The 144,179-nt window shown below is 43.7% G+C and overlaps 1 protein-coding gene across 1 annotated transcript; it reads left to right on the forward strand.

The window, feature by feature from the left end:
• The first annotated feature begins 4,468 nt into the window (after positions 1-4,468).
• On the forward strand, positions 4,469-110,473 carry Cyria (CYFIP related Rac1 interactor A). Its single transcript, XM_021178997.3, has 12 exons — positions 4,469-4,556; positions 46,857-46,998; positions 80,687-80,766; positions 96,283-96,404; positions 97,488-97,593; positions 99,665-99,801; positions 100,245-100,322; positions 100,476-100,592; positions 100,685-100,764; positions 102,808-102,934; positions 107,907-107,977; positions 110,221-110,473. Exons 3-12 carry the CDS (start codon positions 80,697-80,699, stop codon positions 110,282-110,284), a joined length of 972 nt encoding a protein of 323 aa, XP_021034656.1. The 5' UTR covers positions 4,469-4,556; positions 46,857-46,998; positions 80,687-80,696; the 3' UTR covers positions 110,285-110,473.
• The last annotated feature ends 33,706 nt before the right edge of the window (positions 110,474-144,179 follow it).

A 144,179-nucleotide genomic window follows, 5' to 3' on the forward strand; every position in this document is an offset into this window, starting at 1 on the left:
GGGGGGATGGCACCCTCTCAGAGGCAGAAGCAAAGGGGAAGAGGAGAGAGGAAGAACTCTGTGAGGAGGTACTGGAAAGGGAACCAACATTGGGGGTGTAAATAAATAAAATAATCAACTTAAAAAAAAAACGTATTTTTAAAGCCAAATGATCATGGAGCATGCCTCTAATCCCAGAACTTGAGAGGCAGAGGCAGATGATCTCTGAGTTCTAGGCCAGCCTGGTCTACAGAGTGAGTTCCAGGACAGACAGGGCTACACAGAGAAACCTCTGACTTAAAACAAAACAAACAAACAAACAAACAAACTTATTTTTAGTGACTGAAGAAATGTCTCAGCAGTTATGAGCATCTGACACTCTTACAGAGAACCTGGGTTTGATTCTAGCTCCCACATCAGGCAGTTTATAATTGTCTGTAATACCACCTCTGTGATATTCATTGGCCTCTTCTGAACCCTGAACACATATTGTATATATTCTTTGTGTGTATCTCTCTCTGTCTCTCTGTTTCTCTGTCTCTCTCACTCTGTCTGTCTGTCTGTCTCTCTCTCTCTCTCTCTCTCTCTCTCTCTCTCTCACACACACACACACACACATGCCCACACACATTCACACATGCACGAAATAAATAAATATATATTAAAATCTGATATCTGTCTCCCAAATTAATACTTACTAGTGCTTTTGAGGTTTTTATTTACTTTGTCTGCTTGTTTGTACTGTTTTGCCTCAACCAAATACTTAAGTCACCCTAATGCACACATTCCTAGCAAGGCTGAATGAGATGATAGCCATTGCCCTCTCAGCTCTTCTGGGTTAGCCTGTGATGTACCGTTCTCATTTCTGTGCTTTTCGTTGACAGTTTCACTCTCTAAAGTGGCCATAAAGCACAGAGCCAAGTACGATACAAAGTTTCTCCAAAACAAGAGCCAGGAGGGCTATGATGCTCAACAAGGAGAAAATAGGCACATGAGATCTGACCAGGGAGAGTGCTATGGGCCAGGGTTCACTGCCAGTGAACCAACAATATATATTATGTGTGGTATCCTTAAATAGGAAACATGGCTGTTTGATGACTGTTAGGTGTTGATGAAACTGCACCTAGAGGCTTATGGCCACCAAATCCTGTGTCTCCCCTAGAAGCCATAGTCGACAGTCTGTATCCAACAGTCTCAAGTATGATGACTTGATAGAACTCAGTTACTGTGAATAAGGAGAACTGGCCATTTAATCAGCTGATTTCCTAAGCACAGTTAAGTAGGGGTATGGATGAAATGCTTTGGAAAAAGTCCTAGCAGGGGGGTTGCTTCTGAGTCCAGTCTTTAAAACTATAAACAGATGTTCCATGGATGATCTGGATGGTGGCAGGTCATTCAAGGATTGGAGGACTGAGTGTGAAGAAATTTGACTAGGAAAGACCGGACAAATGAGCTTCTAGAAAAGCAATGAGGCCAGAGAACTTTAGTCATAAACTATGCCACAGGCAGGAGCTTTCAATCACTACAAAGTTTCTCTGCATAGTTGAAGCTATAGTTTTTGTATAAAGGAAATATGCAGCATGTCGGCTGTGAAAATCGGCTCAATATTCATAATCAAATCTAGTATGCTCCTGCTGAAGCCTGGCCCATGTTTCCGTAGAAACCCCTAGTTACACAAAGGGACCCTGGCCGGCCATTGGCAAGAAAACTCAGTACCGCTGGAGGTCACTATAATGATGCCGGGGGAGGAGGGGGCGAAGTACAACATAATTCCTGGTGAGATCAGTGAGCCGAGACAGCAAAGTATTGTTCCCTTGTAGCACATAGGACGGAGAATACTACAGTGGATCAGGATACAGAGCCCCTCAGTCTCCCCACCATGCCCCTATCTATGAAAGATACCACCTGCCAGTGCATCTGAACCTAGCATGCTCTTGACATACAGTACAATTCAGAGCACACAAGAGGGTGGCATTCTACACCAGCCCTTCTTTCATAGTTCCAAAGCGGTTGGTATATGTGCTCACATCAATCTCCTAACGCAGGCTTCCTAAGTCCCATTTTGTAGACAATGGCTTCAAATGACAGAGTAATCTTTTTAAAGTTCACACAGCTTGTCCCAAGGATCCTTAAGGAATCTTCAGGTGGTTTTTGTTGTTGTTGTTACTTGAGGCTTAGTGGGGGCACACTGTACAGCTCACCCCACACCAGGTCTCCACTCCCTGCTCCAGTGTGCACAGTCTGCAGTACTGCAGTACCTCCTTCATCCCTATGTGAACTCTTCTTGTCCTGTTCACTGCCTGTTGGAGGCTGGGCCATCTCTCAGCATTTAACAAGACCCCCTGAAGCTTCTGGTCTTATGGTAAATTTCTTCTATTCCAGGTCTATAGGGGCAAAATTTTTATTCCGCCCTCCGTCCTGTTCCACCTTGTTATAGCCTGGTCTGACAGAATATCAAAGGCCTGGAACAAGCCCTTAGCCATCCCTTGGTACAGTTCCTGGAATTTAGTTGATGCAGTCTATCAAAACAACAATAAAACAAAACAAAAACCCACCACTCAAAAGGGATGTTCTTGAATTTAGTTGAATTTAGATAGTAAGCTTCGTTCATGTGAACCAGTATATACTGTGAATGAATACCACCCAAAACAGGCTCAACTCACCTGCCCCTAATTGACAGTTTAATTTCACTGTAATCTTTATTATGACAGCTTCTGAACTTGTCATTAGCATTACTGATAAAGTTGAAAGACTATTTCATCTGATTATTGTGTCTTAAGAAACACTTAATTATTAAATTCCACACTGATAATTAGAAAACCCTATTATTTCGTAATGGACTTAGCAATACTACCCAGGTATCCCTCAATTACTGAGACAGAAGCCGCCTCCCAGTGTACTAAAGTGAACTCACACACACCAAGGAATCTCTACTCACCAACATGAGCTGTATTCCTAGAGATGGAGAGTGTAAAATGAAAGGTCTGCTCAGCTTCCAAGATGATATAGTATTCCAGGTATCAATTTGTTATCTGGGGCTGATTCATTCATGACCTCCCCAATGCCTGGCCAAAGTTGAAGGCAGACAGGACAAGTAAAGGAGAAAAGGTGCAACAGAGATGTGTGTGTGTATGTGTGTGTGTGTGTGCATGCACACACATATCTGTATCTGTGTATGTGTCTACTTGTATATATCTGTGTCTGTGTGTTTCAGACAAACAAATCAAAGCTAAGGTCATGGCAAGAAAAATTCTAATAGAATCATAATAACATAAAATAAACTGTCTTCAGATGGACGAAAAATACAGACTAGTACAGGTGGGGGGCAGGGGGCTTGAGAAACTTCTGCAATTCAAGGACCATTTCCATGTAGGAGACTATATTATTCTAACTAGACTGTGCCTGTCTAGACCCTGTCTGAATTCTTGCCAAAACTGAACCAAACACTCTACTGCTAAGCAGTTCCTGGGAGCCTGTCAGAAACAAGGACTGTCAGAGCCTCAGGAGACTTAGGCGGAGTAAATTTGTCATGGGGACTCATACTGGCCTCAAGCAAGGGGATAGAGCAATGCTCTCCCTGAAGCACCTTCCACTGTTGGAGCCCCAGGCTTTTCCTCCTGTTCCCAACCCACAAACTCACTACCCAAAGAAGCCATGGCTGTCAGCACAAGGCCTGACACACTGTGAAGGTTTAATATGGTATAAATTGTATAATGATCTTCTCTGGTTGGCTGACTGGGGAAAAGAGCAGCCAACCTAGGTATCTGCAAGGCAAACACACATACAGGGGCTCTGACTCACAACCTGTTTGGCACAGCTCCGTCCTCTGGGCTTCCGGAATCTCCCTTTCTTTAACGCACAAAACCTCCTCGGCAGATGTTTTAAAACAATGATCTGTGACAATGAGAGTTGTAAGCTACTTTCTCCTTACCTCGCAGAATTTTAGATTCACTGTTTAGAAGACCGTTGCATTTCATAGGCTAGGCATTTGGGAAGACATTTTTGGGGATCACATTCAATAACTGTGGCCTTTAAAGCTGGGCTGGGCGTGTGTTACTAGGTTAGGCAAGGGAAATGTGAGAGCAAGCAGGTTCGCCATCCAAAGTAACCTGGGGACAGGGAGGGGGAGCTAAGTGTTTTGGGGTGATCTGGCATGAGCACTAGTATCAGTGTGAGTGTATGCCAGTGGCCTATGGAGATTGTGTCTTTGGGGGTGTTTTGTTTGTATTTTGTTTGTCTGAGGGGAAAAGTGGGTATGAAGGAATTTAGGCCTCCTAGTGAATAGCAAGACAAGTGGCCCAGGCAGAGAGTGTTACCATTAGCTGGGAGGTACAGTGCTAACTCCTGGGTGCAGATCCTAGTGCCTAGCCTGGCTAGAAGGGAACCGGCCCTCCGGGTGACAGCGGGGTGGGATTCCTAGGCCAGGGAGGGGCGGGCGGGCGGTGGGGCGGGCCGTGGGCGGGGCGGGGCGGGGCTGGAAGCCGACTCTCGGGCTGAGGCTGCCGCGGGAGAGGCATCCACAGCGGCGGAGCGGGCGGCCGAGCAGGAACGAGGCGGCGGCAGCGGCTGCGACTCCGGTGAGCGTGGTGCGGACTCGGCTGGGGCGCGGCAGGGATCACAGGCTGGGACTAGCAGGGAAAGGCGCTGCGGATGCACAAGGGCCTCCCGGGCGCCGGATTTGGTGGAGCGGGGCGACTGTGGCTCTCTTCGTCCGGCTCGCGACGCCCTGCAGCCCCGGGCGAGGGAGGGAGGCAGCTAGCTCACGACTCAGTCTTGAACTGTTCTTCTTGGTTCCCGAGCACAGAGGTCTGTGCGTCCATTGCTCCCTCTCTCCGGGTCTCTCTCCTGATTTAATTCTTTTCCAGAAGAGTCCCTTCACCCTTCAACCACTCCCACCCCTACCCCCCCCGCCCCTCCCCCGAACCTTCATCTCCAAAGCTATTCTTCAGGAGACCCGCGATCTTCCTCCTCCGGGTTCCCCTGCGAGGGCCATGCCTCTACTCCCCATATTTCTGTAGCCTCAAGCGTGGATGAAGCCTGTCCTGGCTCCTGCACACCTGTACCCTTCTGCTGCCACCTGCCACAGAGGTGCTTAGCCAGCAGGCAAACTGCTGTGCCTAGGACCTCCTCGCCTCCGCGGTATTCACTCCCCCTCATGCCAGAACTCCTAACTAGAGTCCAGCAGGAGGAGACTTTCCAAGCTGAGCTTCGGGAACAATTTGACCCACTTCCCGAGGCACTGGTCTCAGGCCAGCCATGCTTTTTGGTAGACACACCTGTCTCATTTGCCAGCTGAGAGACTGGCAAGAACACCTTTTGGCAAAAATGTGCCAGCCTGTCCCCTATTCCTTTTCCAAACTGTTAAACTTCTTGGCCTATGTCCCCAGAGATGAGGTCTAGGGCATTTGCCTTTTAAATCTGCTAAAGCTCTCACCCTCGCCCCCAACCTACATCTCTGTGATGATCCCTAGAATCCTGTCAGCCATTACTGGAAGAGGAAGGGTCCAGTACTGATAGAACCACCATTCTGAGTTCTGGGCATGCTTTCTCCTCCTATGCGGGTGATTCCCTGCCTACTTCGTAGAGAACCCCAGGCTCATGGGGCTCCCTTGAAGCCTAGTGGTTTTCTTATTAGAAACTTTCCCTACTCTGACCAGTCACCACCTCTTCCAGATTGTCCCAGGCTATCTGCACAGTGCTGAGTCCCCAGGGCTCAGGGAAAGCTGGGTTAGGACCATGCAGTTTGAGAACCTGTGCGTAGCAGCAAGAGGAGGGTGGCTCCTAGCCAGGCCTCAGCTTTGGGAAGACCAGCCTGTTAGGATTGTTCCCAGTCAGACTAAATTTCACACACTGGTTGTGAGGGCTTCGTGTGAAGAGAGGAGGCAGACTAGGGGCTGTTTTTCCTGCCTGTTTCTGACTGTCTTGTGTTGCTATGGTGACAGTTTTGCCTCTTCCTCCCCCTGACTCTTCTGGGAGCTGGTTTTTATTGGTCTGTTGTCCTGTCTTTTATGGCTCTAATTTCTTCTTTCTACTTGCTCTGAAATAAACAGTCATAAACATGGGCACTGGGCCCAGGCTGGGGGCTGGCAGAATTCACCTCCTGTGGGCCCCTAGCTCCTGTGAGGAGAGAATACTGAATAAGCAGGGGTGGGATAAAGCTACCATGCACCTTCTCCATCTCAGCTTTGAGGAGGGGACAGTAACATCCCAGGTGGGGTGCAGGTTTGGTAGCATCTTTTTGGGTATGTCAAACACTTGTGATAGCTCACTGGGGAGCTAGTGTTCTAGGGGAAGGGTAGCCCCCATCTCTCACTTTGCATCTGAGGTAACTAAACTCAGAGCAAGTGAGCTGTTTCCCGTGGGCTCCTGTTGATGGGAGCACACAGTCAGCTCTCAGATTTGATCAATGAAGGGAAGTCACAGAGCTGAAACATGGGTCTCTCTGCCTCCCATCCTGCTGTGCTCCCAGTTCCGTCTCCTAAAGGACTTCCCTGCACCAGGAAGTAATTAGGAAGGGTTCCAGTCCCCTAACCCTGCAACACATGCTGCCTCCCATGCCCTTTGAACATCCTGAACCCCAAGTGCTGGGGACCCAAGTTGAGAGCAGAGTGAAGCCACTTGTGACTTCCTGTTTTTACTCAGCACTGAGAGGAATTCAGTTTGCTTTTGCTTATGCTCCCAGGGCCTAGATGCAACCGGATGACTCAAGGACAGAGAGCCAGCCCTGAGTAAGGAGTTCCCAGAGAACTAACCCTATCCATAGAATCTGTCACCCACTGTCCCCTGTTCGTGACAGTCTGAAGTGAAGCTGCTCCTCCCTTCCTGGCTATTTTTCTCTTCCTTGCATTTTCTCTCTCCCCTTTGTATGGCAAAGTTCCGGCTTGTTGAAATAGAGCAACATGTACAGACAAGGGTATCAACAGCCTCTCGGTCAGCTGTTGACCCAGAGGAAGTCAGTTCACTCACATGGACCTCATTCTATCTTTCAAATAGACTTGAAGCATCTTTATCTTTCCTGTTGGGTGTTGCTTCTTCTTTTAGAGTGAAATGGATTAGCCTACCTGCTACGATTTGAATCGTTGGAAGGCTGAAAGACCTTTAGCACCTTAGGTTTTCTTGGGAGATCTTAGGTTAAAGAGATGTTTGAGCCACTGTTGGCAGGTTGAAAATTTTAGGATTTTAAGTCATAATCATTCAAGACTAGTGGCATTTTTTTCAAGTTATTTTGTGGAGTATTCATGGAATGCACACCTTTATTTATACACTTCATATTTACGTACCAGATACAGTGCAGGGATCTCAGAGACATGACACTCCCTCCTAAAAATGTGGTCTGGTGGAAAAGGAAGACCTGGAAATAGATTTTATCATGCAGTCAGAGCAGTGTCTTGACAAAGGGAAAGGTGGTGTGGAGTTCAGAGATGGCTCTTAGTCAGACCATCCCTTAGGGTTGACCAGGTAGCCTTGCTTTGTGACTGAAATACAACTAACCAACTACTGTCATCTTGGAAGGCCCTCATTTAGTTTTCACAGAATCAAGTGATTATCAAAGAGAGCCCCTCCTTAGCTTCTGGTGAGCGTATCACAAGGAGGCAGTCCTGTCTGCCTCTGGGAGTTTTGACTCATTCATAGTAGCCTCTGGTTCCTGCTTAACCTTAGTTAAAAATCCTCTCTATGGGGCCACAATAATTGCAAGACTAGGTCTTAAAGTGACTGGAAAGAGAGAAGATGATGGAATCAGGCATGAACTTAAGCTCTGCTGTTGTGTTTTCTGGCTGTGGGGTCCTGAAAGTCTACCTGAGCTCACTGAGCCTCCATTCTTGTGGCAGTAAAACTCCGATACTTACACTTGTCTTCTTCCAGATTAAATGGTCTTATGTATTTATAGGGCCTGGCATGGTGCCAATCTCACAATAGACTTGCTCTTATTTACCCGTATTGATTAGAGAAGAGTTCTCCTGTTAAGGGGCTTCTGGGTCCTCTCAGAATCCCCAAGGAGGGCTCTCTGGATGAATCCTGGCCCTTGGAGATCCATTCATTATCTAGGAAGGTTAAAAATTGCCCGCAGTCAGACTCCTCACATTACTGGTTACTCTTCTAGTTATCTCTCACCAGATAAGCCAGCTTTTCCACCACCAGAACAAGTGCCAGTCTCTAACACTTTTTGAAGTGGAAATGCACTTCCAAAGTTGCAGGAATGCAGTTTTTCCCCCTGTGAGAATCCTTTAAAATAAATGTTTGCTTATAAAGAAAATCCTGGACCTGTTTAGCTGCCCCCTGCCCATTTGTTTTTAAATTTATGTTTATACATTTGCTTGTCTCTATTCTAGATTTAAAGAAATGGGGACAGGGAGGTAAAATCGCATCAGCTAGTAAGTGGCAGGGCCAGAATTTAAAATGAGGTCCTGCGTACTCTTTGTGCCATGGCATACAATCTTGTCATTTTCTTGGCTGGTATGTCAGCGAACCAAAATAAGTGTGTTTGGAGAATACAAGTGGATTTTAGTAAGGGTGGAACTGGTCACTGCTGTAGTAACTCAGACTCATAGTAAATATTTAGAGAGCTTATTAGGGTTTCGCTCTCAGTGCAGCATTAACAAGATTTTCTGCATCTGGCTGCGGGATTTCTTTTTACAAGTGATGAATAGATGGGCACTCTGACATGTCTTAGTCAAGAAAGAATAGTTGATGAAATTCTAAGTGGTTTTTTAATTTTTTTTGCACAAAGAATGAATTGTTGGTTTGTCAATAATATAACCCAAATCACTGGGCAGGCCAGGGTTTTATCATTGAACATGTAAATGGAAAATATCACAAGTGTTTCCCTGATATGTAGACATAGTGACAAGAGATACAACAGCGTTGGAACGGTTGAGGATAGGCATTGGGCAGGGAGCTTTTCATGGAAAGGTTGAGGACAGGCATTGGGTAGGGAGCTTTTCAAAGACAATGGTGGTGTGGATTTAGTCGGCTAAATTTACAGCTTGTGTCTAGGAAGGTGAGGGTGTGAAGTGGCGTGAGCTTTCTTCCCTAGCCTTCCCTAGGTAAGGTAGAAGCCAGCATTTCCTTAAGAGTCCTGCTGCTGAGTCCTGAGTGCTGAGGACAGGGACCACATTTCCCAGCAGTGTGCTTATCAGGTCCAGCTGAGCACTGCACACAGATGTGGTGCTATTTGCAATTATCTCAGGGCCTGAGTCTGGTGTCTGCTTATTTAATGACTTCACTTTCTAATAAAAATTCTGTATGGCATAGATAATTAGATTTTTAAAATGAAACTGGGAAAGAGAGTGCCCCAAAGAGTTTAATTGCAGTTTTATGATGGATCAAGCATAAAAATGGGATCATTCATTTATATAACCAATGCTTACCATGTGGGCTCTTTCCCTTGGTCTGTGCTGGGTTAAGAGCATAGGGATCAGTGTGGTATCACTCCTGCCCTCAAGCAGTCCCCACTCCAAATGTGAAGTGAAGGAGGAAGCACCTACCTAGGTATGACCAGAGTCATATAACAGCTAGCTAGAGGAGGAGGTAACACGATACAGCAGAGTCCATTCTCCTTTGCCATCAAGGTATCATCTCAGGGCATCTCAGTTCCCTCTTAAATGCTAAAACAGAAAAAGTGTGTGCCCAGGAACAACTGTGTTCAACTCTTGATGCCCAGCCTAACTTCCAGGGGAAAGGAGGAGCAAGCCCCTGGGCTCCTGCTTCCCTGTCTATAAAACAGGAAGGACTTGATGACTTGGAAGGACTTATCCATGCCTAGTCTGATGGTATTCAAAACCCTTCGGTTTCTTTTACCCAGTGGTCAGTGAAGAAGGGTGTCCTGGAAGCTTTAGTGAGCCAGCTTGTTGAGAGATCTGAGGAGACTCAAGGGTACTTCCTGGGAATCCTCTTAGAGACCTGCTCCCTCCCAGGAAGGGAGCCATTTTCTGATTGAGCACCCACACACACATACACACACACACACTCCCAAATGGTTGAAAGTCGAAGCAGATGAGAGCAGAAGATGAAGGAAGGTCACAGGAGTGGAGCAGAGCTAATACCACATTCCCTAACTTCCATTAAGGTGAGTGGAGAAGGGGCTGGTCTCCCACACTCACCACCTACAGTCATCTTCTGCTCTGAGTTGATGTCCTTAAAACCTTTTCTGGGGGTGTGGGGGAGCTTGTGTTACTTTTTAAAAACTAAATTAAAATGCACACAAGGAGCTATGAACAATACACTCATTGCAGGGCCTTCAGTTCTTTCAAGGCCATGGGCAATGAGGTCCTAGTCCATGCAGGAGCAGTGATGCAGCTAAATACAAGTGAGCCAGAGTGAGGAGGCAGCATCCCATGCACAGGGCCATGGATGCAGAGTCAGACCACACCATGGATCTTATGCCCACAGTCGACTCGCTCATGTGCAACCTGGGCTTTGACAAGTTGTCTCTTTTTAAATTTAATTTAATATTTGAGTCTTCTGCATACTTTGGTGCTATGTGGGCAGCAGCATTGATGGAACAATAGAAGATCTTGTCAGCAAGATAATACCAAGCATTTGAAAACCATCTGGGGCAAAGTTCTGAAGGACACGTGCAGCAAATATTAGCTCTGCCTTGTGGCTGGGGAAGCTGACATCCAGAGGTATTTTTAGGAACTCCCATGATGTTGCTTCACTAGGAAGATGGCCAAGATGGTGTTTGCTCCTATGTAAAATGCCTTTGAGAGCCATTTTCTCTCCATCACCCCCCACACTGTAAATAAGAGACCGCACATATGTGAGGAATGTGGTACTCATCAGCAAGTTTCTTCATAAAATACTCATCTCAAAAAGGTAGGAGCTCTGTACTAGGCACCTCCACTCTTTAAAACTGAAATAAATCGAGTCAAATCAAGCTTGTGTTTGAAGTTTCTCCCTGCAGCTGACTGGTGTCTTTTAGGGTGTCCTTTGCTCTGACTACCTTGTTTAAGGATGCTATCCGATAGGAATGAGCTGAGCGTGATCTCAGTCCTACTGAGCGATGGGTCCCTCCCAACTGAGGCAGGTGCTGTGCAAGGTCTTTTTCCTACTCATCCCTGGGACAGCTGGCAACCCAGGAAATACAATAGAACTATGGTCTCAGCTTACAGAATGACAAAGTCAGTTGTACATGAATACCTTTAGTGTCTTTATCCTAGTTTGAGGGGGGTATGGATGGATGGGTGGTTGGATTGATGGATGGATGGAGGAGAGATAGTACAATAGGAAAGATGCAGAGGAGAAAGAAGAAATGAACGTAAAAAAAAGAGAAGAGATAGATGAGTGTGAGGAGGGGGGAGGGAAAGAGGGAGGGAATGTGATATATGTATATATCTCTATATAGATATAGATAGATATATACAGAGAGACAGAGAGAAAGATAGACAGAGACAGACAGACAGATTCACTCCATGATTCTGAAATCTAGAGTAATGACACGTACCTGGGAGTCTGAGCTTCTTTGAAGCAAACAGATGAGTTGGAATCTTTGTATTTCCCTTGGTCAATTCCCTGGAGCTTGTGAAGTTTTCCTGTTTGTACATGGTAGGTGATGATGTTTGTGTATCATGGGTAGTATGAGTGGTATGTGGATTAAATATTTATCAGGTACTCTTTTTGCTTGGGTTTTAAATAGAATCTTGGTTTGAAAAGTTTGGGCCACTCTTGTGGGTTCCTCTTTGGTATTCTGATGAGAGCTGCCACAAAAGTTCCCCCTTTCCTTTGACAACCCATCTCTGAATCCCCCCCCTGAAAAGTCCCATCCTACCGGCTCCCATCACTAGCCTGTGAGCTGTCCCTCCATAGCACACACACAAAATAACCTTCCTTTAGTATTGCTGGGTCCTAATAAGGAAAACCGAGAATCAGTCTGTGCACGTCTGTTATCAATCTCCTTGCTCATTTCCTTATTTTTCAAACATGGTTTTTTTCCCTAGTTTGTTGAGATTTCAAACCTGGGCTCTTTAATACCTCCCCAAGAAATAAATAGGGTCAAAAACAATCTTCTGACATATCCACATCTTATTGTTGAGTCCAAAATTCGAAAAAGCTCTATCGCTATTTTGGAAGTAAAAGATAGCCCAATTTTATGGGAGGCTATTTATGACTCTTATAGATCTCATTTGGGATAAATGAGATTTTCAGCAGATAGATGAATGCTTCAGACCCTCCTGGGGGAGCACATTCGAGGTAAGGATGTACTTTGTTCCTTTCTGAAGTATCGAGAACACTGACTTTAGAGGCACATCAGTTCTGAGAAAATCGTTCCAGTGAGGACAGATGGGCTTTAGTTGCAAATGTCTACAGGAGTTCACAGTATCCCTAGGGTTAGGAAGAAACAGCAACTGGCTTTATCTCTGGAGAGAGGATGGCTCACTGGTTATGCTCTTGGCATGTCATGTGGGAAGAGGATCATCAGGGAATAGGGAACCTCAGGTGAGAAAATGCCTCATTTAGATTTGCAGGTAGGCAAATCCGTAGGACATTTCCCCAGTTAATGATTGACGTGGGAAGGCCTACTTCCTGTGTGCAGTGCCACCCCAGGGCAGGTGGTTCTGAGTGGTACAAGAGAGCAGGCTGAACAGCCTAGCAAGGCATGTGCTTCTGTAGTTTCTGCTCCAGGTCCTGACTCCGTGTTCTTGCCTTGAGTCTCTGCCCCTGACTTCCCTCAATGACTGGCTATGATTGGAACCCTTTCCCCCTCATAGCAGGTAGTGCCCATAGTTGCTTTAGGTCATGGTGTTTATTGCAGCAATAGAAAGCAAACCAGAACAGATGGAATAGTCACATAGTTCACTCCATTCTAATCAGAAGTCCCAAAGGCCACTTTCCTACCTTTTCACTTTAGAATGCATTATGTGACCACATTGTTAAGAGTAGAGCAGAACCAATGATTCGTTCCAACATGGCTTCCAAAAGTTTCAAAAGGACAAGGCAGTTTTCCAAGCAGAAGTTTCTTAGAAGTAGAAAGGAGTGGGAATTTTGTTGTTGTTCTTTTTTTTTTTTTTTTTTAACCAAGTGTGGCATTAGGGGAAGACAGAAGGGACTTTTTCTGTCTGACTCATCATCATTTTAGCCTTGTGAGGAGGAACCAGGCTTGAAGAGGGAGCATGGGGAAGTGAGAAGCCCCAAGCAGAGCGTGAGAAGGTCTTGGCTCTCAGTTAGGGCTTGCTCTTGACTTACTGAGTGACCTTGGACTTTACTTCCTTTCTCTCTTCCTAGGAGCCAAGTTTAAGTAAATGCCCTTTATCTTTCTTTGAGCCTGGGTCTGGATGCCAAGGCCCCAAAGGACAGGAATAAGAGTGAGCAGGGAGACACAGTAATTGCCTTCTAGTGGACTCTTCCTATGGCTTCTGTTCAGCCCATGCAGACTTGGAGACACAAGAAGGCCTCTCAGAGCTTTACATCTTTCCTTTAGTTGCTGCTTTCCTGATGCACTTTGTCCCCAGAATCTTCACCATCGTTCCTATAGACAGTACTTGTTGGCTGATGGACTGACCAAGAAGATGGTAACCACAGCCCCAATATGGTCATTGTCAATTGTTGTATGGCTCTCTATAATAACAAGCTGAGAACACACTGGGGATTGCGGTGACAAAGAAGGCTGGAACAGTTCCCTCTTGGGGAGTAGAGGACCAGGGTTAGGTCTACTGAGGGAAATGAAAGGGTGCAGAGTCCAGTGTTAAAGTCTACATTTTGTGGATCAGGTACTTAAATAGGTACATTTAGGCAAAAAGCTTATATAACCAAAGCCCAAGTGACCCTTGACCCTTTCTGTCTCCTTCTCTTTTGAGTTGATGCTTACTGTGTGTCATCATTCTGACTTTACCCCGTTGGAAGCTGACTTATTCCAGGATCCATTAGGTATGACAAGTTGTAGTTCGACATTCTTTTGGGATCGTCTGGAGGAGGTTCTTCCTCAGCCAGAACTGTGACAGGATCAGTGCCTTTAACCTAACAGGCAGTTTCCACAGTGTGGGGTCTGGGACCTTCAAAGCCTTTGACACAGACTATTTGAGTTTGTGGAACTATAAATAAGGCCGACCTCAGAGCACCACTCTAAAATATTGGACTTTATCTGTTCCAGAAGCTTCTCTGTGTATGTGTGTTCTCATATAGAAGTTTATTATTTACTTATTTAGTTGAGTGTGTTTCTCACATAAAGTAAGTTTATTTATTATTTACTTATTTGGTATGAGGGAAAGTATGTTGCTCATATACAAGTCTATTTATTATTTACTTATTTAGTTTGTGTGTGTGTGTGTGTGTGTGTTGTGTACATGCATGTTGGCATACACATGCAGGCTCACCTGCCAGGATACATGGGTGTTGATGTTTAGGGGAACCTGTGGGAATTCATACTCTCTCTTCACCATATACGTTCCAGAGATCAACCTTAGGCCATTAGGCTGAATAGCAAGAGCCTTTACCCACTGGACACACTCACCATGCCTGTTGTGTTCATATAGTAGGGCGTATGGGGGAGGTGTGTAAGTGTGTAGAAAGTGTGTGCTTGAGAGTAGGCTAAAGGTGTAGAACGAGTATGTGTGTACTGTAATGTGCATGTACATAGTTTGTGAGTGTTTGTGTGTAATCCGAATGGTTTGTGTGAGACAGCATATTGTTTTGCTACATGCTTTGTGTTTGTGCAAACTGTGAGTGTGTATGCCCTATACTAGGTGTGTGAATATATGAGAGAGAAGAGATGGATGTGCTGCATGGATGTGCTTTGTGTGTGCTGGGTGTGAACCAGCGTGCATATTGGGTTGTGTGTGGACTGCCCATACTGGGGGCATTTGTGTGTTCTTTCAGATCTAGGGCAGTGTTGTTTCATGCAGGGTCCTCCCAGGTTTCATAGACATGGCTTTGGCTCAAGCCAATCCTTGCCTTTGTGTGGCTCATGAAAGAAACTGACTTCTCAAGAGCTCCTTTAGCTGAAGCTGAGGGACCTTCTGGGACATTTTAGGCACCAGTGACCACAGGAAAATGCAAAGCTGAAACTAAGTGGCAGAATGCAAGTCAATCATGCCTCCTAGGGACAGTGTCTAAGCCTTCTGCTTCAGAGACAGACCCTTGTCACAATTCATTCTTGTATATATAAAATACATATCTATTTAATTCAAAGCATTTGAGTATGGCTTTGAAAAAAAAGAAAGAAACTTGAATACGGGTTTCAAAAGTATAGGAGATTAAACATATATTTCATTTTGCTTAACATGATCTGTTGCTAGAAGTGGGAAAGATGGGGAAAGAGGAGAAGCTGTTGAGTCGCCTCTGCCCTATGTAGCTAGGACTTGCTCTATCTTTGCTTCCTGTGTCTTCTCACAGGTCAAATCAGCTGGGGAGTGAGAGGTGGCAGAGTCTGGGACTAGCTGTGAAAGAGAGGGAACAGAAGCAAAGATAACCCAGAGCTGCACAGTTCTGCCTCCTGAGCTGACAGCGATTAAGAAGAGGCTGTGGGCACAGGAAAGCTTGCATGGATCTTGATCCTGGTTCTGAGCCTGGTTCTGCAGCCGATCTGGTCCAGCCTGGGAGGTCCATTTTCCTTTCTGAGCCTCACCTCTTCCACCTCTAATGAGAGAGCTTAATCAGGTGTCCCTTGAAGCTGGACTGGGAGACAGACCTGACCCTGCACACCAGTCCCAGAGGCTTTTGAGGCAGGTGGGTGGGAGGCAGATCTGTTTTTAGCCCGAGGTTATTGTGGAGAGCCTCATTGTGCAAGATGGAAATTGGGGTTCCCTCTAAATGTGAATGTGGGGATGAATATGAATATAGCAATAAGGATACCAGATTATATACATAGCGCTTGCTTGCTCCCCACTTTAACCCTCTGCGTGCTGGAGCCCTTCCCTGTACACCCCTTCCCTCTTTTCTCCTCTATTCCCCTCTTCTCTTTTCCTCTTCCCTTTCTTATCCACAGTATACCTACTGGCACTTACTAATAAGGTAGTGAGTTTTGCAAATTTCTCTGTTAAACCTCAAATTCAGCAGCTAGTTTGAATAGCGTGTATAAACTAAGACACCTGCAGGGGGCTTCCTATCACATGTGATACATGTGAGGGTCTTCTTTTTTCTAACCAATAACTTTTAGGTTACCTAAACCCAGGTTGACCCCTAAGTTTTCAAAGAATTCTCAAACCTTCTATTGTATTAATTAAAATGAGTTATGTTCTTCGGCAAATGTTTAGCCATTAATAATGAGCATTGATTATCTTGCTGGCAGTCTTTTTTATATACTTCTCAGCCAACAGATTCTGGCAAGGCACATCTGTATTCCTCCTTCAAGACATGGTGACTAAGAATGCATTTTTCCCTGAAATTGCATGAAGATAGAGGACCCAAAGTGGGCAGCATAAGTGGGGTGCAGTCTGTCTGTCTCTGAACAATGTCTGCATCCCTATACCACACAGCCCATGATGGTTCTAGGTCACAGGGTTTTGTTTGTTTGTTTTATTTTCTTTCTTTTTTCTTTTTTTTTTTCAGGAGAAGACATTCTCACTTTCTGTCCATAACTAGTCTCTTAACCTTCAGAAAATACAACCCCAGATTGATTTCTTTGCCTTTTTCCCAAATGGAGTTTCATGCCCCCTCCCGACCTTAATGAATGTAAATTTCATGCAAATAGTATCTTCTGTTTGCCACGTGCTTCCAAAGTGCCAGACGCTGCTCTGGAAACTTTCACTCGGGTCAGGTGACAGGAGAGGGTGCTGAGTGCTTGCTAGGTTGGAGCAAAGCTTAGATGCAGTGTTGCCCTAGTCCCCCAAGACAGACTGCATAGGAAAGGCGTGGCTTGCTTTCTGCAGGAGCCATTCACAGAGCTTAGTTCAGAGAATATTTGGTATTCTGCCCTGTCCTGGAGTTTAGACATCCTTATTACTGCCCGGGATCAGGTCCCAATGACTCTTTAGCTCCCACCGTCACTGTAGTGGGCTCCCCCCCCCACGTTTCTTTCTGTGGTTAAAACTCAGGCCCCTGACTTGGAGAAAGACAAGCTTCCTTTTGGTCTCTCTCATGTTACATCAGCCCACACTGTGGTTGGCATGATTTTTACTGTTGGAAAATCCTTTTTTTAGTTTTATGGCTCAAATAGACTTGCATATATTTTGTATTAGCTTCATATTACAAGAGAAAGAGATGGAATATGGTTTTCCCCAAATCACACACAAGTTGCATCCCCTTTCCAAGGTGCTGTCTGTACTTCAGCAGATCCTTAGGGACTCATTTATAATAGACCCTTCCTCTTTTCCCTACCAAATTCATCCATCGATTCATCCATCCACATGTTTAATGGGTATTTACTGAGTATCTATAATCAGGTACTTTTCTCGGGGGCAGTTAACCAGTGACCCAGACAGATAAAATCCCTGGCTTCACAGATTTGATTATATTCTGATGGAGAAAGATGGGCCATGACACATAAGCAAGTAGAATAAGATAAGAAAATACCATGAAGTAAAGTGGCTCTCAGAGATGATTCTGGAGCAGTGGTCCTCAGCCTTCAACCCTTTACAGTGCCTTATGCTGTGGTGACCCCAAACCATTAAAATTACTTTTGTTACTTACTTCATAGTCACAATTTTGCTACTGTTATGAATCTTAATGTAAATATCTGATATGCAATCTCTGTAAAAAAGAATCATTTGTCCCCAAAGGGGTCACAACCCACAGGTTGAGAATCACTGGTGTAGAGGGTGAGGCTTATCTGAGAGGAAGTGTAGTCACTATTTTGAGCAAGATGGTCAGGGAAAGCCTCACCATAAGGTGGGGACTGTGTGAAGACCTGAAGGAAGTGAGAAAGTGAGTCTCCTGTTCATGGGGAACCATTGTCCCTGATAAAGCTCAGCAAACATCCACACAGGGATGCAGTGTTCCTGGCCAGATAGCAAGCACTGGTGAGGGAATGTGGTGGGTTTCAGGTGATGAGGTTGCCGCCAGCCTGGGATTTTAGTACCTTCTGCCTCCCTCTGACTGAGACTGTAGACTTCTGATTTAGTGTTAACTGGTTTGTCTGACACTAGACTGTGCACCCCAGAAGGCAAGCCTGGGCTGGTTTGTAACCACATCTCTAGCTCACTCCTGGAAGCCTGGGGCAGGAAGCAAGTTTTCTGATCTCTCTCTCTCTCTCTCTCTCTCTCTCTCTCTCTCCCTCCCTCCCTCCCTCCCTCCCTCTCTCTCTCTCTCTTTCTCTCTTCCTCCCTCTCTCCCTCCCTCTTTCTTTCTTTCTTTCTTTCTTTCTTTCTTTCTTTCTTTCTTTCTTTCTTTCAAAAACCAACAACAAAAAGTCCTAGTCGAAGATGATTCGGAACATGGGAGTTTTGTGGTGTGCTGTCTCCACACTGCACTTGGCTGGATTTTTGCTAAAAAGCCATCGGACAGAATGGCTGTACAATGAATGAGGTGCCAGGAAAATCTGGAAGTGAAAGCAGTGGAGGGAAGAGCGTTAACTGGAGTGCTGAGGATGAAGAAGAGCCCCAGGGATTAACAGTACAGGAGGTCCCTGCTGGGGACTGGTGTTTTATAAAGTGTAACTGCAGGCCTGGATCTAGAAAACTCTGCAGAAACTCTTAAGGGTGTTAGGATTTCATCCAGGATTCCCATTCACCACTGGGGATGACTCACAGGTAGCAGGGAAGACCATTCAAGGAAGAAAAACTTTTCTCAGTTGATAGGACCCTTCTTCTCTCAGACCAGAAAGATAGTGCTGGAGAGGCTTCAGTTCTTTTTCAGTGGGAAGCAACACTGAGGAAGGCAGGTGAGCTGAAGAGCAGAGAAGAGAGCTCTGAAGAGAAGCACCCTGAGGGTAAGGGGACCTCTGTGTGCCTGGTCCAACTTCCTGTGCTCTCCAATCTGACTCTTGCATTCTTAGGACAAAAAGATCCCCTAGCAACTTTTGCCAGTGTAGCCACTTAGAAGATAGTGATGAGGAGAAACTGAAGAGAGAGAGAACATCATGAAGCTCTGGGGAGGCCATTGGGGTGTTTATACAAGGGAGTGATGAGTTTGGGATTCCAACCAAACTGTGCGTGTGTGTGTGTGTGTGTGTGTGTGTGTGTGTGTGTCTGTCTGTCTGTACACGTGTATGAACATATATGTTTGTATATCAATTATTACATTACTGTGACAAGTGAGGAAAGGTTTTCCGGCTCCTATTTGAGCCGGTTACAGTGTGTCATAGTGGACGGCACAGTGCAGCAGCTTGGTTCATGGTGGCAGTGAGAGCCCATGGATGAGGCTGTTCACACACCCAAGGACTTCTCCAGTGACCCGTCTTCTCTGAATAGTCCATGACTTCCACAGTTTCTCCCTGACATCTGCAAGTGGTACCATCTGCTAGGGACCAAGCCTTTGAAACCCAAACATATATGGGGTGTACTCCAGATTCAGATTACAAGTATGCATGCCATGAGTGTAAACTAGCAGAGTAGTCACTCCCGTGTGTTAGGGAGAAAGGAATTCTTTTTTCACTGGTAGGCCACAGGTGGAAGGTTTGCTTAAATATAATATAGGGGAAACAAATATTTATCTTTATTTTATTTTATTTTTAGTTAAATAACTGTTTTTGAGGGATGAACTGACTGCGCATGAACCTTAAGAAGCATGGGTGGGAGGCTAGAGAGGCTGCTCAGTGGGAGGCTAAGAGGCTGCTCAGTGGTTAAAAGCATATACTGTTCTTGTAGAGGACCCAACGTTTGGTTCCCAGCAAGCACATTGGGTAGGAGCTCTGCCTGTTGCTGCAGATCCAGGGGATCCAATGTCTCTTTCTGTTCTCTATAGACACCTGCAGGCAGTTACACATACCCCACAGGTGTGTGCGTGTGCGCGCGCGCACACACACACACACACACACACACACACACACTAAAAATAAAAGAAATCTTGTAGAAGCCTGGGTTGGTTACATAAGGCCTGGCCTCAGGGAGACTGAATTCTGTGCCCCAACTGTTATGATAAGTTGTTTGGATTTTCTGATTCGGATACACATTGCAAGTTTGTGAAGTAAAGATGTTAAGAAGACAAAACAAAACAAAATAAAAATCAACACCATCACCAAGAAAATGTTTTGGTTACCCGATATTAAAGGATACAAAATCAATTCCCTGTCTGTCAGTGATGTTTCATGGGCTTTCCTGTCCTCATGGTCCAATGGGGTTGATCTCTGTCCTGCTCTCCTCCCTCTGGAGGGTATTTTACAGTAACAAAGAAGCTTTGACCCAGATTAAAGTTCTGCCCAAATCACATGCCTACCAGGGGCCTCTGTTCACCATGTGATGCCTGGGTTGAGGTGAAGTCTTAACATTTGTTCAGAACTCAATTTGTGTCAACTTTGCTCCTCTTGGTATGTCTCCAGCTGACTGTTTGGGCTTTCGTCCAGCCTTCAGAACTACTTTTCCTGATTTGTATTAGTATTTGGCCTCTGTAGTTGAGTGTAATGCTTTAATAACATACACATGGGGACACTTAGCTGACTACCAAGAGGTGATTTTTTTTTTTTTTTTAGTTGCTATTGTGGTAACGAGGTGGTAGGGGTCGGAGGGGGTTGGGGGTGGTGATGCCCAGAGGAGGGAGTCCTGGTACTTAATGGAAACATCATCTGTGGGCAAAAAGGGAGGGTGGTGTCAAAATTCAACCTAGCCTGGGTTAACATTGGAAACCAGTGATGTGAACTGTGGTGGGAAACCACATGTAAGTTGCCAGTGCCCCCAGAAATAGCTGTCGAGAACCAAGCTGACTATCAGAGGGCTAAGAATGCCTTCCCCATCTGCCTGCAGTATTGGGAAGCATGGGGCCAGGGTAAAGTGTGTCTAAATTGATGATCAAGCAGACTCATCCACCCCTATTGAATAGGCTTTCTCTCTTTTTTTCTTATCGAAAGTAAAAGGGAAAGGAGAAGAGAGAGAGAGAGAGAGAGAGAGAGAGAGAGAGAGAGAGAGAGAGAGAGAGAACGAACAGTAAGTTTTGAAGCAACAGTAGGAACAAGGACATTGCATTAGTCACTGGAGTTAGACTGAGCCTGTGAACTTCTGTCCTGAGTAAATAACTCCTGAGGAGGCACAGAGGTCAATGCTCTTTCTGTCCTGCTGAAATCACACACCCTCTGTTAGCATTCCCCATTCTCATTCCAGGCGTGTGGAGAGCATTCTGGGAATTTCTGTCGAGGAGACTTAAGACCACTCCCCATCCTGAGCTCAGGGAGACTTCCCAGGCCACCGAGGAGCCTCCCTGACCCACTTCCCTCCTCTTGAGTGTGATCGCATGGCACACTGAGGGGCAAGAGCTGAGGAGCTGGTCCCTCGTTTTTGGCGGGATCAGGAGCACTGTACTCTGGTTCTGGTGTCTTTCCATGCATGCTTCTTGTACACGTGCTAGATCACCTCTGATACTGGGAAATGTCCCAAAGACAAATGAAACCTTTAGGGTTTTCTAGAGTTTTAATTATCTGTAGTTTGGAGGGGCTTTACTCTCACGCAGGTAGGAAAGCCTTTCATTGCACTTGGTTATTAAAATGTGCACTGATTCGTTTATCCCCCTTTTAGATCTTTCCTGTTTGATTTACCTTCTTATGGACTCTCAGTTCATAGGGACATTACTCGCAGAGTGGACTTAGTTCTCTTATATGATCCACTATAATGGTTATAAGCACAAAACTAGTTGGAAAAAACTGTTGTATATCAGTCAGTTTTGCTGAGGTAAGGAGGTCCTCGACCCAGTAGTTAAAAGCAACAAGTATCCCCCTTATGCCCATTTCAGAGGATGTAAGTAGGCTTCTGTGGTTATTTCCACATTTCTTATTATATCTATGACCAGATTTTTTTTTTTTTTGAATGTGCCAGGTTAAAATTAGGAACACGAGGGTGAGGAAGGCAGCATAAACTTGAGGAGCCTGCAGAGGCTTCTGCTGAGATGCAATGTTCTCTATGCCGTTCACATCCCCCTTGTTAAGCAAGACAAGTGACCAAGTATTCTATCAGCTGATACCCTCCCATGGAAGAGGAGGTGGCACATGCAAGGCACATGGCAGCCAGTGAGGCTGTGTGATCTTTTGGAGTTGGGGAAATAGAATAGACTAGCCTCCACATGGTAAACCTCTTACATAAGAGGTGAACAGTGTCATCTTAGTAAGACAGGACTTGGTGGAATCCAAGGAATGAAGTATCTATCTGATGTCAATGTTTTTGAGGGAAATATCTGGACTAGGAAATCTCCATGACAGAGGAAACTGTGGTTTGTATTATTAAGTCTTAGGGGCCAGCCCTGTATTCTGCCTGCTAAATAGTAGGTGGTCAAGACATACATGTTGTTCTCAATAAATCCATGAGATCACAGCTGCTCCAATATTCTAGAAACCCAAGAAAATCAAACACAGTTGTTCCTCTATATCTAAAGATTCACAGTCTGTAGATCCCTCTTGCCATAAGTGGAAAGCATTTGAAAATAGCTTGCATTCCGGCTGATGTATCCCATATCAGTGTGACTGTTAGGCCTAAAGAGTTACAGTGCTGAATGTGTATGTGTGCTTCTCTCTTGTGCGCGTCCGACTCGACCAGCAAGAACGACGCTGCAACAGGATCCTTCTGCACGCGTTTATTGGGAGAGCTTGATTGCAGAGGCGAAAAGACCCTCAGCCCAGCCCTGGTGCTGCTTTATATAGGCCTAGGAGAGGTGTACACCCGGATTGTGTTGTGTTTGGTTGATGCTTACAACCTCATTTGCATTCTTACATCTGATTGGTTACTTTCTCTCTTATCTGATTGGTTACTTTCTCTCTCTTCTGATTGGTCAATTTCTCTCTCTTCTGATTGGTCAATTTTGGTCAATTCTCAAAACCTCATCTTGGCAAAAAACTTTCCTGCCTATGTATGCGTGGTGGCCAGCAGAAGCCTGTGCCACTTTGCAACGGCACATGTGGCTTCCCACACTTATCTTTGTCATTAGTTTCTAAGCAATGTCTTTTGCAGTGATTTATATAGCATTTAGATTGTATTACAGCAGGTGATTTAAAGTAATAGAAAGCATACGTGTAGGTTATATAAATATTAAGCCATTTTGTAGAAGGATTTGAACATCTGTGAACTTGAATGTCTGGGGGAAGCACACTCCCAGTAGATACTGAAGGATAATTACTCTCCTTGCAATCTACTTGTGATTAGAAAATTTGACAGTGCACGTATGTCAGCTGTGCGATGGAAAGGTATACACGCTTATCAACTTATCCCTTAAATTAAAGCATAATCCAATTCCTCAAGTATTTAGCCCTATGTTAGAATTCATTATCATATCAAAGAATGCCAATGCTATAAACTTAACTCAGGGTCCCAACATCTTGATGATCAATGTCTTTGACAGGGAGAGCAATCACATAGTGCTTTTGACCATGATAGCACCTTTCTTTGGGGTTGTCCTTAATGTTTATGATTCTTGCTTCCTCTTTACTGTAGCAGTTTGGGGACAACATTGCCTATTGCTATTCTGTGTTGAAGGAGGACTCAGTGAGATGATAGGTTAGTTTGGAATCTTCACATTTTGGGTGGGAACATGTATTTGTGGGTATCCTAGTTGGACCGGATTTCCCTTAATTCCAGTTTTGGCTCTCACATTCTCAGAGTGGTTTGTTGGAGTTTTCTATACTGAGGCAAATTTGAAGCACAAAAGTCATTCACAGATACCCCATCTCTCTTTGTCAAAGACCTCTGGATTGTGTCTCTTATTGGCCTGGGTCAGGCAGTGCTAGTCTACAGAGACTGTAGCACAAACTGTAACTCAGGAACCATGGTATGCTAAGAGCTATCACAGGAGAAGAAACATGATAACAGGGAGAGTTAACCTGTGTAGACAAATACTCAGCCTTCTAAGGCTATCCATACTCTAGAAACACCCTAACAAATCCTCTGAGGTGGGGCTACTCTGTCCATCTATTTGTCTCTAAGATCTTGACTAACTTACAACTGGAGAGGCCAATGTGACCTGTGCCATGACCTTGAGGACAATGAAGAGGCCAATGTAACCTGTGCCATGAGCTTGAGGACAATGAAATGTCAGTCTTCCGGATGTGCTGGCATAGACATTCTAGCACCTTTAGTTGAAATGATTTTATCCTGAGCACCTCGAGATTTCCCAACCTACCACATCATCTCATCTTTTGTTCACCAGGATTATTAGATATCCGCAAGACAAAGAAAGAAACAAAAATACAAACATAAAAAATGGTGGGCTCCCCTCCAGAAAATAAAAAAGAAAAGAAAAACTGGTGTGGGTTTGTTTTAGCATTATGGAAGAAACTACAGGCTTTATTTGCTCATCAAGTGTTTTTAACTTGTGCTGACATTAGTGAGGAAACACTCAATATCCAGCTCTGAAGTTACATGGGGAACTGAGAATTCTACCTTGTAACCCTTGATCTTCATAATTATCTTGGGAATTAGATCTCATCACCACTTGCCCCAGTTTATAGAGGACAGAAAAAGAAGTCATATATGTACATGTCTGTATATGGCCCAGATCATATAGCTAATAGCTGGAGGGGGAAAGGATTGAAACCCTTAGTGCTGAGTGTGTCCAGTCCACAGTATATGTTCTTGCTTTGTAAGAACAGTGGTCAGTGGCCTGATACCCTCTACTTGGTACTGAGGAGATTCATCACCCCTTATACCTGAGCCAGTGTGGTTGAAGAATTATGTTGACAAAAGCCTCTGTTATATAGCTTGGGAGATGGTCAGGAAGGTCTTGGTGACCAGGAGAGGCCTACTGTAGAGTCTCCTCCCATTTGTCAGCACATGTTTGTGTACAGAACAAGTACTGCTTAGACCTGGTGTCCCAGTGAGGGGCTGCTTCCTATGGAAACCTTGTTAGCAACTCCTCACAGCTACCACTTATGCTTCTGAGCATGTGTAGTTGAATCAGGCCCGTGATACTGAGCCTAGTTCAATCATTCATTTATTTTCTTATTCAGTGAAGAAATATTTATTGAATGCATGCTATGTTACTGGCATCTCAAGCAAAGTAAAACCCCTGGTTTGTCAGCCATTTGTCTGTCTATCTGCCTGTTAGACTGTCTTGTGTCTGTCTGTTTATGTCAGCATCCACATTGTGTTAGGCAGTGATAGATATCATTGAAGGATATAAGAACAAAGGAGGTAGGAGTGAAAAGCATTTCCAAATGATTCAGGGAAGACAATTTTAGGACTGGATATATAAAAGAAGTTGGTCAGGTTGAACCATGTGAATATCTCAAGGGAAAGTGTAGAACATACAAAAGAGAAGGAAAAATAAACTAGAGAGAGCCTCCTCCGCCAAGGAGAATGCGGTTTGTGAAATCAAAGATCTGCAGAAGAGGGTAGAGTATCTGAGACAGAATTGATACAATCATCAGAGGTCATGAGTGAGGTAGAAGCTGGACCCCATCTGATGGACCTCATAAGATGTATATCAAATAAAGAGAAAGAAAACCAACAGAGAATACTATGTATGTTCAGCTCTGTCCTGGGTCAAATCCTTTTAAATAATTTTGCAAGAGAATCTGCTCTAGGCAGTATATCTGAGCAAGCATGCTTGTCTGTCATTAGATAAGTCACCAATGACAAAGGCAGTTCTAGACAGTCTCAGGGATCAGAGCTAAACCTACACCTAACTTACAATCCTTATTTTTGGAAGGAAGACTATACCTAATAAAATTTCATTGCTTAAAATAATACTAGCAATTCTGTTGCCTGGTATATTGTTTTATCTAGATCTAGGTGTAGCTGTAAATATAGAGATATAGACTAAATAAATGATTGATAAATAAATAGGAGATAGATGATGATGACAGACAGGAGGGAGAAGGGGGCAGGTAGGGAGCTAACTCATGCATCTGTAGAAGCTCAGAACTCCCAAGATCTGCAGTTGGCACTCTGGAGAAGACCTGTGGTCTAGATCCAGCCTGGAGCTGCAAGACTGAACACCAGGGGAGCTCACAGTGTGAATTTCAGCTCTAGTCCAAGTCTAAATGCATTAGCTCCGTGTGCTAGTTTAAAAGCAGCTAGAGAATATTCTCTCCAGGCTCTTTCCCTCCGGCCTTCAGTAGATTAGAGAAGGCTCACCCACTTGTGGGAGGCCACACTGCTTTACTTCATCTGTGGATTCAAAGATCACACACACACACACACACACACACACACACACACACACACACACCTGTTTATCAAGGCATTTCGTAATAAATATATGGGCATCCCTGTAGCTCAGGCAAGTTGATATGTACAGTTAACCATAACGGAAAGCATTTTTAAAATTATAATAGAACTAAAGAAACAGAACTTTACCATGAGAAAACTTAATCATTTTTCAGGGACTGCTTTGGCCTTACGGGGAGGCCTGAGCTTGGTTGCCCCACAGCGCCATCAGCTCCTGATACTGGCTGGCTTCTCTAGATTCCTAAGATTCTTCATTTGGCCTATGTGAGCATGCACCATTTTCTAGGCAACTCTCGAGTTGAAGCATAGACATGTAGTTCCAAATACCGCACCTTTGAGCGCCATTGGTAGATTTATTTGCTTACCTTAACCAGGGTTTGTGGGATATGTTTTCAAATCAAGAAGAGGTGACTTTGTCCACTGAGAGGCACCCAAAGGCCAGTCCTATGTCATTTGTAATTTTTGTTCGTGGTTATGAAATTGCTGGCAACAAAAAGTGAAAGAATTCTGGTTCTCATGGATCAGTTCTGCTCGCCTGCCAGCTCCCCTGGAACGTCTGCAAGTTCGATTGAAATACAACTTTCAGATGAAAAAAAATGTGTGACTACTCGCCAAGTATTCTTTTCCCCTTGATTTCTACTACAGTGACAAATAAGAATTTATTCTTTCTTATTTTAATGTTAGTTGTGTTGCTGGATAAATCTTTAGGTGCTATTCCTAATAATAGGAATATTAATGTGTGTGTGTGTTTGTGTGTGCACATCCTGCTTTGTTTTTCTGCTCTACTTTCTGCTTATTTCCCATAGCAATAATTGACCCCCTTCCATATTAAAGACTCCCCCAAGGGTAGAAGAAGACACATGCAGTGATGCCAGAATCATCTTCCATGTGATTATCTATGTGTGGCCCCCAAGGAAGCTACTTCTGGAGCTCAGTTAATTCCTTTAATTAGAGCCTGAAAGCCCCTAATCTCGCTTCTGAACTTGTAATGGCAAGCCTTTTTACAAACATCTGGGAAGAAAGCACAGTCAGGGAAGCTTTTGACAGACAGCGGTAGTTGAGCGCAGCAGCCCTTGGACAGCTGCCTCTGGAACATGGTGTGCTTCAGCACCCGGGGAGACATAACAGGGACATTTCACAGGAGAGATGGTCATCTGAGGCCAGGACATGGGCTCTGTTTCAGAAGGTCTTAAAATCCTCTGTCAGTGAAGACAGATTCCTCCATGATCCAGATCATTCAGTGCAGGGGCAGACCTTAGATTAGGGACATTATGACTTCGTTCTAACGTCCATGCATTAGAAGTGGATACTGTAATGCCTGAGGTTGACTCCACTGCATATCAGCACTAGGGCCCAAAAATCTGCAGAGGTAGAAGAGTCCCAAGAGGCTGGTACTCAAGAATTAAGATATTTCCTTGTCTGCATTCAGGCCAGAAGGGAGATGAACTTGACTTTCAGTGATCAAATGCAGGTCAAATAAATTGCTCCTATTCAGGCACTCTGCCAGGCACTGGGGGCCACGGTAGGAGATGAGAATCATGGCTTGTATGCTTTGAAGGTCAGGCTGATTAATAACTGTCTCTTGGAGCACACAGGTCCATGTGGAACTAGTCCTGGCAGGAAGTAGGTATCAAGCATCATTCATCTCTCCATCCACAGAATCCTTTGTAAAACATTGAGTACTAAGAGTGTGACAGTGAGCAAGATCAACATAGCTGAGCCCAGAAAGCATGCTTACTGGAGCTCCAATTGTGGGAGAGCAGAGAGGATGTATTAGCATAAAGGTAAGAAAGTAATATTTGAGAAAGGAGGGTTGTAAGCATATCCTTGGGTGCAGAAACTGTGTTCTGGAAGGGAAAAGGGTTAGTGTAACTGGTATATTTGAGGAATAGCCAGGAAACAATAATAGAGCTCCCAAAACAAAGGCAAAGCAGGGGTAATGTCAGAGAGGTTTGGAGGAGGGTGTGACCCTTTTAGTGTGAACAAAGTGGAACCTACTAGAGAGCCTAGGCCATAGGAGGGCTATGATGGCGTCTTGGTATTAATATGGCTCTGTCTGTTGGATGAAAAGCACACCACCAAGGAATAAAGTTGGGATTGCAGAGGTCTGGTGAGTGGATATTCTAGCTAGACTGAGAATCGGGGTATGAAATTTCCATAATGGTTGAATGTGGGTCATGAAGTAAGCAGGCTAGATGATTCAGTGTTTGTCCTGGGATCCGGAATGCCTGGAATTGTTATTAGTTGAAATGAGCACATCCCTGGATGAAGAACCAGGAGGAAGGATGAGGAGTTCCAGCCATTAAAGCTAGAGTTACACATCTGAGGGTAGATTCCACATAGACTGTCGGTTATGACAAACAAAGGACAGATCAAAGCTGGGAGTATACATTTGGAATTAATCAAAATAGAGATGGTATTTAAAGCCCTAAAACTGAAGGAAGACCACCAAAAGAGGGTGTCCTGGTGGAACACATAAAGGCTGAAGGTTCCAGGGAATGCTAGCATTCAGAGTTTGGAAAAAGAGGAGTCAACTGACCCCAGGAGACTAAGGAGGATCAAGAAGAGATTTGGTTCTGTAGAGATCAAGGGATGTAAACCTTCTACATAGAGGTAGGATGTGAGCAAAAGCATGCAGAGAAGCGCTGCCAGAGCGCTCCATTGCTCTGGGAGAAGATGCTGAGGAGAAAAACCAGGAGTAGGGTATAAGGCCAGAGTTTAGACCAGAGACTTAGTGAGGAGAGCCTTGGAAATGGGAGTCTGGCTTTGATCATGATGGGCAGTTGCACAGAAGGTAACAGGATGGTATTTGTTCCTTCTTAAGCCATCAGAAAAAACAATAGGAAAAATTAATTTCTCATCCAACAGGTGACATTTTAGATGAGGGTGTAAGAACTTCAGGGGGTCCAAGTGACTGATTTGAGGAATCCAGAGAACAAAAGGGGAGCAGAGTGTGACATCAGAGAGCTCTTGGGGGAGAAGAAGACTATCATTTCTACGTTTGGTCCAGAGGATGGTCACAGTGGCATCTACATATTAGTATTGTGACTCTAGCTGCCTAAGAAGTAGGTCACTAGGCAACCAGGATAGAACGATGTCCTGAATGGAGACAGATGGGGGACATATCTTAGAACAATGCGGTGGAGCCTGGGTGGTGAGACCCCCCCACCAAATGCCAGAAACCCCACAAACCTTGCGAATGCCGCAACTGGGGCTCAGCCATCACATGCACTTACCTCCCCACTGCTTCCCCATCTTCCACCTACCCTATGCTTCAAGCCCAGTTTCATTAATGACATGGAAGCTTATTTATTTGGGGGAACTCTGTGATTAACACCATTTCACTATTAAAGAGACAAAAGAGCCCTGTGCCTCTCAGTCTCCCCACCTTAACCCCACCCACTTTAACAAGGCAATCCTGGAGCCTGAGAGACTGACCATCAGGTCTGAACTCTCCTGGCTTCTCTCACATGAACTGTTGAGCAAAGCACCTCTGGAGACACAGGGAGGGCAACACACAGCAAAACCCGACCAGCAAACAGTACCATCACAGCAGCCAACCAACCAGATGGGGCTCTGCACTCTCCCTCTGTAAAACTCAGCACAGGCAGCCTGCCTGATCATTGTCCCTAGAAGACCAGACCCATGAGAATGGCCACTGTGCCAGAGAATGAAAACCTACTCCATCCATGCCCTCCATACTCAGCAGAGAACACTAAGTCGTGGTAGTCACCCATAGGGGCATCCACAAGGATTTCTAGAGGTTGGAACCCCATCACTGCCAGGACTGGGGCTGGGGCACAGGAGGGGTCTGAACTGCAGCCAACCCTCACCACCCCCACTCCTGTGGCAGCTCAGGGAAAGAGCCTTTGTGGTAGGCAGGCAGGCAGGCAGGCAGGCAGGCAGGCAGGCTGTCTGGCTTCTTCCTGAATCTGCCCATAAAAGGATAAAAGTGCTGTTATCTGGTCGGCATTGGGTACGATGGCTGATGATACATTTTTTAAAAGTGTGGATCTTTTCCCCTTTTTGCAAAGATGTGTGCTCGTGTGTATGTGAGTGTGCCTGCTATCGCACAGTTTGCTTTCTGTATGTGCTAACAGATGGATCCAGCCTTGTCTTTTATCCGGTGTTACAGAAGATAAAACTGAAACCGAGTGTCTGGCTGCCTCTTCGATTCAAAGGAGGAGAAAAAAAATAAAATAAAATAAAACAGCTTTTCAAGGGAACCCTTATGCTACAAAAGAGTGATCCAAAATCTCATCTGGCGTTGCTTGAACAGCAAAAACGTAGCAGAACCATTTCAAAGTGGCTTTTTCCCTCCCCCTTCTCGACTTCTCCAAAATATATGATCTCTTGTCAGAAGTAGGCCAAGCTTGAAGGCGATCATGAATTATATATCAAGGGACATCATTACCCAGGAGCCTTGAACAAATGCCCCATGGTTTAAATTTTACAGATTTCTTTCCCCTCTCTAGTAGCAGCACTTTTTGCCTGAGATGGACTCAGAAAGTGTTTTTACAAAATGCACAATGAGACATTATGATAATAAAGGTGATTGTGCAATGGCTTGGAAGTATTTCTTTCTGAAAGAGGGCTTTTATCCCCAACACACTGCCTGCAGGCCACGTACTTAAACCAGTGCTCTCCACGTGTCCTGCCTTTATTTCTGCAGGAGTTAAAGACATCTAGAATGAGTGCTGATTGAGAGAGAGAGGCTGGAATCAGCTGGGTATGCTGGGCCCACCCTTGGTGGCAGAGGCTCTGCCATTTCATTTGAATACCAAATATGCTTCATCTACCTATTTATTCACTAAGATTCAAAAAGGCTTTGTAAGAATCCTCTTTATACCTGAAACTGGAAACACTCATTTGGGTAAATAAGAAAGGAGGGTTTGGGGATGTTGGCATTTTGCTTCCGTATTGCTAGGCATTCATCGGAGAGTTAACCTCACTGCAGTTGCAAACAGTGGTTGCAATGTGCAGTACTTCTAAACCAAAGCTTCTTAAACTGTGGGTCACCTATGGGATTGCATAACTGGGGGGGGGGGTCCTGAACAATTTAGAGACAGTAAGAATTTATGAATATGCAACACCAAGCATTAAATCAGAGTCAGATGTACCATGAATAGAAGGTGTTTCCATTGGCACTGGCCCATGTCACACTATGAGACTCTGTCGTATCCTTGGTTTTGAGCACACAACATGTGCAGCCATGAAATGCCAAGGAAAGCTGCCTAAAACATGTCTTCCCAAAATGGAATTGCAAGGCTTGTGCTGTGTATACAAAGTGTTCTCCTCTTATAGTAACAAGGGTTTAATTATGAAAAACAATGACCTTTAATATTTTTCTACCACTGTTTCTTAGCATGTATCAAATTAATGTATCTTTGGGTTGGACTGTTTTAGAAATATATATCTTACTAGTGTGTACATTTGCTTTTGTCTTTAATAAATGATAAGATTATTTTTATATATGACTTGTTTTAATGTTATTTTATGATTTATTATTGGTAAATGTTTGATTTGTTCAATTTTTGGATATACCTATATGCCTGAGGTCATGTGGTAAAAGGGGAAAGGGGCTGTAAGTGGAAAAACCTTAAGAGACCCTGGTCAAGGTAGTGAGAGCCATAGCTGCATAAGTGGCCTTCTCTGCTCTGGGAACCAGAGTCTCTTTCTCGCCCATTCTCCTGAGTTGAAAACGGAAGTGCGGAGTTGGTTTCCCTAACCGCCTTGATAAGATTTAAGAATTCCTTATGTTTGTTCTCTCTCTCTCTCTCTCTCTCTCTCTCTCTCAGTGTGTGTGTGTGTGTGTGTGTGTGTGTGTTATACATAGGGATATGTGCAGGTGTTCATATACATGAATGCATATATGGAGGCCAGAGTCTCTCACTGATCTTAAAGCTCACAATGCAGCTAGACTGTCTGGCTAACAAGTTCCCAGGATCCATCTGTCTGTGCCCCTCCTAATGCTGGGCTTACAGAGAGGGACAGCCATTCCTGGCTTTAAAAAAAAAAAACAAAACAACAGCAACAACAACAACAACAACAACAAAACCACAGGATGCTGGGAGGTTTCCTTTTGCTTTCACTCTTACCCACCCACTCTTTGCAAATCTCTTGGGCCCTTGGCTTCTCACTTTGTATTAATTCTAACATTGGGGAATATGGAGGCTGCATGATGTTTTTCCACTTTAGAGATACAGCTATTGCTAGAGAAGGAATATAGATGTTGACAATATAACATATGCACATGAAGCAAAAATGCAAATCAGGAAGCCTTGTCTCATCTAGTCTAAAGAAAGGTAAAACCCTGTCTCAGAGTATAGAGTATAGACTCCTTATGATTTTCCAGGCCCCTGTGGTCTCAGCACCCATGCCATGTTACAACCAAGACTCTTCTCGGACATACCCCCATCATTTTCTCTTACTCCTGTGAGTTCCATCGCTTGTATCCATTTCTAAAACTTTAAAATTTTAAATTATGTGTAGTAGGAGGTATGTGCATATGAGTGTAGCTGCCCTTGCAGGACCCCGTTGGGCCTAGCGTGGTTCTTACCCACTGAGCCACCTCTGTTCATCCTTATTGTTGCCTGGACCTGTTCCTTACATCCTTCATCAAAGTGGCTAAAGGCTGTGTGACTCAGTGTAGGCACTGTTCCCTCTGAGAGTCCTTTCCCAGCCAGAGATTCACTTACTCCCCACTGTGCAGGTGAAGTTCTGTGCATATCGCTGTGCCTCCTACCTACTCTGCTTCCCACCTTGATGTCTGCCACATTGTATTTAACTGTCAAGCCATGTGTTCTTTTCTGGTAGCCTATCAGCTATTAGCAACAGAAGGTGAGATTGCCAGACTTCGTTTTCAGAACCTTCCTACCAAGAATGGAAGAATTGTAAGAAGTTAGTAAGAATCTAAAGAGGGGTCTCAGTGAGATTGATTCATCCTCCTAAGCCCTGTTCTTCTCTCTCTACATAAAAGGACTCATGCACTACTGGGATTCCATGATGATCTCATGTGAGTGGACCTAGAACCTAAGATCAGCCCCTAGTCAGCACCTTGTTCATCCTCCAGGACCCTGGTTCTCACTACCACCCTTAGCGGACATCCTGAAGGAGGTGACCTCTAGCCTATCGCCAGGTTATAACCATCCCTGGTAAGGAAGGAGGTCCCACTATGGGAATGAACACCCTCTATCTGATTCAGAGACTGGCTATGTGCTCTCTGATACTTGCCTATTGGTTTTGGGTTTTTGCATCAATAAAAGCAAACCAAAACATGCTATGTGAAGCTACTTTGATAAGGAGACATTATTTTGTAAAGTGCTTGATTCATAAAAGGTATGCATAGATATTGGCCAGCATGAGAGCATAGAAATCCCAGGTTACAGTTGAGTAAATCAGGAGATTATTAGTGATGCAGCAAAGTGAGTCTCACTGGGACCCATTGTCATATGCTGGAACAGAAGGCATAGACCGTTGGCTTCAAAACAGAAATGTATTCTTCATGGTTCCAGGAGCCAGAGTCCAAGATCAAGGTGCTGCAATGCTTGGTGTCTGGTGACAGTCTGCTTCCTAATGCGCAGATAGCCACTCTAACTGTGTGCTTATATGAGCAATGGGGAGCTCAGCCTGTCTGAGGCTTTATAAGGGTTATGAATCCCACTCACCCAGTCACAGAGTTCCAGCCATGTGACCTGGTTATTCCTGAGGTCTCACCTCCATATTCCGTGGCATAGGGAACTTAGTGTGCAACACATGGATTTGAGGAGATAACGATCCTTTAGTGACTGGTACTTGTTCTCTTGTTGCTTTAATTATTACAACTTTAAATAATTTTTGAAAATGTATCTAGGCCTGAGTAGTCGAATCAAAGACATCCATTTGCTGTTTGGCCAACAGAGGAATGTATTTCTCTTTGCCTGGCTATAAGACCCACTTCACTGGAATGTGGGTTTACTTGAAAGAGGAATGAGAGAGCAAGGCATGGGAGGGGCCACATTCATTCAGCCTTCTAGACTCGATGGTTGGAAACTACTTTCTCTGAAGCTATCCCACTTCCCCTGTGGCTCCAGGTCCTATCTGGATTATAGCTGGCTTGTTTTGAGTCCCAGGGAAACTGTCAGGAGGGAGTGTATGAATATAAAAGCCACACTCTCTGGCAAGGTGTGGCACTCGGTACTGAATGCACTAAAGCCTGCATTTGTCTAAGAGTCTATGAAGAAGGCAGCCAAGGCTGCCAGGCCTGGGGCATCAGCTGCCTCCTTAACCCTACTTTGACCAAGCCATCCCCAAGGAAAAGGGAGGGAGAGGTACTTGCTCAGGTGCCTTCCAGCTCTCGCATTCATTCTGGAAGTGTAATTTATAGCTAAGCCAGTTGTCATTCTTAGATCAGGAAGGGCAAAATTATCTTCATTACTCTGCTTGCAGTTCTGGTGCCTGAGAAGCTACTGGGTCCTGTCACATCTAGAATTAGCTCTGAGCCCTTGGGCTTTTAATTAAAGGGCTGAGTGAGTCAGATGGTGTATGGTTGGCCTCACATCTTCAGGGAGACACAGAGGGAGGTCGCCTGCTCTGTCATCTTCCTCTTTAGAAGTCTACTGCCTCTCTGCTGTGAGGATGTGGATCAGGAGCCTCACAGAGACTTCCAGGAAGGGCCTGTGGCTAAAGCTTCTTCCCCCAGCTCTGTAGACACCAGGCCCTGGGAGCTCTGAGGCAGGAGGTATGGAGCCTGCTATTGGTCTGTTCCTGGTGAGGGCCAGAGGTGAGCCAGCCCCAGGGGGTTCTCTTGTGGTTCCCTGGGCTTGCTACAGTTTGTTAGTGTTTCTTAACCCAACACTGTGTTCCACTTTGGGTGGTTTGTGCTAAATGCATTTTCAATCCTCAGTGGTACAAAGAATAAAAGGGATTGTCTTTTTTAAAGTGGGTTTGGATGTATTGAAAGCAAGGCTGCCTGCTGTGTGTCTCTGACAATTGCCTCCCCAAAGGAGTGCTGGGAAACCTGATCTTTCCAGATATCTCTACCCCTGTTTGAAAGGAACTTAAATTTTAAAAAATTGCCTTTCTGACCAATGCTGACACTGTCAGCAGGGTAGCGATTATTTATCTAAGCTGAGTCTCTTAGGTTGCAACTTTATATTATCCTTCTCAACACCTTCCAGAGGAAGAGAAGTTTGATCTTTCACTGGGTGTCACTGTGGAGGTTCTATGCGCAGTGGAGGGTTGATCAGTGTGAGAGTATGACTCATGACTTGATTAGACCCATTCACCTTTCAAGTAAGCATCCCATAAGCTGCGGTGTGCCCAGCACTGTGTTAGAGTGAGAGCTGTCTCTCACCAGCACTCTCCAGGGGGCACACGTCAATGTTTTAACCCTTTGGCTAGCCTTCCAGGGCTCCTGCCAAGAATCTGGATCCTTCATTTTCCTTCTCAAGGATAATGCATGCACAGACTCGCTTTCTCTCCTTTCTCTGTCTTCCCAGCAAGACCTCTCAGTGTAGTCATTTGAATGAGAAGTAGCATCTCCCACAGGCTTACATATTTGAATACCTGGTCCTCGATGGATATTTGGAAAGCTTACAGAACTTACTGCCTTGTTGGAGGAAGCATGTCACTGAGGGGCGGGCTCTGAGAGTTTATAGCCTCACCCCGCTTACAAGTGGTTCTCTCTGCTGTCTGAGTTTGGCTGGAGATGTGATTTCTCAGTTTCCTGCTCTGGCTGCCTGCGGCTGTGCTTTTCCCACCTTTTCAGAGTCTATATCCCTCTGGAACTATAAGGCAAAATAAATTCCTTTATAAGTCACTTTTGGTCATGGTGTGCTATCGCAGCAAGAAAATATGTTATTAATATAGTCAGTCTTAGCGTTGCTGACATTCGATGCAAATTATGCCTTTGTTGTAGCATATTTAGCAGTTCCCCAGCCAGAAGCACTACACACACTTCAATTTGGATGACCAAATATGTCTGTGAACACTGACAAATGTCTGATCCACATCTATCTTTGCCAAAGTACCCTTCGAGTTGTGTCCTAAAAGAAAACTCATGACTAGGAGAAGTGTAGGCATTTCAAACAGTTAACTGGGAGCAGAGATGTAACTATAATTGAAATAGCTTACTTTGTGGCTAGAGAGATGGCAAAGTGGTTTAGTGCACTTGTGGCTCTTCCAGAGGATGCATGTTCCAGTCCCAGCACCTATGTGGTGGCCAACAACTGTTTATGACACTAGGCCCAGGGAATCTATGGCTATTTTCTTGCATCCATATGCAGGGCACACTTGCGTGTGTATGGGACACAGACATACATGCAGGCAAAACAGCCATACATACAAAATAAAAACAAATAAAATTAAAAGCAAAGACGGGATAGATGATAGCCTAGCTTCTCACAACCCCACTCTGCACTGTGGTAGTCAATATTTAATTAATTAATTCTGTGCAATAACGAAAATAAAATTGATTAGGGCGTTTCTATAGAGTGAAAATTCCTATCATGTCTGCCTTCAAGTGTTTGCATAACATCACTGAACATGAAGTTGGGAAGAGATGCAGTTGACTTTGAGCTGGTGTTATAGCTTCAGAGAGCCATGGAATCACATTTCTGTTCATATAGTGACCAGCACTGTTCTCTTTTGTTCGCTTCTGTTCCTTAACTCTTCTAACCCAAAGACAAGGTACTCAATGCCAGGATGCTCTGTGGGAAGAGGCTTTAGCCCATCGTGGATTCTTTTGGTCATTTCTTCTTATAGGTATAGAATAGTTAGGCTGGGCTGTTCCCCCTTGTCTGGGAATTGAAAGGACTCTTTCTAGTCTTCATACTTACCGTGTTTCACAAGAGCAGTATGAGCCCCACTCTTAGAGAAGCAGCCTCAGAATGTTCACCACAGGGCAGGATCTCCTAGACAGAATCACTTCTGTGTAGGGACTTGAGTGCTGTGTTGACTGTAAAGTACTTGGGAGGGATCACGTGGGATCTGTAACAAGTAAGATGGTAATCCTTTTTGCTATGGTTATAAAGTGAACTCTTATGCCTGAACCTCTGGTGCCTCCTGTCCCTTAGTTCCTTGGTGGAGTAGCTGATTGTCATAAAAATGCAACCTGAGTGACCCAGAGGGCACAGCTGGTTTTAGCTCTTTCACCTGGGCGGGTGACTCAATGTCAAGTGCTCCTAGGTACCTCTGTGTATTGCTACTAAAAGAGTGAGGAGAAGCATAGCTGGCTATGCACAAGTGGGTGTTCCCCTCCTCTCTTTGGTGTCACATCATTGTGTAACTTTGGGAGGAGCCTGTGACTGTAAATTGGATAGATTCGGGGAAATGATAGGTGCCTGGGCCAATGCTCAGGATTTTATCCTGAAGGTGATGGGAGATCCTTGAAAACCCTCTAAGTAGGAAAGACATACGATCAATTGTGTGCTTGACAGATTCCCTTCTCTGGGCAGTAAACAGGGTCAACAGCCTGAGAGGGATGAAACTGGTCATGAGCTTAGGGGGCCCCATCCAGTGGAAAACTGGTGAAGCACTCGTGAGCACTAAATGCCAAGGGGTCAAAAGGGTGGAGATGAGTGTGAGCTGCAATGGCAGTGGGAACCTGAGAAGACTTCCAGGAGGAAGAGTCTGCTGCCGGCTTCTAAGGATGACGTCAAAGGCAGAGGGAACAGCTAGGCCGAGAGAACATGAAGCCTTGCGGAGCACTTTTGAGTTAGGCTGACTTTGTATGCGTCTCGTTTATGGAGGGATGTGAGCAATTGGTTTAAGAAAATGGATTCTGTTAGGAGATGATGAATCTGGAAAAATGCCAACAATGGAAGGTGTGTTTGGCTGTTGTCACACTCTCTGAAGATCTTATTCTTGTCTCTTATCTCTCTGCTTCCTCTTTCTCTCTTCCACAAGGTGTGAGGTTCCAAGGTTCCTTCTATGAAAGGGCCTGTTCTTCAGGGACAGGATCATCCTTTGGCTTCTGAGGGTGAGTGCAGTGCTGAATGCTGATCACATGACTCCCTCCAGCTGTTCCTCACAGCAGAAATTCCAGATCCCAGAACCTTTGTCTAGAGCAAAAGCCAGTGTTATCTGGGAGGCCAGGATAGCCTTGTCTGTACCACAGATAAGCTGGCTTCCAGCTATCATATGTAGGTGAATCCTCTTTCTTTCTGTCCCTTACCATGAAGGATACAAGAGTCCTGTGTCCCTAGTGCCTCTTTTGGGGCAAGACCATACTGCCTTACCTGCTTGAACTCTAACCTAGGCTTGTGTACAGGAATACACAAAGCACCTGACACAGCATCCAAGAGGGTGGACTGAGGACAGGGCCTTAGGAGTTCCAGCATGGCTTATAGGATCCAACTGCTCTTTGCTATATGACACCCTTGTAGCTTTGAGTTCCTGAGTACTGGAAGACTCCAAGGTCTTATGGAATTTGCAGTCTGCTGCTGTAGCTTGAATATGAAGAGCAAATGCCTATCACCACAAAGCTTTCAACTTGTGCTCACACCACCAATTGATCTTTCTGACTTCTGTGCTTTACAGTGCCACTGCCTTCAAACCCCTAAAACCTTTATTTACACCAGATGGCCCAAGGTAGCTTTGCCGCAATAAATTAGGCCAATCCTGTTTGCTGATTTTCAAATGGTTACTTTAAATGCCAGATAGCTCTAATAACACTGGAATGGGGCTAGTAATACTGTTGTGGGAAAAGAGCCAACAAGGCTCAAAGAATATACATTTCCATGGAGCTGGGGTTGGGATTAACGCCTACCACTGTTCAACCTGCAGCTCTAGGCTTTTGCCACAGCTATGTCCTCCTTTAGTGTGTATAATAGCTTCTGGCTCTGCTACCCTTATGCCCTCCTTCTCAGGAGTCACTGAGCCCCCTGTCCTTAGTGAAGTAGCACTGGATGAAGTGAGACACCACAAGCCTCTTTTGTACACACTTCTTGAGTAGTCACAGTATAGGGGGTAAAACTCAGACTCTCCTATTAAGGATCGCTCATCCCATGGTGCACATAAAGAGTGAACACAGGTGACACATTCGATTGCCAGAGTTGCCCAGAGAGCCTTGCTGGTATACCATCACTGCTTTATGAACTGGGTTCAGCCAGAGTTGTCTTTTCATACCTGGCTGACCAGGTACTGCCCAACCAAGGCCAAGTTCAGGGACAGACCCGAGTTTCCAGTGTTCAGATTAAACCATCATCCTGCCTTGTATGTATGTACTGGATGGAGATGGTCATGCACAGACTTTATACTACACTGAGTCTTTCTGTCTTGCTGTGCAGTTTCCCTGTGGAGACAGGGTAGGATGTCAGGTGCTGACATCTTTGACTTCCTTAAGTTGTACTCCTTACAGCGTCCCAAAGGTTACACACCTGGAGTTGCTTCCCTAGGGAAAGCAGAGGGGGGAAAGATGTCTGATGCTTGGCATTTAATTGTCTCTTTACTCAGAGCTGTCAGAGGAGAAATCCAAACGCATGTCATATGCCTTCCTTCCCCTGGAATATCTCTAGTAAAGAACATTCTAGAAGCTGTTTCCAGAAAAAGGATTCACCTTGGCCTTTTGTTCCGTGAATGAGTTGTGGCTTCCCTGAAAGGAAGAGTGGAATTTTCTGAAGGCTCCAGCCTCGTTGTTAGGGACATTCACTATAATGGCATAATACAGGCGACAAAGGCCACAGGTCGCTATGGACCTGAAAGTAGATATATACTTCCTTTTCTTGTTCTGCTACGGTAGGCCTCTAGCATCTCCTTCGCCACCCTGAGACTTGGACCACTAACAATACCTGGATGTCTTTACAGAGCCCGGGGATGGGGGATACAGATGCACAAGTGTGCTAGTAACAGAATAACAGCCTCAGCTTCTCTCAGTTCCTCCCATCTGTGTGGTGTGGATACACTGCTTTTACCATAAAGACTGATCTGAGTCTCAGGGACAGACCCAGAGAAATAGTGACAAGGTTCCCTCCACACAGCAGTATCAACAGGTATGACTTTTGGTAAACAGGGCAGACGTCTCTGAATTAGGAAACGTGCACACAGTATGTCCTTCTGCAGACAGTGAAGAGCCACACTGTGTGCTCTCTCAGGTGAGACTGGGAGCCCTGTATGGAGACTGGGCTGCTAAGAGCTGCCAGGCTTTCCTTAGGTCTCAGTCAATCCCCAGTCTATAATATCCTCTGGCTACATGCTAGAACCTCAGTCCCTTCAAAGCATGGTCAAATGGTGGTTGCTCTCTTGTTAATATTTCATTTACCTGTATTGATATGTTGTCGTGTCCACTCTCGACCAGCAAGAACGACACGACCACCAGTCCTTCTAACAGCAGTTTATTCAGCAAACTTCAGTCTTCATCTTTCTTCTTTCCCTTCATCTATATCTCCCTCGAACCCCGGGCCTCTCCCTCTTATATACTCTCAGTTCCCATCCACTCACAGCAGGCCACGTCACCTCACCAGGTACGCAGCTTCAGCTAATCAGGGCAGCAGGGGCATATCTCCACCAAAATGGATTCGCCAGTATTCTGGTACACCTGCGCAGCTCTCATGATGGTTGTGGCTTATATTCAGGTGAGGAAGTCAGGTGCAAGTCATAAGACTTAGCTGCAGTCCCTGGCGCCTTCTTGGGACTGCTGCCACACCGGCTCCTCACAATATGTGAGTTGAATTTGTGGCTGATCTTCTGGTTTCAAAAGAAAGACAGATATTTTTCTCCTCCTGACCTTAGATTGTTAAGAAGTGGGGTTCTCAGGAAAGATGAAAAAACAAAACTGTTCCTTAACTAACAGCTCTTTCCTCCTTCTGTAGAGAAGACTATGACTTGGAGTTACATGTATACTGACCTCAAAGGAACCTGGGCTCATCCCTACAGTGGGCTCCACTCTATCTAGTAGATGTAGGCAGCATAGTCATGTCTACTATATACAGCAGCAGCCCATTAATGGCCTGTGTCTGTCTAAGGTTGTAGATCTACCAGCAAACCCGGACTTTTGGGGGACTAGTTGATCATCAAAACAGCTAGTGGTTCAATTTGTGGATGGCACAAGGAACCAAACAGCACCCCCATCCCAGGTAGCTTGCTAAACCATTACATCTCCAGTCACATAATTTGTCTTGAACGCTTGATACATGGTCTTATGAACTTATGAATTTAAACAGTCTGGGAGCAAAGGGAGGAGTAATTGTCCCAGAGGAGGGTTTGGGTGGATTGGGAAGCAGGAGAAGTGTTTAGAAGAGTTCTTGTGTAACTGGACATGAGAATGACCAGTCCCTTGGGACTGTGAGTTGCATTTGGGGACCATGTGTCCTGATATGTCTGGGTCAGTCCTGGGTTCTCTTGTTTGTCTCAACCACATCACCAACGAGGCTGCTTTGTGTTCCCAGAACATCAAGGTTTCATTGATAGAGCATAAGGACGCTGTAATTCCATGGGACCTATATATGCAGACGTGGTCAATAGCACTGAGCATAGTTGTGCAGGGTGGACCACAGATTCGGTGAGGTCCTGTGCAGGGTGCTCTAACATCTCGGAAGTTGGTTATGGGTTATCACATGGGCAAGTCCCTTGAACACTTGTTAGTAATGTGGCTGAAAAGTGAGATGCTGTGCCGCAATGTCACATGGACTGTGGCTCGGAGTCCTCATAGCCTGCTACTTTTGACCTTTATAAAAAATTATATAGATCTCTGTGAACTGTGAAGTAGGAGTATGCCTATGGACCTCCAAGAGTTTGAATAGTGATCTGGGTACAACATCTAGCTTACTTGCTGATGTAGGACATTTAGTGGCAGCTGCCTTCATTATCTTTATTACTATTAGTTGGTCCAAGGTTGGCGGTATTTGGGCTTTACTCTAGTACCTGTGTAATGCTGAGAGATGACTCCCATCCTACTTTGTCTCTTCTTTGTGAGGATGAAACCAGGCATCCAGGAATCCTTGGGAGAATGTATGCTATTAGCCTGGGGACTGTGAGCAGAGTTGCCCCCGCCCTGCCTGCCCCAGCTGCTCCATCCTCTGGGACTTAAGAACTGACTTCCTAAGGCATCACCATCCTGTCCACCCACCCTGATGCTCCATATATCTCAAGCCTCCAGGGCCCAACCACTTCTTTCTCCCATGAGTGGGGCTATGTAAACACCAAGACCAGAATGTCATTTACTGGTGCTGGCTGACCCCAGTGGGCTGCCAGCCAAGAGGGACCAGGGACTAAATTCTCCAGCTGGCTCTGAGTACTCCGTGGTATATTCCCTGCCTGGAGAGCTTCCCTTCTCAATGAAGTGTCCTCTGTTCCTGAGGGATCTGCTTTTATTTAATTCTTTCCAGTGTTTTGCCCTTTAATATAGCTGCTTTGGGAAGGCATTTTAGGAAGTGATTAAGGCAAGAATTCCAGCCAGCTTGCCCAAGTTCATAAATTGACCCTATGTCTCAAACACTGAGTCTTTTAAACAAGAGGCTAAGCCATGATGTATCTCAGTTCCTTTAATTATAAAAGGGACAAAAGCAGTGCCAAACCGACAGGATTTCTGTGGCATTGCAATTTTAGGGGTGACAAGGTGTATAATCAAAGCTTGAGACACAGCAAGGCCGTCTCTGTCCTCTCCTTCTTCGCACTGTTATGTCCCCACTCCTGATGTTGTGGGAAAGATGTCAAATGTCTCCCTTTGGACTGGCGTCCTCTTTCTGCTTCAGAGACTGGCACTTTGAAGGAGCCCACTCCCATGCTGGTCCAGGCCTGTATTTTCTCAGGCCTTTGGACTCATCATCTTTCTCCTCTTACCTCACTTTGCCCCTGCCCTGTTCTACCACCACAGATTCTCAAGAGTAGAAGACATACAGCTGTCAGAAGCTGTCCCCCAGCTCCTTCTGTGGATAGGAAGGAGGGGGTGATGTGAGAGGTCACTGCATTGGATGTCATCAGTAGATGACCTGGCAAGCCTTGGTTCTGTTCCGGGGCTCTTCACATATCTGGGTTTGGGCTTCCCCTGTTAATTAAATGGTCTTTCAAGCTGAACAAAGGCTGTGGTATTGGGAAACACATTTCTGGTCACCTTGTGCTATGGGGGGTGGGGGTGGGGCAGCCATCCTGTTCTCCAATGATGCCATAGGCTGCCATAGTATCTATAATCCCAGGGGCAGAAGCAGATGAGTATGGTAGGCTGCTAGGTCGTGTTGCTTTGGAGACAATGAGTTTCATGTTGCTTTCCTCACTTCTCCCTGTGGATATTCGGTTCTCGCCGCCCACCTTGAGTTACCACTTCAAAGAGCTTGGATTCCTCACACAGATATGCTTACTCTGTGTTATTCCATGTTTGTTTGAATATTTTAAAAAATGATCCACAGAATCCAGGACAGATTCCCAGAAGGCCATTTGTTGTTAGACCTTGAAACAGTTTTCACTGGGTCTTTGTGATCATATGTAGGGAAAAAAAAAGAGGCGATGGGACCATAATGAGAGCACTCAGTCCCCCTTGTTACCCAAATGCTAGCCAATGGATCCAAGCCAGGTTGATGGCAACAAAAGCCACAGAGACACAAGCTTCCCAGTGAAGTGCCTTCTCTAAGTCTGGACTGTACTTTTTATTAGCTTTGCTGATGCACAGCCAATTAGGAGAAACCAAGGAGTGGTAGAACATGTCGCCTTGTTTGTTAAGGATTCTGCATTCTCTGCTCAGTCACGGTGCCCGTGTGAGAATAAAGAGAAGTGCTAAAACTTATATCTATCTGTGTGTGTGTGTGTGTGTGAGAGAGAGAGAGAGACAGACAGACAGACAGACAGACAGGCAGAGAGACAGAGACAGAAAGGAACAGAAAGAGAGTCAGGCAGAGAGATTCAGAGACAGACCTGCTGGTTTGGATTAGGGTTCCTTATAAAGAGCACGAGGGGGGGTGTCATTTATTGAATCATGAACAACCTCAGTAGTGACTGGACTACAGAAGAAAATGACAGTTGTTCAGCAGTAACCATTAGCTACCAACAGTCCCTCAGGGAGCAGTGGGGCCTCTTGACCCTCTTCTATATAGTAGAGCTATTTTTGTGAGGTTGTTGAGCCATCAGCAGGTGATGTCATGTTTAATGATGTGTATTTGGACATGGGGAAGCTCTGGAGGCCTCTGTGAGTATCAGAGTCAATAAAATGGGTAGGAGACATCCTGGCAGGGTCTTAGCCATGCCGTGGAGACCCTCTGGGTTATCTGGATGAAGATAGCCCATCCACGTTGGGTGAATGAGATTCACTTAGGCCTTCTGAACAACTAATAATTTGAAAGTGGCTGAGAGAGAAAACAGATGGTGGTGACATGGGAAAGCTCTGGTGACTCAACAGCTTCTCTTTTGTTTCTAGAACCTTCCATGGCTCACCTGGTCTCTCAGGCTTTGCCAAGAGGAGATGGCCTTGTCCTCCAACCCTTTGGAAATTCACTTTCTTTAGCATTTACACCTGGTTTTGTGTTGGAAAGGCCAGGCTGTGGTGCTGGAAATAAAATTTATGGGCACCCACCCACAGGACCCTCTTCCTCATTTACACCACACCCTATTTTCCAAAAACACAGGTCCCAGCTCCACAAGTCTGCTCAGACAACACTCTCTCACAGAGGGCGTTTCAAAGTAGCTGTTTTCTCTATCATTTCCTCCCCCCACTTCACTTCCTGTTTTTTTCTTCCTCTTTCTCCGCCCCCACCCCATCTCTCCTGGCATGTCGTCAGTCCCGTCCCCGTCCCCCCCTGTCCCCCCCCCCGCCCCCCCCCTCCCGCTGTCTGAGAACAGGAACAGAGCCCAGAGCGTTGATAATCACAATTTCCTGTGGTGCCCTCTGGCTGCAGCTGCTCAGAGCTGAGGCTAGGAGTCCAGCCTCCTGGGGCAGGCAGGCAGGCAGGGAGCTGGGCAGTCACCCTTGGCTTTCAAACCTCCCTCCACCCTGCCCCAAACAGAACCTAGTAAGAATAATCCTTCCTGTCTTTAGAACACAGGCAGCTTCCAAAGCACTGTGTCCTACATTTGAGGAAGACAATGACTACATAGACAACTTTTGATTTTTTCACCCCAATAACTGTAATTCCGTTGATATGAACAGCAAGATCTGAGAGTCAGATGCGGCCCTGTTTCTCTTTCTTTTCCATATTTTAACTTTTGACCATACTCATCTTGCTTCTTTCTCTTAACCCCTCCCTCTACTGGTGACACTCCTTTTTCTCTTCTTCCCAGTTAGTCTTCCTCCTCTTTCCTTGCTTGTGTGTGTATATGTGTGTATGCATGTGCATATATATGTGTGTATGCATATGTGTATGTAAAAAAGCAGAGGCCACTTACTGCTGTGTCCCTGTTTCACAGTCATTCATAACAATATTTTTATAACAATGTATGTGTACATGTGTATGTGTTTATGTGTGTTTGCGTGTGTGTGTGTGTATGTGTGTGTGTGTGTGTGTGTCTGTGTTCAAGGAACCCCTGTGCAGGTTGGACTCATCTTTTGTTCTACAGTGCCCTTTCTTCATGCCTCAGCAGATGTAGCTGTAAAAAGTTCATGGTTTTGGTTGCTTGGACAAGTGGAGTTCATGGTACCTAGTTAGGACAGTTTTAAGCCAAGTTGGGGAAACATCTGTGTAGAATTCACATGGTGTGCCTGGCAGATAGGATTTGGTTAGTAAATGTTAGGTGCTAGATACTTGCACTGCTTCTTTCTGTCCATTTTCTGTGTAGCAGGGTGTCTGGCCAAATTCACTGGCGGGTCAGAAAATCCTTTTAAGAATTGGTGCTCAAGGAACACATCCATAACGTTCCTATTCTTCTGCAAGATAGGGAGGGAGGGAGGAGGGAGAGAGGGGGGAGGGAAGGGGGAGGGAGGGAGGGAGAGAGAAAGCAGAGGCTACCTACTGCTGTGTCCCTGTTTCACAGTCTTTCATAACAATATTTTTATAACAAGAAACATGGGCACCATCCCAGCCACAGAGCCGCAGTGGACTGTTTTACCAATTTAGTCTCTTCATGGCAAAACCATAAAAGCTACAAAAACCACAGTCTGTGGAGAGCATCACCTCTCTGTGTGAACTCTGCTTTTAAAGGGGAGCTGAGATGTGTCTCAGTGTGTGACGTGTGCGCTGTGCAAGTGTGAAGACCTATGTTCAATCTTCAGTGTTCACGTTCAGCTGCACAAGCACTGTGACCTCCTTAGTCCCAGTGCTCAGGAGGCAGACACACGGGATCCCCAGGGCAAGCTGACTACAGAGACTAGCCAACTAGGTGAGCTGTGGGGTCAGTAACAAACCCTGCCTCAGTATCTAAGTAGTGACTGAAGAAGACACCCAATGTCAACCTCTGGCCTCCACAAACATGTATACACACACACACACACACCTGTGCACACAGGTGTCCTCATGTGTATGCATACACACAGACAGTAAAAGACTTGCCGTTCAGAGCCAGCAGCCACTCTTCAGTCAGTTTGACCACGAGGCTGCGTTTTAAAGTTCCAGTTACCAGAGAGTCAGAATCCCCAATCTGGATCGGACTCCCAAGTTGATGATTCTGAAAGATGCCGTTTTCTTCTTTGAGCCTTATTTTCCCCGACTACAGAATGAATGGATTGGGCAAGTTTAATCTTGTAGGTGTCTTTTAATATCGCCCATTCCCAATTCTTGGACTTTCTGTGCTTGGCTTTAAAACTGCATTGTGATGGTAGAATGCCTAGAAATTGCCTGTGCTAGTAACACAACCTTGATTTGATTTCCACAGAGCACCACTCCCATAAGGACAGAGACCCTCAGGGACCACAGACTTGATTTGGAGAGCTCTTTCCTGTGGCCTCATACCTGCTCTTCTGCTTTGTCCCTTCAGTCTGGATTGGTGACACACACCCACTGGAGATTATTTCCAGGTAATGAGCTGCTGTGTTTGAGGATGTCTGAGAGTGGTAACCAGCATTTCAGAGGGGCGTGTGTAATGTGCATGTTTGTGCGACATTTGTCTGTACAAAATTTGGTTTGTCATCTTTGATTAGAAGCTGGGGCTCCTAACACCATGTCTCAAGAAAAACCAAATGAAAAGGGACATAAATAAGAATTGACATGTATTCTGAGGAAGCTGTGATTAGGAAGTGGTCTGAGGCCTCTGGGCTTTTTTAGCTCTATCCTCAATGGCGTCTGCTCCTCTCTGGGTGTGTGGAATATTTAGGCATGAAGCAGGGGGTTTGATGCACTGGGAAGGAGTTTGAGTTACTTCCCCTTGTATCACCCATTTAAGATGAAGCACAGTTGAAGCCCTTTATACCTTTATTGGCTTAGCAAATTGGGACACAAGGACACTTGTAATACACAGGCTGTAGTCAATGTGACTTTCTCATTGCACCTTTATTGACAACATATGTGTTTCTCTTATGACCTTGCCCCTTACTTATCCCCACCAATATTGGACAGTGTTCGTCGTCCTATGAGTAGTACATAGTCTGTTTGCATTTCTTCAATGGATTTGCACATCGTGTGGGCTGACAAGCCTCCCGATTTGACTAAAGATCTATGGGCTTAAGCTTCCTGGACTTTTAACTTATTAGCACATCTTTTCTAGGCGGCCCTGGGACACAAGCTAAGATTAGAGAGAACGAGGGCAGGGTTTCTTCCACGGAAACGCATCCCCTGTCTGTGCCCATCGCGCTGAAGCTCTCCTTCACCAAAATGATCTTCAGATGCCCTGAAAGCTAAAATTAGGAGTTCATGAGCATAAGACAGGACAGAGCCGAGTCAGGTGACCAATAAAGTGACCCATAGTGTCTTAGTCAGGGTTTCTATTCCTGCACAAACATCATGACCAAGAAGCAAGTTGGGGAGGAAAGGGTTTATTCGGCTTACACTTCCACATTGCTGTTCATCACCAAAGGAAGTCAGGAATGGAACTCAGGCAGGGCAGGAAGCAGGAGCTGATGCAGAGGCCATGGAGGGATGCTCTTTACTGGCTTGCTTCCCCGGGCTTGCTCAGCCTGCTCTCTTATAGAACCAAAACTGCCAGCCCAGAGATGGCACCACCCACAAGGGGCTTTTCCCCCTTGATCACTAATTGAGAAACTGCCTTACAGTTGGATCTCAAGGAGGCATTTCCTCACCTGAAGCTCCTTTCCCTGTGATAATTCCAGCTGTGTCAAGTTGACACAAAACCAGCCAGTGCACATGGTCAGGTCCCAGAGTCTTCAGCTCTACCCTTGTTTCTTGTTGGTTCCTGGATGAATAGCCTCAGCCTTGGGGTCCCCTGCCTTCCTTTCCTCCTCTTGCCTTTTTGCTCGACAGTGCTCCCATCCCAAAGAACGATAAGAGTGGGGTGAGCTGTGAATGAGAATGAACCTAGTGTGGACTCAGTGGCTCTGCTGACAATACTGCTAAGTTGCTGAGCCTGTGTCTCTCCCTGTAGTAAGGAGACAGTGACTGTGTCCAGAGCTGCCTGTGAGGGCTGAAGGACATAAACCATTGACATAGTTTCTTCCTTCCGGTGAATCCCAGCAAAGGTGAGATCCTTTCTCCACCCAGCCTTTGCACAGCTACTTAATCACAGCTCTGGCCCCATCATGGGATCTGCGAACTGTGTGCCTATAATCTGAGGGCAGACGCTGTCCCCAACATCAGTTGGTCCCCAGTAGTTAAAAAAGGAAAGGCTGTCATTAGGCCTTGTATTTCAAGGCTTCTCTTTGGCTTGGGCCAGGGCATCCTCACCAGCCTAGCCATTTGGAAAGCTTTCTGTCTGCGCTGCCATATGCAACTTCAACACCCACCCCTCTCCCAACCCCTTGACCATATCCTTGGTTCCCTGATCTAAACTCCCTCCCTTCCAGAAATCTCTTCCCTTCAGATATGCACATGGTTATGGCCTAGAGATAGGACCATGTGATTTGGGGCAGGTGTTCTGATTTGGGACTCAGCCAGAAAGTTCAGTTCCAACTACAGTCTCCTCCAGAGGTTCTTCCTTGGCTGTTAGCTGTTAGAGGCATTTGCCACACACCCCCAGCCATCCATTCATTCAGCAAATATTTGTAAAGCATGTGTTATGTGGCAAGCGGCAGGTGTTTCTTAGTGTTAAGGGTAAAAGTGTGGAAGGAAACAAAGTTCAGATTATTTGCAGGGACCTGGCATCTGAGTAAGGCCAGGGACCAGGAATGATTAGCATGTGCACAAGTGTTAGAGAGGGCACGTTCAGCACAATGGGAAAAATAGAGCAAACAAAAACAGCTAAGTAAATGTGAGCCAGAGGGGTCAGGCTGTCCTCGAACAGGTACTGCTACAGGGTTGGGCTGCAGACTCCTTCCTGATAGAGAGTTATCTCAGCACAATTGGAAAATGAGGGATAATGAGGTGAGAAGGAATTGCTGAGACAAAGGCTCCAGGGGATTGCGCTTGGCCTTTCTGGAGCTAAAAGTATCTAGTGGGGGTTGAAGCAGAGGCCTGCAGGCAGAGTGGAAGGAGGTGAAGGCAGGGAGGTGTGGGCAGGTAATGGGGATCCTTGAAGGCCCCTGGCTGTCAGGACTGCAGTGTTGATGTCCTGGCTAACATTGCCCTCACCATTCCTCTCCCTTCCCCAGTACGTGTCAAAGCCTCATCCCTAAATAGACACAAAGATAAGTGCTCTTACCTAACGGAGTATTAGTCACCCAGTCAACAAGCCTTTTTCTGGGCTCCGACTCCTAAGACTGGAGATGAATGCGGCTTGGCCTTAGGAGTCTTCCTGGTGCTCCTTCACACCCCTGTGGAGAAGTTCTTCAACAGATTAGATAGAGGCGAATAGTTACCCTAATGTGATCAGAGTAGAACCAATTTTCTAAAAGTGGACCTTTCTTCTTCCCAGAACTACCCAAAGATCACTTCTAGCAGCGCTTCTGGTGCTCATTTACATAACAGGCTTTTGCCAGGACTTGCCTTGAGGCCGAGGGAAGATCAGTTCATTCCATCAATGTTTGGATGTTCTTCTCAGTCAGCACCTACACTCAGTCCTCAGCAGAACTGCTGATTAGAGTCTGCGCCCACACCTGGCTTGTTTGTAGGCTTACCAGGCCCTGTATCGTGCGACACATAGTTACCAGCAGTAAGGCCAAAAAAATGCTGGGGAACCCAAGGATCCCAGTGCATCCAAAGGCCGGAGTGGAGAGGCTCCCTCAGGGTGTTTTTCCTGTCAGACCTAGTCAGGAAACCTACAGGTAAAAAGCAGGGAGGCCACATCTTCATGGTAAGATGTGATGAATCTCTAGGAGCAACAAGAGCAATGGCCTTGGCTCTGGTAGGACTCTGTTTTCCTAGTGACTGCAGCTGGAGTTAGAGAATCCTCTACAGAGGCAGAGCTATCAGAACAGGACTTTGTAGGCCAGGCCAGGTGGTTTGAACTTCTCTGAGGACTGTGCAGTGCTCTTGACAGATACTAAGCCAAAATGGATTGCCCGGGCTAGGGAGGTGTGACCAGGTTGCCAAGGTGCTAGTCATGCAAATGCAAGGACCTGAGCTTGATATCCAGAACCCACATGAAACAGGTTCCAGTGTAGTGACCCACTCTGAAAACGCCAACACTGCTGGATCCCAGACAGACGGTTCATAGGGCTTGCTGGCCAGGAAGCCTTGGTATGTTCCAAGGAAAAAAAAACAGAAAATTAGGTGGTCAGTTCTTGACTAGTAGAAACCTGTATCCTACACAAACACACATACACACACACGCACACACACACATACACACACAAATGTGTACATCCTCATACACATGAATATGCACACCCTACACACACACACACACACACACACACACACATGCATGCACATGTACCTGCACACATGCACACACAAGTATATGTGTACCCAAATACATGAACCTATACCCAGACAGTAGTGCATCCACAGAAATATATATGTAACCAAATACACATAAACGCATGCAGTCACACAAACTACATGGCCTGTGTACTGGCTAGTTTTGTGTCAGCTTGGCACAGGCTGGAGTTCACAGAGAAAGGAGCTTCAGTTGGGGAAATGCCTCCACGAGATCCAGCTGCAAGGCATTTTCTCAATTAGTGATCAAGGGGGGAGGTCCCCTTGTGGGTGGTGCCATCTCTGGGCTGGTAGTCTTGGTTCTATAAGAGAGCAGGCTGAGCAAGCCAGGGGAAGCAAGCCAGTAAGGAGCATCCCTCTATGAACTCTGCATAAGCTCCTGCTTCCTGCCCTGCCTGAGTTCCATTCCTGACTTCCTTTGGTGATGAACAGCAATGTGGAAGTGTAAGCTGAATAAACCCTTTCCTTCCCAACTTGCTTCTTGGTCAAGATGTTTGTGCAGGAATAGAAACCCTGACTAAGACAAATTGGTACCAGCATAGAGGGGTATTCCTGTGACAACTTGACCATGTTTTGTGGAGGACTATGGACGGACTTTGGAACTTTAGGCTAGAAGATCTATTTGGTGTTAAGAGCTCTGTGTGGAATGTTGTGTAGGAGCTTGGAAGATAATGTTGAGAACAGTGCAGAAGATGGAGGCCTGGCTTGTGAAATTTCAGAGGAAAAATTAAAGACTTTTCAGGGCCATTGCTATTTTTGATTGTGAAGATTCTGTGGTTCTGTTTAGCTGGGGCTGAAGAATCACCTGTGATTAACAAGATACCAGAACTACTAAAGCAAAACCTTTGCATTACTGGGACTATTGATGCTGGTTAGCTGGAGCTAAGAAATTAGCGGTGATTAAGAAGAGACCAGCATCGTTGAGGTGACATCTTCTGGGAAGTGTTTTCTGAGAGCACAGAGGCTGTGTTCTGGAGATAGCCAAGGTTGTACCTTGGGCTGTGGCTGGACTTAGTAATGTGTAAGAGTTACCCACGTGGTACTGGTTTTGAAGGCATGAAGGGGTCACGCAGAGCAGCTGAAGCTCTGCACTGTGAGAAGCCATGAAAGGCCAATGGTGAAGGTGCAGCCTCAGTTGCAATTGATGGCCCAGGACTGAAGGGGACATGCAAAGGAGTTGAGGCTGGGCATGGTGAAGAGAGCCTATGAGAGGCTATTGTTGAGGCCAAGTTACAGTGGAAGACAGCAGCATTTTGGCAATGCCAGTACCATGAGATGACTACCAAGAACAGTAGCAGCAGTGGAGTACAGGTGGGTGGAGCCTGGAAGACAACGTGTGTGCTACAAAGGGCATGGCTGGAGAAGTGACCCAAGCCCTTGGAGGAGCCCAGAAGATTGTGAGTTAGATCCCAGACATTGGATGCTTTTGATTGTGACTGTGCCCTGATAATTTTCCCTCTTGAAGGAAGTTTTTTAGTGAAGCCCACAGTTAAGAGACTCTGAATTTTAAAGTACTTTGAATTTTAAAAGATTCTAGATATTTTAAAAGGATTGAACTTTTAATATGTAAAGACTGTGGAACTTTTAAAGTTGTTTAGATCTTGGGGATGAATAAGAAACTAAGGGTTGAGGCTTACTAGTGATGTGTTTGTGTGTCAAGTTGACAAAGGGTCAATTGTACCAGCTAGTTTTGTGTCAACTTGACACAGGCTGGAGTTATCACAGAGAAAGGAGCTTCAGTTGGGGAAATACCTCCACAAGATCCAGCTGCAAGGCATTTTCTCAATTAGTGATCAAGGGGGGAGGTCCCCTTGTAGGTGGTGCCATCTCTGGGCTAGGAGAGAGCAGGTTGAGCAAGCCAGGGGAAGCAAGCCAGTAAAGAACATCCCTCTATGGACTCTGCATCAGCTCCTGCTTCCTGACCTGCTTGAGTTCCAGTCCTGACTTCCTTTGGTGATGAACAGCAATGTGGAAATGTAAGCTGAATAAACCCTTTCCTCCCCAACTGCTTCTTGGTCATGATGTTTGTGCAGGAATAGAAACCCTGACTAAGACAGCCTGATAGGACCAGGGTTTCAGAGAAAATAAAGGACTTGATATCCTTTGCCCCCTCCCTCCTTATTCCTTTGAATTCTAACTTTATTCCTCTTCTCCTTCTTGGGAGACACAGTTTTCTCAGGTCTAAAGGAGATATTCAAATTGTACAGAGGCTTCATGTTGGGCAGTGGATACAAGGGCCCTTTCTACCACCCAGTGAGTAGGGGGCACAGCGGTAGGGTTCTGTCTTGGCACACCAGTTGCTGTGAGAGACAGATGGAGCTAAGCCTTCTTTCTAATAGGTGGGCTGCCTGGTTAACATTCATACTGTTTTTGTAGAGGCAGAGATGATAGAATTCGGGTCCATTACATTTTTCTTCAGTTAGAAAATAAATGCATGATTTCCATCTTTTAACCCTCTGTCCACTGACACCAAAAGAGAAGTTTCTCTTCATAAACTTGGCATTTGTAAAAAATACACGATGTGATCTTCCTTCAGCCAGGCACTGAGGTTGGCCTGTAAATACCAATAACTGGACATACTCAAGGAGTTACAATTTTGTAAAAGAGACAAGGGAGCCAGTAGTCAGAGCTGAGGCTTGTAGGTAGGAACCCTGACATGGACAGAGTGATGTAGGCGGGATGCGAAGCATGCTGTCTGTTTCCATAGCTATCAGAGAAGGTCTTCGTGGGGTCCATATGAGCTGGGCATTGAAGAATGAGTAGGAGCTAGGAGTTGGGAGAGAAGCACGTCTGGTACAGAAACACTGTCTATAAATAGGGACCGACGCTCCAGTCTCCGAGATAGGAGTGGAGAGAACTTGTCATGCGAAGATCATGCCTCAACTTGCTTTTTAAAAATCCATTAGGAGCTGCCTCCTCATCCTCCCACCTGTTCCCAGCGATGACTAACAAGCAGCAAATTGACTAATTTGCCTTGATCTCCTCTCTGACCCCATGGAGGAATCTGTAAGCATAATGAGATAAGAGGCACCAAGAAAAGAAGTAGAAAGTGGATGAGGAGGAGGGAGGAGCAGGGGGAAGGAGGAGGAGGGAGGAGGAGAGGAAGGCAGAGGAGGAGGAAGGGGAGGAGGAAGAAGAATCAGAAGTAACAGCAGCTGCTGCAGTGGTGTCCATCTCTGTTTTCCAGGTAGGTCCCTAGTGATAAAATGCAGCATCCCAGAGAGGGACCTGCTGCTGCCTTGTGAGTATGCAAACCAACCCTTCTCTCTTTCTCTAGGAGAGAGAGACAGACAGAGAGATAGAGAGACAGAGAGAGACATGTATGTCGATATAAGTGATTGGTTTGTGCATGCACATTCTATATACATGTTGTATATGTGTGTTTATATACATCGTATTAAATTTATTTGAGAATCTAGCACAGAGCCTTGTTCCATCAACTTTCCGTGGCCTTTGCTGGCAGGAAGATGAATAGGTGGATGAGAATTAACCTTCCCACCTACATGCTGCTTTAGATGTGCCAAGGTCAATACCCTGCATGCTATTTTTACACTAAGAGAGAGCAGTGGGTTGGGTCTCAAAGACAGTGGAGCTCTGGTGACACAGCTCACCCAAGGCTCTACAGCTCTTAGAAAATCCACATCCAAGTCATGCCCTCTTCCGTGGTTTGTCAGCCTTTCTATGAACAGAGTTTCTGGTCAGATGAGGTCTTTTTGTGTCCTTGGTCATGCCTTACCAAATGCTCTCAGATGCAGAACTTCAGAGAGTGATGGCAGACGAGATGCAGATCTGCAAACTGTCAGAATGCATCACTTTGCCATGCAGGTGTCTGCCCACAGCTTCCAGGGACAGGAAACTCACTCCAGATGCCATGCAGCCTTCTGTTCTTGTGGACTCGTGCTGAACCCAGCCAGGCATTGGTTCTCATGGCCATGACGCGCTGAAGGCTGCTTGTGTTGCTGCCCTGATGGAGTCTCCTGAAGATTCGTTTCCCTCCCTGCAGCAAGGGCATACCTGGTTCTTGCTTCTTGGCATTCAAGTTGTCCTGGTGGGCTGAGGTTGCAGGTGGATACTCACTTGGCTTTGTGAATTCTCTCTTCTCAAGAGAATTCAGGCCAGATTTTCTATCACCCACTTCTTAATGGGGAGTGAGATCTTCCTTTGACTAAAGGATTTGAGAGGATGCTAGGAAGGACTGACATGGAGAAAGGAGGGGCTGGCATTCTCCTCAGATGTTTCTATGGAGACCTAGCGAGACCCCTCCCCACTCACCATGCCCTCCCCCATTACTTAGGCAGGAGCCCTCACAGGCATCTCCTGACCAGCCCTGCTATATGCCCCTTTAATCCCCCAAACCCACCCCAGATAGTGCGCCTTACATAACCCTTTCTGGGTGACCCAGCTACAAAGGGTTTGGGTTTGTTTGTTTGTTTTTTCCTCCAATGGTGCTGCCTCCTTGTGGCACTTCTCAGTATTACAGGACACAGGAAGAGAAATCCTAGACGGGGCAGAGGGAGTACTGCCACTGGGAGCCAGCAGTTCAGCTGCAGTCCCCATTCAGCCCCTGTCTTTTGGGACACACTGAGGCTCTATGTGTGTGTGTCCTCCTCTGGGTTGTGAACTAGAAGAAGCATATCAGGGGGTTTTGGTAAGCCCTGAGGCTGAGTCAGCCTGTCTTTTCAGCCACCTAAGATGCCAACCAACCCTCTGGCCCTGGGATGGAGATATTAGCTAACTTGTCATGCCAGAAAACACCCCGGGGCTGGGAGTGGGTGCATAGAATGGCTCCAGCTGTATTTCAACTAAGGACTCTTGCTTGGCCATCCTTGCCCCTCACCAGAACCCCTTGTGAGCCTTCAGGCTCAAGGAAGCAAAGGTGTGGCAGCCTACCATCTGTCTGGATTTGCCGACACATGGGATGCAGACAGCCTGGAACCTTGATGACGTTAGCAGAGTCATTTTCACCTACTTCCCAGGATTCCCATATTACAATTAGTATACACCTTAGAGGATGGTTGCGATCGGCTCAAATAGCAGCCATTACATAATTCATATATAATGTGGCATTTCCAGGAGCACTTATAGCTATGTTCTCCCAGCTCTTGAATTCCTGAGCATCTACAGAAATAAAATGAGAAAAGAGCCACACATACGCGCACATGAAGGCTCCGGTCCCTGAATGGGTTAATACATGCAAATGCGCCCAGCCAGCGGTGTCTGGATTACATAAGAACTCAGCTAGTGCTTGTTCTTTGGGTTTTGACCTAAAGCCTCTGGGATTTCCTCCTAGAAGAAGGCTTTTGGTCCGCAGAGCCATTCAGCTTTTGAATGCCTGCCCGTTCAGCAGCTCCCGTGTACAGAATATTGAAGTCCCAGGGAATGAACGCACGGAAATGAACAGCAACAGTGATGATACACAAGCCCTGTCAGGTGTCAGCAGCCTGCAGCATCAACCAAGGGAGGGTGTCAGGTCACCAGAGGCAGGAGTATTCTTGAACCAAGGGAGTTCTCAGAGGATGGGTGGAGCTTGAGGGGCAGGACAGAATGAGTAGGCTGAGGGAGTGGTGGGCAGAGGGGGTGGTCTGAGGGTGACCCAGGCCTAAGGTGCCATTGTGAGTGGGAAAGATCAGCCAGGAGGGAAAACTGTTCTGTGGAGGATTTTGTTTGGGGGATTTTGGTGGTGGTGGTGGTGGGTTTTTTGTGGGTTTTTCGGGGGGGGGGTAGTTTTATTTTTTTTTTTACAGTGGGTGGGACTTTGAAGCCTTGGCTGTAATCCCTCTTCACTGGAGGAGGAGGATGTAGCATGTGAAAGTGGGGGATCCCAGCAGGAGGGAATTAGCCGCAGCACTAGGCTCCTGAACTGGCCCAGCAGACTCCCTGTCCCTCCCTGTGCATGCAGCCTGAGCCCGGCTGGCCTAGACCCTTGAAGAGCTCAACAAAGACTTGCCTGTTCCCTTCATGACATCAGATCTTACCCTCAGGATTTCTCTGTCCTACTGGGGCAAGATCTCACACAGTGATAATAGAAGGAACGGGAAGAGATGAATCAAGTTAAGCCTGTCGCAGACATCACCATGCCAACGTGCTGGGCCTAGAAGGGGAGGAAGATGCTGCCCACTGGGGGCACTTTACTGGCCCACACCCCACACCCGGGCCAGGTTCCAGGGGCTGGGCCACTGGTCTCTGTTCAGATTGTCCCCAGCTGCCTGGTCAGTGAGTATAAAATGCTAGGACTGGATGAAATAATTACTTCATACAATGGACTGGTTCTTTCCTGCTTTCTTAACTTTTTCAAAGTATCACATTGAACAAAATGACTTTTTTCTTTTGCTTTTTTTTCTGAAGCCACAGGGCAAACTTGGTAGCCCTGACTGGCCTCAAACTTGATCTTTTTTTGTGTCTGCCTCCCAAGTGATGAGATGACAAGCATGTGTCACCAAGCCAGCCTGTGTCACCAAGCTAGCCTGAGTTTCCTTCGATAGCAAAGATTTATGAAGGGAGTTTTGCCTTGGAATCTCGTAAAAGTATACTGTGTACAGGGTATGGGAGATCACCAGTTGTGTGTGTGTGTCTGTGTGTGTGTGTGTGTGTGTGTGTGGACAGGAGAGTCAGCAGTGTTGATAATAGAAAGGGTTTTGACTATAGCCATGTATTCTCAGCTCAAGGAAGGAAATGGTGTGTGGAAAGACAGCCCAAGGCACAGCCTGTAGGCCCACTCACAGATCTTATCCCTGTGTACATTTTCATTGGGGCAAAGGAAGATCGATCAGTGAGCCTACTTCTAAGTCTAAATGCAAATAAAGCCAGCATGAGAGCCAGCTGTCAGGGGAAACAAGGTTAAAAAGGGAATTTGATGGTGGGATTTCAAGTCCTGGGTGGGGTGCAGTGGCCTCCAACCTTGAAGCACCTGGGGAACATTAATACAGAGGCAGGGCTTGCAGTTCTGTAGATGTGATGAATCTGTGAGTGGGTGCCAAGGCTGCTGCTACACTAGGCTTAGAGTAGCAAGGATCCAGAAAACTCAGAGGAAAAAAAATGTTTTGTATTTCATGACTAGAAATAAAATATAGTGAGGTTCTTAGCTAGAACAATTCTTTATGGACAAGAAAAACAGGTTGTAAGCATAAGGACCTGTGTTTGAAACCCAGAACCAACCCACGTGGAAACTCTGGGTGTGGTGGTGCAAGCTTGTATTCCAAGGGAGGCAGAGACAGGAAGGGGCTCAGGGCTCAGCAGCCAACGGTCTAGCCCATTGGTAGACTCCAATGGCACCCCGGGAGATGACACCTAATGGTGTCCTCGAGCCTACATTCACACACACGTAATTGTGCATACATGAACACATACATATATACACATGCAAGATGATTTTTTAAATCTACTTTTCAGAGGAATTAGAGAGAGCCAGAAAGGAGGTGTGCATCCTACCAGCTTTCAGGTAAAGGTGGCTAGGAAGAGAGATGTGGCCCTTGCTGCTCACAGGAAACAGCAAGGTGCCTCATGCATGCCAGACCCCCACCCCCAGGTGATGGAGAAGCTACACGGTAGAGAAGACCACCTTATGAGAACCCGATTCGCCCTGTTGTACGATGACAGTGATTATAGGTCCCCACCTTACAAGAGAAGCTGAAGTCGTGGGTGTGACGGCACCTCCTCCAGGACAGCTTGCCTATGCATATTTCTTAACACTACTCCAGTTCTTCCTCTATTTAGACCTGAAGCTCCTATCTGTCTCCCGTAGAGGAATCAGAGTCACTGGCTGAGTGTAGCTTGTGGGTCTGCTGAAGCCAGGGCTTTTGCCCCAGAACTCCAGTTTCAAGGATGCTCCTCTGAGCCAGACTCTCAGAGAGAATGCTCCCAGGGCCAGCTCCATACTAGGAGCTTGAATTGCTATCTTCCAGCAGAATTAAAGAATAGCCCCGACAGCATTCCAGCTGATCATGCAGCCTGCAGGCCCTGCAGAGAGTGAAAGCAAAACATCCAGCCTTTCAAACACGCCTGGGCGCTCAGCATGGCCTGCAGACACCACCCTGGGAAGGCTAGCGGCTGGGAAGAAGATGGAGTATAGCCAGCAAGTACTCACTAGCTGCTGGACTGGGCCTGAAGAGAAATTCGGAGATAAACTTTAAGGGTTTGTTTGTTGGGTTCTGTCATGGTCTTAGTTCATTCGTCTAAACAGGAGAGTTCCTTGGGGACTGTGTCGCTTCTCTTGTGTATCACAAAGCTTCCTGAGGCATCCGTTGTGGAAGCTGCTGGGCTTCTTTCCACCCATAAGGACAGGTCTGGGATAGACTATAAATGGAAAAATCTCTTCTTCTGATGGCATTTCAAGCAGGTTTCTCCAATATCAGTTTTGTGTGTATGTATATGTGTTGCATGCATGTGTTACATGAAGGAATGTTTACATGTGGGGGAGGGGACGGGGGAGTGTTCAGGCACCCATGCTGAGGACAAAGGAGGATAGCCCACATCAAGCCTCATTACTCTCAACCTTGCCCGAGAGACAGACAAGGTCTCTCACTGAATCTGGTGCTATTTTGCAGGTCCTCTTCGCAGCTAGCATGCCTGTGGTCTGCTCCACTCAGCCAACTGGGGTTACAGGCTTTTGTGGCCATCCTGGCTTTTCTGTGGTGCTAGGGATTCAAACTCAGGCCCTCCTGCTTGCAAAGCAAGAGCTCTTACCCATTGAGCCACCTCTCCATCATCATTAAGTTCCTGAGCTGGGGAGACATGCTGTGGTGATCCTGGGTGTCCATACAATGCCCTTTCCAACACCTACACTTCCCAACTGAAGTCGGCACAGCCATGAGGAAGATGTTTTCCTCATTGGAAATATGATTTTAAAAATTCATCAAGGAGGCAGGGTAAGGTAGTTACTGGGCCAAATGACTAAATCTATTCATTTTTCCCCTCTCCAAAATCGTGACTCTGGCAAACTAGACTTTAAGATTCCTGGTTCTGAGATTGCATACGAGCAGGAATTGAGTGTCCATGTTAAATACTGAGTGTTATAGCGTCGAGTTCAAAAACTTTACTCCAGAACTATGTGCTATTTAGAATGATATTGCAGGCGTTGAAGTGGATCCTGCTTTGTTCTCTTTGCAAATTGATTTTGTACACAAAACCGAACTGTCCCTTTTCATGTGAGACAATAATGCCCTCTAGTGGATTACGTGCTTAATTGCAAGCTCGTCTATATAAGGGCTTCATTTTAACAGAAATATCTAGTTTAAGAACTCAAGATTATACTAGACTCACAATCCTGCCTCCTGTTTTTCCAAAAGAGTCCCCAAGCTCCATCCACGGTTTGACTGTGGGTGTCTGCATCTGTCTGAGTCAGCTGCTGGGTGGAGCCTCTCAAACTACAGCCATGCTAGATCCCTGTCTGCAAACATAACATTATCATCAGTGGTGTCAGGGATTGATGCTTGCCCATGGAATGGGTCTCAAGTTGGGCTGGTTTTTGGATGGCCATCCCTTCAGTTTCTGCTCCATCTCCCACCCCTGCATTTCTTGCAGAAAGGATAAATTTGGGATCAGAAATTTTTGCGTAGGTTGGTGTCTCTATCACTCTACTGGTGTTTCTGCCTGGGTACAGAAGGTGACCTCTTCAGGTTCTGTATCCCTAATGTCATCAGTCACAGCTAAGTTCATCCCCATTGATTCCTGGGTGCCTCCCTTCTCCCAGGTCTCTGTCTTGTCCTGGAGATGCCTCCCAACTCCCCATCCCGGTCTGTTGCAGATTCCCATTCACTCTCATGACTTCTGGGCATCTTTACTGTCCCTCCCCATACTTGATCCTGAACCCCTCCATTCTCTTCTCTACCCCTTCTCCCACCCAGTTCCCTTCATCTGCTACTTATGACTATTCTATTCTCCCTCCTAAGTGAGATTCAAGCATCCTCTCTTGTACCTTCCTTCTGGTTTAGTTGTTTTGGGTCTATGAAGTGTAGCATGGAAATCCTGTATTTAGTGGTTAATATCCAGGTATAAGTGAGTACATACCATACATGTCCTTTGGGGACTGGGTAATCTCACTCAGGATGATACTCTCAAGTTCTCTCCATGTGTCAGTGAAATCCGTGTTGTTTTTGTTGTCATCTGTGAAACATTCACTTGTTCTACTCTGTGTGTAAGGCTGATGTCCATGGACTTAAACTTCTGACTTATCACTTACTAGAGAGTAGTAAAGAACAGGAGGCAGAGCTCACACAGCTCACCAGACTCGTGCAAGTGTGTGTGTGTGTGTGTGTGTGTGTGTGTGTGTGTGTGTGTGTGTGTGTGTAGGAGGAGGAGGAGGCTAGTCTATCATGGAGACAAAAGGCAAGGGTGAGGAGGGGTATTGAGTGTGAATGGAAGTGAGAGGTGGGTGGAGTTAGATATGAGCTAAAACATGAGTAGATCACAATTTCAATTACACATAATTTCCAGACATTATGGCAAAGATTACAACTTCTTCCACATAGATGCTGCCATTCCCTGGGCGATGTCAGTAGCTCCAGAAGCCTCTGGGTCACTACTAAGAGTGCTGTGAATATCACCGCGTTGATACTTATAAAGCACTCTTGACTTAGTGCCTTTCTGTTACAATTTACTATTATTATAAAACAGGGAGACATCATTTGAGTTCCTGGGGCTGGAAACGTGGCATGTCCTCAGTTACTTTGAGCATCCCAGAGGGACAGTGTTTGAGTGAAAGAAGCATTGTCGTAGCCTTTAGATTAAACTGGGCAGTCCTGGTAGTGGAGCCTGCTTTATGGAAATGCATAAAAGTGATTTGTAGTTAGCATATTGAACCTTTCATGATGTGTGATAACTTGGATGTACAGAAGGGATGGAGAGGGACTTCTCTGTGGGCCTGTCCGTTCTGTGTCGTTTCTGTATGTCTCCGTCCTAGAAATAAGCTCCCTGCCCTTGTTCATTCTTTGTACCATGTCTAGGTACATCATGGTACATGAAGGATGTGACTCGATCACCACTGTCCTTTTTGAGGGACTGAAGATGCACAGGCTGCAGGGAATAGACCTGCTGAGACTCTGCACGGCTGCACTGCTCCTCCGTTCTCTTCTTACACCTGAGTGGTGACCCCCCCTCTGACTAGCATATCTGGTGGTTTGGCCTTAGGCTGTTTCAATTATGTTGGGAATTTAGGCAAGCTCATTGGGTAAAATCTAGACCCTTGGAACAGAGAAGTGTTTCTGTGGCCCCAGACACTGGGTTATGGGTGATTAAGGGATATGGAGACTCAGTGCAAGAAAATGACCTTCTTAAACATCAACTTGGCCAATAGATAACTGAACTGAGATTTTTGACCCAGTTTAATGCTCTGACTTAGCATCAGTTTCGTCACTGATATCTTTCCGGCACCAAAGGCCTCATCCATATTTCTGCCCTGCTTGTTAGGTTGCAGGTTTTCTAAACAACCAATCCCTAGCCAGCTCTCTTGACCTCTCTCCTTTGCTACACAAGAACAGATCTTATGGTGATGTATTGCCCTCGTGTACACAACACGCCCTTCCTTTTCTCCGCCTGGGACGACTTCTCTCTCCAATTGAGCCTGCTGTTACTTTTCTGAAGCCTACATCCTAGTCTGGCCTGCAGGAAGCTTGGTATTCAATGCCACTTACATAATTTAAAAGGGATCATACTCAGTATCATACAGTTGAATGCACAAGCTGTTTTATGGCTTCCTGGGTGTGGCTTCTGCAATGTCACTCTCCTTCCCTTGCCAGAAGCCACAAGCCATGTGTTAAGCTGTTTTCTGTTCCTCCAAACATTGAGTAATGGTTCTAGAGCATCAAATGAGTGGGTTAACACAGTGGCTTAAAGTGTGAGTTTTCTGGGATACCCTGTGCTCAAATCCTGGTGCTGCCAGTTGCTGGCTATAACTATACAAGCTACTCAGCTTACACCCATCTTCTTACTTGTAAGTCATGGTTAGCCCTGTGGGTGCAATCTGACAATATCCATGAATTATTCAGCACAGTGTTGATCAGAGAATGCACACAGTGTATGGGACTGGGATTGTTAACCAGATCCCTATGTAAGAATATGTATTCAGTTTCATGTTTTCTTGGCTATAACTCAATACACATGAGCCATGTGTTCTGACTGCCAAAACTTCCCAGTACCATCCTGGTCTTGTCAGTGGAAATGTAGGGCACAGATGGAGTAAAGATAGAGGTCTGATGTTTGGACCACACTTGAGGGCCTCCAGACATAGTACCAGAAACTTGCTTTGATATGACACACACAGAGAGAGAAAGGGGGGATAGGCAAAGACAAAGACAGAGGTGTATGTGTGTGTGTGTGTGTACATACATACAGAGAAAGACAGATATACATATGAATACATACAGACAGATAGATACTCTATTGGAGGTATTTAAGGGCATATAAGTTAGAAGAGATAGATATAAAAATAAAGAGTCCTGGGGGTGGTGTGTGGCAACTATAGTGAACATGATAGTTAGACTGGGTGATGCAGAAAAGCAAACTGAACAGAGGCCTGGAGAAAAGCATTTGAAACAGAAGGACTAACGAGGATGAGAAGGAGCTAGAGGTGGGGGATAACCTTGAACGAACACAGTGACAAGGCAGCCAAGGTAGCGAGAGCAGAGCAGTGAAGCCTTGGCTGGTGAGCAAACGCCATAGGCTCTCGCTGACTCTGGCAGGCACAGTACTTTTAGTGACGTGGAGGTCCCTGGAGAGATTTAAGCTGAGGGGTGACTGGGGCTAATTTTAAGCACAAGACTATAGTAGCTAGATGGACAGGAAGCTGAGTGTTTGGGCTTGGAGACCTGTGCAGGAAGAAACACCGGATGCTCTGGTGAGGGATGGTGGATTCCAGCTTGGTCTGTGCACTGGCTGATTTTGTGTATCTACTTGTCATAAGCTGGAGTCATCAGAGAGGTAGGCACCTCAATTGAAGGAGTGCCTCCATAAGATCCAGATGTAGGGAATTTTTTCAATTAGTGAACCAGAAGGGAGGTTCCAGTCCATTGTGGGCAGTGTCATCCCTGGGCTGATGGTCCGGCATCAGTAAGAAAGCCGGCTGAGAAAGCCATGTGGAGCAAGCGAATCAGCAGCTCCCTTCCATGGCCTCAGCATCAGCTCTTGCTTCCAGGTTCCCGCCCTGCCTGAATTCCTGTCCTGGTTTCCTTCCATTGATGATGAAGTGTGAGGCAAAATGTAAGCCGAATAAACTCTTTTCCTCCACAGCTTGCTTTTGGGTCATAGTGTTTTGTCACAGCGTAGAAACCCTGACTAGGACAGCGTGAGACACTGGTAATTGAGAGAAAGAATTGAACTCATGACCTGTCTCAAAAGTAGAGTTATGGGATCTGTTGGCTTGAGTGTGGAGTATAGGATCTGTGAGATCTGTTGGCTTGGGTGTGGGGTATGAGATGCATCAAAGTCAGGTCAGCATCAGCGCCTTCTACAGAGCATCTGGAAGCTCACCCAGTTGCCATCTACTGAGCCAGGGAAGACTTCAAGGGCTGGTTCCAAGGTGAGAAATGGAGCCTTTCTTTATGGATGAGTTAAGTTTAGGTTCCCTAGGAGAAGCTAAGCATCGCCTCATTGTGTGGACTTTAGGAGACGAGGACACAGTGAGTTACAAGCTGGGGTGTCATCAGAGATCTCATTTAGAGTCCTCATAAATGCCACCTGTAAAGAGAAACCACCCCCATTAGTCGTCAGAATTCAGACTAGCCAGTCTTAAGGGAGATGCCAGTTGTGGCAACAGCCACTCAGTGCCTGGCAGCAGTTGAAGTCATCAGTTACTCAGAGTGAAGTGCAGACCAGGAAAGGTTAAGTGAATGTTAATGAAATGCATTGATTAAGACTGTCAAACTAGAAAAAAGGCTGCTCTGCTGTTTCCTGCAGGGCCTTCCTGAATCCGAATACTACTCCAAGGTGGGGCATCACCAACAGCTGGTGAAGCAGTGTGTCCAGGGACATGTACAGAGCTGTCCACACCAACACATAATACACAGTGATGCCATGTCTAAAATAGAGATGACAACAGTTAGAGAATCCAGACTCCAAGAGTTAAGTTCTCTGTTCTGATCAAAACAAGATGGCATTACCAGTAGACGTTGTATTTTCCTCTTCTGACTCCATATCAGTGATGTGGCCATTTCTGTCCTATTGAAAGCAAGCAGAGACCCTGTGTATCACCCTCACCAAGTGTCAGGCAGGTACTCGATCTTTAGTATTTGATCTCAGAGAAGCTAAATGAGTGGCATGAATTCAGATTATAAAACAATATTTGAAGGATTATATGACCTCTCAAAAGTGCTGAAGCTAGTACCGGTTGCAGTTGCAGGGTTCCTATTCCCCAAAGTTCACACCCACCCAACTTCTACAGCAAAGGGAAAAAAAGAACTTGAGGTCCTGAGCATCCTCCAGGTTCAAGTCTCAGCATCCCTGGCCTGCAGTTCCAGATATGGCCAGCAGAGGGAGCCGCGCACCGGGTTTCTGGGGCTTACTGCCCGAAGCCATATTGAATGAGCCAATGTCTGCTGTGCGGACTCTGTGAGATCTAAATGTCTCCTTGGCAGGAAATTCGCGAGGAGCAGGACGGGGTTGTGCAAACAGCCTTACAATGTCCGTTTGTGTGTGAGCACATGGCTTCTCCCACTTCGCCCACAATGCTCTGTTTTGGGGGAGGATAATGGGCCTCTGTGGACCCCTCCGCCTTGTCATGCAAAGGGAGTGACCTGTGTTTGTCATAAATGGGCTCTTGTATGATTAATAGTCCTGTGAATGAGCCCAATGCAGCCGTTCAGCGCCCGCCTTCCCCTGGCGGTGGTCTGCGTCGGCTTTCTTCCCTCCACGAAAGCAGCTGCTGCAGCTTTTACTGAAAGGAAAAGGACTTGCTCCCCCTGTGGCTGCAGTTCTACAGATGCAAAGCAGGGGGCACACACAACTAGCGTATGCTTTGGGGATGAGCAGGGGTCCAAAGACAACCTTGAATCCTTTACCAACATTCTCTTATGTGTGTCAAAACTGAAAGGGAACACTTTGCTTTTGATGGACAAGGAAAACCCAAGAATCTAGAGTAGAATGGCACCTCCCCCCCCCCATCGTGGGCTCCAAAACTCATAGTGTTTCCAGAAAGTGATTACCCTTTGTTTTAGGATGTTTGTTTGCTTGCTTGCTTGATCTGACCTCCCCTGACTCCCCTACCCTCACAGAGCTTGATTTTTGTTGTTGTTGTTGTTGTTGTTTTGTTGTTGTTTTGTTGTTGGTGGTGGTGGTGGTGTGCCTGTGCGTGTGCGCCTGCATGTGTACGTGTGTGTAACCTGGCTGTCCTGAAACTCACTCTGTAAACCAGACTAACCTCCAACTCAGAGATCCTCCTGCCTCTGTTTCCCCAGTGCTGCAATTAAAGGCCTGGCTTTTCCCACTCATTCTTAACAGTGACTCTTGGATTTGTTTGTAATGAATGCCATTTGCCTTTATTTTCAGTGGCTACTTAGCTAGTACATCTGATCCATTTCAGAGCATGCCAGTAAAGCGCTTGTCTGTCTGGACCCATGCATGATGCATGGATGCAGACAGGACAGGGTGTTACTGAAATGAACTCACTGCAAATGCATAGGAAACAGCCTCTTTAAAATGCAAAGGAAGAAAGAATGCTAATTCTGCCTGGGGCTGGGCGTGGGAGTAGGGGTCTTTGAGGGTGTTTTGGCTGCTAACTTAGGCCTTCACAGGCAGAGGGGATAGGGTACCAGTGGCAAAGAAAGCACAGAGAAAAAGAAGCAAGAAGGAGGCAGAATCGTGTGCCAGGATCATATTTCTATGAGCTCCTCTGGGTTGGAAATTTAGAAGGAAGCTTTGGACCAAGTTTATGGGCTTTTAGGGCACCACAGTATCTTGAAACATTTGTGCTGAAATAGCCATTGTTGAGCCCTGCTGATTCCTGACCCTGCTTGCATCCTGGGGTCTCACTCAGGAAATAACCCCAGGTCCCAGACACACAGCTGCCAGCTCAGCTCCCAACCCCCTTTCCTCTCCTGGGTTTGCATTGCCCAGTCTGCACAGCTTGCTTAGGGCTCATGTCAGGGTTTTTAACCTAAAAACATTAGTTTTGTTTGTGGGAAAGAGGGTTTCAAATCAATGTGATTATTCCTTTCGGGGCAAAGACGCAACCTTTTTCGATTCTAAATTCTCAAATGAGATTTCAGTACTTTGGGGATTCTACATTCTTCATACTCAATGGAGCGCTAATGTTTCTGGGACTGTAGTGTTTGCAATGGCTTTTGAAAAGGTTTTGATGCTTCTGCAATGTTTCGGGTCTCAGAGACCCTTTCCTACGGTGCTACCTTTCCCTGCACCGTTACTGCTTAGCTCATGTTTCGCCTCCTGACAGGAAGCTAGAAACTCCAAGAAAAGATTGGGGGTGAGGTGGGGGACATGGATGTAAAGCATGAAGACCTAGGTCTGATCCTCACATCCCAGTTGAAGAAGACAGATGGGGAGGTGCACGCTTGTGACCCCAGTGTGAGGCAGAGATGGGTGGATTCTGGGGCAGGCTGGCCAGCCAACCCAACCTATTGCCAAGCTCTAGGTCAGAGACCCTGTGTCATATAGCAAGGTGATAGAGCCTGAGGAATACGGTACTGGTTTCCACATTTACACACACATACACACACAGAGAGAGAGAGAGAGAGAGAGAGAGAGAGAGAGAGAGAGAGAGAGAGAGAGAGAGAGAGAGAGAGAGAGAGAGAAACACACGCAGAGACATACACACACACTACATCTGCCCTTGGATTGAAACTAGAATTGTAGGGGTTTAATGCCTTCAGTTTGCACATAGCCTGTCTCCCAAGATGTGCTCAGAAACTGGTGACTGCTCTGAGAAGCTTGCAGCAGCTCCTGGGAGAGGCTGGGGAAAGTAGTGCTGTTAGTGTGGTTCATAAGGTAACATTGTCCAGAGCAGTGGTATGGAGGGTAAGCCCAGAGACTATGCTGAGAGAACGTGGCAGATGATGGATGGTTCCTGCCTGATGTAACCAGGTGGCACAGATTGTGAGTGTATTATTGCTAAGCCAAGTTGTTATACCTGTGGAAGTTCACCCAGATTTTGGGCCGTTAGCTAAAAGCCAGAGTTGAGATGATGGTGAGATGATGGTGGCATGTGGAGGGAAACAGAAGTCAGGGAGATCTCAGCATGGAAGGTGAGGAAGCGTGAGGAAAGCTCATGTGAATGTGTGTGTGTCTGGGCCCTTCCTAGGGATGAATAAGGATGGAAGGGTGTTGCAGTATCCTTTGAGGAAAACGGTGTGGCCAGAGGAACACATGGCACACCCACCTCTGTACCTCCCCTCTCTTCTCTGAGGAGGGTCCCATCTGTGCTTTTCTGGGAAAGAACCTTGCAGAACCGTGTATTCCCCCGCAGGACTGGTGGTCTGTGTCGTTTCCTTAGCTGACTGTTGGAGCAGCCTGGATTGCATGGAACTACTAGGTGGTCCTTTCATTTTCTAGACTGAAGTTGACGCCATCAGAAGACAGTGGGAACAACCTTCCCAACCCAGCAGCGTAAGTTCAAGGCTTTTCCGAGCTCAGTGCGCCAGCCTCTGGGGCTCCTTACCCTGCCCATGGTGTCTCTTTCCACATGTGACTCAGCACGGCTGGCCTGGGTGGGCTGACACTAAGCTTCCTTAGGTGAGGAACAAACACTTCAAACTTCCCTCAGAAACTTCTTTTGGATTCTGTGGGGAGACAGAGCAGATTCACTAATCCTTTCTCAACAGCAGGTTGGCCAAGTTGATTGTTTCCTTACTCCTTAGAATTTGAAATGCAGGGAGGGGCACGTTGATTAAAATGAGTCAAATTTTGCCCTCATTTCTTGGACATTTTTTTGCTGCTGTAATATTGGTGTTTATGGGAGAATTAGCTGTGATGAGGTAAAAGTCTATTTTAAAAAGCTGAACTCAGATTGAAAAGGCTATTTTAGCACTTAATTGCTCAGTTCCATTACGGTCTCTTGGTGTGTGTGTGTGTGTGTGTGTGTGTGTGTGTGCTTCGAATTCCCGTGGGTTGGCTTACAACTGGACTTGAGCAGCTTGGATTCCTCAGAGGATACCAAACCCTTCCAAGGAACACCTCGGTTTTAATGACTATGAGAATATTCAAGACGTTTTCCCATCTGAGCACCATTACTTGTAGTGGTAAAACATTTTGAAAACACGTTTAAGCCATTAACTCATTTTTATGGCCAAATGAAAGTGCCTAATAGACTTAGTTCTAAGCTGTTCCCCCTTCGTTCTCCAATGAAATTGTCCGTAGGCAACTCATTCCGCAGCGGAACTGAAGGTCTCATGATTTCATCCCCAAGATGGCAGATTGGTGAAAACTCACCACCCAGCCCGGCTAGTTTACACTGCTAATTTGCCTGGCAAATTCAGTTTCCTAGAGTTGACAGGCTGAAATCCTTTCATTGCATTGATGTAATCCTCCCTACCTCACACACACATACGCACTCACTCACATCCAGAAGTGCATCTAGTTGTATCATTTAAGGAATATAACTTTCCTTTCATTGAGAAGTGATTTGCAAGGGGTGTGTGTGTGTGTGTGTGTGTGTGTGTGTGTGTGTGTGTATGTGTGTTACATGTAAAGACCAGAGGACAAACAACCGCAGGTGCTGTTTTTAGGAGACAGTCCCTCATTGGCCTGTATACAGCTCACCACGTAGGCTAGGCTGATTTGCCAGCACTGACATTACAAATGCATGCCACCATGCCCAGATTTTTCTGTATAGTTCTGGGTGATCATCCTTGGGTCTTCATGCTTGCTAAGTGTCTTAGTCATTCGGAAGAGACAAAATAACCACAGCAGCTCTTATGAAAGACAGCGTTTAATTGAGGCTTACAGTCTCAGAGCTTTATCATCATGGCAAGGAGCGTAGTGGCACACACGTACACACAGTGTGGAGAAGTAGCTCTGAGTTCTGTCTTGGATCCACAGGCAGCCAGCACAGAGAATAGATGGGCCTGACTTAGGCTTTTAAAACCTCCCAGGGTAGCACACTTCCTCCAACAAAGCCACACCTACTGCAACAAGGCCACACCTCCTAATCCTTCTCGGCCTCACACTGGGGTCACAAGCGTGCACCTCCCCATCTGTCTTCTTCAACTGGGATGTGAGGATCAGACCTAGGTCTTCATGCTTCACATCCATGTCCCCCACCTCACCCCCAATCTTTTCTTGGAGTTTCTAGCTTCCTGTCAGGAGGCGAAACATGAGCTAAGCAGTAACGGTGCAGGGAAAGGTAGCACTGTAGGAAAGGGTCTCTGAGACCCGAAACATTGCAGAAGCATCAAAACCTTTTCTTATTTATTTATTTATTTATTTATTAGGTATTTTCCTCATTTACATTTCCAATGCTATCCCAAAAGTCCCCCATACCCTCCCCCCACTCCCCTACCCACCCACTCCCACTTTTTGGCCCTGGCATTCCCCTGTACTGGGGCATATAAAATTTGCAAGTCCAATGGGCCTCTCTTTCCAGTGATGCCCGACTAGGCCATCTTCTGATACATATGCAGCTAGAGACAAGAGCTCCGGGGTACTGGTTAGTTCATATTGTTGTTCCACCTATAGGGTTGCAGTTCCCTTTAGTTCCTTGGGTGCTTTCTGTAGCTCCTCCATTGGGGGCCCTGTGATCCATCCACTAGCTGACTGTGAACATCCACTTCTGTGTTTGCTAGGCCCAGGCATAGCCTCACAAGAGACAGCTATATCTGGGACCTTTTAGCAAAATCTTGCTAGTGTATGCAATGGTGTCAGCGTTTGGAAGCTGATTATGGGATGGATCCCTGGATATGGCAATCACTAGATGGTCCATCCTTTTGTCACAGCTCCAAATTTTGTCTCTGTAACTCCTTCCATGGGTGTTTTGTTCCCAATTCTAAGAAGGGGCCAAGTATTCACACTTGGTCTTTGTTCTTCTTGAGTTTCATGCGTTTAGCAAACTGTATCTTATATCTTGGGTATCCTAAGTTTCTGGGCTAATATCCACTTATCAGTGAGTACATATTGTGTGCGTTCCTTTGTGATTGGGTTATCTCACTCAGGATGATATCCTCTAGATACCTCCATTTGCCCAAGAATTTCATAAATTCATTGTTTTTAATAGCTGAGTAGTACTCCATTGTGTAAATGTACCACATTTTCTGTATCCATTCCTCTGTTGAGGGGCATCTGGGTTCTTTCCAGCTTCTGGCTATTATAAATAAGGCTGCTATGAACATAGTGGACCATGTGTCCTTACTGGTTGGGACATCTTCTGGATATATGCCCAGGAGAGGTATTGCAGGATCCTCCGGTAGTACTATGTCCAATTTTCTGAGGAACTGCCAGACTGATTTCCAGAGTGGTTGTACAAGCTTGCAATCCCACCAACAATAGAGGAGTGTTCCTCTTTCTCCACATCCTCACCAGCATCTGCTGTCACCTGAGTTTTTGATCTTAGCCATTCTGACTGGTGTGAGGTGGAATCTCAGGGTTGTTTTGATTTGCATTTCCCTGATGATTAAGGATGTTGAACATTTTTTTAAGGTGCTTCTCTGCCATTCGGTATTCCTCAGGTTAGAATTCTTTGTTTAGCTCTGAGCCCCATTTTTTAATGGGGTTATTTGATTTTCTGGAGCCCACCTTCAAAACATTTTCAAAAACCATTGCAAATACTACAGTCCCAGAAACATTAGCACTGCAAAGTGCTGAAATCTCCCTTGTGAATTTAAAATTAAAAGAGTTTGTGAGGCCGAGATGGGTGGATTCTGGGGCAGACTGGCCAGCCAACCCAACCTACTTGGCAAGCTCCAGGTCAGAGACCCTGTGTCATATAACAAGGTGATAGAGCCTGAGAGACGTCATACTGAGTTCCACATTTACACACAGACATACTCACTGGTGACTAAGCATTCAAATATATGAGCCTATGGGCACCATTATTATTCAGATCAGCACACGAGGCAAACAGTAACCTAAGAAGCATATTTTGTTTGTTTGTTTTTTTGTTGTTGCATTTACAACCACCTATTATTTTGCATCCCATATGTTTTAGGTTAAAGCAAACGGAAGCTGGTAGTTTAATTAACTTGCAATTCTGAACAGCAAGGTGTTATAAATAAAATGTCCAGAATAAGGAAGGATCTACTGTTATCAATAAGAAAAGAAGCATCCCTATTGAGTATCAGACTTACTAAGATGAGACCCTTTCATTGGACAGCTCCTGGGATGCAGGCAGAGGAGCCAAGATGTCCTGGCCTTATAGCATAGTGTAGGGACGCCTCCATAACAGGGACAGCCACTGACTTCCCAGTGGTCCTACTGCCACTCTGAATCTTGTCGATCACCTTGGCAAGTACACGGTCCCTACTGCTTTCCCAAAACTGCATCTTATCCTTGGGGTATCCAGCCCGCCCGCCAAAACTTGTCCACTTTTCTCCAGCCTCCTGAGGATATTTCGGCATGGAAGGGAACTTTCTTTTCTTTAACTTCTAAAGGTCCCACAATGGAGTGGAGTAAAACAAGCTGACAATGGGCATAGTTTCAGGTGGTGAGACCCGTACCTTTCATTAATGGGAAGTGTAGCAGTCAGACCAAGTATGGCACCCCAAGGAGGGTCAGGTGGTCAAAGCTTAACTATCTTCTCTTTGGGGAAGAGGAATGTGGGAGCTGCCATGTACTTTAATAGAAAGCAAAGTGATTCTCAGGAAAGACAAATAGTCTAAAACATAGACAATAGTTCAGACAACGTGCCTGGCTGTGGAGGGCAGTGTCAATTCTGTTCTTCCTTCCTGCATGTTAATTACATGCAGAACATGTGGAGAAAAAGAAGGGAACCTCAGAAAAGTCCCTTTCTGTGCAGGGAGGTGGGGGACAGGAGGAAGTGGTGGGAAGAATGTCAGAGAGCCCTTGATCCTCCTCTGGTTCAGAGCACACAGCAGGCAGAGCGTCTCCGTTCAGATGCTTGCTTGTAGACCTCGGCAAAATCAGACACGGGTATTACCACCACAGTATTACCAGACTTAAGGCAAAGCAAGGACAGTGCACACAAAGGCACTGTCCTGAGAGTTGGGAGGTCAGATCCCACTTGTACCTTTGCCTCAGTCCTGGGCGAGTCAGTGTGTGTGTGTGTATGTGTGTGTGTGTGTGTGAGTGCACCCACGTGTACAGTTCCCAGATGTCCACATTTTATAAGCCAGTAAAACTTCAAGATAAACTCTAGGGAGGAAAGAAACGACAGTCACCTTCAATCTGTAAAATAAATCAAAACAGAAATATAGATGTGTGTGGTTAGCGTTGGCTCTCTGAATGGTTCCTGTTGTAGCCTTTGCTTTTCTCATTTACTTTGGGGAAACCGATGTTTGGGAACCCCTAGACAAAGTATTGACTGTCTGCCAGGCCTCCACTGTAGGTGCTAGGAATGCGATGAGGTGTTACAACAGCAGCGCTGCCCCCAGAATGCTCACCTCACATCCAGAAAAGGCCATGAGAAAGCATGTGATTTTGGTCCTGAGCTGTGTCCCAGGCTGCACATAGCTTCGTAAGGGACCAAAGAGGAGCAACTAGCTCGAAGGCATAGGGTTTGTTTAGGTTGCAATGAGGCCAGAAATCAGGATGATTTGGGGTTTCTTCCCAAGAAGGCAGAGACCTTCCCCTCACAGCAGTTCTTTCTCTTTTCTCTCATAACCCACTGAGTGCTGTTAGTGCTGCTCATATACATATGGGTGTAGGACCATCCACAGGAACAGGGGCAACTTCCCAGGAGCTATATTCCTAAGGAAGCTGCCTCTGCCTTTCCTGGAAGCCATCAGCCATCAGTAACTCCTAAGCTGGGGAAGCGGGGACTTTGAGTTGAGATTCAATGGTTTCTACTTCACATATTGGTTGTGAAAGTTAAGCATGACGGGGCATGAAATCGTGTCACCACCTGCAGGCGAGTGTGAGAGTGAGGCAGGAAGAGACACCGGCAAAGACCCTGGGGCAATGAGGAAAGAGTGTGGAAAGGATTGCTTGTGGCTAGACTGAAGGGAGCAGGTAGAAGGAGAAAAAGGACAGAAGAAGCAAGCAAAGGCCAGGACTTCTGTGTCCAGGGCATGCATTTGGGCGCCTGTTGCCCTACAGATAGTGAGTATACATGGGAACTTATGAAGGCTTACGTTCAGAACCGTTGTGCAGTGAGCAGAGTGGCGATGAATGCGAAGGGTAAAGACAGACTGAGCTTGCGACAATTGGACTCGATGCTCTTTGCGGGGCACAGATAAGCCCTACTGATGAGCCGCAGTCAGTAGAACAATGTGCAAAGGTTCTGAATTCCCACTCAGGACGTTCCTATCAGGGGAGAACTGGGCCTGCTCAGTCAGCAGGCATGGGAGAGACACGTCTAACAGGGAGTACACACCCTTGGGAGACAGGAACATGTCATAACTTACAATGTTATGTCTTTAAAGGGGACACCCTGTTACTTCTGTGACAGGGAACAAAGTGTGAGGTTGTGATACTTGATATCTGGTCTCCTGGCTTTAACCCATGGATGGAACTCATGTCTTTTGTCCTCTAAATTAAGATATTGAAAAAGAGGCTCCAGTGTTAATGCCCAGTGCCTTCTTGGAGAGTTTGAGATGCACTGAGACTCCAGACCAGGAAGTCCAGACTCCATCTGAAGTGCCTAAGAATGGAACACTTGTTATCTCCCAAGCATGGTATTCTACTATGTAAAATGAGCCTTGTACAAGCTTATGCTAAAGATTAATGTGCCCAGATGCATCATTGACACAGATGTGGTGTCACAGGAATATATACCATTCATATGAATGTATGTATACTGGTTTATTTATGGCTTATGAGTACACTAAAGCTATATCCTTCATAACTTTTTTTTTTTTTTTTTTTTTTGGTTTTTCGAGACAGGGTTTCTCTGTGTAGCCCTGGCTGTCCTGGAACTCACTCTGTAGACCAGGTTGGCCTTGAACTCAGAAATCCGCCTGTCTCTGCCTCCCGAGTGCTGGGATTAAAGGCGTGCACCACCACGCCTGGCCCTTCATAACTTTTAATTCCCAAAATATGCAGCTACAGATGATGTGAGTCTTTGATTCTTAAAGTCTTTGCACCAAAAGACCAAATAAATACCCTAGATTCAAGACAACTGTGGTTCGTTCAAAGTGCTAGCAGATACCACCCTTTCTGATGGAAGCACTGCCGAGTTCCTGCCTTAGATGTTTCAAAACACAAAACAAAACAAAACAGATAAAATAAAATAAAATAAACTGTTGCAAAAACAACTCTTTTAAGACCACCATTTTCTTCTCTCCCTCTGACCTTGGTTACTCTGAGCCCTTGCAGAGTGCTAGAAAGTGGTTTGGTATAGGAATTCATTGTACACATCATCATAACTTTAAGAGAAAGTCTTCAAGGGGATTTTATAAAATATTCATCTTCTGAAAAATTGAGCATGGAGATGTTGGTATACATGGTTCACGGGTCACATTTCCCATAGCCCGTTTGCAGAAAACCAGTAGCGTTTGCTTGTATTTGCTACATGTCTGTTACTGTGTTAAGATACTATGACCAGAAGCAAGTTACAGATTTATGTTTCTAGAGGAGTAAAAGTCAGTTATGATGGGGCCATGGCAGAGGCGCCGGAAGCTGGGGATGTCGCCCTCAGCTGCCAGCATGAAGGCAGGGAGACCCAATTGGAATTAAGGTGAGGCTATGAACTCTCGAAAGCCCACCCCCAATGATATAGTTCCTCCCAGCATTCCTGTGCTATCTCCCTAAACAGTGTCACCGACAGGGGACCAAACATTCAAATACATAAGCCTATGGGTGTCAGTTCTCCTTCTAACCACTGACTATATCCCTTAAACTACAGGCACAGCTTTTTAAAAACAAGCCATGATTGCTTGCATTTGGCTTTATATTCTGGGAAGACCGCTAATGCTGGCACTTAAACTTTTTTCTTCCAAACCAAAGTAGAATTGCAAAGTGTGTGTGTGTGTGTGTGTGTGTGTGTGTGTGCATGTGTGTGTGCACGCACACATGTATTAATTTTCTCCTTTTTTGAAACTGAAAATGTTAGCAGTGAATAATTTCTCTTGGAAAGTTGTGGATTTTCCACTGAGTGATAATAGAGCCAGTTCTGTAAATGTCAGTTGAACTGAGAGCCAAGAAAGTGATAATATAAAAAGAAATTGTATATCCAAAATTGCCAGCCCTTAAAGATGATGCTTCCCATGTCAAGAGCATGCAAATTATCTTTACAGATACCAGCATGACCAGAAGAATACCATGTGTTTTGAGTGTTTGGAGGCATTTAGGCCAGTAACCCACTTTGTATACCTTTTACTTCCCAATGCCTAATATCTCCTAGATAAAAACTCTTTTCAACCTATGTTTCCCAGATCCCTGTGTGGGAAGCAGCTTCCTTCTTGAGTGAAACAGACTTGTCTAGGACATGTTGCCCCATTTGGTTCATGTCTTCTTTGAATTTCTGAAGAATATAATCTTCTACATGCCACAGAGCAGAGCTGATGTAGAACAAGCACATTTAGTGTCCAATACAAGCTGGAGAGTCTCTCCATCGAAAAGTAATATATGTCTGTAATAACATCGTAATAATGTAGATTTTTTTTCTCCTGTCCCCAGGCAGGGAGCCCTGCAGAGTGTGGTGTGCTACTCTATCTCCAATAGAGAAATGAGCTTGAACTTTGCATTCTAAGATTTTCAAAGTCAAGCGTGAGACTCTCAAAGTCATTTGTCAGTTATCCATTTTTAAACCTTTCTTCTGCTGTCAACCAGTGTGAACATAAACATGGGTTCTTGCACGTTGTCATAAAAACTGAATAAATGAAGTATGGGAAAGCTTATAAACAAATAGTTGGCACTCCGTAAAGTGCTGCAGTTCTTCATAAGTACCAGGTGCATGCTATTATTCATAAGTGCCAGGTATACATTTCTCTCTCTTCATAAGAACCAGGTACAAATTATTATTTCCACATATTGATGGATAATCAATGACCACCTTTGAGCACTTTGATATGTCAGGTTGTGCTTATGGACTGAAAGCTAGATTAAACTCCTAGGTGAATGCTAGACTATAAATCGTCTGGGTATCACCTGCCTTTGAGATCATGGCTTCCCTCTCTGCATGCCCTGTGCATGAGGATGCCCAACATAGCCTTGATCAGTTCTTGAAGGGCAGTTATGAATGGTGGCCTATTTTCTGTAAAACCAAAGTGCAAGAACGAATTGTAGTCACGTCGTTCTCCATTTTAGGAAGAAGGTTCCCTCGAGGGCACTGTGGACCTTCTGCATTGCTGTGTTCTTAGTGATGTCAGCCCCTGCAGCTGGGCAGGAATGACAAACAGATGGCAAGTCATAGAAGGAGGGCAACCATTAAGTCACCGAATAGAATGTGCAAACCAGATTTCCCAGCTCTGCAGAGCATACCCCTGGACTGCCCGAGCAGGGAGCTCTGCCACCCATATGTCTACTCTGTCACAGTAACTGTGACTCAGTGTATCCTCAGATGTCCTCTTTGAAGCAGCTACCCTGAGCCAGAGGGGAATTTTCCTTGTCTTCACTTGCTCTTAGCTATAATGTCTATATTTAACCACTGTGATCCTCATAGTTTTATTTTTTGAATACTGAATCCTGAAAGGGACTATTTTTATTTCCCGCTCTTTGATTCTGCAAAAGCTCAGATGTGAAATGCCTTCTCTAGCTACTTGCCCAATAGACTCACCTTCGTGTCCTGCTTGCTTCTCTACCTTCATGTGCCTGATGAGCCCTTTGTTCACACGTGAATATGTCAGCATCTGAGTCCTTCAGTAGGTTATAGATGTTATTCTCTTATTGAATGGCATAAAGTATGTCTAACTTCAAGTATTAGTCTACCTTAAATAAACTATCTCTGTAGTATTGTGGTGTGATCATGTGATCGATCAGTGTGATCATGAAGGAGCTGTTTGAACAGATTAGAGAGGCCTTGCTATGAAGGATTTAGATGAGGGCCCTTTCTAAATGGAGATCAGGGTTCAGTTTTTAAAAGATATCATATTCAAGGTCCTGGCTTTGATTCTGGATATGTGAATAATAAATAAATAAATAAATAAATAAATAAATAAATAACAAATACGTAGATACTCTACTTCATGACCATCTACCTGATGCACCAGTTCTCTTGTTTGACTTGTGTAAATGAGAATAAAATCTCAGATATTATTGACCAAGATAAAACATTACAGGCACCCCATCTTTTTCCCATGAAGAAGATGAGATGAAATATTTCTATAGAAACGTAGGAATCTTGCATTGGGTTTGAAAGTCATGCTTCCAAGGCCCCATAGAAACAGAGTTAACCCCTAATAGTGCATCACGCTTCCAAGTCATTGTTTCTGAATTGAGACCCCACACATCTAGAATCCCAAATGTTCCAAGTAACTCACCCTGGCTGTTGTTAGAACTGTGTTCCAAAATATTTACCATAATTAACCAACCATCTCAAATAACCTTATGAAGAGTTAGACTTTTACAGTTAGCATTTGGAGATATCTCCACATTTGTTTGTTTGGGGCTTCTATAAATTTCAAAGGTTTGGCATATTTCCCATGTCTGGATTCTGGCAGGACAGTCATATATAAAACAGGAGTTCAAGCGGAAGGTGAATCTGAGATATATTCATCACAGCAAAGTAGGAAAGTTAGTAATATTTAACTTCCATTTAGTTATTAGGTACGAAAGCCAGCCTACTATTAAATGAATCATCTTCCTGTAAGAACTGGAATTGCTCATCAGAATGAGGTCTAAGAGGGCTCGAGAATACTGCCTCATACAGGATGGAGTCTACCAATCGTGAGCTTTACGTCTGGCAGAATTTGCGGTTCATGGGGTGTGCTCAGATATGTTTTCACAGGAAATGTGCATAGAGGCAGGGGATGAAAGTCAGAATGGCAGACAGGGTAAGGAAGATGTCTCTTCAGAAGAGAGAATTATAGGGCATTCCTCCATTGGAGAATTCTCTCTGGAGAACTGCATGCACCCTACCAAACCTATCTTCCAGGAGAAAGTCCTGAGTGCATCTGAAGGCTGTTAGGGTAATCATGATGCAGGTGGTAATGGCACTAAGTACCATCATCATCTATAAAGCAGAGGTAGATGAAGACCTCTAAAGAGCTCAGGCCCTGACCTGCTTTCAGCCCCATAAATATGTTGAAATGAATGGATGTGTGAGTGACTGTCCTCCCTCTGGGACAGTTAATGTCTAGGAGTGAGAGCTGTAGAAAGTTTGCTGTTTACTTCAAGAAGTAACTCATAACTGTTCTCTCCATTTTTGGTTGAGGACTGTGGACATGCAGCAGAGCTGTATTTCTCTGGTGGTCATACCTGCATTTATACATGTCTCAGACTACTATTCCTTTCCTTTAAAAACTTTTTTTTTTAGTTTTATTTATACTATTATTTTATGTGGGTGAGTGTTTTGCCTGTGTGTATGTATGTATATACCATATGCATGCCTGATAGCCATGGAAGTTGAAAGAGGGCCTCAGATTCCCTGAAACTGGAGTTGCAGGCCTTTATGAATCAACATGTGGATGCTGGAGCTCAAAACATGTCCTCTGCAAGAACAACAAGGACTCTTAATCCCTGTGCCAATTCTCCAGACCCTTGGGCTGCTGTCTCATTGAGAATGGCTTTTTTGATAATATGACTTTCATTTCTTGTAAAATTGTAATTACTGTTCTCTCTCTCTCTCTCTCTCTCTCTCTCTCTCTCTCTCTGTGTGTGTGTGTGTGTGTGTGTGTGTGTGTGCATGCTCTCATATGTAGAAGTCAGATGACAGCAAGTGGAGTTGGTTCTTTCCTTCTACTGTGTAGGATCTGAGAATTGAACTCGGGTTGTCAGGCATACCAGCAATTGTCTTTCCTTTACCAGCCCAGAGCTTTACATTTTGGTATTTTATGCAGTACTGTTTGATCATTGAAACACCAAATAATGGAAACCTGTAACTGGTCTAGGAGTTGCCATTTGAAAAATCTTGCTTCTTATATACATCAAGAGAGTCCCTGAAGTCCTAAATCTGTTTCCTGAACTCTTTCTTCCAAACTTCAGGAAATGTATGCTGGGCACAGCAACTCACACCTGGAGCCTCAACATTTGGGAGACTAAGGTGGGAAGATCGTGAGTTCAAGGACAATATGGACTAGAGAGCAAGACCCTAGAAATTTGGGCTACCTAGCATGTCAGAGCGAGATGGTAGGAGGAGGGAAGAGAAAGGAAGGAAGGCAGGAAGGCAGGAAGGCAGGAAGGAAGGAAGGGGAAAAAAAGAACACAAAAGAGAAGAAGAAAAGAAACTCGGGCCACTCGTGCAGATATATTTTAACGACACCCTCTCTGTCATACTTGCCCAATGATGTGTTCTATACCAACAGGAAACAAAGGGAGCCAGAGATATCAGGTATATGGTTACTGGGCTTGTAAAAGGGAAAGGGAATGTTTTATAGAAATAGCCAAATTCTGCTTCGAAGATGCTTAATTTCTAAAAGGATACTCACTTCATATTTTTTTAGTGAATGTGATGCAGGGTGCAAGTGTGTTCTTCAGAGGCCCATGACACACACTTCCATTGCTGCCGTGCTTTGGGGCAACCCACCTCAGAGATACTTATCACTCAGCAGCTCAGGGATGAGCTGCGAGGTGATGGTTCTAAGTAAGCTTTCACATCCCTGATGGTGTTTGCTTTTGTATTGTCTTCCCTAGGTTTGCTGGCATGGGAAACTTGCTCAAAGTCCTGACCCGGGAAATTGAGAATTATCCACACTTCTTCCTGGATTTTGAAAGTAAGTCCCAAGCTCTGTAACACAAGAATGGAAACTTTGTGTTTGCTTTGTAGCTTGTTTATAGGGAAGTTATAGAGATTTTGTATGAGACTCAAACCAAATCCAAATGGTATTATGCATTTCTTCCTGACATTGTTTCTGAACCATTTTCTTCCACCATTTCTTTATGAGCTTTAGAAACTTAAGGAAGGTTTGTTTTGATTGGTCCATGATTTTCCTTGATTTCAAAATGATTAGCTTTGGTAGGATATATACAAATCTTACCGTGACTCTTCCCTAAGATTTGGTATATAGTAGTATTTCACATTCTAAAGAAAAATGGCAAGCACATTAACTGATATGGCTTAGCATTAAATATCATTATACGTGTAAGGAAAACAGTGACCACCACCAAAAACCAGACTTATTATTTCTCATCATCACTATCTATTTTATATATTATTTTATTGTGTAAAGTTATTTTGGGATTTTTTTTCTAGATGTTTATTGGTCAGACATTTTACATGAGTGATGGAAAAATATAAATCATTACAATTAATTCCTTTAACTAATACTATCATCCAATTACAGCTTTCTACTTAATGGAGATTTGCATATGTTTGTGATATTTTCTTTTTTTTTTTTTTTTCGTTTATAACATCTTTTTTTTTAATTTATTATTTTATTAGGTATTTTCCTCGTTTACATTTTCAGTGCTATCCCAAAAGTCCCCCATACCCACCCCCCCCCAATCCCCTACCCACCCACTCCCCCTTTTTGGCCCTGGGGTTCCCCTGTACTGGGGCATATTAAGTTTGCAAGTCCAATGGGCCTCTCTTTGCAGTGATGGCCAACTAGGCCATCTTTCGATACATATGCAGCTAGAGACAAGAGCTCCGGGGTACTGGTTAGTTCATATTGTTGTTCCACCTATAGGGTTGCAGATCCCTTTAGCTCCTTGGGTAATTTCTCTAGCTCCTCCATTGGGGGCCATGTGATCCATCCAATAGCTGACTGTGATCATCCACTTCTGTGTTTGCTAGGCCTGGCACAGTCTCACAACAGACAGCTATATCTGGGTCCTTTCAGCAAAATCTTATTTTTTAATATGTTCATATGCATTTTGTCCAAAGGGTTATTGCCTGGGTTTTTATTGTCAACTTTGTACAATCTAGAATTCCCCTATTTTTTTCTTTTAATATGGATTCCAGATCATGGGGCTAGTCTTCTTGTTTTAAACTACAACCCACAATAGCCAGGACAACTGTGAATATCTCTTTTTTATTCACATCTACTGCAAGCTTTAACTTGTTTGAAATTTTAATTTGTCAAGTATGTATTTATATTAAAGAAAATGATCAGAACATCTTCACATATAGATTAAACTTTCTGGCAGTTTTGTTAATTAAATCCTAGAAGACATTTCCAAGTTGTACAGTGAACGTTCTCTCCAGGTGTTGTGTGCTGTCTTTGAAAATGTCTCCAGAATGTCTCATGAATTCTGATAACTAAACTTAGTCATGTTTACTGAAATACAGTTCACTTCTGATGTAACTCCGTTCCTTCCTGTTGTTACATTTCGACTTGGTTAGGTTTAACATGGTTTCATTTCCCCTAGGTTTGATAAAGATTTCAGCTCAAGAAGTGAATTTATCTGTGATTCTTCTGAAATCTTTGTCTATCTTTATGTATGTATGTGTACACACATGTGTGCATATATCATTGTTAAAGTGAGATTCATCAATAATAGCCTTTACTAAGTTATTTATAATCTTAACCACCTTTCTTTGTTACTTTACCCATTCTGTTCCACTTTTATAACATGCATTTTGCATTGTTAATTCAATGTATACAGTACTTAAAGATAATGTTAAAGACCCATTCACTCACAGTTTAAGAACATCGAAAACCCAGAGTAATTCCATGTCCTTTCTTGCTCTGAAGCCCTAAATGCCACACACATCTGCTCTGACTCCCACCTACCTACTAGAATTCAGTGGCCACCACTGCTTGTGTGATTGGCCTGGGTTATTCTGGCTTTCTGCACGGCCACCAATGTTGAGTTACTTGTCAGTGTTGATCTTCAGAACCTTGAAAGAGTGCAAATAGCACCTGCAAGAATTTAAAGCAGTTGTTTCCATCTGCTCCTCCTGTGGGCTCAGGTTGCCTTGGGAAGCCCCTCGCTCCTGCCTAGCAAGAGGCATGGTTTTTTCCCTATAGTAACTGTATTGTGATCTGCTCAGACACGTGCTTTGGAAACTTTTGTACTATTTAAGGAAAGGTGATGGGAGCTACATCATATATTTGGGGAGATGGAAATTTGATGTCCATGATACAAACATTCTGCTTGCAGATATTCTTTTTTTTTTTTCAAGACAAGAAAAGAAGCACTGGATCTCTGTGCCTGATGGCTTTCTTTTAGGACTATAAAAGTAATCTAGAAATAACATATAAATTTAGAAAAATGTACAAATTTCTGCTTCTTTTACCATGGAGAAAATAAATCAAAACCCCTTTTGTATTCTCTGGGAGGTTAGTTTTATTTCCCTAAACTCTAGGAGGGTACTTAACTGAGCTGAAATCACACAGGGAATGACAAGGAAGGTGACATGGGAATGTGGGTCCCTCTAGCTCTCCCTCTCTGCTTTGTTGTTCCCAAGTGCTCTTCACAGCAGCTTCTTTGATGTATCCTACCATCATTCTACTCCTCACTAGAAAAAACACATCTCATGAAAATGCAAAACAAAGAAACAAACAAACACATTCTCCTTATCCTAAATATCCCCAACCTGAGACAGGGTTTCTCTGTGTAGCCTTTGCTGTCCTGGAACTGACTCTGTAAACCAAGTTGGCCTGGAACTCAGAGATCAACCTGGCTCTGCCTCCCAAGTACTGGTAGTAAAGGAATGCACCACCATCACCCTTGGCTTAAATATTCTATTTCATATGGTGGTTTTCAAGAAAGAACAATGATTATTTGATGGAAGATATCTTCAGGAATGATTTTCCCTTGAGTCTGTGGGTTGCAGTCTAATCAAGAAAGGGTATATTGAGTATAATACGACATTCATGTCAGCCACACACCTGCAGAATGTGGAACTAGATGAGAACTGATGTGGAAAAGTAGATAGACATTTGGTTGAAGAGAAACTAGGAGACTTTAGAAAGGCATAACATGCCACCAGAGGACAGAAGGGAATGGAACTTGCCTCTTGTTCTAGAATTGGAGGGCCATAGAAGGAATAGAATGCATATTGCAACAGGTGGCATTTTAATAGGCTTTAAAGAATGACAAGTTTTTCTGCAGGCACAGATGGGGTGAAAAGTTATGCAACAGATGGAAACAGTATGATGAAAGGCACAGAGATTAGAATAGAAAGGATGGGTTTGAAGAACAGCAAGAGACCCAGTTTAGACAGAGCACCAAAAGCCTGTTGGGAAAAGGGGAGGGCGGGAGGCTTGAATGGAAGACTAGTTGGGTTAGATGTTAATGAGTACAGTTGTTAAGGCGAAGGCAGGAGGCCCATAATTGGAGCACTCATCCAAACAGAAGAGCTATAATCCCTTCGGGAAATGGGACAACAGATGAGAGCTGAATAGATGAGACGTTCAGGACCTACACTCAACGAGACTTGAGTGGGGACAGGGTCCTGGAAAGATGCTACAGTAGAAAGATAGAAGGATATTCTTTGACATTCCTGGGGTCAGATCCTGAGCCCTACTGTTTCATGAACTAGCAACTAGCCTTATGTTGAGCATGGGGGTTGAGTATCACATGAGCATCAGGCGTAGATGATGGTCTTGTTAAAGAAGAACGTAACAGGCCAAATGTAGGCACTGGGGAAAACATAGGAAGTGCAAATGGGTCTAAGTACAGACACACAGAAATCAAGGAAGAGAACCATTTAAATGGAAGATGATGGTTGAGTAGTCAGGTGTCACCAGTCACCTTGGGAAAGAGCTTTTTGAGACTTGTTTTCTCTCTAGAGGCTGGGTGGTAAAGAGTTAAGGAGTGAAGGGAGCAGAGAGGAGGCAGGCTGAGCAGCATGTAGTAACAGCTTAAATGAATCTAGCACATCTACTTCCAGTGTTGAAGATTCTTTTTGAAGTCAGTGATGGGATATAATTGAACTGGGTCAAAGAGACATAATTAAGCTGGGTCAAAACATAATACAAAATTAGATACATGTGTCCTTGAGCTCCTCGGTGGCAAAGATCTGATTTAAATTCCTGTTGACCTTTGCAGTGAGTTCTCCACTTTATGGTAATATTTTCCCACAGACCCTCCATATCTTTTTTTTTCATTGTTTATTTCATCCTTTGCTGGCTCTCTCTCTCTCTCTCTCTCTCTCTCTCTCTCTCTCTCTCTCTCTCTCTCTCTCTCTCTCTCTCTCCCCTCCCTCCCTGCCTTCTCACTATGCCTCCATTTCCTCTTTGAAAGCCAGGAGGCAGGCGTGTGGTGGGGAAGATGAATGAATGTTGTTTCAGTGAGTGATGGTTTGAAGGACATTGTGCAAGAAGTATGCCTGAAACCCTATGTCAGATGGCTCAGTTGAAGCCTCCCATTGGCCCCTAAGGTTGACAACAGGCCTCAGCCTTACACATAAGTAGTTACAGTAACTGCCAGACTGCCGTGATTAGAACCATCTGATGAGCTCTCTTTTATAGAGGTAGCTAAGCTTCTCACCAAAACTCTGACTCAGAGGTCTAGTCCATAAGGATCTGTTCTGGATGCTTCTGATAATCAGCCAGTTTGATAACCTTCTTTAACTAATGCATCCAGTTAGTCACCAAAGTGATTGATACCAGGGGAGCTACATCAAGGAAGCTTTTAAGTTTTGAGTAATATTCTCCAAGACAGTAGAAGTCCAAGTAGCTTAGCAAGGCATAATGGTTACATAACTCTGACCTTAGAACTCAGGAATTAGAAGAAAGAATATTGTGAGTTTGAGGCAAATTGAGACTTTATACAGTAAATTTAGGGACAGCCTAAGTTACATAGTAACACTCTGTCTCAAACACACACATACACACACACACACACACACACATATACATCCCCAAAACAACAACAATCAATAATAATAATAAATAATAATAATTAACTATTTTAAACTATTCAAGAGCAACTCACTTGGAAGGAAGTTTTTGTCTACCAATAAACAATTTAACAATTTGATCTATCAAGCAAAATGCTCTGAGATCTGAGCAGACATTTTTTCAGTGAAGATAAGAATCCATGGGAAAGGAATACTCAATATTCCTTAATAATAATAATATTAATATTATTAACTAGGAAAGGAATCCAAGGTAGAGAATACCCACTAGGGTGAGGAGATGATAAAAGTCCTCATGAGATTACGAAGAAATTAGAATCCTTGGGCAAGTAGGGAAACACAATGGCAGGTCTCTGCTTTGAAAGAGATTTTGAAGTACCTCAAGGTTAAGGCTCAAGTTACTGTGTGATTGGACTGTTGCTGTGTGTGCCCAATAAAATGAAAACATACATAAACTTGTATTTGAGGACTACATGTGACATTACTCATAATAGCTCAGAAATAAAATCCACATGTTCATGAACCGATGAATAGGCAAATAAAATATGGTAGCAACTCAATGAAATGTCAGTAGTAAGAGAGCCAGTTACTGAAACATGCTATAATATAGACAGACCAGCTGTTCTGGTGGTGCCTTGTAGATGGTTGCTCCCTGCCTTGCTGATTCAGCTCCATTTCTCCCATGTGGGCTCCTGTAGACATGGTGCCTTGACTGTGCTTCAGAGGCCACATGCCTTGGCTCCCATGATCCCACAGAATGCTCCCATGGGCGGTCACAGCTTTGGTCTCTCATAGGGCACAGAGTATGGGAGTATTTAAAACCTGAGCTTTCCATTGTGCCTTCAGGTAGACCCAGGGCTCCACAGCCAGGGTATCTTCTTATGTTTTATACCCTGCTCTCTCAAGTTTTCTTGTCATTGTTGTTCATTGCACCATGCTGGCAAGATGACACCAATTTCCATTCTGTCATGAACTCCTAGGATTTCTTGGTTTCCAGGTCAGTATCTGCACATGTGAATATTTTAACTTGAATATTTCCATTATTTGCTTGTTACCTACCTTTGTGGAAACTTCCTTTTCTTGCCTCCCCTCTGCTAAACCTAAAAGCACCTGTTCACACAGCCTCAGCTCTTATAATAAAAATCATAAAGGCTTGGCTTGTATACTATGTGACTTGTTCTCTTCTTTAGAAAGAAAGCAATATTCTTTATGGTTTTTTGTCTATAGCAGTATGAAAATTTGTTAGAGCGCTATGGATTTCTATACAACATAATTGACATTAATTTTTGTATCCTAGAATATAAAGTTAGCACAGTGAGATTTCCTTGATGTCCTGAAATTGAAATTTTAACAGGCTTTTGACTAATCAAGGTTGAAACTGATTCACACATAGATTTAATTACTTTGAATTTTTTTGATATTTCCTGTTCTACCATGAGTTCTATCATCTTACCAGATTTTTAGTTTTACAATTCACTGTTTTTAACTAGCCCAAGCCTTGCAGCCTACACCTAGAACAGACTCATTTTGCATAACAGATGCTGCAACTCTGCTAATTAGTAGCTATGGTGCCCACTCCCCAGTGCCCCTGATGCTACTCTATTCTCTGCATCTATCAGTTGACAGTTTTATGTACTTCTCCTGAGTGAGATCACACAGTGTGCATCTTTCTGTAACTGGCTTACTTCAAGGAATATAACATCTTCAAGTTTCATCCATACTCTTGTGTATTGCAGGATATCTTTATGAAAGCTGAATACCACACTGTACTTATATTTATGCAATGCTTTCATTCTCTGTCCATTTTAAATGGAAGCAGAATGACTGCCTTATAGTTATTTCAATCCAGTTTTTCAAGCAATCTTGAAAGGTACTCTGGGTACCAGACGCTCTTAGTTGTTGTGTGACTGACTGAAGATCTTGAATTGCAGTCTGGTTGGGAGGCAGACACAGAAGCTGCCATCTGGGATGTAGCGTCGGTTCAGGCATTGTGTGACACATTGTCAGCAACTGCACAATGTAGGTTTCTGCTGCTGCTGTATATTAACCTCATCACTAATGTTTGATTTTTTGAGATGAAGATTCATAGAAAATCAGGTCTTAGACTGTTGTCTTCTCCTGTGTCTGCCATCTTGTTGAGCATGAAATATAATTTCAGTAGTTTTGGTGCACACTAGTTGAGTGGCCATATGCAAAGAATCCTTCCATTTTTAAGGAGGCTGCGGTTATGATGGTGAGTTCTTGCTGGGGGCAAAGAGACCTGGGGAGATAAGGTGTGCCATATTATTGTGAGAGTAGAAGGACTGATCCCTTCCTGATGGCATTTTGTATTTCATTGGGAAAATAAGATATGAACAGAAGAGAGACAATAGGGCAGGAATTAGGTACCTCTCAAACAGAGATCAAATGCTGTACTAGCCAGAACGTATCCTAAATTAGGCTAAAGAAATACTCTTTAATAGAGAGGGGCTAAGTAAAATGGAAGAGCCAGAGAAGAGGTTCTGCAGTAAAGAGCGCATATTGTTCTCGCAGAAGACCCATGTTCAGTTGCCTGCACCAACACTCGGGGGCTCATAACCACATGTAATTCCTCTCTAGAGGAAACAGTGCCCCTGGCCTCCAAGAGCAACTGTACACAGGTGCACATATCCCTCGACATACACACATCTACATAATTAAAAATTAAACATAAATCTCTAAAAATGATGTTCTTATGAGACAAATTCATGTCTCATAAATTAATCCAGGAATACTAGTAGTATGTAGGGAGTGATTACTAAGGAAATGATAAAAATCACCCCATCACTGTACTTACAAAAGGCTTCAGTCTCCTCTTCTTGGGAACAATGGTTTGTATCAGGTTAGTCTGTCATCTGGGATCCCTTTGAGGGCTTGGGTTCACTTCCTGCCGCAACTGATCTCTTCTTTCATGTGTTATCTGCCAATTTTGCATCTGCTAAAGTGGCTCAGAGGAGGCTGGAGAATCTGGAAGAGGTGAATTTTTTTATTGGATGACCAAATGTCTTTTTCTAGTCCAAACGTCTTTTACTTGACAAAGGAGAAAAATTAAAATAAAAACAGGGTCAGCCTGCATAGCAGTTTATGAATCTAACACAAGTCCTCAAAAACAAAGATGCTCTAACAGGACCTGGAGAAATGGTCTGCTGGGTAAAGTGTTTGCCATACAAGTGCGAGGACCTGAATTTGGATCCTCCAAACTCATGTGAAGCTGCATGTGGTGATGCAGGTCTGTGACCCCAGTGCTCCTCATCTGGAGATAGGAAGCGCACGAAGCCTGTGCACACAATGGAAACAAGAGACCCTCTCAAAGAAGGTGAAATAAGGACTGTCACTGATGTTGTCCTCCTGCCTCTGTGCATAGGTGCCTATACTTACACATACACACACACACACACACACACACATACACACACATACACACATGCATTCTTAAATATGCAAAAACACAGAGAGATTTTTTTTAGTTCCTATACTTACACACACACACACACACATATACACGTACATACACATGTACACACACCCATACACACATGCATTCTTACATATACACAAACACAGAGATTTTTTTTTTTAATTGCATAGTATTCTAGCACTCTAACTTTCTAAGACTTTTAACCTTGTCTAAATTTCCTCTACATCCCTTCAGGTAGGAAACAGACAGGGCTATTATTAACTTCTCTTTCTAGGCCCAAGATCTAATCTGGAGCTTAGAGAGGTTAGCTGGCTTGCCCTGAGGGCGGTATTCAATGAGTGTTAAGTTGGCATAGGATTTGATCTCAAAACAGCCTTAAAGTACCACCTCCACCTAGGAATCCTAGCATGGCAGAAGAGACAACCCTTCAGCATCCTTCACCGACTGGGCCCTGTCGGTCCCTGGGGTGATTGTTCCATGGAAAGATCTTTGGGCTCTGATGTGTGATGACTAATGTCCTGTCCAAACAAATGTGTCAGCCTGGTCCCACTTACATTTTCCAATGAACTTTTGCAATTTCATGCGGCTTCCGTAAACAATATCTTGCTATAGGTTATTACCATTAAACATTCCCAAAGTTAACACCAGGTAATTATTTATGTCTCTTAGTTTATTCAGAAGGCAGGAGGAGTTATGAGAGTAAGGAAGTGGGTGGGGAGAGGGGCTGCAGATTTAATTTATGTCTTGGGCAAATCCTTTCTGCTGTTCCTCACTCGAGTGTTTACCCAGCAGTCATCGGGGCACGGAGATAGTCATACATCCTCATGATGAAATGCCAGGGATGCCTTCAAGACCAAAGACATCTCATAAATTGTGTCTTCTCCTCAGATTATTTTAGTTTAATTTGCTTCTCCATCAGATTGTCCTTACAGGCCTAAGTAGGCTGTGGGGGAAAGGGGTGCCTGTCCCTACTGCCTTTGAAGATGGGATAAGGCCTTGGCTGATTTATACAGATAAGGTCTTTTGCTTTGATAGCCTCTCTCTAGTTTGAGGCCTGCTGTTGTTCCCTGTAGCTTTACTGAAAATCTCTCTGAAAAACAAAGGCACCTACTTCCTTCCCCATTAGCACAGAGGAATGCCAAGCATTCGGCTTTGAACAGAGTATCAGAGTCCTCCAACAGAGATACCTTCCACCTAGCCTTTAGTGACACCCAAAACATTGGCAGTTAGCATGCATCATCAGCACTGGCAATTACAGCCAAAGGAGGAGAGGTTCTTATATTCCCTTCCTGCGAACAAAATTAATATCCTGCATCCTAACTGATAAAAGGGTGGTTTATCTATTGAAAATTGTAGACACATGGAATTCAGTGGGTTCTTGACAACAAACGTGGGTGTGTAAGGTCACAATGTATATGATCTGTTTCCACACTTTCCACAGCAGTGAGTCCAAGATGAGCCTTAAATCATTGCCTCAATAATGGCTAGGATACAGGTGTTCCGGGCCTCCTCGGAGTATTGGTTTCTGAAATTGCCTGTGTAAATCACAAGGACTTTTACAGCTCCATTGTCAGGCAGGATGAGCACTCACTTCATGTAGCCATTCTTCTCCGGTCACTAAGATAATTGAAGGTGATTAGACATTTAGAATGTGAGTCTTAGAAGAAACATCACCAAAACAATTCATTGGCTACAATTGGAATCAAAGGCCCAATGCCATCGTGAGTAGTGGTGTGAATGTGTATGTGAATCCGTAGGTGCATGTATATTTGTGTATTTGTGAATATATAAGCATGTGTGTATATGTGAATATATATGCATGTGTGTATATTGTGAATATATGCATGGTGTATATATGAATATATGCATGGTGTATATGTGAATATATATGCGTGCATCTATTATGTATGTGTACATGAATGTGACAAATGTGTGTGTGCGTGTGTACCTTTTCATAAAAAGTCAAGCTTCATGTTAAAATTAGAAAAGCAAAGAACATAGTTCAGAGTTGATATTCACTTAGCAAATGATGCTCTCAAGGTTGCTGGAGGATTATCACAGTAACCTTTTCCACCACTAATTTTTCAGGGTCCTTTTCTAGATGTCATTTCTTGACATATAAAAATTCAATAAACTTTCAAATTCTGGCCAAAGTTGAGTCTGAGTATGAGGCGGGCCAGAAGTGTATCCAAATCCTTTCACAACATTGCCCCCGAAAGCAAGATGTGGCAGTTACAGGACTGTAAGAGTAGACCTTTGCCAGTTTTTTATTCTCCCAGGCAGAACAGATGCCCCAGTAGCACGCCAGCTGCACTGAGGCACTGAGCAATGGGAGAGTTAAGCACAAGTGTTGAAGGGGAGACTCAGTATGGACCCAGGTGAATATGAATGTCTTAGTGGCAGACATGGAACAGTGTGCAATCCGGCATGGGGATGGAGCCTTTATCCCATTGCTTCCTAGGACCCACATTCCACCACCTGGCACATCCCCCACTGACTCACTGTTTTCCCACACATTTATTGAGTATCTCCATTAGCTATGATATCATAAGAGTATTGAAGATAAGTGTGTAAACCCTGTATCCAGAGCTCAAAACTCGAAGACAAGCAGCCGTCCATCCCCAAACTGGGCTGTGGGTGTCGCTCAGTTGGTAGAGGGCTTGCCTAACATTCCCGAAGCCCTGGGTTCCATCCCCAGAATTATCAGGGACATGGCACAGATGTGTGACCCTAGCACTTGGGAGGCAGAAGAACGATGATTCAAGACAATCATTTATATATATACACACATACATATATATATATATATATATATATATATATATATACACACACGTGTAGTGAGTTCAAAAAAATCATCTTGAAAAGTATACACGTCATTCTTTCAACTATCAGCCAGCACATATTCATGAGCATATGTTATATACTCACCAGGCATGGTAATGTGCAATCAAGTGAAATAAATATGGTCAGAGTCTTATTTTTAATGGATAAAAGTCTCATTAATTCTATCTGCTATTATTCTACCTGTGAGATAGAAGTAGTAAGAATTGTGGAATTCCATGTTGATTTGGAACAATGTTAAATGTCACTTGGCGTTACACAGCCCCTTCCCCATTTACATAATGAGATAGGCATGAAGCAAGACACATGCAGCATGCAAGCATCGTCCATACGCCTTTTTAGGTGACAACATTGCCACAATGTCAGAAGTTTGGACACACCTGAGGTTAGAGTTCTCTCAGCTGTCATTCTGCACCGGAGAAGCTGGCCCCGCTGGTGACTTGGATCCCCTGAAAAAATATTCCTCATTCCAGCCCAGAAGGCATGATGGCCTGAGGAACCTAACTGTTGGCTGCGGAAAGAGATGACTTCAATCCCATAACAGGGAAGGTAGAAGAAATCAGGTATCCCATGAGACTAACAAATTATGGCAGCAAATGTGCCAACACAGCTCCAAGCGCTGGTGAAAGGGAAAGAGAGACTGAGTTTCTGCACTCCATCCCTAACCAGGACTATGCAAACATTCCTAATGGGACTCCAGGACAACTGCCAAAGGGAACTGTTTCCCAGAGAAGGCTGGGGACTGAAGGTCCATGTTTACACATCCTCAAGCTGCCAAGAGAGCAGCTCTGTCAGGTAGAAGGGCCTCACCCAACACCCCAAGTCAACCTCCTGTGGCGTAGAAAGGCTGTCACCCACGCCACTCCACCCCCAAGCCACTCAAGCAAATACTTTTTGCTCACAAGAATGTTCATGTCAGTTTATATAAGAAAGTGTCACTTCACCTGACATGGAGACAGGAGCTGGCTGTCTCAGGCTGCAGTACCACTTGGAGGCTACTCTATAGGATGTTTATTTTGAAAGCACTTAAGAAATTCCTCTATTTTCTACAAAGTGGTGTGAAAGCTTTCTCCTTTTGTGTTGGGGTGATCAACAACAGGATGCTTTTTGGGTTTTATCTGTTCTCTATCAGAGCCCATTTAGTTATAATTCTTTTTCATATGAGACTCTTCCTAGTGACTTGTTATGATGGGCCCATGTGACGGCCCCTTTTAAGTCAACCTTCTTCCACAAACAGTTGTGTAATTCTGTTGAATTATGTGAACCTCAGAATCTTGGGCACAGACTCTATTTTGCTTTTCTCTAAATACATCATTTGGAGGGTTTTTGTTGTTGTTTGTTTGTTTGTTTGTTTGTTTGTTTGTTTTTACCTTATATATACACAGTGCGTTCCTGAATTTGGATAAGTGAGTCTTTCTTGGTTTTTGTTTTTTCTTTGTTTTGTTGTTTTTCTATTGTCCATTGTTTAAATTTCATATGTATGGGTGTTTTGACTGCGCGTATGTTTGTTTCTGTACTATATATGTGCCTGGCGCCCAAGGACACCAAAGAGGGCATCAGATCAGTTGGAACTGGAGTTACAGATAATAATTAGCCACTGTGTGAGAGCTGGGAATCAAACCTAGGTCCTCTGGAGGAACAACCAGTGCTCTAACCACTGAGCCGTCTCTCCACCCCTGAGTGGCTCATTTTTATTTGCTTTATAGGGTTTTGGGTTTGGTTTGGTTTGGTTTGGTTTGGTTTGGTTTGGCTTGATTGTTTTTTTTCTTGGGTTTCCTCCCTGCCACTATTGCAATGTGGAAACTTCCAGCCACTCCCGACATGCTCTCTGCAGTGACAGGCTTCCTAGTTCATGGATGTGTAGGCTCCCTCTTTATGAAATCCCTATTGCTTTGAGAACACCTTGGGGAAGCAATAAGGGATAACATATGAAGTGAGTCAAATTCTGGGAAACATCAGACCTGATGATATTTACCCAGTGTTTGTGAGATATACTGGCTGGGTGAGACAGGAGAAATTGGGTGTTTTCCCCGTGGTGTCCTGAGCCAGCATCTGACCATGCCGGACACCTCTTCTCCTTCTGGCCCATCTGTGTTTCTTCCTACCTCCAGGCCCTTGGTTTCCCTGTTCTCTCCCTGTAGATGTACCTCCTCTATCTCTCACCTGTGCCACCATTCTAGACACCTGCCTTCTCCAGTTCCTTCCCAACCGCATTCATCATTTCCTAACTTGCATGAACCTTGTACCTCCTCATAAGTGACGTTGTTTCGTTTCGAGAAAACATTTTTCCCAGTGTCCAGAAATCCTGTGAGAGTTTATAATTTTCTGTGTTATTTTCAGGTGTTACTGCTCTTTTTCATATGTCAGCTTCACACATGCACATAATACCCACAGTGTATTATGATCATAGCACCCCCATTATCCTTTCTTATTCCCTTCCTACTGCCATTAACCCCCTTAGTTCTTTCCAAGTAGCCCCCTCTTAGTATACGGGTTTTCTTTTCTTTTTGTTGATTTCCATGGAAACCACCAGTTACTCTGTCTTTGGCAGGACCTGTTGAATAGACTAGGCCGAGACTCAAGTCGCTGAGGGTGTCATCCCTCATGGGCTTGACTGCAGCTTTCCTGGGCTTATCTGGCATCTACTCGCCCCTTGTGCTCAGTCTGCTCACACACTTAGCCAGGGCTTGCTTTACCATCAGCTGCCTTATAAATCTATCCCTGATACTCCCGGGTCCCGCTAGTGACTACGACATCTCACATGTTTGGAGTATCTGCCCTTTGTATTGTAGGAAGATTAAATAAAATGGAGGTTTGGTCAGAGGAGTGTCGGGCTTCATACAACTCTGTCCTTGTCACTCTGTCAGTGAAATCTGCTGACAACATCCTGTGTCTCAGAATTTAAATACCAGGAAACGGTTCCATGACCTGATGTCTCTCCCTCTCTCCCTGAGCAGTGACATCATTTTACAGAAACTGGCCTGATGGCAATTCTGAGGGCAGTGAAAGGCATGTTTCTTCACTGTTGGCCTCCTGCCACAGCCTCCTTGAAATGCTTCTGGGGGTTAGAACCTGCAAGAGCTCCAGAGATGTCAGAGAGTGAGAACTGGCTGCAGAGCTTAGACAGCACTGCGTGGCTATCAGAGCGCTGCCTTTGCTTATGTGAACCTAAACACATCACACACTTCTGTGGGTAACACTGTCAAGACCAAAGATTAGCAGAACAGGCCTTTTGACAGCACACTCTTTAGGTGTCTTTGCTGAGGAACTCCTGTGCACACCTCCTGTGTACTCCTGTGGACCACTTTCTTCTTTCAGACTAGCCTCTCCCACTCTCATGGATTTTCTTTTCTGAGAGTATTCCCTTGAACTGATGAGTACCCAAGAGACTCTGCACATGTCCCAGGTCTTGTATGGGATGCATAGATTGGGATGTCTTGGTGAGTTCTGGAATGATATGCTGCTGCCATGCCATCAAGGATTAATGACCCAAGATGATGATGACGATGTGGTGATGATGATGAAATTCATTTATTTGGGAGACGGTGTGCCATGACATACGTGTGGAGGTCAAGGAGGTCAGGAGTTGGTTCTCCTCCTCCACTCTGCGGTTCCTGGCAATTAAATTCAGGTCATTAGGCTCGGCAGCAGGTGCCTTCACCTTCAGAGTCATCAGACCCTTTCCAAATTCTGTAAGCTTTAAGGTTGATTTGTATATAAAAATATGTAGATAAATATATTAATATATGTAACAAAAATGTATAGACATGTACATACAGAATATAAGTGTGTATAAATATAAGATAGATAAATATATAAAATAAAATAAATATGAATAAAAGGGGTTCCCTTTTTAAAAAAATTTATACTCAAGTCTGCAGGTTTTCAATGATGGAAATATCCTGCACTTTTTCCTGTTAAAAAGCATACACTGCAGTTTGTAAAAGTTAATTAATAAATGGACACTTATGATGAACTGGTCATACTAGGTTTAATGTGTACAAAAGGATTGTTGAGTGCTCTGAACTAAGTCCTGGGCAGAAGTTGTATTCATTTTCTAATCCTAACAGCTTGTAATGTTACAAGGGTGACTTCCAAAGCTGCAGGAAGAACTGATTGCAGAAGCAGTGATTGTGTACTGCCTTTAAGAGCTGTTTGTAAACAGCAGCCTCTGTTTCTCTTGGTTTCTCTGTCACTTAGATGCACAGCCTACAGAAGGAGAGCGAGAGATATGGAACCAGATCAGTGCTGTCCTCCAGGATTCCGAGAGCATCCTCACAGACTTACAGGCTTACAAAGGGGCAGGACCAGAGATTCGAGATGTAAGTCAAAGATAATATTTAATTGATTAAACCCTTTGAGAAGGAAAGATCTTACACACACACACACAGAGAGAGAGAGAGACAGAGACAGAGACACAGAGAGAGAGAGACAAAAAGACAGAGAGACAAAGAGACAGAGAGAGAGAGAGAGATATGCACATGTGTGATAATTAAGTAATAGCCTTAGTACTTCCTAGAGTGCAAAGTAGAATAATGTGACATCCGTGTTTAACCAACAACACCAGCAAATTGCTTCCTGTAAGGGTAATATTGACACAAAGCCCGTGAATCTCTGAGTCATGAGATTCAGGGTAACATGTACAATCAAAACTTTGTGATTCCAGTACTGTCACATATGACAACCAGAAACCACCTGCTCTAAGGCGAGTATCTTGCTCTTGTCTTCTGAGGAAAAACTAAATAAAAATAAAATTAAAATTAAAAAAATAAAATAATAGCCATACTGAGTGTGACAAATGGTCTTCTCCAAGGACAAGCATACCAGTTGTTTAGGAGTGACAGTGTATGGATTGAGCAAGTTGTGTTTATGTATTTAGAAAGATGCATATATATGAGAATTATCCTGCCTCTGCCACCATCCTCATGAGAGCATACCACTGTCAGGATGCTACTGGGAAAAGGTCTATTAAGATGTGGCTTGTCTACTTCGGGGTTACCGTAAGTGTAGACATTACTATAGACTGGCAAGAAGAGAATGTATATCATAGAACAAGCACAACAGCTGCAGCCTCTACTCCTCATAATGAACAGCCTTTAGATGAATCAAGTGCTAATGGAGAGAGCAAAGTCTCTTCCTCTTCCATTATATTTTTATCCAAGAACCCAGCAAAGATGAGACATGACCTCCCGGGGTCATGCTTTGTGCTCAACTGTTGAAACTGCCTTCAGAAATGGGCTCTTTGGGCGATTTCCCAGGTAATCACTGTCAACTGAGGTGGTTCTAATTCTCAAAGCACACCAGGGATTGCATATTTTAAACTAAAATCATTTAGTGTGCTTCAACATGGGCTTATTGCTTTTCTTAAAGAGAAAACTCACCACCACCACCCTTTTCTCCTGTAGGCAATTCAAAATCCCAATGACATTCAACTTCAGGAGAAGGCTTGGAATGCAGTATGCCCTCTGGTGGTGAGGCTGAAGAGGTTTTACGAATTTTCCATCCGTCTTGGTGAGTAGATTTCTTTGCCATTTGAGAGTGTAGAATGAACAGCTCTACGTGTCAGAATATGTCCCACATTCATGGACTGCCATTATATCTTATGAGACAATTCATGAGCAATTTCTATCATTCCCGTTGCTTTGACTCTACCACATGCTTTCTCTGGAAGTGACTGATGGGCACAGTGAGGCCTCTCCTGGCTCATGCTCTCTTGATACTTTGTCACTGTGCCCATCTGCTCTTCAAAGCTTAATCTCATTTCCTAAATATTTATTTCTGTTATATGTGTGCATGTATGCCTGTGTGCGTTTAGGGGTACTGTTTGCATAGAACTTTCAGAAGCCAGAAGAGGGTGTCAGGTTCCTTGAAAAAAGGGGGTGCAGATGGTTGTGAGCTGCCCTGAGGGTTCTGGGAACCAAACCCTGGTTGTCAGCAGGAGCAGTAAGTGCTCTTAACTGCTGAGCCCTGGTTTCAGTTTTAATAAAACCAAAATTGGAGGATAGAGTTTATTTAAAGCCACAATTTCCTCACCCCCTCCAAAAAACTTAATTAGCTTAATATAAAATGTAAGAAAATAAACCTAGCATTTTTTTAACTTGAGCTTTAAAAACAAGTAAAGCTGTAAATAGGATGGCTACAGAAGCTGGGGTGAAGGCAAATGAGGTTGACAAACTGGCTGAGTACCACGAGCAATATGGTGTGATCACTGCCATAACTTGGGGTTTTATTTGTTCATATAGAGTATCTAGAATGAAAAGGGTAGCCATCAACTTCTGCTTTAATTTACCACTAAAACTTGTGCCACATTGTAAGAGAAAACCCAAAGTTAAAATCATCACTGGGATATTGATAAGATTCAGTGTTCAGACCAGCTAAGGGGGTGACACAAACGGATTTCACAAGCAAAGAAGGTTGCCTCAGGCTCTCAGGTAGAAGAGAAATCAAATTCTGTTTCCTCAGTGTGCATCTGAAAGGAGTGAGCTGAAATTCCAGGAAACTGGATTCTACCTCAACAGACAGAGAAAGGTGCATCCGTCAAAGCAGGCTAGGTTATACCTTGTTGCCCCTGAAGATGATGTGTTTCCATGGGTGGGATGCCTAACAAAGTCTTGAGACGGTCCCTGTAAGGATGCTAAAGGCTTATGAGGACATCAAAACAGTGATGTCAACTTTTCCTGTAATAATCTAGACAGTAGATATATTTATCTGTGAGCTGTCCTGTCTTTACTAGAGTTTATATCATAGTACCAACACCAGTGTAGCTCTACTCAGTACAGGAAGGGATTAGTGCATGTACCTTTTAAATAAAACTTTATTCATTAAAAAAGAAAACAGTGATCCAGATTTAGCCTATGGATCATAGCTTATCAACTCCTGCTATAGAGAATTAGTTAAATGACTCTGCTGTTAAAAATAATATGAAAGCAAAAGGAGTGGAGAATGATCAGAAATGAGCAAATGAGAGGGATGAGATTCTTCTGAGAACAATAAAGTAAACATGGTGGTAGATTTGTAGGTAAATATCCTGGGAGTATAGGAACGGAGAAGCACGTGACAAGAGGAGAAGAATTCCCAGTGTTAAAGAGATGACATAATCCATGTGTTGAGGACTCATGTATGGAGACAGGGCCAAAACAGGCACCAGTGTCTGCTTCTGTAGCCTGCTTCTGTAGCTCACTGACTGGGTAAACTGCCTGGCCCCAAAGAGCTCTGACTCTTCTGCCTCTGTCCTCATTCCCACTTCCAAAGCTAGAGCTACGTGCCGGCACCCCAATACTTGGGGGTGCTATAGATATAAATGAGATCCACTCGTTGGCACAGCAGACACTTTGCTGATGCCACCTTCTCACCCACTCATCTGGTCTGGAATCATTAGGGGCTATCAATCATATAAACACCATACATTTATTCCTGGTTTTCTAAAAGGCTCAGGAGTTGAGACTGCTAAGTGAACCGAGCTTTGGAATAGCCACACAGGTTATGTCTGAGAATGTCAACTTGAACTCAGTACTACTTTTAAAGGATGCTTCTGGTCCACCTAAAATATATCTCCATCTCTCTCTTTCCCCTTGGCTTTCAGAAAAAGCACTTCAGAGTTTATTGGAATCTCTGACGTGTCCACCCTATACACCAACCCAGCACCTGGAACGGGAGCAAGCCCTCGCAAAGGAATTTGCAGAAATCTTACATTTTACCCTTCGATTCGATGAGCTGAAGGTCAGGACGCTCACATCCTGTGAAAGTTCCCCTGGGTACCACTGCTTTATGGCTGTGCTGCCAAGGCTGTGGAGTGGGTTTGGGAGAGTAAGATGTAAAGCCTTCCCAAGGAGGCTTATTATGTGGTGAATATTTGCAGTCTGTGTGGTCAGAGTAATCTAAGAGGGTGCCTTACATGTGGAAATTTGGAATCTGTCAAACAAGTGGAAGGAAAACCCTTACTAAGTGTCTCTTTCTCACCAGGCAAACATGTTTTCCCTAAATACAGCCCAGAGTAAGAACAGTACATATTTCAGAACACTGGCGTTATAAGCTCTTATTTTTAACTGTTACTCCGGCTTTTAGATGACAAAGAAAATTCCTGCCATGTTTTTCCGAGATCCTGATGTTGCTTTCTTCCTGTTTCTAGGAGCTAACCTTCTTTCCTCTCTCCTGAATTTCAGATGAGGAACCCAGCGATTCAGAATGACTTCAGTTACTATCGAAGAACAATAAGCCGTAACCGTATCAACAACATGCATGTGAGTCCTCCCGTGCGTCTTCCTGGCTGGGGCCACGCCCTCTCTACACATGGCTGGGCACAGAGAAAAGGCAGAGTCCTTGTCTATAGCTTGTTTTCAGAAGTGGTGATCTTTATTTTTTTAAAAAACTGTATCTTGTCTTGATTTCATCAGCTAGACATTGAGAATGAAGTTAATAATGAGATGGCCAATCGAATGTCCCTCTTCTATGCAGAAGCCACACCGATGTTGAAGACTCTTAGCAATGCCACAATGCACTTTGTCTCCGAAGTAAGTGCAGTTGAACGGCCCAGCGGGCCCTCTGTTTACCTCACGTAGATGCTGCTAGTAAGGCTAATGTGCATTTGTGTCTCTCCATTTAGAATAAAACCCTGCCAATAGAGAATACCACAGACTGCCTCAGTACGATGACAAGTGTCTGTAAAGTCATGCTGGAAACACCGTAAGTGAAAGCAGATGTGTGAGCGTGGCTAGGTGTTCACCCAGCTGAGATCTGCTCAGAGGTGATGATGGTGCCTTGCCCTCTTTCAGATGTTATAGTGAAGTTTCCATGTCCAGCATTTGCTTCAGTTTCATAAGGAACTTAGGGTGGTCGGTGTCGATGCTAGATCTGTTTTACAGCTGAAATAGCTGAGGCCCTGATGGTTTGTTGACCTCACAAACTTTTTACAGCCTGTCTGATGCTGTAGGACTTGCAAAGGAATGGAGAGATGGGCTAAATGGGTGGGTATTGTCAACATACTGTAGAGATTTAGAACCAAGAGTAACAATCATAAGACCATTGCAAATGTAATTTTCCCCAACTTCTCTTCACAGTCTATTTCTTTGTTCTTAAACTATGACCAGATACACAATGTAATACCCATGATACCATCTGCTCTCTAGAGTGTTTAGGACCCCAAAAGTGTCACAAGCACCTTATAAATACTGGCTGACTCCAAGTATAAAACAATGTTTATCCTTTTATATAAACATGTATCTATATGTGCAGTGTTTGTGTGTGTATTCATATTCACATATTGTGAATATGCACATGTGTTTGTATTTGCAGATGCAGATGCACTCTTGTGTTCAGGTGCATATACATGTGGTGTGTGTGTGTATGTGTGTGTGTGTGTGTCTAAACCAAGCCAGACTGTGGGTGTCTTCCTTGATTGCTTTCTGATAGTATGTTGAGGCAGTGTCTTTCATTTGAACCTTGATTTGGATGGTGGGACTACAGCTTGCTACAGGTATTCCCTATCTCTGCCTCCCAAGAGAGCTGGGATTGCAGGTGGGCCACTACCTTAGTTAGGGTTACTGTTGCTATGATAAAACGCCATGACCAAAAGCAACTCAGGACCAAAAAGGGTTATTTTGCTTATACTTCACACTATAGTCCATCGTTAAAGGAAGTCAAGACAGGAACTCAAGCAAGATTGAAACCTGGAGGCAGGAGCCTGTGAAGGGGTGCTGCTTACTGGCTTGCTCATCAAGACTTGCTCAGCCTGCTTCCTTATAAAACCTAGGACCGCCTGCCCAGGGGGGACCTCACCCAGGGGGGACCTCACCCACATTAAGCTGGGCCCTCCTCAATCACTAATAAAGAAAATGTCCCATAGGCTTACCTACAGCCCAATTTTATGAAGGCATTTTCTCAATTGAGGCTTTCTCTTCTCCAGTGATTCTAGTTTCTGTCATGTTGACATAAAACTAGCCATCATGTCTGCCTCATACATATATGGGCACTAGGGATCTAAACTCATTTCCTTTCCCATGGGCAGCAAGTGCTTTACCCAGTGAACCATCTCTCCTGCCCCCATAAAAGGATATTAATTTTAAATGTCTCCTTCATAGCAAAGTAAAGATTTACTTCAAGACAGAAATAGTAATTGTCTGTATTGTGGTGCTAATTCATAATGAAATTGATGCTAAAAATATCTCTAGCATTGGCCTAAATTATTGCAATCATCAGGGCCCCTATCAAGGTAAGTGAGCAAAATTTAAACTCCACAAATAACTCCCAGGTACATAATTTCTTTGAGATATCTGCCATTCCAAGTTCGTCCGCAGCCCGTTTGTTAACAAAGGAAGAGACTCCAGCTGGAGACAAGAGAGCTGCTGTGTAGAAATGAGCCTGATTTTTTTTTCCTCTGTAATGAAGCCATTATTCTCTATAATCTCGGACAGCCAGAGGGCCCGGCTATAAAATATTCAGGATTGATGGGCAGCAGTTGATGTACGTGGTAAGCTAGCTACTGAGGGGAAGCAGAGAAGGAAATTTACTGCCCTCTAATTTACCGTATTTTTGCACTAAATTGCTGGTTGGATAGATTCAAGAGAAATTATCATCTTGGGTCTTTTCAAGAGCGTATTAACCTGGTTGTTTCAGGTCCTGGATGAGTTCTCCAGGGTGGGGGGGATGAGGGTGTGGAGGAGTACCCAGTTGTGGATCTCAGAATGTGTGTGTTCTAACAAGATGTCTCGGCTGTGTCTTTTCTTTCAGGGAGTACAGGAGCAGGTTTACAAGCGAGGAGACACTGATGTTCTGCATGAGGGTGATGGTGGGCGTCATCATCCTCTATGACCACGTGCACCCCGTGGGAGCTTTCTGCAAAACATCCAAGATTGATGTAAGGATGCTCGTGCAATGCTCTCTCCACATAAAGCCCATGAAAGGCAGCAGGCAGACCTTACTTCTCGTCCTCTGGCCTCCGTCTCTCACTGGAAAGACCTCTCCAAGAGTCATACGTTGGAGATGCTTGGCACATATTTTATAGCAAGTAGTGCGCTCTTTCTCGTGGTTTGGAGGAGCTCTCTGGCCTCTGATGGGCAGAGATGGTCCACCTGTATCTTCACACTGCCCTTTGTCCATCCCGGATTCCCTGTCAGTGCACCTTCTGTACCTATAACACCTTATGGGTGTTATAGAGTTTAGAGGTTCGAGGTTACAAGGCATGATGGTCAAAGACCAAATGACCTACCAGTCTTATAATACCTCACCTGCTGTCCTGTCAATCATCCTATCTGTTCTTATTGCCAGAAGTGCCCTGGAGCACACTTCCTGTGCCCCACATAAGTAATGCCTTCTTTCTCCTCTGGTCCTCGGCTTGTTTACCAGTTTGCTCTTTGTAACATTCCTGTAGACCCAGCTTTTTAAAAAAGGATAGGGACAATGGTCAGTGTACCTAATGCCCTGAGGTATATACCTGATACCAGTAGAGGCCCCCACAGAGCCAATGAGTAAGTGCAAGTGAAAGGAGAGAAAGCTTCAATGCCTATGGAGAGACCTTTGGAAACATGTCATCACTACAGTTGCTGTTGAGTGTAGAATAAAACATTACTGCCATAAGCCAACATTTAGAATAAAATGCTACTACCGTAAGCCAGCATTTACCTGTACACTATATTAATTACTTTTTCTACTGCTGTGATTAAATACCCTGACAGAAGAGTTTATTCTGGCTCCCAGGTCAGGGCACAGTTCATCACAGGGAGTGGCAGCAGGAGATGGAGGCAGTCCAGTACAATGCATTCATGGTTAGGAAGCGGAGAGAAACCAATACTGCTCCTTGTATTTTGATGGGTGGATATGCCTAGCAAATTAGAATCCTGCCATGTGCACTATTTGAAAATATATTCTATTTACATAAGAGTATATTATGACAACCTTGCAATAAAAAGGTTGATTGTATTCATTGTGGGGGGCGTAAGGGTTTTACACTACAGCTTGAGTATAAGCAACTATGGAAAAACTCTAAATATCATGTGACTGTGAGTTGAGTTTAGTGCCTAAGGCATTTTGGGTTGGCCATTTGTTAACTTGCCACAGAGTCAATAATTAAAAACTATGCAGGGGGAAATGAGGCGGGTTTTTTTTCCTTTAACCTTTTCTTTGTGATTTAGTGCATGTGTGTTCACATATGTTTGTGGGCTGTGGGTTTGTATGCCTACGCACACACCAACAGAGGCCAGAGGAAGATGTAAGGATTCCCTGGGCCATCACTCTTCTCATTATTCCCTGGAGGCAGGCTCTCTCGTAGAACCTGAAGCTTGCGGAGTTGGCTAGGCTGGCTGGCCTGTCCTTTCCTGGCATCCCCTATCTCCACCCACAAGTTCTGGGGTCATGGGCACATGACATTTGTATGTGGTTGTTGGGGATTTGGATTCAAGTCCTCATGTTTGTAAAGCAATCCACTGAGCCATCTATCCATCCCTTGTCACCCCAATTTCTACAGAGCTTGGCTTTCTATACGATTTACTGAATCTGTTATGTTCCCAAGCAAAGCCTATGTTGGCTTTCAAGAGTATTGTTCAAGTCTGTTGATTAGTGCAGATTAAGAAAGGCTAGTGAATGTTGAACTGTGTGTGTGCCTCTAACACAGTTTTAGGCTTATTAAGCACATCCAAGGTGGGTCTGTCCTTCCAGGTACCACTCTACTTCTAAACTCTACTTCTAAACCAGCAGTTATAGCCACAGGGTTGATAAGTCCTGAGGACATTAGCACATAAGGATAAGGCCCTGGAAGTGGTACTGTGTGCATACCCCAAGGATGAGGTCTGGTTTGCAGAAGAGGCATGCAGAGAGCACTAGAAACCAGTTGAGGGAGAGAATAGTCTGCTTAGAGGCAACAACAAGGAGCTGGTATTTGAGGTAGTCCTTCAAGGATTTTATTTTTCAGACAGATAGAGGGAAGGAAGAGTCAGAGCAAAATCACTAAGAGAAGACACAGAGATGATGAGCTGTTTACAGACCAGGTGGCAGTCTTGGTAGCAGGAGTGGTGGGGATGAAGTAGTGTTCTCAAGTGATTCCCAGAGAAATACACCTTAACCTCTATCTCCAGCCAAGACGCTGCCCATAACTCCAGACCACACTAGTTATGGAAACATGAAGCCTGACTGGTTCCCAACCACAGGTTCTCTTTCCCTTGCTAACCATATTTCAGATATTGTCTTATTTATCTCATTGGGTTTCTAAGCTAGACGAAACCCAGAGCTGTCACCCTCAGATCCTCCAATTGCCAGTGACCCCCTTCCCATCCGCACCCCGTGTGTTTCAGCTCACTGTTACCCCCACCCCTCATGCCCTGAGGATTTCCCGCTCCTCCTCCTCATTCTGTCTTTGCTTCACCTTGTCATTTTCTATACTCACTATATTTATGCAGTGCTTAACACCTGCCAAGGGTATTTTCTACAATGAAAAGCCTCCAAGTTCCTACTGTGTTGCTAAACCCACACTGGCTCTGTCCCTGAATGCATTTCTCACAGTTTCTTGTTATTCAAACCCACGGCTTTAACCATCCAGAAATAGAATTAGAAACTCCTCCAGACTACCCACTTGCACTTCCGCCTTCATCTCCATCTATGCTCTCACTGCCCTTCGGTACATCATCACAAGAACACCTATCACACGGTGATAATGAGCTACCTGTCTCTCTCCTCCCACTAGACCCCCCCACCCCAGTTCTAATGGAAGAAGGACAAATTCCCTGCATCTCTGGGCTTGATGCCATCACAGACCCAACGTGGCACAGACCTGGTGTACTTGTAGCCTCTCTCCAAAATTGTATCTTTGATAGATGTATGTAGTTGAATATGGCATTCGTTGTTCTTTGACCTCCAAATGCTTCTCAGCAATTGGCTGAGTCTATCAAGCTGTCACCACAAAGCTTCTGCATATTTGAAGTATAACCACAGGGGATGTTGTGAAGTTACCTCTCTGCAAGTCGCTGTTTGTATAACCAAAGTCATCAGATACCCACAGACTGTGTGAATATCTAAGATTAAAATAAGTGATTGACTTTTTATAGAAAGATCTTTGCTTTTTCCAAAGGAGAAGTAAAATACTCTAGGATATGCATAAAATAACAGGATCTATGTAAATTTTCCTTTTCATGGCTCAATTAGATAACTTTAATTCCAAGGCCTCAGAAAACTTAGAAACTTAAGGAACTTCATGCAAATACAAAGCAGCATGGGTAAAACCCAAGCATTCGACCTCTATAAGTTCACATTCTTTACAACTGCCCTTTGCCAGACTTCTCAGAGACAGTTAAGACACAGACCTGCACTTCTAGGAGTTTCAGGTCTAGTGCAAGAGACAAATTATTCACTTGGGGGCTAGTCTATTGACAGTTACCTAACAAGTATAAAGCCGTATTGGGATCACAAATAAGTGGTTGCGACTATCTTTGGTATGGACAGTGGGATGAAAAGAGACCACCACAGAGCCACAGGGATAGCTCTGTCTATATGGCATTCACCTTGCAAGTACTGGGCATGAGTTTGCCCCCAGAAGCCATTTGTTGTTGTTGTTGTTGCTGCTGGTGGTGGTGGTGGTGGTGGTAGTCTCCACACTGTTTTATTTTCTTTCTTTTTTTAATTAGATGTTTTCTTCATTTACATTTCAAATGTTATCCCCTTTCCTAGTTTCCTCTCCGCAAATCCCCTATACCCTCCCCCCAACCCCGTCCCCTTGCTCCCCAACCCACCCACTCACACTCCCTGGCCCTGGCATTCCCCTGTACTGGGGCATATAATCTTCTCAAGACCAAGGGCCTCTCCTCACAATGATGGCCGACTAGGCCAACCTCTGCTACATATGAGCTAGAGACTCGAGCTCTGGGGGTACTGGTTAGTTCATATTGTTGTTCCACCTATAGGGTTGCAGAATCCTTCAGCTCCTTGGGTACTTTCTCTAGCTCCTTCATTGGGGACCCTGTGTTCTATCCAATAGCTGACTGTGAGCATCCACTTCTGTATTTGCCAGGCACTGGCATAGCCTCACAGAAGAGAGCTATATCAGGGTCCTGTCAGCAATATCTTGTTGGTATATACAATAGTGTCTGGGTTTGGTGGTTGTTTATTGGGATGGGTCCCCAAAATTTGTCTCTGCCATGTTTTTTAAAAAAGAAAACCATATGTTTTGAACATGCTTGCATTCCTAGCCCTAGAACAGAGATGGGGAGATGCCTTAGCTTGCTTGTCATCTATTCTAGCCTAATCTGCAAGTAAAGTAAGCAAAGAGATCCTGTCTCAAAAATTAGGTTGACAGTACCTCAGGAATGACAACTGAGCTTGTCTTCTGATCTGTTCATGCATGCAACACACATGTACCTATAAACACACACATACCAAGCATACACACAGACACATACACACATACATACATGTTTTCTGAGGCTGATGAACTTGAGACTTTATAAAATATTGAGCGTATGACAGTCAACAGCTCAAAGCGGAAAGAGCATCCTTAGCCGACAAAGCATTAAATTACTGAGTGTATAGAACACGTCGTGAATCTCAACTGAGGGCCAAGAAGAACCATTTCTATTACTGGTTTGAGCTCCATAGTACAAGGCAAGAGGTTTCTCCCCAAAGAAAATGAGATGCCCAGTTGTAGCATAGGGTGAAAATCAATTGGGATTGCAGTCATACAGAACTCTTGAGAAACCCAGAGCAGTGCTGCACCATCCTGAGAGAGGAGAGAAGCTTGTCCGTGATTTGCATGTGCTGATGCTTCAGAGAGGTGTTTGGATGGACATATGTCACTGTGGACAGGATGACACAGGGTAATAACAAAATGCTGTGCATTCTTCTTCCAGATGAAAGGCTGCATAAAGGTGTTGAAGGAACAGGCCCCAGACAGTGTGGAAGGGCTCCTGAATGCTCTCAGGTGAGCTTGTCTCTGGCAGAGGCTGATAGAGCGGGAGCCCTTGCAGGCCATTGCAGATGCGGGTGTTTGAGTCTGAGCACCAACCTATCAGTCTTAGCCCTCCACTCATTTTAACATCACTCCTCTCCCTAGCAAGGTTTGGAGGTCAGCACCATTTTTATTATTCATTTTGTACAGATGGGAGAATATGAGGCAACTTTTTTTTAAGGCTTTGGGTTTTTGAGACAGGGTGTTTCTGCTTAGCCCTGGCTGTGCTCAAACAAGCTCTGTAGTCCTGGATGACCTTGAACGCATGGATCTGCCTGTCTCTGCCTCCTGAGTGTTTGAATTAAAGGCCTGAACCACCATACGTTCAAATAACTTTTCAATGTCCTAACAGTAACGGGTCAAGTTACCAATACTTGGATCTGAGTGGCCCCACAGATCTCGGGCTTGACTTGACCAAGATACTCTGTTAGCAGAGGAGTCTTCCGAGAAGGAAATCATCCATTTCTCATGTCTGCCTTCACCCAGGGCTCCCAACCCTGGATTCATGGGAGAAAGATGAGGGGAGTTTCCAGGCACTGAGGTTGGAGGTCAAGTAAATTAAATCACTGGATCACTGGCCTGGAAGCCCAACTCAAGCACCTCTGGGGTCTCTCTCTCTCTCTCTCGCTCTCTCTCTCTCTCTCTCTCTCTGTGTGTGTGTGTGTGTGTGTGTGTGTGTGTGTGTTTTCCTGGCTCCCCAAGGAGTTCCCACATACAACTCTCAGAACTGAGAACCTGAGATCCTGTTATTCACTGCTGGATGCCTGAACTTATTTCCACTCCTTAGGCACTGTTCCCTTTTCCCAAGGATACATTTGCTTAATCCACCTCAAGGAAGAGGTGGTTATTTTTAGCTGTGCTGCATCCTAAGGAATTTGCTGAATCGCACAAATCATCCTTCTGCAGGATCTCAATCAGGAAGTCTTATGGACCCTGATGTCAGTTCCAGACGATGTAAGAAATACCTGCACTAAACTTGGGTAAATCTAAGAGAAAGGAGGAGGCACTCATTTCTGCATGCAGTGTTCCACCTCTAGTCACAGCACATGGGACCACTGCAACCCTTAGAACCATGGCTGACCTATTATCCTCCCTCAACAGACGAAGAAATCAGCAGTCTCAAGACACTGAAGTTGCTATTTTTCTGAGTTGCCAATTCATCATCTTTGAGAATGTGTGTGTCTTATGAGCCTCCTAAATCCTAGGTTTTCTCCAAAGGAGACTCGGCTGGCTTTTAATATTCATTAAGAAGTCTTTAACTTCTGAACTTCGGAAACTTTCCAGTTTCATTCTAGCTGCCAAAACATCCTGGAGATCAGGGCATTGTGTCAAGCCACTAGTCCCAGCCCAGTATGGGAATTTGTATTTCCTGAAGATCCGTGATGAACTGGGAAGAGTGTAGGCTTTTGAGGCAGCAGACGTAGACTCAAGTCAAAAGTCACAGACTATTCACAAATCAAAACCATCTGCTCTGAGATTCAGAGTGAGCCACTGACTCTGTCTGACCCTCAGCCTTCTCACCTGTGAAATCAAGTCACTTACCTCATTTAAAGAGACATTTGTGACTGGAATAGGATCTTTGAAGTATCATGTGGTAAAAGCTTTATTACAGGGTTTTTTGCCATTTTTTTTTTGACATTCCTTTGCACACGAGATTGAGTAATGAATAAGATGCTTAAATTGCACTTTTGTTTATGTACCTCACTTGTGGCCCCTAGCAGCAGTGGGGGATGTACAGCTCCTACAGTAGATAGACAGCAACATTTAAATTTCTGGATGCCATAATTTGAATTCCGTAACTCAGCTTGCTCAGCCTCAAAGAACAAGATGCTGAACTAGGCACTGTGAACTTTATCTCTGAGAAAATGAGATCAGTTTGTCCCCTTTGTTTATCATCTAATGAGATTTTTTTTTTAATGATTTTAATGATCATCACACAAGCTCATTAGAAGCTTGGCATTGTGGTGTATGCCTTTGATCTCAGCAATAGGAAGGCTGACACAGGAGGATTTCCCTGAGTTTAAGGCCGTCATGGGTTACAGAGAGTCAATCTGGAGTATAGAGTAAAACCAATCCAAGTCAAATAAAAGCTTGCAGAAAGTATATAGAATGAGCACCAAACTATGGGTCCTTGTCTAAGGAAATGAGCACGCGCTGTTGGATTTACAAATTTCAATTGGGCAAGCCCTGACATCAAACTCTCTTTCTCCATTCAGGTTCACTACAAAGCACTTGAATGATGAATCGACTTCCAAACAGATTCGAGCGATGCTTCAGTAGAGGCCTGCTCAGAGAGGAGGATCTATGCTGACCTCAGAAGATGTATATGTTTACATAATTTAATACAGATTGATGTTAATACTTGTGTATTTACATAACCATTTCCTTCTTGTCACTGAAATATATGGACCTGAATTTGTATCCTGACTGATTCAACCCAGCCGAGCATAAATTGACTTGAGCGCCTTACCTTTGATGTCTGAAGCGAAACTCCTTTCACCAAGGGCCAGATTCGGAAACTTCAACCTTGGCTGCTGGAGTCCTGTAGTGATACCTGTAACAATCAGAAATTCTTAATCGCTTGTGGTATTGTTTTAATTCTAGATGTTTTATCTCTCTGGGAGTATAGTTTATAGAAACACAAAGTACTTGATTTCCTGTGTGAGCTCAGATACAAGAAACACACACAACTGTTACCCTGACAGACAACAGAGGGAGAAGATCCAAAATAAGAAAACTGCATGTGGAGAGCGGCGCGCAAGAGTTCTGAGTTCAGCACGTCCCCCACCCTCTTCCTGCCGCTTGCAAACCTCACGTGCAGCTTTTCTATATGCACGTGTTTTATTAATCTGAATATTCTCCTGTCTCGGTTTGTGTCCCTTTCATTCCCTTTTAGTATTTGCAAGAGGAAAATTGTCTGTGTGTTAATCAGCTAATGAGGAGGCTATGGGATAGACAGAGGGCTTCTTGCAGGAGGATTGAGAAAAGTGACTATCTTAAGAATATTATTTCTTTTTTAAAAAAAGAATATTAGAGAGAGAGAGAGAGAGAGAGAGAGAGAGAGTTGGCATGAGGACAGTCTTATCTGTGTCAACCCTCTGCCTGCAGGGACAGATAAATGGAACTCCGGTTGTGATATCATAAATAAGATCAATCACCTCCCAGGAGTCTGCAGAGTTCTAGGTACACCACCCGTCTTAAGATGGAATTCTCTATCAAAATGGACTGTTCATATCAGAGCTGAGAACTAAAGCACTTTGTTAACTATCAGAAAACTGGAGGAATTTAGAGAGAGGAAATCTATGATTTCTACTTACCTGGAGTCAGCCCCCACTAGTCTGAGTACTTTGGCAAATTCACTTTTTGTTTCACCTTCCTCATATGGCTCAGTGGTTAAGAGCACCTGTTGCCGTTGCAGAGGACATGGATTGGATTCCCAGCATCCACTCAGTGGCTCACAACTATCCAATACTCCCAATGCATGGGATCCAGTGCCCTCTTCTGATCTCTATGGGCATCAGGCATGCACACAGCACACTTATATACATGCAGGAAAAATACTGAGACACATGAAATAAGATAAATCTTTTTTGAAATCTAAAATGGAAGGCTACTAGGAGCCACTACACTAACCTTTCTTCATGCATAAATCCAATGAGTACTATCCCACCCATCTTGATGAATATCAATATCTTCAGAATTGCAATCATTCTGCTTATAGGTCAGAACTGAGCTAGGATGGAATCTTGAAACATATTCTGACATCCAAGAAAAGATATGGGCATACAAGGTGAGTTGTACGTAGAACTAAATCCTTGAGTGTTTCCCACCTGACTCTACTCTACTCTTTTCCTGATCACCATGTGGCCTAAGAATATATACTATGGAGTCTATGGACCATTGTAGAGAAGTTTTTAGTCTAGCCTGTTTTATTACTTGTATATCTCTGCTAGAAGGAGAGAATTTTTCCAGACAACTGAATGAATGATAATCCTGGAAGTCAGGTCTAGGATGATTAGGGTGTGGTATTATTTGGTTTGCAACATCCCAAGGCAATACTTCCAGACTAGGGTGGCCATCCAGCATTCCTTTGAGTCCTCCAAGAAAGATGATACTTGGCTCATTTCAAAAAACCAAATGCAGACAAATGGGAGACCCAGTTCCCCAGCTTATGTTAGCAGAGTCAACAGAGAGCATAAAGACTTTGTCACTTGGAGCTTTACCAGCAGAGTAAATGCGGCCATTGACTGGCCTAAGCATTTTCTAAGAGTCGTGCTAGATGGCTTCCATGATCTTGTGAAACCTAGGAATTCCAAAATCTTGAGGAAGCCAGAAAACACCATCCTGTGGCAGTAAGACATTCTCCAGTGTTCAGCCGTAGGGATTTTCTATTTGGCAGCCATAGGCAATGCTTAGTTGGGCAACTCTCAAGCCTACAAGAGCAGAGATGCACAATAAGCATCTGTCCGTTTGCTCTTTCCTCAACAGAGGAGATTGGGATTTCAAAGAACAAAGAACTGCCCAGTTTCTATTGGGCTCTTAGACACAGACCTGAGCCATGAATCCAAGCCACGTATCTACACCATAGCTGCCTCTCAGCTGGCTACATAAGGAAACATTAGGGATTAACTGTCAGAATATACATACATAGATAGATAGATAAATAAATAAATAAATAAATAAATAAATAAATAAATAAATAAATAATAGATTAGGACATTTGTAACTCTTAGTTAGCCTTTCTATTAAATGGGACCAAATGTGTGTATGGGTGCTGTCAGTCTGCTTCAGTCTAGCCAGTCCACTATCTCCAAGATGAGAGTCAACAGGACTTGGATTTTGAGAAGCCCAGGCTCTAAATAATAGCCTCAGGTCATCAGGGGGACAGACTGAGTGTCTGTGATCACTAACAGGGAGTGGGCCTTGAGTCCACTCCAGAACTGTGGTGGGAGACCAATACTCTTAACAGACTGTCCAGTAGGCATCGGGAATCCTTGAACAATTTGGGTTTTCTTCCCCTTTTTTCTCTTTCGTGCTGCATGCACATTTATCCAACACTCACGGGTTGTTTGGGGGAAAGTACCAGCAATGATGTCAATGTTAATAATACTTCATAATTGATATCTCATAGCTTTCAAATAAAGTGTTTTCTATAACTCAGATAATTGATTTGAAGCAAGAAAGAAGATAAAAATGAGGTTTCCCAGCCATGTTGCTGCTTTTGGCATGGTAGCTTCTCTGAGGTTCACCTAGGCTTTCACAGCAAAAGTTGGGTGGAAAGAGAAATTTTTATTTGTGATGACACAATAGAGCCAGAATATTAGCTAACAACGTTGAAGGAGGTGTTGGGTGTTTTTAAATATTTAGTTAATATATTCCTCATGGACATAAAATACATTCTTAGTTATTATCATTATGCCAAACAAGAATGGCAAGCCTAAGTTTGTGAGACATCATCACAATTATGTCAAAATAATGTTATACTTTTGAAAGATAAAGCCTGCTCAATCTAGGGATCCAGTTGTGCAGTAGAGTTCAGACTTCTCATTCAGTCTTATATTGTAGGCATTTCTCAAGTGTTTTAGATATTAATAACTAACATTGGGATTTTATCTTTGCCAGCCCCAGCCTTCAGAACTCCATTGTCATAGTACACCTGTAAAAAATGGTTGCACATCAGAAGGGGCTTTGAAGCACTTGTATGTTGTTTGCCAGAGTCATTGTAATTTTTTTGTTTGTTTTTTTGGGCTTTTTGTTTGTTTGTTTTTGCCTGCATTGCCTCTTTTTGTACAGAACTTTTGAGTGTGAAATGAAAATTAAAGTTTGGTACATACACAGTTTAAAATCATGTTTGTATATGACGCATAGGGCAAAATGGATGGCTCTGCATGGAAGTCTGCTCAACTTGCTGTGAGGAAATGACGTCATGTCAACTGATCTTCCACCATAGTTTCCTCAAATATGGAATGTAATTCCCCAAGGGGCCTGCTTTTAGAATTACTGGTCTCACATTTATTTCAACAAGGACCTTAATTATATTAAAATTAAAATAAAGAAAGAGAGAGAGAAGGGAGAGAAAGAGAGAAAGAGAATCAAGACTAATACTTAGAGATGTAGGAGAGTTGCTTGTCCAGGGATGCTAAGAAACTCCAGGAATTGCTCTTTCACTCATTTTAATGCAGTAGCATTTTGTGAATTTGGCAAAATGGGTGAAAGAAGGAAACCCTCCCCTGTGTAAGTTCATTTCTTTCAGACAACAGAAGCATTAAAATGGTTCTTTTAACTCTTAAGCACTGACACTTTCCAGAGAGCCACTTTTAGTCTCTAAACTTCTGAAGCCAGAGACCTAATTGTATATGTTCTCAATGAATCAAATCTCTAAGAGCGACCTTCTATAACAGCCAGTGAAAAGGTTGACTTGGGGTATGAAAGAAATGGGGATGAGGTCTTTTCTGTAAATTGATAAATGGTTGAATTACAAGTGGGCGGCCAGGCAGTAGTGGAGCAAGCCTTTAATCCCAGCACTTGGGAGACAGAGGCAGGCAGATTTCTGAGTTCAAGGCCAACCTGGTCTATAAAGTGAGTTCCAGGACTACACAGAGAAACCCTGTCTGGAAAAAAATACACACACACACACACACACACACACACACACACACACACACACACACAGGAAAAGTCTGGTAAACAGGAAAGAAGGTTTTGGAGTATATGAGTATGTATATATGTGTCTGTCTGTCTGTACTAAAATAAGACCATGAGAACCATGGAGCAGGGAAGAAAGTATATATGTGCCTGTTAAGATCAATACAGTTAAATAATGTTGGTGAATTTATTTGAACTGTATTCATTAGGTATATTGATTTCCATGCCCAAGTTGAAGTAGAAACTAGTAAAGAACCCACTCATCTGACCCATGTGATAACTCATACAAAGTAAATAGAGGGTTGAATATTGCATCCACCACCCCCCACCCCCAGCTGACCTTCAGAATAGAGAGCTATTTTTCCTGGTCACATTCAGTCTGGCAGGATTGGGGTTTTGTTTTTTTTTTTTTGTTTGTTTGTTTGTTTGTTTGGTTTTGTTTGTTTGTTTTACTGCTGTGTCTCTTCTCTTCCCTCCATCTGATTCCAAAGATCCAGAAATGCAACAGTTCATGGAAATAGGCTCCATAAAATGCTTCTATAGACTGACCTTTGAAATTATGCTATGTAGGATTCTAGATCAATCTCAGAATTTAATAGTGATTTTCTTAAGCGGACAGTTCTTAGAAATCCCTTAAAGTATTTTCTCTGAAAACTTCCAGTTTTCTCATCAAACCTTGCGTTTCTGGAAGTCTCTCCTTCTCTACCTCCCTTTTCTGCTTAGTTCTAGGTCTTTGCCTTCCCTGCAATTGGTTTTGTTTCAAGATGAGGGACATATTTCATTGACCATTCTGTGGCTGCTAATGGTGTCAGTGGTCTGATTTGAGAAACAAAGGGCTCTTTCTTTCTTCTTCTTTTTTTTTTTTTGATTTTCTTTTTTTTTTAATTAGGTATTTTCCTCATTTACATTTCCAGTGCTATCCAAAAAGTCCCCAATACACCCCCCCTACCCACTCACTCCCACTTTTTGGCCCTGGCGTTCCCTTGTACTGGGGCATATAAAGTTTGCAAGTCCAATGGGCTTCTCTTTCCAGTGATGGCCGACTAGGCCATCTTTTGATACATATGCAGCTAGAGTCAAGAGCTCTGGGGTACTGGTTAGTTCACAATGTTGTTCCACCTATAGGGTTGCAGATCCAAAGGGCTCTTTCTTGAAGTTCACTCTAAAATCAACATGAAAACACTTGGGGAAGCCATCAAAGTACTCTCCTCCAAATAACAATATACTTGGAAGAAATGTCTTCCTTTTGTTTGAGAAAAGTCCTCTGACAAGCATGGGGAAAAGGACATGGTTGATGGTTTTATAAGTAAACATAGATGCAGAGATGCTGCACTCCCATAATGATGACATCAGGCATACCATTTTTCTTTCCATATGTTTGAAATTTGCCTGATGATCAAGGCCAAGTCTTTCTTTTATTTCCTCCATAATAACCTTCTCCAGTCCCTACAGCATGCTAAAAATTCTCTTCTGAACCATTACTGCATTTAACTTACTTTCTACTAGATCCATTCCACTACACAGTGTTGGAAATGTATCCTTTAATCACTGAGTCTTGAAATTCTGAGGACAAATAATGAGCCTCATTGGACAATAGAAGCTTTCTACTAATGTGAAACTCCAAGGCCCTGAAAACCAGGTGTGTTGAAGTTCATTTTTGAGAATTAGTTTACCCAACTCAGGATCCATTCACATACTCAAATTACCTGCTCAGTTGGGCAATCAGTTTTATTTCTGGAAGAAATATTTATTAACTGTCAGGATATTTTAACCTCTCTGGACACAGAGAGGTTGTACCTTATGGCTCATTTGCAAAGAACCCAAATGAGAAAACAGACTGCTTTTGATTAAAAGTTGGAGCAGCTGGACCTGGCACTGGAGGTAGCCAGTACACTAAGCAGGTAGTGTCTTACTCCATCTCAGACCAGTGTTTCTTTGGTGAGAATGCTGAGTTTGACCCAACCAGAACACCAAAGGGCAACAAATCAACTCAATACAAAGTAGATTTGTCAACTTGACACAATCTGGAGTCATCTGGGAAGAGTCTGAATGTTGGAGTGTATGTATGGAGTTTACCTGTGCCTATATGTGTAATGGATTATCTTGATTAAGTTAGTTTGCCTAGGAAGACCCAGCCCACTGTGGATGGCACCATTCCATAGACAGGGGATTGTGTGAGAATGAAGAAATGGAACTGAGCTCAAGCAAATAAACATGCACATATCTACTTCCCCCTGTTCTTGACTATGGGTGTGATTCGAGTGTTTTCAGCCCCTAGCACCTTGAGATCCCCATACAAAAGGACTATAACGTGTAATTGTGAACTGAAATAAACCTGTTCCCTCCTAAGCTGCTTTTTTAGGGTATTTTATCACAGCAACAAAAACAAAACGATAGCTACAGAACTTGGTTCAGCACCTTGGACAGCAGACCATGCAAGGTCTAAGAGTGTATGGAATCTGAAATCACCAAGTCTTGTTGGCTATTTCCAGGTTGCCTTGAGAAGTCTGAATATTAGAGATTTGTAACTTTCAAAACTATATCCACTGGGTTACTGCCAAGGCATTTTTCTTCCTCTTGGGACTTCTGAGCATTACATAAATTGAATAGAAAGCAGTTGGAACATGTGTAGAAATCAAGCTAGCTTTTCACATTTATGGTATGTTGAAATAAAGCAAATTTATAAAAATGGCCTTTCTCCTTCCCTCCATCTTTCCTCTTCTTCCCTCTTCTTTTCTTTAGCTTTTGGAACAAAGTCTCTCTGTGAGTCCAGTCTTGCTCACCCCAATTCTGTGCACTACAAGTATTCATTCTTAAGCCCTATACTGTTTGTTAATTATGATCACAAAGCATAACACACATGCTTTCTAAAGAGTCTCAAAACATATACTAACATCTCTGAAGTCTGTTTTATTTGCTTCAAACTTTCTTGTCTCTTTCCAAGATCACTATGCTACACTAGCCCCTCCTTTAGTCTCTTCTGCACATAGAAGATAACTTACTTTATTGTGGACCATATTTGGTAATATTTGTATCTTTAGCAAGTTTCCTGAAATATGTTGTTAGAGATATTCATTGGCATTCTCCAGGGAATTAATGGTAATATTCAAATGTTTATCATACAAAATTAAATACATTATTACTTTATTTACCTATTCATTTCACAACCAGATTTTCCCCCATATATTATGAGTTTTCACAAATGGGATGATGAAATAATTGGTAGCAATTCTCAGAAGCATTTGTCTATAAAATTATTTTGTGTTTCCTAGAATATCAGTGATTTCTTATGGTCATTATCACTCTACAAAACACTACAAAAACACTAGTGTGAGACACAAGGCCTTCCAATAGACAAACCATCTAAGTGTCTTAGTTCTTTCATTCCTTCATCTAAACTCCTAGGTCCATTTCATTCACCATATGTCAAAGATGCTGTTTTACTCTCCTATGCTACACAGCCATTCTCAGTTTTCTAGTGTATCATCAATTTTTCCTATTTTATGTGTGGACAATAATACTGCTTCTTTCTGGCTGGTGTTCTATTTCCTCTCATCTGCTATGTAGAGGCCTGGTCATCTTGAGGGTATTGTTCAGATGTCTTCTTTGAGCCTTTCCATGAGCTGCCTGAGCAAAGTTTTGTTTACTTTCCTGTTTCCCCAACCTTTCTCCTTCTCCATCCTCCCTCTCTTGTCCTCCCTCCCTCCCTCCCTCTTCTTCCCTTTCCTTCTTCCTTTCCTCCTTTTCTTCTATATATAAAGACTAAAAGCCAAACTATCCCTTTGATATGACATATATTGTCTTAGATAAGTTTTTGTTGCTGTGATGAGACATCATGACCAAAACAACTTGGGGAGGAAATGGTTTATTTGGCTTACACTTCCAGATCATAGTCCATAATTGGAGGAAGTCAGAACAAGACCTCAAACAGGGCTGAGACTTGGAGATGAGAGCTGATGCAGAGACCATGGGGGGGGGTGCTGCTTACGTGTTTTGCTTAGCCTTTTTTCTTAAAAATCTAGGATTACTGGCCCAGGGATGGCACCATCCACAATGGGCTGGGCCCTCCCCCATTAATTATTAATTAAGAAAATGCCTTACACCTAGATCTTACAGAGGCATTTCTCAATTGAGGTTACACACACACACACACACACATACATACATATGTGTATTTGGTTAATATATATGTGTGTGTGTATATATATATGTATATATATGTATATGTGTGTATACACACACACACACACACACACATATGTATATATAGTGTTTAAAAATGCCAAAATAATGAAAGTCAAAATTTAAAGGTCTGTATTATGGGAAACACTTAATTTTTGAACCTACTTTAAATATATAACTTCAATTGAATCTTTTAATTTGCTTTGCTCCCCAAGTCATGAGTGTCACATAATCTATGTCAGCCTGGGACCAGATCTACATTGTGTTCTCAGAACAGTAGTGTGAATCATAATAGTCATGTTCCAAGCTACTCAGAACACTGACCTAACTCCTATCACAGGTTTGGATCTTCTTATCTCTAATTTCTTAGGTCAATTTCCCAGGATTCATAAAATGTCAACAGCACACTCTATTAGAACACATTTCTTCAAAACATTGAAGTTAACGCCTCAAATATGGGTTACTATTCAATGACAAGTTTAGACAAAAGAAGAATGAGAATTCCAGTCACAGATGTGTATAACTGGAGTCTCCTGCATGACCTAATGCTAAATGTAGAAACAGGAAAGCAACCATCAAATGCTGATAGTTCTCTGGACCAGGCTGAGGTTCTCAGGATGCCCTAATATAGGGATACAACCCTAATATGTCACAGCATCCCAGTTTAGTTATCACACTCATATGACATGGAGACACATTTGGCAGGTGGAATAGCATTTCAACCACCTAAGAAGTGAGTGGTTTTCCACAATAAAGAAGAGAAAGTTAGGGGCTGGTGAGATGGCTCAGTGGTTAAAGAGTATGAGCTGCTCTTCCAGAGGTCCTGAGTTCAAATCTCAGCAATCATATGGTGGCTCACAACCATCTATGAAGGGGATCTGATACCCTCTTCCAGACTGTGGGTGTATGTTCAGCAGAGCACTCATCCATTAAATAAATAAATAAATTTTAAAGTATATTTTTTTTAAAAAAGAAGGGAACTATAAACACACTGATTTAAATGTCTGTCTGCTTTCACTGTGGAAAGTGTGCTTATTTAGAGAAATGTTCTCATGATTGGCTCACAAAACTCAGAAATCTTCAAAGTGCCTGTACCAGGTGGAGCTGGGACCCTAGCTCAGGGTTCAGTGCTGTGTACAAGCATGAGGACTTGAGTTTGATCCCCAGCAGCCACATTTAAAGCCAGATGTAGTGGCACTTACTTGTTATTCCAACACCTGCAGGTAGAGCTTCGGGCTGCACGGCTGAGCAGCCTACTCTAGATAATACTCCGAGGTGCCAGTGAAAATCCACGTTTCAAAAAGGCATAGTGATGGCTTCTGAGGGATAATACCCAATGTTGACCCCTGGCTTCCAAATAAGTGTGTATGCAGATGGTAAAGATGCATGCTCTTCTGCCCTCATAGGTTTATCCATGTGAATACACACAAACACACACACACATGCATATACACATGGACACCTACATAAAGCAATGTCAAGAGTATCCTAGCTACACAGAATTCTCTGTTAATCTGAGCTATAAACCCTACCTCCCCCAATTCTGCACTCCCCCCCCCCCCGATATAAAGGGCAACATTTTCTAAGTAGCCACGAGTAAGTGTTACTTGAATGAATGAAGCCAATAGAAGAGCAGACGCAGCACGGGGTGGGGAGGGGGGAGCAGCCATTACTAAAGACTCGCTTGAAGCTTCAGGTTTTGTTGAAGCAGTGTATGAAAGAATGGGCTAAAAAATAAAATTAGTTGTTTCCCATAATAAACACCTTTAAATTTTTTACTTTCAATATGTTGCCACATTTTTAAACATTATTTTCATTGGCTCCATTTAATAGGAATTTTTTATCTTGTGAAAATAAGGTCATGCTATAAATAATGTATACATTGATTTTTCCTATAAAGTAAAAATTAAGCACTGTGCAAGCCAGTATGTGTATATATACAGATATGGAGAAATGAAGCTGAGTGCACACACACAGAGACACACACACACACACAAACACAGACAGACAGACACACACACACACATGCTATAAAATTAAGAGTTATTAATTTAATCATTTTAGTTCATGTCTCAGATGTTTTGAGGTTTAGTTGATACACAATAGACTAAACATATTTAAAATGCCTATGTTCATATTGACACATACAAATTATGCTCGTACTCTGAAACCTTCAGCACACTGTATGTAATAGCGATATACATTATCCCTGAGTTTCCTCAGCTCCTCTGTAACCCTTGTCTCTCCACGCTCACCCCACCATCCCCAGCAGCATGGGTGTGTGTTGCCTCTGTAGGTTCCTTTGTAGTGTGTACAACTTTTACAAAAAAAATTAAAAAATCGGTTCTGGGACTCCGCTGAAAGTAGTCTGCACAGGTGAGAGTGTGCACTACAGAAGCTAACAGCTTCTGGGACAGGCGGGAGCCACAGAGCTTCTGAGGCAGCAACCTTTTCGGACTCCAGATATCCAGCCAGAGGACAGGTGTCCACCGGGCCCGGGAGGGCTTTCCCTCAGCATCGGCGGGAGCCATATTGGTTCCGGGACTCCACCGAAAATAGTCTGCACAGGTGAGAGTGTGGACTACAGAAGCTAACAGCTTCTGTGACAGGCCAAAGCAACACAGCTTCTGGGAAAGGTCCTGTTTTGGGCCTTCATCTTCAGCCAGGAGGGAAGTCCGAATGCCAGATATCTGTGCACCTTCCCTGTAAGAGGAAAGCTTGCCTGCAGAGAGTGCTCTGACCACTGAAACTCAGAGGAGAGAGCTAGTCTCCCAGGTCTGCTGATAGAGGGTAACAGAATCACCAGAGGAACAATCTCTAAACAGAGACAACTATAACAACTAACTCCAGAGATTACCAGATGGCGAAATGTAAATGTAAGAATCTTACTAACAGAAACCAAGACCACTCACCATCATCAAAACCCAGAACTCCCACTTCGCCCAGTCCAGGGCACCCCAACACACCTGAAAAGCTAGACCTGGATGTAAAACCATATCTCATGATGATGATAGAGGACATCAAGAAGGACTTTAATAACTCACTTAAAGAAATACAGGAGAACACTGCTAAACAGGTAGAAGACATTAGAGAGGAAGCACAAAAATCCTTAAAAAGAATTGCAGGAAAACACAACCAAACAGGTGATGGAATTGAATAAAGCCATCCAAGACCTAAAAAGGGAAGTAGACACTATAAAGAAAACCCAAAGTGAGGCAACACTGGAGATAGAAAACCTAGGAAAGAAATCTGGAACTATAGATGCCAGCATCAGCAACAGAATACAAGAGATGGAAGAGAGAATCTCAGGTGCAGAAGATTCCACAGAGAACATCGGCACAACAATCAAAGAAAATGGAAAATGCAAAAAGATCCTAACTCAAAACATCCAGGAAATCCAGGACACAATGAGCAGACCAAACCTATGGATAATAGGAGTAGATGAGAATGAAGATTTTCAACTCAAAGGACCAGCAAATATCTTCAACAAAATTATAGAAGAAAACTTCCCAAACCTAAAGAAAGAGATGCCCATGAACATACAAGAAGCCTACAGAACTCCAAACAGACTGGACCAGAAAAGAAATTCCTCCCGACACATAATAATGAGAACAACAAATGCACTAAATAAAGATAGAATATTAAAAGCAGCAAGGGAAAAAGGTCAAGCAACATATAAAGGCAAGCCTATCAGAATTACACCAGATTTTTCACCAGAGACTATGAAAGCCAGAAGAGCCTGGGCAGATGTTATACAGACACTAAGAGAACACAAATGCCAGCCCAGGCTACTATACCCAGCCAAACTCTCAATTACCATTGATGGAAAAACCAAAGTATTCCACTACAAAACGAAATTCACACATTATTTCTCCACGAATCCAGCCCTTCAAAAGATAATAACAGAAAAAAACCAATACAAGGATGGAAACCACATCCTAGAAAAAAGCAAGAAGGTAATCCCTCAACAAACCTAAAAGAAGACAGCCACAAGAACAGAATGCCAACTTTAGCACAAAAAAAATAGGAAGCAGCAATTACTTTTCCTTAATATCTCCTAATATCAATGGACTCAACTCCCCAATATAAAGACAGAGACTGACAGACTGGCCACACAAACACGACCCAACATTTTGCAGCTTACAGGAAACTCATCTAAGAGAAAAAGATAGACACTACCTCAGAATGAAAGGCTGGAAAACAATTTTCCAAGCAAATGGTCTGAAGAAAGAAGCTGGCGTAGCCATTCTAATATCTAATAAAATGGACTTCCAACCCAAAGTCATCAAAAAAGGACAGGGAGGGGCACTTCATACTCATCAAAGGTAAAAATCCTCCAAGAAGAACTATCAATTCTGAATATCTATGCTCCAAATACAAGGGCAGCCACATTCATTAAAGAAACTTTAGTGAAGCTCAAAGCACATATTGCACCTCACACAATAATAGTGGGAGACTTCAACACACCACTTTCACCAATGGACAGATCATGGAAACAGAAACTAAACAGGGACACAGTGAAAATAACAGAAGTTATGAATCAACTGGATCTAACAGATATCTACACACCATTTTATCCTAAAACAAAAGGATATACCTTCTTCTCAGCACCTCATGGCACCTTCTCCAAAATTGACCAAATAATTGGTTACAAAACAAGCCTCAACATATACAAAAATATTGAAATTGTCCAATGCATCCTATCAGATCACCATGGACTAAGGGTGATCTTCAACAACAAAATAAATAATAGAAAGCCAACATTCATGTGGAAACTGAACAACACTCTTCTCAATGATACCTTCGTAAAGGAAGGAATAAAGAAAGAAATTAAGGACTTTTTGGAGTTTAATGAAAATGGAGCCACAACATACCCAAACTTATAGGACACAATGAAAGCATTTCTAAGAGTAAAACTCATAACTCTGAGTGCCTCCAAAAAGAAACTAGACAGAGCACACATTAGCAGCTTGACAACACACCTAAAAGCTCTAGAACAAAAGGAAGAAAATTCACCCAAGAGGAGTAGACGGCAGGAAATAATCAAACTCAGGGGCGAAATCAACCAAGAGGAAACAAGAAGAACTATTCAAAGAATCAACCAAACGAGGAGCTGATTCTTTGAAAAAATCAACAAGATAGATAAACCCCTTAGCCAGACTCACTAGAAGGCACAGGGAAAGCATCCTAATTAACAAAATCAGAAATGAAAAAGGAGACATAACAACAGATCCTGAAGAAATCCAAAACACCATCAGATCCTTCTACAAAAGGCTATACTCAACAAAACTGGAGAACCTGGATGAAAAGGACAAGTTTCTAGACAGAACCAGGTACCAGTGTTAAATCAAGATCAGGTTAATGATCTAAACAGTGCTATATCCCCTAAAGAAATAGAAGCAGTCGTTAATAGTCTCCCAACTGAAAAAAGCCCAGGACCAGATGGGTTTAGTGCAGAGTTCTATCAGACCTTCAAAGAAGATCTAATCACAGTTCTTTACAAACTATTCCACAAAATAGAAACAGAAGGTACTCTACCCAACTCATTCTATGAAGCCACTATTACTCTGATACTTAAACCACAAAAAGACCCAACAAAGATAGAGGACTTCAAACCAATTTCCCTTATGAATACCTATGCAAAAATCTTCAATAAAGTTCTCACTAACCGAATCCAAGAACACATCAAAACAATCATCCATTCTGACCAAGTAGGTTTCATCCCAGGGATGCAGGGATGGTTCAATATACGGAAATCCATCAACGTAATCCAGTACGTAAACAAACTCAAAGACAAAAACCACATGATCATCTCTTTAGATGCTGAGAAAGCATTTGACAAAATCCAACACCCATTCATGATAAAAGTCTTGGAAAGATCAGGAATTCAAGGCCCATACCTAAACATGATAAAAGCAATCTACAGCAAACCAGTAGCCAACATCAAAGTAAATGGTGAGAAGCTGGAAGCAATCCCACTAAACTCAGGGACTAGACAAGGCTGTCCACTTTCTCACAACCTATTCAACATTGTACTTGAAGTCCTAGCCAGAGCAATTAGACAACAAAAGGAGATCAAGGGGATACAAATTGGAAAGGAAGAAGTCAAACTATCACTTTTTGCAGATGATATGATAGTATATATGTGACCCTAAAAATTCCACCAGAGAACTCCTAAACCTGATAAACAGCTTCAATGAAGTAGCTGGATATAAAATTAACTCAAACAAGTCAATGGCCTTTCTGTACACAAAGGATAAAGAGGCTGAGAAAGAAATTAGGGAAACAACACCCTTCTCAATAGTCACAAATAATATAAAATACCTTGGTGTGACTCTAAGGAAGTAAAAGATCTGTATGATAAGAACTTCAAGTCTCTGAAGAAAGAAATTAAAGAAGATCTCAGAAGATGGAAGATCTCCCATGCTCATGGATTGGGAGGATCAATATAGTAAAAATGGCTATCTTGCCAAAAGCAATCTACAGATTCAATGCAATCCCCATCAAAATTCCAACTCAATTCTTCAACGAATTACAAAGGGCTATCGGCAGATTCATCTGGAATAACAAAAAACCTAGGATAGCAAAAACTCTTCTCAAGGATAAAAGAACCTCTGGTGGAATCACCATGCCTGGCCTAAAGCTGTACTACAGAGCAATTGTGATAAAAAACTGCATGGTACTGGTATAGCAACAGAGAAGTAGACCAATGGAACAGAATTGAAGACCCAGAGATGAACCCACACACCTATGGTCACTTGATCTTTGACAAGGGAGCTAAAACCATCCAGTGGAAAAAGACAGAATTTTAAACAAATGGTGCTGGCCCAACTGAAGCTTATGTAGAAGAATGCGAATTGATCCATTCCTATCTCCTTGTACCAAGGTCAAATCTAAGTGGATTAAGGAACTCCACATAAAACCAGAGACACTGAAATTTATAGAGGAAATTTATAGTGGGGAAAAACCTCGAAGATATGGGCATAGGGGAAAAATTCCTGCATAGAACAGCAATGGCTTGTGCTGTAAGATCAGGAGTTGACAAATGGGACCTCATAAAGTTGCAAAGCTTCTGCAAGGCAAAAGACACCGTCAATAAGACAAAAAGACCACCAACAGAGTGGGAAAGGATCTTTACCTATCCTAAATCAGACAGGGGACTAATATCCAATATATATAAAGAACTCAAGAAGGTGGACTCCAGAAAGTCAAATAACCCCATTAAAAAATGGGGCTCAGAACTGAACAAAGAATTCTCACCTGAGGAATACCGAATGGCAGAGAAGCACCTGAAAAAATGTTCAACATCCTTAATCATCAGGGAAATGCAAATCAAAACAACCCTGAGATTCCACCTCACACCAGTCATAATGGCTAAGATCAAAAATTCAGGTGACAGCAGATGCTGGCGAGGATGTGGAGAAAGAGGAGCACTCCTCCATTGTTGGTGGGATTGCAAGTTTGTACAACCACTCTGGAATTCAGTCTGGTGATTCCTCAAAAATTGGACATAGTACTACTGGAGGATCTCGCAATACCTCTTCTGGGCATATATCCAGAAGATGTTCCAACCGGTAAGAAGGACACATGCTCCACTATGTTCATAGCTGCCTTATTTATAATAGCCAGAAGCTGGAAAGAACCCAGACGCCCCTCAACAGAGGAATGGATACAGAAAATGTGGTACAGTTACACAATGGAGTACTACTCAGCTATTAAAAAGAATGAATTTATGAAATTCCTAGGCAAATGGATGGAACTGGATGGCATCATCCTGAGTGAGGTAATCCAATCACAAAGTAACTCACACAATATGTACTCACTGATAAGTGGATATTAGCCCACAAACTTAGAATACCCAAGATATAAGATACAATTTGTTAAACGCATGAAACTCAAGAAGAACGAAGACCAAAGTGTGGACACTTTGCCCCTTCTTAGTATTGGGAACAAAACACCCATGGAAGGAGTTACAGAGACAAAGTTTGGAGCTGTGATGTAAGGATGGACCATCTAGAGACTACCATATCCGGGGATCCATCCCATAATCAGCTTCCAAATGCTGACACCATTGCATACACTAGCAAGATTTTGCTGAAAGGACCCAGATATAGCTGTCTCTTGTGAGACTATGCCGGGGCCTAGCAAACACAGAAGTAGATGCTCACAGTCAGCTATTGGATGGATCACAGGGCCCCCAATGGAGGAGCTAGAGAAAGTACCCAAGGAGCTAAAGGGATCTGCAACCCTATAGGTGGAACAACATTATGAACTAACCAGTACCCCGGAGCTCTAGACTCTAGCTGCATATGTATCAGAAGATGGCCTAGTCGGCCATCACTGGAAAGAGAGGCCCATTGGACTTGCAAACTTTATATGCCCCAGTACAGGGTAACGCCAGGGCCAAAAATTGCAAGTGGGTGGGTTGGGGAGTGGGGGGGGGGGAAGGTATGGGGGACTTTTGGGATAGCATTGGAAATGTAAATGAGGAAAATACCTAATAAAAATATATAAAAACAAAAACAAAAAGAATAAAAGTAAAAGCAGAACTCATTAAAATGAGAGAATTACGTTTAAAAAAAATCTACAGTGTGACTTTCTTTTTGTCTGGCTGTGTCTAGTTCTTCAGCTCACTAGGCTATCAGCAAATTTCTGTATGACCATATGCCTCCCTTGTCTATGGGCAGTGTGGCTGGATTATGTGTTTAGATTTTCTAAGAGACTGTCAGACAATTTTCCAAACTTACACCAGCAGTGTGCACATACCTATAATTTATTATTTCACAAGTAAAAAAAATAACTATGTTTATTTTACTGAAAACTTCTTTTTATGCTACTTATTTGTTGTGTGTCCATGTGCATTTTGGAGGTCAAAGAAAAACTTATGGAAGGCAAACCTTTCCTTCTAGCATCTCAATGGCCCTTGACTGATAATTTCTTTATATTTGACTTGAAATGAAGAGTAAATGACTCTTTGGTATTAAGTTAGGATATTAAGAATTAATTAATTAAGATCAGGCAAGATAGATTAAGTTCTGAAATAAGCATTATTAACGACTTCTTGAAAATGTAATATATTCTTTGATGTTATTAGAAATAATAACACTCATCTCCTGTAGGGTTGTGTTTGCCCTCATCTACTCTGCCACTGGGCAAAGCCACTTGGGGAGGTGGAACACAGCGAGTTTGACTGTGCTTATCCCACACCGCTGTTTGTCTTTTGGGGCAGGTGCTGGGCACCCAGACATCACTCCGGGGTTGGGAATGCCCATTCTGAGGCATGGGAAAACCAGAGCTGACTCCTGGGCTCCCAGCCCGCAACAAGGCCAGGGCAATGGGAATCTCAGACCCTTGGACACCCAGGCGCCTCTGGGAGTCCCAGAAGAGCAGAGAATGGAGTTGGGGGCCCACAAGCTGGAAACAGCATCTAGCCTGGGGCCTGGGGAAAAGGGAACTCTGTCTTGTCCCACGGGGATTGTCCTTGGCTTGACAGCAATGGGCTTGGTAGCAGCTGTGGCTGGCAGTGCAGAGAGGCCTTCAATGGGAGACTAGACTGAGTCTGTAGGCAAAGGCCATCTCCATGGTTCCCCTCCGTGGGTTTCGATGAAAAGATTCTGTGGTCCCAAACAGTTTATTGTCACGGTGGAAAGTGGATGTGTAAAACTGTACCCCACTTCTCAGGGTGGGCCTGAGATTGCATACCTTTTGCAGGGAGGAATGTCTGGGAAGGAAAGTTTATTGGTAACTCCCTCCACACCTCTAGGTACCTCATTAGCATGGAGAACTCTGTTTTGAGCCTACTTAACTGTGGTCACATCTCTTTTCCTATTGTCTTGGTCTGAGATGTTAGAGGTGCCTCATCTACATGTGGAAAAGCTTGGGGCCCTTAGTGACTGATGGCCACAAATCTATGGGTGGTTGTGGCTGCATGACAGAGGCCTGGTGCCTGGAGCAGGCGAAGTTCCTATCACTCTTTCAGGGTCTCCGGGGCTTCAAGCCTTCAGCTTAACCTTCCCAGGCTTCCTCTCACGGTCCACGGCCCAGCAATCTACTACATCAGCTTCCAGTCTTGATAGAGATTGCCACCCATATGGGAATTATAACTGCAATCTATGATAAGAAAAGGAAAATTGATTTCTTTTCTTTAATTAAAAGGCTCAACTTTTTTTGTTTTGTTTTGTTTTATTTCAGTATAAATTGTGATTACACACTATTCTGGTTCTGCAAATAAAATTCCCAAAATATTTTAGATATTCCCACAACATAATAATAAACGGCATAAAATTAACTGTGGCAAGCAGAGAGCGTATACTCATAAAAAGTAGAAAGGGGAGCTGAGTCAAGTATATAAAGAAGATCCAGAAATATCTAAGACAGATGATGGATTGACACTGCTACTGGTAATTGGGGATCTTGTGTAATATAAGATGTTACAGATGGTAGGAATTACGAATATGAACGGTCTCACTTTGACAGGCCTTGCTAGTGTTTTTAATAAATATTCCGTTCTACCCTCAGACAGAGTTAAGGGGCTTGAGAAGCAGCCATTTGTGGCATGTTGACGTAAACTACCTGCTATTAACTTCCTGCCTACCCTCAAGGTAGCCATATGCTTCTACTCCCCATAGAAATCTGTACACTCTTTCTCAGAGGGTGTCAAACTAGTGTCTCTGAATTCCTATGGCTGCAAGTGAAGATTGTTGACCCAGGGCAAAGGAAGGAAGCACTCAGGAACGCATCCTTTCTGGTTCCTCCCAAGCTCTGTCACCTGTGGCTACAGGGTGAAGTAGTAGCTGGGTCACTCACTCACTATAAACCCGTTAACAATATGCTTTAGAAAGACAGAGACTTTCCATGTTCTAGGGACCTATAAAATATGATCTATGTGCTGACTGTTCTGATAGAGATGAGTACAAAATCATGTGATAGGAAGGATGGAAAACCTGGCCTAGTTAAGGTCAGGTTGGGTCAAAGTCAAGGGATTTACCCTGCTGAGCTCAGCAGTGGAGACAAGAGGGAGATACTCAGTAGTGAAGGATGGAGGGGGGGGGGGGGACTCTTAACTGATAGAGGTATCAGCATAGACAAAGGCAGTGAGATTGGACTCCTGCAGAGACAGTCTATGGCTGACACACTTAGTTCTGGTTTTGGAGGAGTGAAGGAGAGGATAAACAATGGGAACTTGGTGAGAACTGAGGCTGGACAAGAATGTAGAAAGAGCTGATGGAAAAAGGAGGGGGTTTCTATTGATTAGTATATTCTGTGTCATTTCCCCACATGTATATAATACATTTTGGTAACACTCATCCTTCTCTCTCTTATCCTTCTCCCTCATTCTGCCAACTCCCTATCTCACTTGTGACCCTCTTTTATGGGTATGGGTATGAAGCCATATTGGAGCATAGGTAACTCTCTAATGGCTACATCACTGAAGTCAATGGCTTTCCCTTCTCCAGCATTCTTTGATTGCCAATAGTTCCCCTGGACAGGGTGGACCCCTATGAGTCCATCCTCCATCTGTGACTGATTGTTGAGTGCCTTGTTCTTGTGCAAGTCCTATGGAGATGGCTGCAGGTGTTGTGACTTCATGAGTGTCACAGCTGTGCTGTGCCCATAAGACAGCATTCCATGGCTTTCCTGCTGATTGCCTATCTTTTATATTCATTTTTTATATATTCCTGATTCTTGGAGGGGATAATATATGAGTATCTTGTTTAATACTCAGCACCATGACCAACCTTGAGTGTTTGGCTAAAAAGGCGCATGGTTAAATATTGACCTTCCCATAATTTTTCTGCCTGCTGGATTAGTAGGTGGCTTGAACCTGGAAGTAAGACTTATATTATGCCAGCAGATGTGTACAAAGGCACAGAACACATTTCTTGTGCAACATGCCATTCTCCAGTGACATTGACTGTAGAGCTAGTGAGAAGTGGTTAAGTTCAATTGTCCCTCATTTTACACCTTCAGTTTGTTGGGTTCCCTTCACTCATCCCCTGGTCTTCTCACCATGCTAGTTTAGGACAGCTGCTGTAGACCTGAGTAACCTTGAACTTATATCTTTGGGCTTCATATAACAGGCAGTAAAAAAAAAAGAGAGAGAGAGAGAGTACACCGATTCCTGAGGCTGTGAGGAGATTTGAATGGAAGGTTGGGAAATGGTGACTTCAGTCTATCACTAGTGTTGGATACTGGATGCAAGAGTGATTCATCCAGATTGTGCATACAACTATCAGATCAACTGAAACTTAGACACATCTGTTAATATCTGGGATGCATTCTGAGAGTGCATCATTAGGTGATTTGCATGTAAGAACAACAGAGAATGTGCTTAGACAAGGCTACATGCCACAGTATCCCACATACCTAGGTTCTATGGCTCACTATCATCCAATTTATAGCTACTGATACTATGGTATGCAAAACATGACTGCAGACTTCCAAGATAATGGAAGAGAAAGCAAGCTCATGGCCAAAATTACCTGGATACAGTAATTACCATTATCATGGCACACCATTGCTGCTTTTGTTTGTTTAATGTTCTCTCTCTCTCTCTCTCTCTCTCTCTCTCTCTCTCTCTCTCTCTCTGTGTGTGTGTGTGTGTGTGTGTGTGTGTGTGTGTGTGTGTGTTGGACTCCTGATTCTATCCCCTTTTTCTACAAGAGCCAGTATTGTTGCATTCACCTGCATCAATAGCTAGGCTGTTCTTTTCTCACTTGTGAAGTAAGATGTATAAACTTACCTTGAAGTGAGATATGACCACAAGGAAGACAGGCATCAAACCATCATCACTCTCACATCCCAGGCACAGCTCAACATAGAGTCATTGTTAGACACATAGGACAATCCACACAAATATCTCAAATAGTATCTATAATGCCACTGTATCTGTAGGAAGATGTGAATTTCTTACTCGGGGTGTGCCAAGACTGAGCAGTTCAGTAGGTTATTAATGTAGGCAATGATGGTGATTGAGTTCCACTATCTTGGTTCTTTATAGCTTCAATGATACATGTGTTTTGTTAAACTGTGAGAGCATTAGACAAAGGGATAAATGAGTGAGTGAGTGAGTGAGTGAGTGAGTGAGTGAGTGAGTGAGTGAGTGAGTGTGCAAATGAACAAGAATGCTATTCTATCACTCCTATTTCGAGGTTTCCATTTACAACCTGTAAGACATATGTTATGTCTATCACAGTTACGCATCATTAAACTAAGAAATTTTAATTAAGTAATGAAGACGTCATGGACCCTCTTAATCTTTTTATGTTCATAATATGATAGGTCATTTTGATGACAACTTTTATAGCTGTGATTAAATATTCTGATGGATTTAGAAAGCTCACAAATAATAAGGAATATTTCATCTTTATTTTATCATCAATGACATATCCAATTTAGCCTTGTGGCAGTCACCTAGGCTTTGTATATCTGCTCTTACTTCTTTTCACCTATCTGTACCAAAGAAAGAAACTTTTTTTTTCATTTTATTTATTTATTTATTTATTTATTTATTAATATTTTTATTACATATTTTCCTCAATTACATTTCCAATGCTATCCCAAAAGTCCCCCATAGCGCCCCCCACTTCCCTACCCACCCATTCCCATTCTTTTGGCCCTTGCATTCCCCTATATTGGGGCATATAAAGTTTGCAAGTCCAATGGGCCTCTCTTTCCAATGATGGCCGACTAGGCCATCTTTCGATACATATGCAGCTAGAGACAAGAGCTCCGGGGTTCTGGTTAGTACATCATGTTGTTCCAACAATAGGGTTGCAGATCCCTTTAGCTCCTTGGGTACTTTCTCTAGCTTCTCCATTGGGAGCCCTGTGATACATCCAATAGCTGACTGTGAACATCCACTCCTGTGTTTGCTAGGCCCCGGCATCGTCTCACAAGAGACAGCTATATTTGGGTCCTTTCAGCAAAATCTTGCTAGTGTATGCAATGGTGTCAGCGTTTAGAAGCTGATTATGGGATGGATCCCTGGATACGGCAGTCTCTAGATGGTCCATGGGAGTGGATGTTCACAGTCAGCTATTGGATGTATCACAGGGCTCCCAATGGAGAAGCTAGAGAAAGTACCCAAGGAGCTAAAGGGATGTGCAACCCTATTGTTGGAACAACATGATGTACTAACCAGAACCCCGGAGCTCTTGTCTCTAGCTGCATATGTATCGAAAGATGGCCTAGTCGGCCATCAATGGAAAGAGAGGCCCATTGGACTTGCAAACTTTATATGCCCCAATATAGGGGAATGCCAGGGCCAAAAGAATGGGAATGGGTGGGTAGGGAAGTGGGGGGCGCTATGGGGGACTTTTGGGATAGCATTGGAAATGTAATTGAGGAAAATATGTAATAAAAATATTAAAAATCAAAAAAAAAAAGTTTGCAAGTCCAATGGGCCTCTCTTTCCATTGATGGCCGACTAGGTCATCTTTCGATACATATGCAGCTAGAGACAAGAGCTCCGGGGTTCTGGTTAGTACATAATGTTGTTCCAGAAATAGGGTTGCACATCCCTTTAGCTCCTTGGGTACTTTCTCTAGCTTCTCCATTGGGAGCCCTGTGATACATCCAATAGCTGACTGTGAACATCCACTCCTGTGTTTGCTAGACCCCGGCATCGTCTCACAAGAGACAGCTATATTTGGGTCCTTTCAGCAAAATCTTGCTAGTGTATGCAATGGTGTCAGCGTTTAGAAGCTGCTTATGGGATGGATCCCTGGATACGGCAGCCTCTAAATGGTCCATCCTTTCATCACAGCTACGAACTTTGTCTCTGTAACTCCTTCCCTGGGTGTTTTGTTCCCAATTCTAAGAAGGGGCACAGTGTCCACACTTTGGACTTCATTCTTCTTGAGTTTCATGCGTTTAGCAAATTGTATCTTATATCTTGGGTATCCTAAGTTTTGGGCTAATATCCACTTATCAGTGAATACATATTGTGTGAGTTCTTTTGTGATTGTGTTACTTCACTCAAGATGATGCCCTCCAGGTCCATCCATTTGGCTAGGAATTTCATAAATTCATTCTTTTTAATAGCTGAGTAGTACTCCATTGTGTAAATGTACCATAATTTCTGTATCCATTCCTCTGTTGAGGGACATCTGGGTTCTTTCCAGCTTCTGGCTATTATAAATAGGGCTGCTATGAACATAGTGGAGCATGTGTCCTTTTTACTGGTTGGGACATCTTCTGGATATATGCCCAGGAGAGGTATTGCTGGATCCTCCGGTAGTACTATGTCCAATTTTCTGAGGAACCGCCAGACTGATTTCCAGAGTGGTTGTACAAGCTTGCAATCCCACCAACAATGGAGGAGTGTTCCACTATCTCCACATCCTCGCCAGCATCTGCTGTCACCTGAATTTTTGATCTTAGCCATTCTGACTGGTGTGAGGTAGAATCTCAGGGTTGTTTTGATTTGCATTTCCCTGATGATTAAGGATGTTGAACATTTTTTCAGGTGCTTCTCTGCCATTCGGTATTCCTCAGGTGAGAATTCTTTGTTCAGTTCTGAGCCCCATTTGTTAATGGGGTTATTTGACTTTCTGGAGTCCACCTTCTTGAGTTCTTTATATATATTGGATATTAGTCCCTTATCTGATTTAGGATAGGTGAAGATCCTTTCCCAATCTGTTGGTGGTTTTTTTGTCTTATTGATGGTGTCTTAAGCCTTGCAGAAGCTTTGCAGTTTCATGAGGTCCCACTTGTCAATTCTCGATCTTACAGCACAAGCCATTACTGTTCTATTCAGGAATTTTTCCCCTGTGCCCATATCTTCAAGGCTTTTCCCCACTTTCTCCTCTATAAGTTTCAGTGTCTCTGGTTTTATGTAAAGTTCCTTGATCCACTTAGACTTGACCTTAGTACAAGGAGATAGGAATGGATCGATTCACATTCTTCTACATGTTAACAACCAGTTGTGCCAGCACCATTTGTTGAAAATGCTGTCTTTCTTCCACTGGATGTTTTTAGCTCCCTTGTCGAAGATCAAGTGACCGTAGGTGTGTGGGTTCATTGCTGGGTCTTCAATTCTATTCCATTGGTCTATTTGTCTGTCACTATACCAGTACCATGCAGTTTTTATCACAATTGCTCTGTAGTAGAGCTTTAGGTCCGGCATGGTGATTCCACCAGAGGTTCTTTTTACCCTTGAGAAGAGTTTTTGCTATCCTAGGTTTTTTGTTATTCCAGATGAATTTGCAGATTGCACTTTCTAATTCGTTGAAGAATTGATTTGGAATTTTGATGGGGATTGCATTGAATCTGTAGATTGCTTTTGGCAAGATAGCCATTTTTACAATGTTGATCCTCCCAATCCATGAGCATGGGAGATCTTTCCATCTTCTGAGATCTTCTATAATTTCTTTCTTCAGAGACTTGAAGTTTTTTCTTTTTTTTTTTTTATTATTATTTTTATTACATATTTTCCTCAATTACATTTCCAATACTATCCCAAAAGTCCCCCATAGCGCCCCCCACTTCCCTACCCACCCATTCCCATTCTTTTGGCCCTGGCGTTCCCCTATATTGGGGCATATAAAGTTTGCAAGTCCAATGGGCCTCTCTTTCCATTGATGGCTGACTAGGCCATCTTTCGATACATATGCAGCTAGAGACAAGAGCTCCAGGGTTCTGGTTAGTACATCATGTTGTTCCAACAATAGGGTTGCAGATCCCTTTAGCTCCTTGGGTACTTTCTCTAGCTTCTCCATTGGGAGCCCTGTGATACATCCAATAGCTGACTGTGAACATCCACTCCTGTGTTTGCTAGGCCCCGGCATCGTCTCACAAGAGACAGCTATATTTGGGTCCTTTCAGCAAGATCTTACTAGTGTATGCAATGGTGTCAGCGTTTAGAAGCTGATTATGGGACGGATCCCTGGATACAGCAGTCTCTAAATGGTCCATCCTTTCATCACAGCTACGAACTTTGTCTCTGTAACTCCTTCCCTGGGTGTTTTGTTCCCAATTCTAAGAAGGTGCACAATGTCCACACTTTGGTCTTCATTCTTCTTGAGTTTCATGCATTTATCAAATTGTATCTTATATCTTGGGTATCCTAAGTTTTGGGCTAATATCCACTTATCAATGAATACATATTGTGTGAGATCTTTTGTGATTGTGTTACTTCACTCAAGATGATGCCCTCCAGGTCCATCCATTTGGCTAGGAATTTCATAAATTCATTCTTTTTAATAGCTGAGTAGTACTCCATTGTGTAAATGTACCATAATTTCTGTATCCATTCCTCTGTTGAGGGACATCTGGGTTCTTTCCAGCTTCTGGCTATTATAAATAGGGCTGCTATGAACATAGTGGAGCATGTGTCCTTTTTACCGGTTGGGACATCTTCTGGATATATGCCCAGGAGAGGTATTGCTGGATCCTCCGGTAGTACTATGTCCAATTTTCTGAGGAACCGCCAGACTGATTTCCAGAGTGGTTGTACAAGCTTGCAATCCCACCAACAATGGAGGAGTGTTCCACTATCTCCACATCCTCGCCAGCATCTGCTGTCACCTGAATTTTTGATCTTAGCCATTCTGACTGGTGTGAGGTAGAATCTCAGGGTTGTTTTGATTTGCATTTCCCTGATGATTAAGGATGTTGAACATTTTTTCAGGTGCTTCTCTGCCATTCGGTATTCCTCAGGTGAGAATTCTTTGTTCAGTTCTGAGCCCCATTTTTTAATGGGGTTATTTGACTTTCTGGAGTCCACTTTCTTGAGTTCTTTATATATATTGGATATTAGTCCCTTATCTGATTTAGGATAGGTGAAGATCCTTTCCCAATCTGTTGGTGGTTTTTTTGTCTTATTGATGGTGTCTTTAGCCTTGCAGAAGCTTTGTAGTTTCATGAGGTCCCACTTGTCAATTCTCGATCTTACAGCACAAGCCATTACTGTTCGATTCAGGAATTTTTCCCCTGTGCCCATATCTTCAAGGCTTTTCCCCACTTTCTCCTCTATAAGTTTCAGTGTCTCTGGTTTTATGTGAAGTTCCTTGATCCACTTAGACTTGACCTTAGTACAAGGAGATAGGAATGGATCGATTCGCATTCTTCTACATGTTAACAACCAGTTGTGCCAGCACCATTTGTTGAAAATGCTGTCTTTCTTCCACTGGATGTTTTTAGCTCCCTTGTCGAAGATCAAGTGACCATAGGTGTGTGGATTCATTTCTGGGTCTTCAATTCTATTCCATTGGTCTATTTGTCTGTCACTATACCAGTACCATGCAGTTTTTATCACAATTGCTCTGTAGTAGAGCTTTAGGTCCGGCATGGTGATTCCACCAGAGGTTCTTTTATCCTTGAGGAGAGTTTTTGCTATCCTAGGTTTTTTGTTATTCCAGATGAATTTGCAGATTGCACTTTCTAATTCGTTGAAGAATTGATTTGGAATTTTGATGGGGATTGCATTGAATCTGTAGATTGCTTTTGGCAAGATAGCCATTTTTACAATGTTGATCCTGCCAATCCATGAGCATGGGAGATCTTTCCATCTTCTGAGATCTTCTATAATTTCTTTCTTCAGAGACTTGAAGTTTTTATTATACAGATCTTTCACTTCCTTAGTTAGAGTCACGCCAAGATATTTTATATTATTTGTGACTATTGAGAAGGGTGTTGTTTCCCTAATTTCTTTCTCAGCCTGTTTATTCTTTGTGTAGAGAAAGGCCATTGATTTGTTTGAGTTAATTTTATATCCAGCTACTTCACCGAAGCTGTTTATCAGGCTTAGGAGTTCTCTGGTGGAATTTTTAGGGTCACTTATATATACTATCATATCATCTGCAAAAAGTGATATTTTGACTTCATCTTTTCCAATTTGTATCCCTTTGATCTCCTTTTGTTGTCGAATTGCTCTGGCTAGGACTTCAAGTACAATGTTGAATAGGTATGGAGAAAGTGGACAGCCTTGTCTAGTCCCTGATTTTAGAGGGATTGCTTCAAGCTTCTCACCATTTACTTTGATGTTGGCTACTGGTTTGCTGTAGATTGCTTTTATCATGTTTAGGTATGGGCCTTGAATTCCTGATCTTTCCAAGACTTTTATCATGAATGGGTGTTGGATCTTGTCAAATGCTTTTTCCGCATCTAAGGAGATGACCATGTGGTTTTTGTCTTTGAGTTTGTTTATATACTGGATTACGTTGATGGATTTCCGTATATTGAACCATCCCTGCATCCCTGGGATGAAACCTACTTGGTCAGGATGGATGATTGTTTTGATGTGTTCTTGGATTCGGTTAGCAAGAACTTTATTGAGGATTTTTGCATCAATATTCATAAGGGATATTGGTCTGAAGTTTTCTATCTTTGTTGGGTCTTTTTGTGGTTTAGGTATCAGAGTAATTGTGGCTTCATAGAATGAGTTGGGTAGAGTACCTTCTGTTTCTATTTTGTGGAATAGTTTGTGAAGAACTGGGATTAGATCTTCTTTGAAGGTCTGATAGAACTCTGCACTAAACCCATCTGGTCCTGGGCTTTTTTTAGTTGGGAGACTATTAATGACTGCTTCTATTTCTTTGGGGGATATAGGGCTGTTTAGATCATTAACCTGATCTTGATTCAACTTTGGTACCTGGTATCTGTCTAGGAACTTCTCCATTTCATCCAGGTTCTCCAGTTTTGTTGAGTATAGCCTTTGGTAGAAGGATCTGATGGTGTTTTGGATGTCTTCAGGATCTGTTGTTATGTCTCCTTTTTCATTTCTGATTTTGTTAATTAGGATGCTTTCCCTGTGCCCTCTAGTGAGTCTGGCTAAGGGTTTATCTATCTTGTTGATTTTCTCAAAGAACCAGCTCCTTGATTGGTTGATTCTTTGAATAGTTCTTCTTGTTTCCACTTGGTTGATTTCGCCCCTGAGTTTGATTATTTCCTGCGGTCTACTCCTCTTGGGTGAATTTGCTTCCTTTTGTTCTAGTGCTTTTAGGTATGTTGTCAAGCTGCCAATGTGTGCTCTCTCTAGTTTCCTTTTGGAGGCACTCAGAGCTATGAGTTTTCCTCTTAGAGATGCTTTCATTGCGTCCCATAAGTTTGGGTATGTTGTGGCTTCATTTTCATTGAACTCTAAAAAGTCCTTAATTTCTTTCTTTATTCCTTCCTTCACCAAGGTATCATTGAGAAGAGTGTTGTTCAGTTTCCACGTGAAGGTTGGCTTTCTATTATTTATTTTGTTATTGAAGATCAGCCTTAGTCCATGGTGATCTGATAGGATGCATGGGACAATTTCAATATTTTTGTATCTGTTGAGGCCTGTTTTGTGACCAATTATGTGGTCAATTTTGGAGAAGGTATCATGAGGTGCTGAAAAGAAGGTATATCCTTTTGTTTTAGGATAGAATGTTCTGTAGATATCTGCCAGATCCATTTGATTCATAATTTCTGTTAGTTTCACTGTGTCCCTGTTTAGTTTCTGTTTCCATGATCTGTCCATTGGTGAAAGTGGTGTGTTGAAGTCTCCGACTATTATTGTATGAGGTGCAATGTGTGCTTTCAGATTTACTAAAGTTTCTTTAATGAATGTGGCTGCCTTTGTATTTGGAGCATAGATATTCAGGATTGATAGTTCCTCTTGGAGGATTTTACCTTTGATGAGTATGAAGTGTCCCTCCCTGTCTTTTTTAATGACTTTGGGTTGGAAGTCAATCTTATCAGATAGTAGAATGGCTACTCCAGCTTGTTTCTTCATACCATTTGCTTGGAAAATTGTTTTCCAGCCTTTCATTCTGAGGTAGTGTCTATATTTTTTCTCTGAGATGAGTTTCCTGTAAGCAGCAAAATGTTGGGTCTTGTTTGTGTAGCTAGTTTGTTAGTCTATGTATTTTTATCGGGGAGTTGAGTCCATTGATATTAAGAGATATTAAGGAAAAGTAATTGTTGTTTCCTGTTATTTTTGTTGTTAAAGTTGGCATTCTGTTCTTGTGGCTGTCTTCTTTTAGGTTTGTTGAGGGATTACCTTCTTGTTGTTTCTAGGGCGTGGTTCCTGTCCTTGTATTGGTTTTTTTCTGTTATTATCCTTTGAAGGGCTGGATTCGTGGAGAGATAATGTGTGAATTTGGTTTTGTAGTGGAATACTTTGGTTTCTCCATCTATGGTAATTGAGAGTTTGGCTGGGTATAGTAGCCTGGGCTGGAATTTGTGTTCTTTTAGTGTCTGTATAACATCTGTCCAGGATCTTCTGTCTTTCATAGTCTCTGGTGAAAAATCTGGTGTAATTCTGATAGGCTTGCCTTTATATGTTACTTGGCCTTTTTCTCTTACTGCTTTTAGTATTCTATCTTTATTTAGAGCATTTGTTGTTCTGATTATTATGTGTCGGGAGGTATTTCTTTTCTGGTCCAGTCTATTTGGAGTTCTGTAGGCTTCTTGTATGTTCATGGGCATCTCTTTCTTTAGATTTGGGAAGTTTTCTTCTATAATTTTGTTGAAGATGTTTGCTGGTCCTTTTAGTTGAAAATCTTCATTCTCATCCACTCCTATTATCCGTAGGTTTGGTCTTCTCATTGTGTCCTGTATTTCTTGGATGTTTTGAGTTAGGATCTTTTTGCATTTTATATTTTCCTTGATTGTTGTGCTGATGTTCTCTATGGAATCTTCTGCACCTGAGATTCTCTCTTCCATCTCTTGTATTCTGTTGCTGATGCTGGTATCTATGGTTCCAGATTTCTTTCCTAGGGTTTCTATCTCCAGTGTTGCCTCATTTTGGGTTTTCTTTATTGTGTCTACTTCCCTTTTTAGGTCTAGTATGATTTTGTTCATTTCCATCATCTGTTTGGATGTGTTTTCCTGTTTTTCATTAAGGACTTCTACCTGTTTGATTAGGTTATCCTGTTTTTCTTTAAGGATTTGTAACTCTTTAGCAGTGTTCTCCTGCAATTCTTTAAGGGATTTTTGTGCTTCCTCTTTATTGTCTTCTACCTGTTTACCAGTGTTCCTTTGTATTTCTTTAAGTGTGTTATTAAAGTCCTTCTTGAAGTCCTCTACCATCATCAGGAGATATGCTTTTAGATCCGTGTCTAGCTTTTCTGGTGTGTTGGGGTGCCCTGGACTGGGCGAAGTGGGAGTGCTGGGTTCTGATGATGGTGAGTGGTCTTGGTTTCTGTTAGTAAGATTATTACGTTTACCTTTCGCCATCTGGTAATCTCTGGGGTTAGTTGTTGTCGTTGTCACTGTTTAAAGATTGGAGCAGAAGCTGTGTTCCACTCTCCAGAAGTCTTAAGATCCTGTGGCGGGTGTTGTGGGTAGCTGGCGAGTGTCAGCCGACCCTGCGCCCTAGCTACCCCGGTGCTTTTCTGACCGGAAGAGGCTTGTGGCCCTATGTAGGCCGAATTTCTCCCTCCCCAACCAAAGCAGTCTCAGGTCCCGCGTGATTGGACTGGAGCAGAAGCTGTGTTCCACTCACCAGCAGTCTCAAAATCCTGTGGCGGGGGTCGTGGGTAGCTGGCGGGTGTCAGCCGACCCTGCGCTCTAGCTACCCAGGTGCTGATCCAGCCGGATGAGGCCTGTGGCCCTGCTCAGGCCGGTTTCTGCTTCCCTAACTAATGCAGTCTCAGGTCCCGCGCGCCCCAAAGAAAGAAACTTAAGTTCCGTTAGATAGAGATGCCATCAATGGCAGAGGTGGGACTGTGAAATAAAGTTTCCACTTAGATCTGTGACGTAATGCTGCCCAAAGTGGCCACCGCCATCTATACCACAATTTAACCAGCATGAATCCAGATGGTGACAGTTTGACATGTACTCCAAAGAAAGAAGTGGTTTTTATTGCATTTGTAGGGGAAGATCTCACCCTGTTTATGTCTGTTCACTCTACTGGTAGCGGAGCATATTTCTGCAGAGACACTGGTTAATTAAATGACGTTGTTTTTTAGTGAGCTTGTATTCAGGCAAAGGTTGTCTTGTTTTTGCCTTACATTTGTTTGATTCTAGATCTGCCTTTCTGATCTGCCTTCTTATTCATCCATCCATCCAATGAGGCATTAATTAACTCTAACGTCTCACCCCATGCTGACGTACATATGGTCACCACTTAGGAAAACAGGGTGGTCTGAAAACACTGCTTTTACCAGGGACTATTTGGCATATCTTGATGTCTGAAGGTTATGGAAGATAGACTCCTGCATTCCTAGAATGAGATGGTACTTCACACTGCATAGTGCCAGTTCCTTTCTTCCCTTCAAGGAAGGAAGGCATGCTCTCAAAAAGGATGTGATAGCCCAAGGCTAAGCTGACTTTCTTGATTAAACCATTGTCCAAGAGGTGGCTTTATCTTGTCAAAACACTGTCATGGTGAGTTTAAGTCATTGGCATGTGTTCTGGCTGTGTCTTAAGGAGGTTGATGTTTCCATTTTAGCTGTGTTAATGGGCAGCTGAGGTGACTCCATGTCTTATGTGCCTTAATTTTTTTTTTACTCTAACTAACAATGTAAGGAAGTACATGAATATGTGGATACCTAGGAACAAAGTGCAAGGAGCACACTTAGTGCATATCAGAAGCAGAGTGTAAGCCCCACAGTCCTACGATTATGAAGTTGAACTTAACACCCTGGTAGCTGATGCCTTGTTGGGCACTGGCCTATATGGGACATGTGTCCAGCTCTTCAGATTCATAACCTATACCCTTGCTTCATCCTGAATCTGGAGCCCACTACTTCTTGTTCTTGGACTATACCCCATTGGCATCCTTCCTAAAGCTGGGCATCCTTCCAGCTCCAACCAAAGCCTTTTCTTTCCATCTAATGAGCACCTTCTCATTATCCCTGCACCTTCTCATTACTCCTGCTCCTAAGAACTCTCCTTTCAGCCCCACATCTCTGGCTGTTTCTGCAGATGATTTTTCCCCAAGCTCTAAGCCAGCTGCTTTTCTAGCCTGTTTTGGACCTGGTTGGCACAGATATCCATTTATTTTCTCCCTCAAAGAATCACACATGTCTGAGGTAGAAAGAGAAGAAATTCTTAGGATGTTCTTGCTGTGGAAAAATAGACCCTTCCTCCTAGCTCACAGTTAATAGGATGAGATAGGGCAGGAACCTGATACCACAGATACATCAACCAGGCTGGTAATGACCCCGCTATTTAACTATAGTCATATAATTTCTGTCATTTGTACATGCCTCCTCTGGCTTCTCATGGTCATCTCAATCGTCCTGGGCAGGCAGGGAACTCTTTGAAACTAGAAACCAGTTTTCTTTTCCTGTATTAATCCCATCTTCCTGTTATAAAAAGCTCCCCACAGTAGATATTCTTTTCCTCGGAATCCATGTGAGAGACAGAACTTCCTGGTCTGTGTTGAGTAACAGGAACACATAAAAGACCTTGTCCTCTGACTTTCCTGTCACCAGTTTTTCAGTGCTGTCTCAGCCAAACCATTGGCAGATAGATGTTCATGAACCCATTTCATCTTCACTTCTGACGTAGTGGACAGCCAGAGAGACTGCTCTCAGCAGGATCTCCCGGGAATATCTCCCCTGCCACTATCCATCAGGATCACTCCTGGGTAAGAGGAGTAATGCCTCAGCTCTCCACTCAAAAGGGCTTTGAGTGTGGTGTTCAGACACACCTGTACGATGGACCTGAACTCTCTCTTCTTGAAAGACGTGTTCCCAGCAGTCTGTGGCTATGGATTGAGGGAGAGAAGAGAACAAGGCAGCAGAGTCTGTTTTAGAGTGAGAGTCATCAAGCCATGTGACCCACTTATGCCTTCTAGAGCTGTGCAAACCTATTCAATTATACAATGGCCTTTTGTTGTTGTTGTTGTTGTTGTTGTTGTTAGCTTTCTGCTGGGCACCACTCTGAGGCAGTACTTAGCTGACAGTGGCAAACTCAATCTCATGCTTATCTAACATTCCATGGCTAAAAGAAACCTGGTCTCTACCAGGATCCAGTAACAAGCCAGAAGCTATGTTTCAAAAGGAAAATGACACTCAATAGAGACCAAAGCCTTGCTTCCAAATTCTGCAAGACTGCTGTGATCCTGGGATGGGTGGTTTTCAGAAGTTCCTTAGAGCTTCCTTCTCTTCTACTGGTACAGGTGGAGTGACTCATGCCTTTATTCCTGGAACTGAAGAGGCAGATGGAGATGGAGCTCCGTGAGCTCAGGGGCAGTCCGCTCTACATAGTGTTCTAGAACAGCCAGGACAATATGGAGAGGTTGATTAATTAATCAATTAATTAAATACGGTTCGATTTGTTGGATCATAAGAAAAAGGTGCTGGGAATATTTTTACTGTAATGTTAATTTGCTGGTGAGTCTGTAATTTTTTTACCTTCTGTCTTATAGTGTTACAAGTGACTCTACATCTCTTTGCTTAAAGTAGGTATTTTGACATGGTCCATA

This window comes from Mus caroli, unplaced genomic scaffold (genome assembly GCF_978045245.1).
Source record: "Mus caroli unplaced genomic scaffold, Mus_caroli_1 scaffold_14, whole genome shotgun sequence".
Taxonomy (NCBI): Eukaryota; Metazoa; Chordata; class Mammalia; order Rodentia; family Muridae; genus Mus; species Mus caroli.

Bases quoted from the DNA above. Each gene is read 5' to 3' on its own strand.
- Cyria (XM_021178997.3), top strand. From the start codon at position 80,697: ATGGGAAACTTGCTCAAAGTCCTGACCCGGGAAATTGAGAATTATCCA. The intron at 96,405-97,487 runs GTAAGTCAAAGA...TTTCTCCTGTAG, and splicing joins CAGGACCAGAGATTCGAGAT to GCAATTCAAAATCCCAATGA. The intron at 100,323-100,475 runs GTGAGTCCTCCC...TGATTTCATCAG, and splicing joins ACCGTATCAACAACATGCAT to CTAGACATTGAGAATGAAGT.